This window comes from Lepisma saccharinum, chromosome 9 (genome assembly GCF_977018435.1).
Source record: "Lepisma saccharinum chromosome 9, izLepSacc3.1, whole genome shotgun sequence".
Taxonomy (NCBI): domain Eukaryota; kingdom Metazoa; phylum Arthropoda; class Insecta; order Zygentoma; family Lepismatidae; genus Lepisma; species Lepisma saccharinum.
In genome coordinates, this window is record NC_139237.1 from 66,108,898 (window position 1) to 66,214,995 (window position 106,098).

General features: G+C 37.7%; 2 protein-coding genes across 2 annotated transcripts; one reads left to right on the plus strand and one right to left on the minus strand.

Annotated features, from left to right (window-relative positions):
- Window positions 1-18,076: 18,076 nt before the first annotated feature.
- Pat1 (Protein interacting with APP tail-1) lies at window positions 18,077-75,553 on the plus strand. Its single transcript, XM_083129085.1, has 11 exons — window positions 18,077-18,281; window positions 29,445-29,558; window positions 34,327-34,450; window positions 39,704-39,827; window positions 51,485-51,653; window positions 56,739-57,002; window positions 58,153-58,277; window positions 64,456-64,589; window positions 69,488-69,630; window positions 72,943-73,108; window positions 75,045-75,553. The coding sequence occupies exons 1-11, from the start codon at window positions 18,165-18,167 to the stop codon at window positions 75,275-75,277; spliced, it is 1,713 nt and encodes a 570-aa protein (XP_082985211.1). The 5' UTR covers window positions 18,077-18,164; the 3' UTR covers window positions 75,278-75,553.
- A 2,891-nt stretch (window positions 75,554-78,444) lies between these two features.
- LOC145992702 (uncharacterized) lies at window positions 78,445-88,596 on the minus strand. Its single transcript, XM_083129086.1, has 2 exons — window positions 88,482-88,596; window positions 78,445-79,621 (listed from the first exon to the last, which is right to left on the minus strand). Exon 2 carries the CDS (start codon window positions 79,575-79,577, stop codon window positions 78,582-78,584), a length of 996 nt encoding a protein of 331 aa, XP_082985212.1. The 5' UTR covers window positions 79,578-79,621; window positions 88,482-88,596; the 3' UTR covers window positions 78,445-78,581.
- Between the last annotated feature and the right edge of the window lie 17,502 nt (window positions 88,597-106,098).

Below are 106,098 nucleotides of genomic sequence, written 5' to 3' on the forward strand. Positions count from 1 at the left end.
AATGCTGGCAAATTTGCAGAATAACATTGATTTGTTTAAAAAGTGAGTTACTATCCCCGATTATTTTTGATACACAAATAGAAATGGGGTGATTTTGGAGTTTTGCAACCAAGGGGCTAATGTTGGCGTTTTTTAACGCAGTCCCGATTAACCGTAATGCATAAAGCTGTTTCAACGAATATCGAACCTGGAACCTTTTGATTACAATGCAAAGACTTTACCACTAATGTATGCTATGTTTTAAAACCAAAAATAAATAATAGTATCGAATTTTTAAAAAATGCGTTACCAGTCTCGATTAGCCATTACGCACAAACAGATGTGTTTTGAAACCAAAGGGGGGTCGAGGGTTCGATTACAACTGGGTATGTGTGTTGAGGAAACTAAAGGTCAACAGGCATGGAAAGTTTTTATTCGCCATCTCAAAATAAGTTTTTGGGCTTGGTACAGGTAGCTTTTTGTAGAAAGCCCCACAACGACATCAACGTGGCTACCATCTGTGGGGGCCTCTTTTTTTTTAAGTTGGAGAGGGGCACAAAGCCGTTTGTACCATACAGCGTTGCACCGAATAACCAACTTGTCAACTAGTCACTCACTCCATCATTAAAGTGCACAACATAATATCAAATTTGCACTGATAATAAGCAAAAAATTATAGCGGCTGCATAATTATATTTCAATGACAGCAAATGGTTTCAAATGAATGGTTTCCACTTTTATTTTTTACTAAGTAACAGATTTGGTAATGAAAAGCTTTAACATTTGCATATAATATGAGATTTGTTTTGGTATCCAGTTTGTATGTTGACCAAATCACAGATATACTAGTACTAAGGATAGCATTAACTTAATCTAATAAAAATATATTCCACTGCATTACAAAATTAACTCATTCTGTTTTCTGTTTTTGAATCCATATGGTAAAGTCTCGAAACTTGATGCACATCTTTTTCTTTGGTATATACCAACCTGAAAAACCCTTATCTTCCGGCTTACTAACAACGGAATGTGTTTTTGTGCGTACGATTTTGTTCGAGTTGAGTAAAGTTAAAGAGGAGGTGTTGTTGAGAATAGCATTGGTGAGTGATTCGAAATTGATTGTGCTGCTGTTTTTATGGTTTAGACATATGCCTTTCACCTTGCAAACAGTAGTAACATTAGTATTGTCTGGATTTACTACCTCAAATGCATAACTTTTCGGTCCACTGGATGAAAATGCTCTGATATAAGCATTTTTCCCATAGAGTTCTAGTTCATTTGTTAACTCCCCTAGGTAGTCTCCAACAGGCAGATCAACATCACCTGGTCTTTGAATATAAATAACACTATCGGTATCATAGTACAATACATTTTCGCCTAATGTATCCAAATATTCATAAAGCTCTAATCGTGCATGTGTTGTAGTGTATGCTGGCAATAACTACATTTACAGTCGATAATGGAAGTGCAGATTCTTCGAGATATTGCCAGTGAACTATCAACATATCTTCATTTATAGGTATAACTTGATGTACTTCAACATTGGGATTTTCTAGTTTATCGAAAAAATCCTTAGGATTATTGATAATACTAACTTGACCAGGGTTTTCTCTCTGTCCAAATTTACCCCCAAAATGAATTCAGCATAAGTTTTGCTAAGCTTCGTAATCCAGGATTAGCACATATTCTGTTTTCATCAACAACACACCCTCCTTTTCAAAATAGTCAGCTATGTATTTTTTTTCGGATTCTTCATCAATACACCACAATGGCCAGCGCTTGCTTCAACTTTTGCTTTGAGAAATGTATTGATGTACTCTGCAAAAACACCACCTGATTTTTTTGCAGGATCATATTGTTCAACATTATATTCCCATACCTCATGTAATTCTAAAATTTTGTATTTCTTTTGAACTGCCTCTGAACTTCATCCACAACCCAGGTTCCAGTTATAGCTCTTTCCCTAGCAGTATGGTTACATTCCGCCTGTTTATTTCATCGGCACAAGTTCTACATAGAGGGAAAGTTAATTTTGAATTGGTTCGATATGGTAACACAGGATGGTACAGATCTCTCGGTGGAAGTATTGTTGCTTTGACAAGCCCCTCAAAAGAATAAATATCGGGGCATTCTTCCCCCACATAAATTTTCACCGGATGGCCAACTGGAAACTTTTTAACTTTGCAACAATAAGGGTACAGGCTACATACATCCTTATATTGAATTGTTTCATTTTCTTTCACAGTGTAATGTAGTTTGGGTAGCATTAGTTCTACCACCCATAAAACGCCTCCCGGGGAATTATGGGGGCTTTAATTGATAACGGATGTTTTTCAACATAATGTTTCATGGTTTTGTTATTTTCTCAACTGCTGGTGAAATTCGCACCCCCACATCTCATGGACAATGTAGTTAAGTGCTTTTAATCTGGTAATTTTATTTTCTGTTCTTTCATACCGAAAAGACAAAGTATCATATGGGTCATCATGAAGAGGTTCTGTACGTGAAGTAGGGAAACATTTGACACAACCATGTGTTCTGCATCCTTGATATTCAAATACATGCTCTTCCCCTTTTTGATCTTTAAAATATCCATCTACTTTCAAATTTCCTCCAACTTTTACTTCTGGTCCTCTGGCTGCATGTTGGATTTCGATTTTATGTTTTCTTTCCTCCCATACCAACCATTGAATAGCCTCTATAGACTGAATATCACACCATCTGTATCCGTTTTTAGGAATAATTCCTATATGTTCTGCTTTCAAAAATCTTTTACGGAATACTTTATTACAAGCTGAAGCGATGGTGATGGCTTCCAATAATGGGTTCACTGTTGTTTCTTTTCAAAAGTGGTCATGAATTTCAAAACAGGCAGCACGTAGTACATTAACATCTTCTACACAGTATTTTCTCAACTCCTTCTGCATATCGAAAAACTACCCCTGTTTTCTGTTGTTCACTATGCCATTCCAAAAAAACTGGTTCTCTGATTCTCCATCATAGAATCACAGCGTAAAATTCAGTACCAGGGATACATCCGACATATTCTTTATTTTCAAAGTATTAAAAAAATGAGGAAAATACCCTTTGGACATTGGGAGATCAAATGCTTTCGGTAATTTGTGAGCGCCATTGGAATAAGTTGAGAGAATCTATGAAATGGATATTGTGCATCTTCAAAGATAATATTTTGGCTCCATTCATGATCACAGACGGTGTCCATTTCATTTTTTCGATCATAGTTTGCAGTACAAAATGCGAATCATACCCTCTACTATGTGTGCAATACACACAATATTGTTAATTTTGGTGCGGTGAGCTGAAACAAATTGCAGAAAATTGTAAACAGGTTCTGTACTATCAAAAATGTGCTGTCTTTTTCCGCATACACTGCACCATTGAGACATATCTTTGTTCTCAATGCAATTATAGCATACATTTTGGCACACCAAAAGATTTGGAATATGCAGAAAATTGTTTTCAGTGCCTTCTAGTTTTGTGTCCTGCCTCGATCAATATCGTAGAAAACAAGCATTGCTTTTTTTGATATAAGAGAAGATATTTGTTTGCTATAAATTTTTTGGATGTGACATAGATGTTCAGATGGTACCATATTTTTACAGCTGACACAGAATTTCTCTCCACATATATGAGGATTTCTGTTTGTACGGATAGCATACGCTTTCAGGCATTTTTCACAACATTTTACTGTCTGACAAAGAGAGTTTTTTCTATTGTAACATGTTTTATGATTATTGTAACATTTTTGACCATAGAAAAATCTGTTACAATCAGTGCACTTTATTTTGGTTTCTGAAACAGTACATTTGGGCTTTTCTTGGCATTGTGAACAAACAGCTGTACAGGATCCTAGATGTCTAGAAACATGATCATATTTTTTATGGCAAGTTTCACAATAGAAATTAGCGGAGAATGCAGCTGTAAGAGATGTTATAACATTAAAATGGTTGTTTATGTACACCAAATTTAAAGTTTCGCGCCTAGGTAATAAAGGACCTTCATATATCACATCACTCCCGGAAAATCCATTATATACGGTAATCTTGAAATCAGATAAATAGTCCTGAAATTTTTGAATTTCGGTAGTTCCTCCACCACCATTCAAATTTTCCCCAGCTTCTCTGCACAGTTTATCCACTTCTTCTTCCATAACACATTTATGTTGTCTAACATACTGATAACGTTTTTTAGGTTCATTTTTGTAAACATTAATACCTCTTGCCACAACCAACGCATAAGCCAAACACCTGCTATCGGAATTTTTAATAGTTATAATTCCTTTTTTTAGTTTACAGAATTGTTCCCCATTCATTGCATTTTGGCGAACACGTCCTCCCCCTCGTGGCATTTGGACATGATGGAGATATACATAGAAATTGTTGTCAGAAAGAAATGTTGTATTGCTCTGCAATACTTTTTCCAATGCTGCCCACAATATCTCCATATTTACCGCCTGTGCTTCCCGAAAAGATAACCAAAAAGGGCGATCAGGGTGATCTTCATTTCTGATAGTAATACCAACTTGGTCATGCTCGGCCACATCACGTAGAACATATTGGACCAGTTCTTGCAATCCCTCCTGAACCCATATCACCGGATTCTCATTGTGTGGTGCCCCCCGCAACCGAGCACCCACCATTCGTCCTTCCATATTGAATCTTTGGTAACGCCTTTTTGTCTCTTCTATAACTTCAACATGATGTAACACTGCATCATCGCCACCGCCTACCTGTTTGCACACTTCCGCTTCCTGAATACAATCCCGAAGAACCATTTGGTATAACGCTGGCGAAATATGATTTGTACATTGCTCCAATTCTCTAGTGTCTAAAACAGATTCTAAATGGAAAATATCTCCACATTTTTCATCGGTTGTTCCAATACACCCAAATATCCCTGTATCCTGGTTGTTATACTTGTTAGGAAACATTTCAACATGTTGGTTGGTCTCACTAGAAATAGAGACAGAGGGTCTGGATTGATTGCTGTTAATAGCAGTAGAGGTAGAGGGGGTAGAATGTTCTGCTGACTCAACATTAAAACCGCTACGACAGAATGTAACATAACACCAGGCGCATCGAATTTTTGCTGACGCGTAGGAATGAATAATTTCTACGCCATTCCTTTTTCCATTTAGAATCTGTTTTAGACACTAGAGAATTGGAGCAATGTACAAATCATATTTCGCCAGCGTTATACCAAATGGTTCTTCGGGATTGTATTCAGGAAGCGGAAGTGTGCAAACAGGTAGGCGGTGGCGATGATGCAGTGTTACATCATGTTGAAGTTATAGAAGAGACAAAAAGGCGTTACCAAAGATTCAATATGGAAGGACGAATGGTGCGTGCTCGGTTGCGGGGGGCACCACACAATGAGAATCCGGTGATATGGGTTCAGGAGGGATTGCAAGAACTGGTCCAATATGTTCTACGTGATGTGGCCGAGCATGACCAAGTTGGTATTACTATCAGAAATGAAGATCACCCTGATCGCCCTTTTTGGTTATCTTTTCGGGAAGCACAGGCGGTAAATATGGAGATATTGTGGGCAGCATTGGAAAAAGTATTGCAGAGCAATACAACATTTCTTTCTGACAACAATTTCTATGTATATCTCCATCATGTCCAAATGCCACGAGGGGGAGGACGTGTTCGCCAAAATGCAATGAATGGGGAACAATTCTGTAAACTAAAAAAAGGAATTATAACTATTAAAAATTCCGATAGCAGGTGTTTGGCTTATGCGTTGGTTGTGGCAAGAGGTATTAATGTTTACAAAAATGAACCTAAAAAACGTTATCAGTATGTTAGACAACATAAATGTGTTATGGAAGAAGAAGTGGATAAACTGTGCAGAGAAGCTGGGGAAAATTTGAATGGTGGTGGAGGAACTACCGAAATTCAAAAATTTCAGGACTATTTATCTGATTTCAAGATTACCGTATATAATGGATTTTCCGGGAGTGATGTGATATATGAAGGTCCTTTATTACCTAGGCGCGAAACTTTAAATTTGGTGTACATAAACAACCATTTTAATGTTATAACATCTCTTACAGCTGCATTCTCCGCTAATTTCTATTGTGAAACTTGCCATAAAAAATATGATCATGTTTCTAGACATCTAGGATCCTGTACAGCTGTTTGTTCACAATGCCAAGAAAAGCCCAAATGTACTGTTTCAGAAACCAAAATAAAGTGCACTGATTGTAACAGATTTTTCTATGGTCAAAAATGTTACAATAATCATAAAACATGTTACAATAGAAAAAACTCTCTTTGTCAGACAGTAAAATGTTGTGAAAAATGCCTGAAAGCGTATGCTATCCGTACAAACAGAAATCCTCATATATGTGGAGAGAAATTCTGTGTCAGCTGTAAAAATATGGTACCATCTGAACATCTATGTCACATCCAAAAAATTTATAGCAAACAAATATCTTCTCTTATATCAAAAAAAGCAATGCTTGTTTTCTACGATATTGAATCGAGGCAGGACACAAAACTAGAAGGCACTGAAAACAATTTTCTGCATATTCCAAATCTTTTGGTGTGCCAAAATGTATGCTATAATTGCATTGAGAACAAAGATATGTCTCAATGGTGCAGTGTATGCGGAAAAAGACAGCACATTTTTGATAGTACAGAACCTGTTTACAATTTTCTGCAATTTGTTTCAGCTCACCGCACCAAAATTAACAATATTGTGTGTATTGCACACAATAGTAGAGGGTATGATTCGCATTTTGTACTGCAAACTATGATCGAAAAAATGAAATGGACACCGTCTGTGATCATGAATGGAGCCAAAATATTATCTTTGAAGATGCACAATATCCATTTCATAGATTCTCTCAACTTTATTCCAATGGCGCTCAACAAATTACCGAAAGCATTTGATCTCCCAATGTCCAAAGGGTATTTTCCTCATTTTTTTAATACTTTGAAAAATAAAGAATATGTCGGATGTATCCCTGGTACTGAATTTTACGCTGTTGATTCTATGATGGAGAATCAGAGAACCAGTTTTTTGGAATGGCATAGTGAACAACAGAAAACAGGGGTAGTTTTCGATATGCAGAAGGAGTTGAGAAAATACTGTGTAGAAGATGTTAATGTACTACGTGCTGCCTGTTTGAAATTCATGACCACTTTTGAAAAAGAAACAACAGTGAACCCATTATTGGAAGCCATCACCATCGCTTCAGCTTGTAATAAAGTATTCCGTAAAAGATTTTTGAAAGCAGAACATATAGGAATTATTCCTAAAAACGGATACAGATGGTGTGATATTCAGTCTATAGAGGCTATTCAATGGTTGGTATGGGAGGAAAGAAAACATAAAATCGAAATCCAACATGCAGCCAGAGGACCAGAAGTAAAAGTTGGAGGAAATTTGAAAGTAGATGGATATTTTAAAGATCAAAAAGGGGAAGAGCATGTATTTGAATATCAAGGATGCAGAACACATGGTTGTGTCAAATGTTTCCCTACTTCACGTACAGAACCTCTTCATGATGACCCATATGATACTTTGTCTTTTCGGTATGAAAGAACAGAAAATAAAATTACCAGATTAAAAGCACTTAACTACATTGTCCATGAGATGTGGGGGTGCGAATTTCACCAGCAGTTGAGAAATAACAAAACCATGAAACATTATGTTGAAAAACATCCGTTATCAATTAAAGCCCCCATAATTCCCCGGGAGGCGTTTTATGGTGGTAGAACTAATGCTACCAAACTACATTACACTGTGAAAGAAAATGAAACAATTCAATATAAGGATGTATGTAGCCTGTACCCTTATTGTTGCAAAGTTAAAAAGTTTCCAGTTGGCCATCCGGTGAAAATTTATGTGGGGGAAGAATGCCCCGATATTTATTCTTTTGAGGGGCTTGTCAAAGCAACAATACTTCCACCGAGAGATCTGTACCATCCTGTGTTACCATATCGAACCAATTCAAAATTAACTTTCCCTCTATGTAGAACTTGTGCCGATGAAATAAACCAGGCGGAATGTAACCATACTGCTAGGGAAAGAGCTATAACTGGAACCTGGGTTGTGGATGAAGTTCAGAAGGCAGTTCAAAAGAAATACAAAATTTTAGAATTACATGAGGTATGGGAATATAATGTTGAACAATATGATCCTGCAAAAAAATCAGGTGGTGTTTTTGCAGAGTACATCAATACATTTCTCAAAGCAAAAGTTGAAGCAAGCGGCTGGCCATTGTGGTGTATTGATGAAGAATCCGAAAAAAAATACATAGCTGACTATTTTGAAAAGGAGGGTGTGTTGTTGGATGAAAACAGAATATGTGCTAATCCTGGATTACGAAGCTTAGCAAAACTTATGCTGAATTCATTTTGGGGTAAATTTGGACAGAGAGAAAACCCTGGTCAAGTTAGTATTATCAATAATCCTAAGGATTTTTTCGATAAACTAGAAAATCCCAATGTTGAAGTACATCAAGTTATACCTATAAATGAAGATATGTTGATAGTTCACTGGCAATATCTCGAAGAATCTGCACTTCCATTATCGACTGTAAATGTAGTTATTGCAGCATACACTACAACACATGCACGATTAGAGCTTTATGAATATTTGGATACATTAGGCGAAAATGTATTGTACTATGATACCGATAGTGTTATTTATATTCAAAGACCAGGTGATGTTGATCTGCCTGTTGGAGACTACCTAGGGGAGTTAACAAATGAACTAGAACTCTATGGGAAAAATGCTTATATCAGAGCATTTTCATCCAGTGGACCGAAAAGTTATGCATTTGAGGTAGTAAATCCAGACAATACTAATGTTACTACTGTTTGCAAGGTGAAAGGCATATGTCTAAACCATAAAAACAGCAGCACAATCAATTTCGAATCACTCACCAATGCTATTCTCAACAACACCTCCTCTTTAACTTTACTCAACTCGAACAAAATCGTACGCACAAAAACACATTCCGTTGTTAGTAAGCCGGAAATAAGGGTTTTTCAGGTGGTATATACCAAAAGAAAAAGATGTGCATCAAGTTTCGAGACTACCATATGGATTCAAAAAACAGAAAACAGAATGAGTTAATTTTGTAATGCAGTGGAATATATTTTTATTAGATTAAGTTAATGCTATCCTTAGTACTAGTATATCTGTGATTTGGTCAACATACAAACTGGATACCAAAACAAATCTCATATTATATGCAAATGTTAAAGCTTTTCATTACCAAATCTGTTACTTAGTAAAAAATAAAAGTGAAAACCATTCATTTGAAACCATTTGCTGTCATTGAAATATAATTATGCAGCCGCTATAATTTTTTGCTTATTATCAGTGCAAATTTGATATTATGTTGTGCACTTTAATGATGGAGTGAGTGACTAGTTGACAAGTTGGTTCTTCGGTGCAACGCTGTATGGTACAAACGGCTTTGTGCCCCTCTCCAACTTAAAAAAAAAGAGGCCCCCACAGATGGTAGCCACGTTGATGTCGTTGTGGGGCTTTCTACAAAAAGCTACCTGTACCAAGCCCAAAAACTTATTTTGAGATGGCGAATAAAAACTTTCCATGCCTGTTGACCTTTAGTTTCCTCAACACACATACCCAGTTGTAATCGAACCCTCGACCCCCCTTTGGTTTCAAAACACATCTGTTTGTGCGTAATGGCTAATCGAGACTGGTAACGCATTTTTTTAAAAAATTCGATACTATTATTTATTTTTGGTTTTAAAACATAGCATACATTAGTGGTAAAGTCTTTGCATTGTAATCAAAAGGTTCCAGGTTCGATATTCGTTGAAACAGCTTTATGCATTACGGTTAATCGGGACTGCGTTAAAAAAACGCCAACATTAGCCCCTTGGTTGCAAAACTCCAAAATCACCCCATTTCCTATTTGTGTATCAAAAATAATCGGGGATAGTAACTCACTTTTTAAACAAATCAATGTTATTCTGCAAATTTGCCAGCATTGGAACCCAAAACCTTTTGAATACTAAACAACAATATCAGCTATTTTGTTTTGCTTTTTGAATATCTGTTCGTGCTAATCGGGACTGATAACACACTTCTTTTTTATTTAAACAGAAAATCATTATTAGCCACTTTGACAACAATTTCTATGTATATCTCCAACATGTCCAAATGCCACAAAGGGGGGAGGACGTGTTCGCCAAAACGCAATAAATGGGGACTAATTCTGTAAACTAAAAAAAAAAATTATAACTAGGAACTCGAACCTGGAACCTTTCGAATACTAAACACCAGTCACAGCCATTTTGTTTTGATTTTTAATATCTGTTCCTGCATAAATACTAATGGGGACTCAACACACTTCTTTTTTATTTTATTTTAAAAACAACATCATTATCAGCCAATTTGACATTGTGAATCGAACCCGGGGACCTTTTCATTACAGCATAAACATCCTATTTCCAATTAGTTCATTTTCTCTTTGTGCACAAAAAGCTAATCGGAACTTTTAAACAAATACAATTGAATATCCAATTTTCACCAACATTGGGAATCGAACCCTCAACCACTTGGTTAAAACATCTCGCGGAATAAAAAACACCCCCCGCGCCGCGCCGCCCCGCCCCGCCCCGCGCCGCCCCGCGCCGCGCCGCGCCCCGGTCGCCGCCGCCGCTAAACACAAAACGCGGCCGCCATTTTGATTTTATTCAAATACTATTTATGCACAGATGGACTAATCGGGACCTATAATGGCGGGACAAAACAATTGGCCTAATTTAACTACCTAGAAAATCGAACCCGCGACCTCTTCATTCCCAGGCGACAACATTAACCACTAACCCAACTCGATTTTCGAACTCAACCATTTTGTTGCCTTTATTTACACACAGGCTAATCGAGACCATTCAATATTGACATCGTCGCCTTGTAATCAACGGGTCCCAGGTTCGATACTCGGTGGAGGCACATAGTGGTCCGAATCACCACTTTTCAACTGTAGCCCCAATCCTGATTAGTTTTGCCGTGCATAAAACAGACTTAAAAAAACTAACTCAATCTATCAACCAATCAATATTGACTCTACCAGGAATCGAACCCTCGACGCCTCTTGTTTTACAGAGCAATAACCTTAGCCGCTAAACTTTCGGGGGTAAAGCACCTTCGGCGCCATCTTTAAATCATTTCTTCATGTCTTTGAATCATACGCAATGGTTGCGCGCGCATTTCCTCCACACACACACAAACATACGCACGTGTTAGTTTAGCATACATCAAGAAACAACGTGACAAACCCATTGACCCCCCTCCCCCCACCGCTTCCGATGTCTTCAAGGTGATCAGACACGTTCTGCTGACTCAACAATAAAATCACTCGTGGCCCGCTACAACCGGATGTAACGTAACACCAGGCGCATCAAATTTTTGCTGACGCGTAGGAACAAAATGCTGTCATTCTACTGTGGTAAATTGGCCATTTAAATTTTTTCCACAGCATTTTTCATAATATTTCACAAGCTCAAGGGGGGGGGTTAAACCCCGTAACCCCCCCCCCTTGCGTACGCCACTGGGCCGTCCCATAAGTGCTTCAGTGCGTTTCGTGAGGTTCATTATGCTGTCCCAAAAGTCGCGTTCCGTGCAAGAACGAGATTCACCAAACGCACGGGCCAGGAAGTTGGTTTCTTCGGTGAGACCATGTGAGTTTCGTCTGCTGTTTGCAGACAACGCGCGTGCATGATGGATGATGGCTTCAAACTGCATTAGTTCGGAAAATGTATTATAATTTTAATAGAGAATGCCTCAACTGTTCTTACAATGTGATTAAAATGAGTAACAGTATCAGCAGTATAGTTTATTTTTGCCAGAAGGACAAGGCTTCCGTTGGACCATGTTGGACGCCATGCGGAAAATTTCTATAAAGAAAACGCTGCGCCTGCGCTTTCACCTAGAGCGTCCCATAAGTCTGTAAAATAACTGGTTTCACCAGATTCAGGAGCCCAGTTATCTTCGTGGAATTCGTTCGTTTCCTTAAGACTTTCGGAACACACCCTAGGAGTGTGCGGGGCTGGAGACCAGGGTTGGCATGTTTAAAACAAAAGTGTTTAAAACACTTTGTTTTAAACGTTTAAAACACACGGCTTTGTTTTTTTTACAAATGTTTTAAACGTTTAAAACAATGTGTTTTAAACATGTTTTTTTTACAAGTGTACTTGTTTAAAAAACATTTTGGTGGTAGATATTTTATAGTCTGTGATATTTTTTGTTTGGCAACCCTGTTTTTTCATCCGTGATTTACAGTCTCACTTATCGCACAACACTTGAGCAACCTTCATGTTCTGACGTCACGGGAGAAAGCCTTTTAATTTTAGGCTAAATGCCTATGTTGTTAGATTAGGCAGGCTAGCTACGTATGCACAAGGTAGCAAAATTGTTGTGCGACAAGAAAGACCCGTGCTTTACTGTAGAAATTGAAACCTCTCAGTTACTTGTTTCGTATCGTCCTGTAAGTTTGAGACTGATGGAAGCTGGAAATGGAATCTAATATCTAAATACACAATGCGTGATTTTGATCATGACGTGATTTTTTTTATTTTGCGATACGATTCATTGGTCTGTATAACTGAATGAAGCGCAGATGCTTACTTTTGGTAACATAATTTTGTACTTTGAAAGATAAATTCATCTGGAGAATCTATTATGACACTGCAGGTTGTTTTCTGCTATATAAACAGTTCAGGTAGCAGGAGATATTTCACCCTGATTTTTTTAGGACGAGGATAGTAATTCTGTAATATTTAGTTTCTTGAAATTTAGGTGTATATAAATCCTAACCTACTCTAGTAGTGGCGGAAAAAGTGGGGGTATTACCCAGAACTTTTGTCCCTGCAGTCACGGGCGCCGACTTGTCAAAATTATTTGGGGGCTCTGATCACTGAAATAAATTAATGAATGACTCACTCTCTCCCTTTTTTAAGTTTCGGCCTCAGTGTTCGGAATATCATAAAAGTTAGGGGTGTGCGGGATCCCGAAAAGTCTGGACCGGGATCAGGGAAAAAAATTCCCGTTCCGATCCAGACTTCGGGAAATGATTTCCCGAATTTTCGGGATCCCGTGCAATCGGGAAATACCGAATTGTCATTTGAAAATGTCGTTATTTCTCGACGTTTTCTGCATTGTCAATTTCTGGAACTTACCGGAAATTGTTAGTTTTTAATCCAGAAATCACTTAAAGTGAAAATGACGTGAATAATACGCAACTTGGAGAGAAATCTGGCGGGGCGCCGTCCTCCCACCTTACGAGACGTAGAGCATTCTCATGCGCGATCGCGAGGGGTAAGAGGCGAGGGAACTGGCGGAATAACATGCGCGGGATCTCTGGCTGGGAGGACGGAGGGTTTGTCGTCCGAAACCCACCCCCTAGACGAAACTGGCCCTCTCCGGAGAACGGTAAACAATGAAGAGTTGCCAGAAGCAATGAAGTTAACATAAGAAAAAAAATCATTCTGTATTCCATAATCTTATTCACTTATGACATAAGAGTAGAGCAATAAATAACACAATTTCCAATGAGGAAAGAAAATATCGGTAACTGAAAATGTACAGACTCTTGCTTGATTTTTGTTATTTACCGTCGCTTTCTGCTGCTTTTCGGTAATCACGACGATGAGGATGAACGATGATATAATGAAATTGATGGAGGCGCACTCACAAAGAACACACATACCCATGCCGGGATTCGAACCCAGGAGCCCTGGCTTTGTAATGCGGTATGCTAGCCATGGAAGTCGGCTATAGATTCTTTCTACATGCAAAATTATCATATAGCTATATGCGTTGTATTTTTCTGAGTTTAGTGAAAAGTACATTTGGATTACAATGATGTGGAGTACATCACGTAGATTTAATTACATGTTTTGATTAACACGTTTGAAAAAAATCCTGATATTGTGACAAAGTTGTCAATTTCTTTTCAAGGCGGATGTTAAATAAATGAGAGACTCGTCATCTAAACTCACCAAGAGCCGCTACAGGAACCTGTGAACTACAAATTTCTGAAAATTTGGCAAAATTGTCTGGCAACCCCGAAGCAATAAAACGACCGGATGGGAAGACGATAGTATTTACACTTGTTTATTCGTTTTCTATGGAAAAGTGAAGCTTTTTCGGTACTTGAGTGCTATATTTGTGCATTTGTCTATATTCCTTGATTTTGATTAATTTTGCTGTAAATATTTGAAAAGCAAAAATGGACTCCTCTATACAGGAATAAACGTAATATTCTGATAATGATTTAATGTGCTATTAGAAGGGATATGTTTATTTTGTGTAATAGTACAGTTTTTAAATCAAATTGGGATTATATTCACATTTTTAAAACCAAAATGTAATTTTATATACCGCTTTTTCACCGCTATAACAGCGAAATCATTTTATTTACAGCTTTTGAACCCGAAATTGACTCTGTTTTTATACTGAAATTTTTCTTTTTTATTTACCAAAAGTATGTGCCTCTAACCATCGGCCATGCCTCTACGTACGCCAGTGTTCAACGAACATGTATTTTTTTGTGTGAACAATGAGAATTAACTAAAGAAAGTTCTTGGTTCGTTGTTAGAGGCTAATGCATAGACAAAGGCTAGGCGGACAAGAATACAGTCAGCAATTCGCCTTCCCATTATATTGTTTACCGCAGCTCGTTTGAATGTCTCTCTTTAAAATGTCTCACCTTGTTCACTAGACAATTATTCAAACGACAATAAGCTTAACTATTGTAAAATGTTTTGTTGGCAAGAACAGGGAGACAATCCAGATGTGAATTATCGGGGACATTTATGCGGGGAAGAAGCCGGAAAAATTCCAACCAATTTCGGGAATCGAATCCGGATCTCCCGCGTGATTGTCAGATGCTCTACCGACCAGACCACCGCAGCTTCTTGGATGAGTTCCATACTTTAATTATTTCAATTTATTTTAATGTATTTTCGTGTTTTATGGATTTTCTTCACCTTGAAATGTCTCACCTCGTTGACCAGACAAAAAACAAAAACAAAAACAAAAAAATGCTCCCAGGATTTGATAAAAATCGAATGATTAGAAAGTAATTTATTTCTATTGTTTTCATAAATGGTATATTTATGTAGATCTCTACTACATAATAGTAGTAGTGGTATTAGTAGTAGCATTAGTAGTAATTCAGCTAATTAATTAATTATAAGTATTATTAATTAATTGTGATTATTATTATTTAATTAAAGTATAATAAATCAAAGGTAATGTGAATTTGGAGAAAGTTTTAGAAATAACCCCCCCCTTGACGAAATCCTGCGTACGCTACTGGGACGGCCAGCTAGCATAACGCGTTAAACTTTTGGAACGGGCCCTATGACTCGAGACTAGGGATGGCCAGATCCGGATCCGCATGGTACTTTCGGTTCCGGATCCAGAACTTTCAGATCCGGATCGGGTACTTTCGGATCCGGATCGGGTACTTTCGGATCCGGTACTTTTCGATCCGGATCCGTTTTGCCATCCCACATGCGCTTCTTTGGAAAGTAAGAATGTGTTTATAACATATTGTTACCTGCTAATATACATATATATGTATATATATAGTGCGTGTGTGTGCGCGTGCGCGATTTGTAATTAATTAATACACTTACAAGGGAGGTCTAAGTCTCCCCCTCCGATTTCCATCAAACTTGGCAGGTGTAGAGACGCCCCCCTCAAATGTCAAGATGAGGAGAAATTGAAGTGGGGATCTTACCCCGAATCCACGTAAATATGGCATAGGATGAAACAGGGGCCATAGGGCCTCTCTATACACCTGCCAAATTTCATGGAAATCGGAGGGGGAGACAGGGGTCAGATGATCCCCACGTCAATTTGTCCTCATCTTGACATTTGAGGCGGGTTTTCCCCCCTAAAACACTTTTTCAGCTGAAACAAAAAAACACGTATTTCTTCCTTTGAGCCCCTCTATTCACCTGCGAAGTTTCATGAAAATCGGAGGGGGACACAAGGGTCAGATCCTTACTTCAATTTGTCCTCATCTTGACATTTGAGGGGATTTTGCCCCCTAAAACAGTTTTTAGCTGAAACAAAAAAAAAAGTATTTCTTCCTTTTGGTCCATCTATACACCTGCCACGTTTCATGGAAATCGGAGGGGAACACAGGGGTCAGATCCCCACTTTAATTTGTCCTCATCTTGACATTTGAGAGGAGGTTGCCCCCTAGAACAGATTTTTAGCCGAAGCGAAAAAAAAACACGTATTTCTTCCTTTGGGCCCATCTATAAATCTACCAAGTTTCATGGAAATCGGAGGGGGACACAGGGGTCAAATGCCCACTTAAATTTGTCCTCATTTTGACATTTGAGGGGGGTTGCCCCCTAAAACAGGTTCTTTGCCGAAAGAAAAAAACACGTATTTGTTCATTTTTGCCCGTTTATACACACACCTGCCAAGTTTCATGGAAATCGGAGTTGGAGACAGAGGTCAGATCCCCACTTCAATTTGTCCTCATCTTGACATTTGAGTGGGTTTTGCCCCGTAAAACCGTTTTTTAGCTGAAACAAAAAAAACACGTATTTCTTCCATTAGGCACCACTATACACCTGCCAAGTTTCATGGAAATCGGAGGGAGACACTTAGATAACCTCCCTTGTTAGTCTTACACTTTGTAATTATATAACACTGCATATATTATAATGTTCTATTTTAATTTGTAAAACTGTAACTGTAGAACAATTGTATAATTTTTGTATAACATTTCTATCTTGTTATACAGTGAGTGGAAAAAGTGTTTGGACACCATTGATGGTACGTAAACAAGGGATCCGCTCCGGGTTGTTGGTGCAGGTAGGCGAGTGGAATGAAAACCACATTATTCTACCTCATGTACTTGTTTATCTGATGCAACAGGAAAATACAAAATATAAAAAATAAACCATCTATAAACAATAATAACGAAATAACATATTTCGAACACAAAAAGTCTTTGGACACTTGCCATTCTTGTCCATATTTTCTGCAAAAACAAAAGCATTTAATATTTTGTTGGATTTCCTTTCGTATGAATCACTGCCCGGAGCCTGTCGGGTACAGATTTAACCAGATCTGCAGTAATCTGAGGTTAAATGGCGTTCCATTCTTCCTGCAATACTAATTTTAGGTCGGATTTGCTGCATATGTTTATTTTTCTTATCTGTTTCTCTAATACACTCCATAAATTTTCTATGGGGTTCAGATCTGGGGATTGGGGAGGTGTGTGAAGTTGTTTTGGGGTGTTATATAACAGCCACAATTTTGTATTAAGGGCTTAGGATCGTTGTCCTGTTGAAACAAGTAATCATTACCCAAATTCATTTGAGTCGCACTAGCGCTCAAATTATTTTTCAATATATCAATGTACATGTACTGATGCATCGTCCCCTCTATGAAATGCAACTTGCCGACCCCAGCAGCACTCATACAACTCCAGAGTGAACCGCCACCAATTTTGACAGCTGGGATTAAGTTTCGCGACTCCCAACTCTGTATTTCTTTACCGCCACATCATATGCCTACCACAGTGGCGTGCCCAGGATTTTCGAAAGGGAGGGGTTAAGTACACTTTTTCTGGTAGTCAGCTCTCATTTTGCCATCTTTTCCTACCTTTGATGTTCTTTTTTTTTAGGAATACTGGACCAAAAGGGGGGGTTATAACCCCCACCAACCCCCCCTTGGGCACGCCACTGGCCTACCATCCGACCCAAATAAGTTGAATTTGCTTTCGTCCGAAAAAATGACCTTGTGCCAGAAGTCTGCATCGTAATTGCGGTGATATAGGGCAAATTCGAGGCGATTCTTTCTGTTTATTGCACTAACCCAAAATTTCTTCCTTGCCACTCGTCTATGGTAGGCATTTCGTCGGCATACATTACGAACTGTACTGGAGTAAACGTGCTCACATCGGTCTTGAAGGCTTGCAGCCAACGTCTGAGCACTAGTTTTGGTGTCTTTTTTGATAGTTCTAGACTAGAGACTCCTCCGAGTACGTTGAAGGCCAGCCCCTGAATCATGTGATTGTGTTATATACTGTGTCTGGAACCAATGAAAACTAAAATATTCTGTGATCAAGACAAAAACAGCTGTTCATGGTGGGGAAGTATTTGTTTATTCTTGTGTGTATAATTTTGGCATAAAATATGTTGCCGGATTCACTCTACAACATTGCAGTAGGGGCTGTGGTGGACTATTATGAATATTATAGGAAAGACTTAATGACGTTACCCGCCAGTGTGCAGTTTGACATCTATTGCAAGGCACGTAACATTATTGTGTCGGATTGAAAGTCGAATTATTTTAATCGTCGAAAAATGGAATTTTACACAGTTTGTACTAGAAAAAAGTTTTATAGCAGTTTTCTTTAGTATCAAATTTAATAAAAACTTGCATCTTAGTTATTTTAGGAAATGCTGTATTAGCTGATAATAAGCTGTTGATTTTCCACAGAGTAACCTATTTCTATTGCTATAATTATGCTCTTCATCAGAGGCAATTTTCCTTACGCTGCTATTCAGTTTTGCAATTTCTAAAAGCACATCCCGATCCTCCCGTGTGTTTGGAATCCATACTCTCAACATGTTAAGACAAATCGAGACGTCCTGTAGTTTACAATTGGTTTTACTGCCTCAGTAGTTTATATTATACATTATTTGCAAATAAAACTATGTTTATTTAAATGTTAAGAACAGTTTAGCCTTTATGAAACACTAAAAAATTCATTAGTACCATAAAAGATCAATAGGTATACATTTAAAACAATCACCCAGTGACCTACAGTGACATTTTTCGTTGGGGAAGCAGATCCCGAAAAAAGTAAGGATACCAAGAATTCATTGTTTCTACATGTTATGTTGCTTTGACATCGCTTATTATTTCAAAACTGTCTTCAATCTCCCTCTATTTGAAAGGGAATGGTGATTGTCCTATTCTGTTTCCAGCTTTAAAACGAAGTAGGTGTGGCCAATAAGTTACCGAAATTTGTATTAATGCGCGCGGTGCCCACTTTCTATTCGCCAGCACTTGCCCCTCCCTCCCAGCGCACGTGTTAGCTTCGGTGTCAGTATTTTCCACAAAGTTTCGAAACTAGAGCGACTTTTAAAAATGTGCAAATATTAGTTTTTAAAACGAACACTGTTGTAAATATGAGAGATGAAGAAAATATAATAAAATAGAGGTAAACACTTACCAACGATGTCAGTTCTCGTGAGTGGTAATATACCATGTAAGAAGAATTCACACAGCTGACCGTTGTAGCGGAGTGGTTATCACTGTGCGCTACGACGCCAGGAGTCCTGACTTTGAATCTTGGCCTGGGCATGGATGTTCTTTGTGAGTGTTATTTCATCAATTTCACCATATCATCACTTATCCTCATCCTCGCGATTAGCCAAGTGTGGCAGAAATGCGAAGTAAAATAAACCAAATGAATCATGCAATAATTTAACCAGCGTAGACAAACTCATATCCATGAAGAAAAAAAACAACACTTTCCTGCTGACGGCAGCAAGTCCAAAATCGGCTAAAATGTACCATCCGCATTTTCGTTCGGCTGAATTTCCCTCTGGATTCACCGCAATTTTGGTATCGCCACTTGTTCAAGGTTTCAAATGTAGAGGTTTTTGTAACACTTGCTGTTGAAGCCACATCAACATTCAGTGATACTTACAACCTATAAACACTGCGCAAAATCTCGAGAACCACCACACGGCAACGGAGAGGAGGGCAGGTTTTGCAGGGTCGAGGGGAGGAAAGCTATAAATAGCAGTGTGCTTGAGGGTAGTGTTTCAGAAGATTCTTGACCACGAGAAGTAGTGTCTTCAACTATGTTATTTTTTCCCTTATGAATTAGATACAAGAAATGTGAAGTGCTTATTACGTACACCCGTGTTGGAACATTAATAAAACTTTGTAGTTGCGAAGTTGGCTATATAGCAATTAGATACGATAACAGCTTTGGAATATTACCGAATTGTAACGATGTTTCTATAAAGGTCGGATAGCAACACTGAATGGCACAGTTTGCCCATCTGTAACGCCAAAAGCTTGTGTCCCCGCCCTCTACAAATTCCTTCTTGGAAGCAGTTGCCAGTGTATGCATCTGGCATTTTTCTTTGACAAGCTGGGGGAATTCGGGTTCCTGAAATCTGAGCATGTTTTATGTGGGAAGTAAAGGAAAGGAAGCGTGGGTGGATCATTTAATAAATGCTAAAGTAACATTCCGTACGATTTTAAGCATCACTGGTTGTATTTGCACCAAGCACTTTGGCTTTCTCAAAGGTTTCGCTACAATCTTTTGCAGTGTGTTGATTTTACCATTCTAGATAAAACGCATGAAGTTGAAAGTAGTGTGTGCGTGTTTGTGGTATATACATCACACGTGTGTAATCTAGAGATTCCCATGTCAGTCACTGTCAGTCTAAATCATGTTTTCTGATTCTGTCTAGTCCGATGTTTCAAGATTATAGACTTTACTTAATATTGCGAATTTGCAACATTGCACAACACAGAGTGACGGACAAGTAGCGGGAATTTCGTTAATTTAAATGAGTGAATGTCACCGTAGGTGCTTTACTAAGGAATGATTATGAATTCATGAGCAAGGATAAGGCTAGTAAATGCTTTGAACAGCATACAATGCTGTATTACTCTAGTTTCAAGACGGCATTGAATGGACTATCTATCAGGTTGCAAAAGGTCTGCGGAGAGACTACTGCCAGAATCCACCAATAGGGCTGCACTGGCTTTCTATAGAACACGTGGTTTTGTTTACATCCACTTCGTAGTAGAAAAAAATGGACTTTAGTTCAGTTGTTCATTTAGTCAAACTTCAATTTGTCTCTTGTCAAATGTATTTAATGCAAAGATGTTTAAAACATTTTCATAATTTTCAGAAACTGGAATATTGACAAATCCACTTTGGCACCACGTAGTTCTTTCCGTAGAAAATAATGCCATCAGAAAAGTTTTTGAAGCTTAGTAGCATTTGAAGCCCTTCCCTGCCGACAATATTCAGGAATATTTGGAGTTTGTCTTCCTTTGGTCTTTCCCTGCCATCTGCACTTCCAAGCGAGTAGCAGGTATCAAGTGATCAGCTTTTTTCCCCTCTGAGACAGGAACTGATAAATATAATCATCTATTTTCCATTAATTTGTAGAGTAGATGGTACGCGGTAACAGTATGGCATGACACAGTATGACACATTTCTTCAAATTTACAGGAGAAACTACTTACGGAACTTTGTTTCTGTAGACTTTTGGAAGCTCGTGGAAGTGTTTTCTCCCTTCGGTCAACTTATTCGGCCGTTAAATCATGTATTTTTCAACATTAATGTATCTCCGATGCACGATAGGTCTTGCCACCATTACCGTCAAGTACGTGAATCAAATGTTCCGTTCGTTCGATTATGTAACCCCCTGTCAGTGTAGCAACCACGTGGTAGTTTTACAAGGTGACGTGTGAGCGGGTTTTTCTTTTTTTGAATTTAATTTTCTATGTTTGCCTAACCTAATCTTCCATGAATGGTTTGTAAATCAATTTTTGCTTAAAAACCTTCTGTGAATAGTTTGTGCAGCATTTTTCGGTTAATAAGTGTTAGTGTAGAAACTATGCGGTAGTTTTACAAGATGACGTGTGAGCGTTTTTTGTTTTTTTCCAATTTAATATTCTATGTTTGCCTAACCTAACCTTCCGTGAATGGTTTGTGGATCAATTTTCGTTTAAAAACCTTCTGTGAATAGTTTGTGCAGCATTTTTCGGTTAATAAGTTTGGAAACACTGCATATCAGCTGACGATAGACAACGTGAGTCAAGATTTGCACGCCATATTGTGTGTAACGAAAGTGAATTAGCAACGAACAATAAATACTTGTAATGTGAAAAATTATGCTTTTTTCAGTGAAAAAAGCATAATCCCACATTCAAAAATGTTCCGCTATGCATAACAGGTAAGTACAAATGTAAATAATTAGGAAATAAATGAGTGAAATGTGTTTTCACAATACCATTCAATTACCATACAGGCACTGATAAATATAATCATCTATTTTACATTAATTTGTAGATTAGATGGTACCCTTGACCCTCTGACCCCCTGGAGAAAGTTAAATGTTTTGCATGGTTTAGGAAGATTTTGGTGTTTATGAATGTTTTCAGTTGATTTTAGTTCTCGTAAATGTGTTATTGTGAAGTAAAGTACATCTGTTGCCTTAGCGTGTTACTTTACCATGTAGCAGAACAGCTTCGCGCAAAGTAAATAGCGCCCAAACAACTATCCACAACAGCAGCTATAATTTTACGTAGTTAGGTTACGTACTGATAGTTATTTTCGACATATTCCTTCGTTATTTTAGTGTGCATACAAAGTTTTTACTAACAAAAAGTGGCGAGAATGCTCCAAATTGCAGGTTTTAACTTACGTGGCTCATTCGTTGGGATCAAATAATTCCATTGTTTGTACTTTCCTAATGGTGGAACCACTTTTACATTACGTAAAACTTTGAAATCTGTCGATTAAAAAAATCGACGTAATTCTCAAGTGGGTACAGTGGGCAAATGTCCCTGAGTAGACCTATTTTTGAAATTTTTTATACCTTTACGGGCCTTTTTTGCTTTAGGAAGTAGGGTATGACTTAAGATGACCGGACCCCCCTCCAATTTTCTTCATATTTTACTTACTTACTAATTGAGGGTAACAGTTTCATACATCGGAGACACATTTCTTCATTTTTACAGAAGAAACTACTTATGGAAATTAGTTCCTCTAAGGCTCTAAGGTTTCCAACGTTAGTCGAGGTATTTTCTTTCATCGTGAAATCTATTTGACAGGGAAATCATGTCAGTGTTTCCAATATATATATATTTTTAACTATGTTTGCCTAACCTAACCAAACCTAACCTTATCGAAAATTGTTCGTGGGGCTATCCGTCAGCTAGCCGTGCATAATGTACAATTTGCACACGTGATGAACACGATAGTCGGTATTTTTCGGTGAACAAGGTTGGAAACAATGATATTCGAAAACAAAAGAAGCGATATCATTCGCAAAGTAAGCGATATCGCACAGTTACGTGCGTTCGGTAGCACTTACGAAAATTTGTTATTTTAGTAGAAAAAGCGTTTAGTTTTCGTGTAAAGAGTCTAATGCCACCTTGAACTATGTTTTGCAATACACAATTGGTAAGTACGAACCATGTGATAAACAAAATATCCTATTTTAATGTGTCTCCGATCTATGAAACTGTTACCCTAATTAGGCCTGCTAATGACGAATCTGAAGTTAAAATTTGTCGGAAACATCTAGAAATTGCAAAATAATTGCAAACCATTGACACCAGCCCCACGAATCATTGGCGCTAGCCCCACAAACCATTGACGTATGGTTAGGTTAGTTTCGGTTAGGTTAGGCAAACATAGTTAAAATTTGGTGTCATGGTGGTATCAGGATCTAGAAATTGCAAAATAATTGCGAACCATTGATGCTAGCCCCTCGAACCTTTGACGTGTGGTTAGGTTAGTTTCGGTTATGTTAGGCAAACATAGTTAAAATTTGGTGTCGTGGTGGTATCAGGATCTAGAAATTGCAAAATAATTGCAAACCATTGATGCTAGCCCCACGAACCATTGACGTGTGGTTAGGTTAGGCAAACATAGTTAACATTTGGTGTCGTGGTGGTATCAGGATCTAGAAATTGCAAAATAATTGCGAACCATTGATGCTAGCCCCACGAACCTTTGACGTGTGGTTAGGTTAGGCAAACATAGTTAAAATTTGGTGTCGTGGTAGTATCAGGAATATATATATTTCCTTGTGAAACAAAAAAAAAAATTGCGAAAATCGACTGTGTCCATTCCGAAAACTAACGACTTATTTTTGCTTATTTTGCAATTTCTAGACGTTTCCGACAACTTTTAACTTCAGATTCGTGATTAGGAGGCCTCAATTAATGAGTATGTCAAATATGAAGAAAATCAGAGAGGGGTTCAGTCATCTTAAATTGTTCCGGAAGTAGTACAGTATGGGTATGTATCCATCTAAAAGGAACTATTCCTTGCTTCAAAGAAGTATTTAACAAAATAACCAGTACAGGATCAAAATTTTCAGTGTTACCTTTCATAATATAATTCAGAAGATTTGCAGTAAGGAGTATCTCTTGATTGTAATTTCTTAACTGCTATGATTACATCTTCATCTTTTTAAGTATATTTATTAAATTATTCTGGGCCTCCCTGATGATGTAGTGGCAACATTATCACTAGGGACATTGAATTTTCGCGATGCGCGAAATCGCGAAATGTGAAAAAAAGATTCAATTTTGAACTTTCTGCACATAACTACACCCCCAATGATGAAATATGCATGAGTTTTATTCGCGAAGTAATGTGAAATGTGTGCTTTTCCACGAAATGAAATAACCGTGAAATATCATCAAATTAAATAGAAAACACGCAAAAACCGGCAATCGAGGTTGCGCGTGCAAACTGTCGATTTGTAACGAAACGTTTGCCTAAAGTTTCCTACCGCTTGCAGCCGAAGAACGTTTTATCTTCGATCACATCAGGAAGACGCTGCAAATTGGGATTTCCCATGCATATAATCTCAGTTCGAAAACTTCGTTCCGTGTCAAGCTGCATTCCTTTCTTCCCCCAAATGTCTACTCAACTTCCAGTTTCATTGAACTTGCTAGCTGTAGCAGCGATAAGATTAGTCTGTTCCCGCACATCAAGGGAAACAATGGTGTCATTGGTGTTCAGTCATGAATGAATTTTGTTTATCATCATGTGATTTTCAACATGTGTTTGTGCAGTAGTGATTATTTTATTTGTTGGACAGCAAGGATATCCTTTAAATACATACAATGAATAAATCACTTGAGATATGCTATTTAGAAATGAAGTGATTTTGTGTTGATGTTTTCTTTTTGGTTGGACAGCTAAGTACTTGTGCATGTGTACAGTATATAAAAATGAAGTAGTTTATCAATTTATAGCTCTTTTGTATGTTGCTTCCTCTCATAATGAACACGTGTGTGCAATTTTTTTTTTCACCGCTGGTATATACTAGGGATGGCCAAACGGATCCGGATCCGGATCCAAAAGTTACGGATCTGGATCCGGATCCGAGAGTTCCGGATCCGGGTCTGAAAGTTTCAGATCCGGGTCCGAAAGTTTTGGATCTGGATCCGGATCCGAGAGTTTCGTATCTCAATCCCATTATAATATTACCACACCTTAGTCCTACAAGAATTTTTTTCAAGTGTTGTTCCTAAATACTTTGCTACGCATCGGCTAACACACTCGTGCACAAATGTCCGAAGTGATTTTGTAAATGCCATTGAAACGAATATGTATTCATTCGAATGTATTGGAAATGAAAACACACATAAATGTGAGACATTCCATTCCAGGATGAAACCTTTAACACATATAACAAGATATAAATGTTATACAAAAATTATACAATTGTTCTACAGTTACAGTTTTACAAATTAAAATAAAACATTATAATATATGCAGTGTTAAATAATTACAAAGTGTAAGACTAACAAGGGAGGTTATCTAAAGGTCCCCCTCCGATTTCCATGAAACTTGGCAGTATAGTGGGGCCCAAAGGAAGAATTACGTGTTTTTTGTTTCAGCTAAAAAACGGTTTTAGGGGGCAAAACCCCCTCAAATGTCAAGATGAGGACAAATTGAAGTGAGGATCTGACCCTGTGTCCCCCTCCGATTTCCATGATACTTGGCAGGTGTGTGTATAAACGGACCCAAATGAAGAAATACGTGTTTTTTTTTTCCCAGCTAAAAAACTGTTTTAGGGGGCAAAACCCCCTCAAATGTCAAGATGAGGACAAATTGAAGTGAGGATCTGACCCTGTGTCCCCCTCCGATTTCCATGATACTTGGCAGGTGTGTGTATAAATGGGCCCAAATGAAGAAATACGTGTTTTTTTTTGTTTCAGCTAAAAAACTGTTTTAGGGGGCAAAACCCCCTCAAATGTCAAGATGAGGACAAATTGAAGTGGGGATCTGACCCCTGTGTCCCCCTCAGATTTCCATGAAACTTGGCAGGTGTGTGTATAAACGGGCCAAAATGAAGAAATACGTGTTTTTTTGTTTCGGCAAAAAATTTGTTCTAGGGGGCAACCTCCTCTCAAATGTCAAGATGAGGACAAATTGAAGTTGGGATCTAACCCCTGAGTTCCCCTCCGATTTCCATGAAACGTGGCAGGTGTATAGAGGGGCCCGAAGGAAGAATTACGTGTTTTTTTGTTTGAGCTAAAAACTGTTTCAGGGGGCAAAATCCCCTCAAATGTCAAGATGAGGACAAATTGAAGTAAGGATCTGACCCCTGAGTTCCCCTCCGATTTTCATGAAACTTCGCAGGTGTACAGAGGGTACCAAAGGAAGAAATACGTGTTTTTTTTGTTTCCGCTAAAATACTGTTTTAGGGGGCAAAACCCGCCTCAAATGTCAATATGTGGACAAATTTAAGTGGGCATTTGATTTATGTGTCCCCCTCCGATTTCCATGAAACTTGGCAGGTGTATAGTGGGGCCCAAAGGAAGAAATACATGTTTTTTTTTTGTTTCAGCTAAAAAACGGTTTTACAGGGCGAAACCCACTGAATTGTCAAGATAAGGACAAATTGAAGTGGGGATCTGACCCCTGTGTCCCCCTCAGATTTCCATGAAACTTGGCAAGTGTGTGTATAAACGGGCCCAAAGGAAGAAATACGTGTTTTTTTTGTTTCGGCTAAAATACTGTTTTAGGGGGCAAAACCCGCCTCAAATGTCAAGATTAGGACAAATTGCCGTGGGAATCATCTGACCCCTGTCCCCCTCCGATTCCCATGAAATTTGACAGGTGTATAGAGAGGCCGTATGCCCCCTGTTTCTTCCTATGCCATATTTACGTGGTTTCGGGGTCAGATCCCCACTACAATTTCTCCTCATCTTGACATTTGAGGGGGGGGGCTCTATACACCTGCCAAGTTTCATGGAAATCGGAGGGGGAGACTTAGACCTCCCTAGTAAGTAAGTGTATTAATTAATTACAAATCGCGCATGCGAGCAGACACACACACACACACACATATATATATATATATATATTATATATATATGTATATTAGCAGGTAACAATATGTTATAAGCACATTCTTACTTTCCAAAGAAGCGCATGTGGGATGGCAAAACAGATCCGGATCCGAAAATTCCGGATCCGGATCCAAAAGTACCGGATCTGGATCCGAAAGTACCTGATCCGGATCTGAAAGTACCGGATCCGAAAGTTCTGGATCCGGATCTGAAAATTCCGGATCCGAAAAATTTTAGGATCCGGATCCTAAGGATCTGGAACCAACCGGATCCGGATTTCGGATCCGCCAGGATCCGGATCTGGCCACCCCTAGTATATACCGGTGATCTAACATTTTATGTACCGCTCTCCTCAGTTTTTATTTACCACAAATTTGTGTCCCTAATTATCACCTTGTAATAAAGGGGTCCCGGATTCGAAAACCACCAGTATAACCAATTTCTTTAATTCTGTATTAAGGTCATTCCATGTCAAATCAACAAGGTCCTCAACATTACATTTTTTGATTCATTTGAAATTTGGCATACTAGAAGAGCCACCTGACGTAGGAAAATATACATCTTTACAGATCCATATCTTTTGTATTTCCGAAATTACAGTTTTGCCAACTGTGCGATTTTGAACATTTTTTCCAACATCTTGTTGACTTTAAATTGCAATATTTCGACAACCAGGGCACCAATAGAAGTTATTCAGATGGCGTTGGAAAGGTCTTAAGGGCTCTTTGACACGATATATCATGCCTATGCCAGAGTTAAAAAACAATTGAAGGTCATTACTTGCTTCTTTACCTCTTTTGGTTTGTATTTTTATGTTAAATTATAAGGTGGGTGGTCTATATATATATATATATTTAGATATATTAATATTAATATAAATTATTTTGTTTGATATATTAGAATGGTGTTTGCTTTTTTAGTAAAAATACCTATATTTTTGGTTCATTTGTGATTACCTAGGGCTCATGTTGAGGCTCCAGTTAGTGGGTCTATAATTTTGGCTGGGATTTTATTAAAGCTTGGAGGATATGGGATTTTGCGAATTATTTCTTGTATTGAGAGATTAGCTATTAAATATAATATTTTTTGATTTGGTATTAGAATTGTTGGAATTTGAATAATTAGTCTTGTTTGTATACGTCAAATTGATTTAAGGGCCTTGGTTGCGTATTCATCTGTAGCACACATAGGTCTTGTTTTAATAGGGATTATAACTATAGGAGCATGAGGGATAAATGGTGGCCTTATTTTTATAGTAGCACATGGTCTTTGTTCTTCTGGAATATTTTGTCTAGTAAATATTACTTATGAACGATTAGGTAGTCGTAGTATATTAATTAATAGGGGAATAATTAATTATATTCCTAGATTATCTTTATGATGATTTATATTAAGAATTACTAATATGGCTGCCCCCCCCCCCTCTATTAACCTGCTGGGTGAAATTAGTTTATTAAATAGAATTATTGGGTGATCTTATATTAGTTTTGTGGGTGTTGCATTACTTTCTTTTTTATGTGCTGGTTATACTTTATATTTATATTCTTATACTTGTTTTAAAAAAAACAATAGGATCCGGAGTTATGTTAGATTTAGGTTATGTTACGGCAGGCTGTTGTAGGATGATATGGATGATAACAAATTTTGATAGACAAATTCCTAATATTCAAAAGTAAAAGTGTAACAGAAGTCAAATACAATATTGTTTGAATTAATGTACATGAATATGTTGTTTAAATTCCCATTTATTAGAAATACAGGGTGACTCAAAAGTAAGGTTCCATAGGCAACTCCGTTATTAGAGCACATATAGAGAAAAATTAAAAGAGGATAAATAGGTGAGTTTCAATCTGAAGTATTTGAATTTTCAATGTGGCATGCACTGTTCAGGCTGTACACTGGTATGAGTCTTAATTTGTAACCAATTGTGATTTCGTATATTTTCCTACCTCAGGTGGCCCTTCTAGTATGCCAAATTTCAAATGAATCAAAATATGTGAGGTTGAAAAGTGCCTCTTGACGTGCTGATTTCACATAGAATGCCCCATTACCAACATCTACTGTTCATCATTTTCTTGAGCAAAATCCCAAGGAAACCTTTTACTTCTGAAAGGTAGACTTTAAAAATAATAATAACAATATTAATGCATCTTATTCATATATAAATACATAAGTGTAGTGATAATAAGTATAGACTTTTCATTTTTGGTGAGTTTTTTTTATCAGAATAATTTTGAAATGGTAGCTGAATGAGCAGTGGGTAAGACCAAGAAAACGTACTGGATTTGTAATAGTTATTGTCATTACATATTATTTGTATTTTACAGTTATACAAGGAGAAGAGGCTGTGCCAGTTAGCTATGGAATTTAATGAGCTTGAAATTTTTGCCAGGATTTTGAAAGTTACAAATAAGAGGGTGTTGTTATTAAAATGTTTTCAGGTAAGGAATTAATATTTATATATTTTTTGGTTGTTATGTTTCTTCTGTGATGGTTCTATGTTGTCTTCTCCTCTTCATGATGTTGTACAGTGTTGCCATCTGTTTGCACACAAATATAACTAAACCTAAAAAAGAAAGCCTCTAAGCAGCTGCTCAAGTAGGCTGAAAGAAATATGTAAACTTTGGATGGACTAATATGAAGCAGTCAATACCGATACAGTATCAGTAAACTATATGCTAGGTAAGACTCTAATTTACGTCCTTTTCCTAAGGAATACGTGTCATATATCGTTGGAAAGCTTAATGTATAAGGAATTCAACAACGTAAATCCCAAAGCGAGGAAAACTTGCCTGGAGGAGGCAATCGATAAAAACCGATGTTGTTCGGATATGCATAATTGAACGTACTGTGGAAATTTTTCGATGATGAAACCTAACTTAACAGGCCTAACCTAAGCTCATAGGTATACCTTATCCCCGTGAATGGTTTGTGGGGCTACCCGTGCATGGTTTTTGGGGCTAACGTGAATGGTACGTGGGGCTACCCGTGAATGGTTAGTGGAGATAACGTGAACAGAAAGTGTAAAAAGAAGAAGGTACTTACCCGAAGAGATGCCGGCTGTCTGCAAGCACGGTTTTGAACGATGCACTAAATTATCATTGGGGATAAACGTATTTTACACTATCTACAAGTTTTTGGAACCTGTTCTTCTTCATGCACCATACACATACACAACGCACCGTGAACGCAAAGGAGCAATCACCACGCAGAACACAAACAAGCAAAGCACACGCATTCACAACACAGACACAAAGACGAGCCTGCAGTGTTGTTAACTCCCATCGGTTACCACCAAAAGGCAATAGGGACGTAAAGTAGAGTCTAGCCATATGCTATCAATCTGATATAATATTTCAAATGTTTCATGAAGAACATAAATGGGTTATTCACCTTAATTAATGTATTAACGAGTTGATACATGTGGGTTTTGTTTTAGAAAACAAACTATATTTTCTGCCATCTCTGTAATCCAGGGTGTATACTAGAGTGTGCAGTGAGAGCTTTTCGCTCAAGCACCTAATAGTTTGCTAGATAGTGTAGCAAATTGAGAGCTCTTTGATCGCCATGGGATCACATGCAAATAATGCTCGACCAGGCAAACGAGCACAATGCACTCAAAGCCCAGTAGTACACGTATAACCGTCATTTGTCTGTGATAGTGGGCCCTCAAATGTGGATTGTGAAGTAAGAGACTCAGTAAAATTGAAAGTTAAGTGAACATAGTCATCATCTCCATGCTAAAATGTAGTTTAATCAATCTTACCAACACATGGTAATATATGAAAATGGAATAGAAGGTTGTGGTCTGAAACTAACGGGTTGATATTTTACATATGTTTCTAAGGTTACAATCACGTTAAAATGATATTCTATTGTATATGCTTGAGCGTAGCATGCTCAAACATTCTACGCTCCCTATCTTCATTGAAGGTTTATATTATTTCTCTGAGAGGGTATGGTAGTTTCTTTATATTAAATGACAAAGAAGAGGATAATTCTTATTACTACGAGGGTCATCAGAAAATAAAGACCGTTTGGTTATACAAAATGAAAAACACAATATTTATTGGAAAAAACAATTCTGTTACATACCTGAAGCTTCTTCACTTCTCTACATAATCACCTCCTACATTTAAACATTTGTTGTATCTGGGCATGAGCTTCAGAATTCTTCTGCCGCCAGTTCATTAAGGTCATGGCAACCGTCTTTTGGAATTGTAAAGGTGTTCTTTTGGTGGATTTCATGCCAAGGGGCACTATGATCAGTGTAAATCGTTATTGTGAGACACTAAGAAAGCTACGGCGAGCCATCCAAAACAGGAGGCGAGGAATGCTTTCTGGAGGAATTGTGCTTCTGAGCGACAATGCTCGCCCTCACACTGCTGGTGCAACTTAAGAATTGCTCGATCAATTCGGATGGGAAATTTTTGATCATCCACCCTATAGTCCGAACCTTGCTCCTAGCGATTTCCACCTTTTCCCTAAGCTGAAAGAGTTTCTGGGCGGTAAACGTTTTGGAAGTGATGAAGAGTTGGAGAATGCATTGACCACCTGGCTTAATGAACTGGCGGCAGAAGAGTATAACATGGGAATTCTGAAGGTCGTGCCCAGATACGACAAATGTTTAAATGTAGGAGGTGATTATGTAGAGAAGTGAAGAAAGCTTCTGGTATGTAACAGAATTGTTTTTTTCCACTAAATATTGTGTTTTTCATTTTGTATAACCAAACAGTCTTTATTTCTTGGATGACCCTTGTATTTACTCTTTCCTTAAGGTACTGTTTAGGTAGCGATGAACATTAACTTGGAATATTAATTGACTACCATAGTTTTTGTTGGTAAGAATTTACAATACCGGACCCTTCCATAATTTCTATCCTGGTTCTTATTCTCACGAAATACGTATTCCGATGAATTATCTGAGGTTAACATCTGGGGGTGACGTGTAGAAATTGTTCATTAACATGTAGAAGTTGTAAAATAAGCTTCACAATTTTTGCAATCATTCTCCGTTATGACGATGGAACGTGATGAAAAGAGAAGAAAGCGAGACTAAATATCGAGAAGACAATTCAGTCTAATCTATCTCACTAATCATTCACTTTGATAAATGTCCTCGGTTAAATAAGAAGTCTTGATTGGCACATCATTTTATGTATATACCTGTCAAAAATTCAAATCAATGTTATAGCTCAGTAGGAAGCTAAGGATATATGTTGAAAAGGAATACCAGCTTACATATGCTGATGAATACCGTTTATGTTCAAACAATAATAAATATTTTTATAATTATTATATTGATAAAAAACTAGAAATAACAAAAGTTACAAGAGCATCAATTATGCATTTGTTTACAAGAACATTTATAACATATAAATGTTATTTATATAAAGAAAATATTTCTTTATTATCTCCTTGTGAGGTAGAGTAAGTCTTTTTCTTAATATTTTGGCATGCATCAGTTGTACATCTGAGTATACTAATATGTCAATTTCTTCAACCAGGTTTACTAGATGGCTTCCATTCTTCAATTTTTAAAACTCCACATATGGTTAATTCACATCCAAAATGCAGAAGATATTTCTCTCACTTAGTCTTATTTCTCAAAACATTCATTTGAGGTAATGCATTATTCATCTACTAGATTGATAATGCAGATGCAAGCAGATAATAATTTCCTGCTTCCAATTTTTAAACTTGGCACTTTTCACAAGTTCCAAATCTTTTTTAAAGATTATGCCATTATAAAAGCATTTTCAAGATTATATTATGAACAAAATGTCTATATAGTTTAAACAAACTATTAAAGATTAACTTGCAAAGTATAATCTTTCAAAATATAAAGATTTATACAAATATCAATCCTTCACCAATAGCCACATTTTTACTTATCTTCCATCCATCATGAGATTCCCTTAAAGTCACAGACAACTAGTTAGAGCAACTAGTTCAAGCCAGATTTTTTAGTATGTGTTATCTTCAATTGTTTTTGTTTTATATTTTTGTCCATAAGTGCTTAACAGCTTGAATGTTTGTGTTGTAAATGTACATATTTGCTCTGTTACAGCTATTTTACTATGTATATCACAATATACTTATCTAATGATTACAATTACCATTTTTTGAATGTTGATACAAAATACCAAGTATGACATCATATTATACATTGAACAATTTTAAAGAGTTGACCTTTGTATATAAACCTTGATGCCAATGCAAATGTACACAATTTCAATAAATTTAATTATAAATTTGAATGTATCATATCTTTCTTGTCTGAAAGAACACATATGATTGAAGATATTTGTTTTTCATATTGCCAGTCAAAAATAACTGTTATGAATATGAATTCAAAATATTGCACAATTTGATCATTTTGTCATGATATACAAATTGGCGTTTTTAAACATCATATTTAATTAAATTGGTTTAAATAGTAATTTCAGACATTTAATTGCATTATTATATGAATAAATTTTGAGAAATCATATGACTAAATTATTATAAATATTACACAAATGTGGAACTATGAACTTAGCCTAACCATTTTCAAATATTGTTATGACAATGTATTAATTTTATTGTCATACCGTATACAAGCATGGGAACCATATTTGTTGAGTTGAACGATTAACGTTCGCAGTAAGTTACGATGTCTACATTGTTGCAGGTTACGAAAATGGCATCTTCAGTCAGGATATTTTGCCATGACAGTGCTACGAAACTAACATTTTTTATCGGTCCTTGATCGCAATTGGCCCAAAATTATTCACAGATAGCCCCACGAACCATTCTCGGTAAGGTTAGGGAGGCATAAAATTTGGGTCATAGTAATATCAGAAATATTGAAATTACCATTGTTTTCGTGGAGAAATCCAGGGTTTCTGTTCCGATCGCGGACCACTCAATTTAGCTTATTTTGATATTTCTACACGTGACCCCCAAAATTTTAACCTCACATTCGTGATTAGGAGGCCTCAATTAGTGAGAATGCGAAATATTACAAAAATCGGGGACAGGTCTGGTATTGTAAATTTGCTCCTTTTTGTTAGGCGTGGGTGACACAGGTGTAGTGATTGCTTAATTTTGAAGCTAAAGGAGATAGTGCCTTTTCAGATCTTTATTGTAGAATATTAATACAAATCCAATTTTATTACAACAGTTGTTGTAAGTTGAGCCATTTGATTTGTATTTTGTTCTTTCAAGGGCTTGGTAGATCATGGTGCTAGAGTTCCATCTGAGTTAGCTACACGTTATTCCAGAACATGCCAGTTCTCACAGCCAGATCCAGCATCCAAAGACAAAATCACAGATTTGGGTCTTAGGCTAGGTAAGTAAATAGGATTTTCTATTCACATTGTTTTCTTGATTTTTCTGATAAACATTTGATCAAGTTAGAACTTGTTCAACTTGGCACCAGTTACATAATTACAATGTTATCTTAATTAGAGAATGAATTGTGTTAAGTAATAAATGAAACTTCATTCATTCATTGTTTTCTGTCCATAGGCATGTCTTTCCTTGCAACCTCAATGCTGTTGGCTCTTCAGCTCTTCGCTTTGTAGCAGCGTAGGATCCATTAATTTTTATGTCTTCAAGCATTAACACTTTAACACTTACTTTAATTTATCGATTTTTAACACAAATTTTGTTTTTTTACACAATATTTCCTGTTTCAAAAAATTTTCATCAGTTGAATATTAATATTAATGTAAACGGATTTATATGTAAATACATATTTATGTATGAAGCTGAAATCAGTTATATGTTGTATTATGCTTGCACATCATGGCATATAGACTCAAAAAATTCAGTTTTTATTTTCCATATTTGTTAATATAGTAGGTTTTGGCTCATATTTTACATATTTTAGTTTTTTGCATATTACGAGGCGCATCCAGAACGTAAGTTTCCCTATTTTTTTCCCGTGAAAGTAAACATAATGAGCCGTGTAAATTGCGCATGCGCAGCAGAGCTAAGACGTATCAATCATATGCCAGGCGGACAGATCCTGCCCGGCGCCAGTAGCGAGGCAGCAGTGGTCCGAAGTGGAAGCTCGTATTCCTTCTCCCGCCGCATGCGAGGTTCGGTCGGTGATAAAGTTCCTTACAGTCCTGATCTGGCTCCCAGCGATTTTTACGTTTTCTTGCACCTCAAGAAATTCCTGTCTTCCGGTGAGCGTTTTGGTAACAACGAAGAGCTGAAGATGTCTGTCACACGCTGGTTCCATTCACAGGCGGCAGAGTTCTATGACAGTGGGATCCAAAAGTTGATACCACGATATGACAAGTGTCTCAATTCTGGTGGTTGCTATGTTGAAAAATAGCTGAACCTTTGCTGTACCTGTGGCCAATAAATGGTTTCCTGAAACTGTGTTGTTTTTCTTTAAAAAAAAATAGGGAAACTTACTTTCTGGATGCACCTCGTACTTCCATATTTCAGAACATTTCTCCCCATATGCTCCATATTCACGCAATAACTAAATGTCCCCGTGTGACCAAATGCGAAAGGTGAATTTCTTTGTGAATATCTTACAACTTTTAAATACACTCCCATTATTGTTGCAATATTGAAAGCAGTTTTAGTCCATATAAATCCACCTTGAGAGAAAACTGAACAAAATTTACGTTTAGACACTTGCAACAAAATTTTATTACTCATTGTTTTGGAAACAGAAAATGAAAGCACATTTTCCATTGTTTTACAATTAATCCCAATGTGAGTTTGCTGTATTTTATGTAGCTCGTGTAGTTTCTTATATTATTAAAAAGTTAAATTTTTACAATTTAAAGTCCATATTTAGCACATTTTTACTACATGTAAATCCGTTCCATGTTAATGAGAATGTAATCTGTACTTAGTTTATCTGATTTTAGGTTAGTCCGTATCCTGCTCGCTTCTTTTAGGTTTCATACTGTATTACAGTGTCTTTAAATTGCTTGCACCAGTAATAATGTAATTTATAAATTTATTATTAATTCAGTTTCAATTTTAATAACTGAAGTGCCGGCCCCCTTGGAGTGGTTAGCACGTTGCGCTACGACACCAGGGGTCCCTGATTTGAATCTCAGCCAGGGCATGGATGTTTATGAGTGTCCATTCATTAATTTCATCATATCATCACTCATCCCCATCTTTGCAAATTAGCCAAAAGTGGCACAAAAAACTAAGTAAATTAAAGCAAACAATAATAACTGAATTGCTGCATTTTTTACCAGCGATATTTTTAACAGTAATAATTACCATTGTGTGCCAGGAAAAAGCAATATAACAAAGGAAGTGTTACCTAACACAATTGTAATTATCAAAGTTCAGCACCAGAGTGTCATATTATTGTAATACGATACTGGTTGTCATCTCTCAATTTTTTGGATCATCTGAATTTTTGGGATCATATTGTTAGGTCACCTGATTCCAGTTTCTGACTTCTGTCAGTAGATGGAACAAAAGAGAAATTCACGATTAATTAATTAGTACTACTTATATAATTTCATAGTTACGTAATAAATCTCGAAAATTACAACTACTAGCACGTATGAACATGTTTTGCAATGACATACTGGAGTGGGTGTCAGTTTGTTTTTATATTCTCTTTTATATTTTATATCCAAGTAAATACTGCTGCTTGATGTTTCATTTATAAAATAATACTGTGTAAATAATTTATACATACATATAATAATAATAATAAATATTGCAGTTTCTTACGAAGTTATGTTTAATCAATTTACAAATTCAAGTTACGTAAAGGTTTTACGGAATGCATTACTTATGTAACTCGGGGGTTTTCTGTACACACATTTGCCACAAATTTGACACAGTCAGAATCCTTATAGCTACATCTGTATATAGTCACCAGCATTGTTGAGTCACTTGTCAGACAATGACCAGAGGCTTCTGAAACCCCTGTTGTAGAATTCTACCGTCTGATTCTTGGTCACAAGTACAAGTTTCCATTGGCACTGTGCATGTCACTGCTGTTACATGGTACAATACAAACTGTTGGTGATAATTTCATACAGTAAAGTCCATGAAATTCCAGGAAAGCTATAAGGAGAGATCAGAAATTGTGAAATAGTCATTCATGCAACATTTTTATCAACCTTAGGCTCAGAGCATAATGTATTTTTCAACTTCACATTCTCTGAAATGGAGCCGATTTTTCAGGATGTACCTGTGCAAGCTTTGGTTTATGAAATTTTCTGTCCTGTTGAAGTTTACTGCTTCATTTGCAAGAAAATAATCATATTTTTTTCTTATTTACTTATTAATTTGCACAAAAATGTAACCACAGCAAATTGCATAATGTTTTATAGAAGAAGGAAATTTAAATTCACATGCCCACGTACAAGGTGAATGTCATACATATAATTTCAGTTACAATGTCATTAATTCTGATAGAATTATGCAATGTGTACTGATAGAGGCACATATTTTTGGTAAATAAAAAAGCAAAATTTCGGTACAAAAACAGAGTCGATTTTGGGTTCAAAAGCGGTAAATAAAATACAATTTCAGTGTTATAGCGGTGAATAATCACATCAAAAGTCCTATATAAAATGACATTTTGGTTTTAAAATTGTGAATACAATCCTAAATTTGATTTAAAAACTGCAGTTATTACACAAAATAAACTTAAACCTTCTAATACCACATTTATGTCGTTACCAGAGTATTAAGTTTATTCCTGTGTAAAGTGGTACATTTTTGCTTCTCAAATATTTACAGCAGAATTAATCTATTTTCTGTGAATTGCATAACTCGCAGGATAATTCAGACTTCAGAAAGTGTCACGTCGGTATATAAACAGTAAATTTCGTGTTTAAGAATATATTTCGCATTTTGCAGTTCATTTCACATTATTTCGTGACAAAACAGGGTAGAAAAATGCACCTCACACCTTTCAGAAACATGAAAAATGAACATTACAGCATTTTATTTAATATTTCGTGTTTTCATCAAAAACGAAATATGCATGCCTCTATGTATTGAACATGCTTACAGTTGGTTAACACCAATTGGTCAAAGGAACGTAATCTATGTTACAAGGTTGAAAATTACAGCTCACCGCTCACGAGAAGATCCCCAAATGAGGGGAGCGGGGGTGAAGGGAAGGACCGGTCCATTTGCAGATTTTAGGGGTAGCAGAAAGCCTTCCGCTGTACCTTTTCGAAGTGCGTGGGAGTTGATTTGCGTCAATCACGCAGAGCATGTGTCCGCAGCAACAGTTTGCTGCTGCTTTTCTTTCAATGGCCAGAGTACTTTTGTATTGCTTATCCTGTGCATTATTTAGATTGCATTTCAAAGAATTTTAAAAAGAATATAGGGCAACAACTTTAGGGTCACCAGATGACAAACTTTAAAGGAGATGGCATTTTTAGATTGCAAAAAAGTTAACAGCTTTCGACAAAGATGCAGCACTTCGAACACACGTTTTGTACTTACTGGTACTTTGGTGAGCTTATAGATCACACACCCCTGTAAAACAATTTCACACAGTTTCCATATAACTAATAATAGGCCTCATTATAGGCATATGTCTGAATATCCTAATATTTATTCACTATGCCCGTAATATTATACGGTTGTGAAAATCGGTCTCTTACTTTAAAATAATAACATGCATTGACATTCTGCAAGACATTCTGCCTTGGAGTTGTTTCTTCCAAGCCTAAAGTCAGGAAACCGTTTTTGTAAGTCGTTACTAAAATCACATTTGCGTTTCGGCATGGTTCAGATCGCTGATCCACAGAACTTCACTTCTCCACTGCCATGTAACAACTAAGAGTACAGCAGTTAAAAACTATTGTTTATTTCTGAATTCTGATGTCGTGAAACTCTAATCAAAGAAAATTGCAGCGGCTTATCGCATATTCTTACCTATTGTTAGAAACTTGCTGATCACCATGAGCCACGGTAGATATCACAAATGCTGTGAAATCAAAACATTATGCAACGAGCGGCAACAACAGAAGAGACACAAAAGTCCAACAATTGTTCTTTGTTGGAAGAAAAATTTCTTGGCTTTGAGCTTGCAACTGAGTGTGTCGTATTTCTTTACTTTGAAATTGAAGACTGAAATAATATTAACAAATATTATTAAATAACATTTTGTTACTAATCTTGAAGTTAAGCAGTTGTCTTTATCCCAGAAAAAAAAATCCAAATTTTCCTAAAAATCTGTCCGGACCATTTCTAGGACCTGAAAAAGAGGATTAGTCCAGGTAAAACAGGATGTCTGGTAACCCTAAACGACTTGTATCGCTGCACCGGTTACAACGAGTCCACATATGTTTCTCACTAAGGGTGAACTCCACCAACCCAAATAGTGGAGTCGCCTGTCACTACGTCACTGCACTTCCGTTGGGGATCATCTCCTGAGCGGTGAGCTGTACATTCCTCGGGTTTCGTAGTTTCGTTTTCTTATTCTGTGTAAGCAGTTTGTGGAAAGTTAAATGTTTAAACGAAAAGATAACAAAGATTTTTAGTTAAGGATAATACTTAGATATTGTTTGTAATTATGTAACATTTTCCAACTGTTGTAGTTCATGTATTTTCTGTAGTTTCTCTGTTCTGTTTGCAGGTGGCTTCTTAAGTGATGCAGGCTGGTTTGCAGACAGTGAAAAGGTGTTGTTGTCTTGCTTGGAGTTGTGTAAAAATGAGGAGAACTCAAACTATTGGAGGAAAACTCTGGATTGTTGCCATAAGTACATACATTTTGTTATCTTGTTTAAGTGTACAGCAATTTAATTAACAAGTTTTTTTTAAATATTTTTTTCTATCCACCGAAAAGCATAATACTGCACAAAGCTTAAAAATAGATTTCAGAACTAAACAGAAACCTATATGACAAAATATTTACATCACTCAACCTCCATGATGGAAGGTCCTAGGTTTAAATCCTGAAAAGCCATGGATGTGTCGTTATGTTTGTTCCTTAGTCTGTGCCATAAATCCGCAGCTTGTCCTCATTGTTGTGATTAAATGCTAGAGAAGTGGAAAGCAAGGAATACAAAATAACCAAAGAACAGAGTCAGATAGTTCAGTGATATGAAGTTTATGTTCTGTCAATCAGTCTTGATAACAGAGATGGTGATCTTAATTTTTTTCCAGTCTACTACTAATATTCTTCCATTTTCTCACATTGCATATGCTCACAGGACAGCAAGAAATGTCATCTTAATAATTTATTGAGGTTGTGAAACATTTATTGCTTACATTTAATGGAATCCAGGTGCCCCAAATTGGTACAGATGGAAAGAGAAACTCAAAAAGTTTATGCTAGTCTACCTCATAGCAACGTAATATGCACCGGGATCGATGTTAGAGAAAATGGTGTTTACAAGTTTGCTTAAAATTCACCCTGTGGGCATGCAATTCGTAGTGATCCTCCAAATTTAAGGGAAAGTGCCTCATCTGTGAGAAAAGTCAATAGGCCACCCACAGAGGAGCAGTTCCATGCAAACTTCAAACACAACCCCTATGACAGTAACCATTGCAACAATCATGCACTATTGTTCAACATGTCTGCCAAAGAGTACAGGTTGAATGTGTGCCAAGTGACCAATCTCTCCTCTCTTCAATGGTAGCCATTTTTTCTTATGCTACCCCTGGTGGCAAACAGTGTATACTACATGGCAGGGGAGTAGACCAGTATAAAAATTTTGTGTTCCCCTTTCTATCTGTCCCAATTTTGGCCACCTGGATTCTATTAAAGGTGAGAATATGTGTTTCAAATTGGGAACATTATTTTGACTTACCCTGTATTTGTCTGGATCCCTGGAGAATTAACATGGTAATTCATCATATAATTAGCATTCAACTTAATTGTCAACATCTTTCCACTGCATTCATGCAGGTAACATGTCACTCACATCTGGAACCCACACCTAGTATAATTCACAACAAATATTGAACTGTGTATTTCTCTCAAATTTTGATTGGATACTTATTTTACAGTGCTTATAATTTATTTTCTATTTATATCACCATGGTCTTTCTTTGTTTTTCTTCTTGTTACCCATTATTCTTTTCATTCAGTGTTTTGAAAGGATGAAGAACATTATGTTAAGCTTCCGTCATCTGCATCCTCATAGTAGCACAAACATCCCACGCATGGCACTCGGTGCCACCCTATCAAGACCAACGTTATTTACATGAATTATTAATGCAAATCGATGTTGAATTACACTAGCACTTACTGGAAATCAGACGAAATATATATGAACACAAACATGTCCATTTCAGACATTTTTATTAGCTATTAATAGAAATGAAGTGAAAAAATAAAACTGTCTCATAGAATTACAAGCTTAGACTCTTGAAGCAAATGCACCAAAATATTATTCTAAAAATTATTGAAACTTTGCTATGTAATGAAGGAACTAAAAAATGACCTCACCATTCACAAAATTTTCAACGTATTTTCTAAAAAATTTTCAACATATTTCTAAATTATTTTCAACATATTTTTTTCAAAAAAAAATTCAACGTATTTTTCAAAAAGAATTGAAATCGTACACCTTATATGGGCTTAGAAGGGAACTAGTTCTTCCAAAATTCTCAATCAAAATCTTACTAACAATCAAATGTAGAAGACTCAACTCGAAGAAACTTAAAAGATATTTTTTAAATGTTCAAATCTCAATATGTTTCTCTTACTCTTACGAGATATACATCAGAAAAGACATACTGACTCAAATAAAAGGAATGTTGTCACTTTTCAATATCGTTATTTTGACAACTTTGATATTTCATATGGGTACTGCAATGGTCTCTGCATACAAATAATTTGCATTCCGAACAACATACCGTTGTTTTATTCTTCTTATTTCCAGCAAATTCATGGCTGGTGTGCTATGAATTAAGGTAGGAAACGTTCTCGTGCACGGTAATGAGTTCCGCCAAAGGGAGACCGGTCACTTCACAAGCATGTAAGCAACTGAAAGAATGCTAGAAGAAAGGTGCGAACGTCTATGTTTTCGTGGGAGTAGTGTAGATAAGTTACCTAGTGCTTTCCTGACCATTATTGTGCTGGTAAGAAAAATAATTCAAAATTTCAAAAAAAGGTGTCACTCAGTGCTGCCTCGTGGGTTATTGAGGTATAAGCATCATCAATTTTCTGATTCATGTAAGTAAGCAACCTGCAGGAGACAATGGTTGGTATAACTCGCTAGGAAGCAGAAGCCACAGGTTCAAGTCTTTGGTATGGCATTCTTTTGAGATGCACTGTAATACCACTGGAAAGAACTTACTTATTACATCTTCCAGCAATATACACTACCAAGCTCTTTAATTAAGTTGTTCGATGTTTCCTTACCAGGATTTAAATTGCCAGTGTGTGCATGTATCAGCATTCATTTTTAACTTATATATCGTAACGAACCTTAAAGTTCGTGGGATCTTAAAAGTATCTAGCAGGTTAACCAGTTAGCTGATGGGGTGATGTAAACTACTCATCATTCATCCTCTTGATGAGACCACTCGTCATTGACATGACGAGTTATTGCTTGGCATGCGAAAGGTACAAATAACACAAAGGAATTAAACTACTGAAAAGACAATGGACACTCGTTGTGTTTTGTGAACCGTTGAACCTGTATCATGGCTGGGTGTAGGATAATTACCTGTCTAACTGAAGTCTCTGAGCTGAATCGAAAATAGCGAAGTCCTCTGTAAGCTTCTCTCTAAGTGTTGAACAGAGCGTTGTAGTACTCCTCACCTACTGACTTGCTGACCACCTTCACTCTCTCCACTCAATCTCCAAAGTCAGTCACCTCCCAGCTTGTCTCACCTCTATATTCCCTGGCCCTCGAGCTCTTCCTCCATGCCGAATCGCCGAATCGTGTTTTTAATATAATTGCTACCATGCAAACCGCTGACACCAAAACCAGAAGTGTTACCTGTTCCTGAAAGCTCAGGAGGTTTGCATGGCACAACACAACGCATTGTAAACATGCCTAAGAGGCTTGAGACAGCTGAGAAAAACAAGTGAATGCCCTGGTCAACATGAAGCGTTCAGAGAGACTTAATAAAATAAACATACAATCTTAGGGATTGATACGTTCGCGCCTCCTAGGAAAAATTTTCTCCTTTGAAAATTTAAAAGTCAAATCGCAAAGCTTGACATGACTCAGGTTCGCCAATTCCATATATTTTCTTAAAAAACCCAAATATACAAAAGAAATACACCATAACTGTCTGTTGTTTACTGCATCCTGAAGGAAAGAAATTTTTCATTCCCTAAACTTTATAATGAATAACACCCTTAATACTAACAAATTCGTATGTTTATACGATGTAAAAAACAATAATATATACTATTATAAGACTAGAAATCACAAAAGTTCATGTCGTTAAGCGAGAAAACTCTTAATGTATCACATGTGCGCGTACGTAATGATTATTATGTAGAATTGCTCATCCGCCTGGACCTAGTCAAGAGTCTGTGATGCCTCGCCAAGCGGTAACTACTCTGTGTCACCCGCGAGGCCAACGACTAGAGCGTCTTCGCAAGAACAGAATTCACAATGTTGTTTATATTGCCACTTGATATAGACTCTTCAAATAAATAGAAAAACCTTAAAAGGTGCACAAGTAAGTAAACGTAAGTAGGCATGTAAAACATTGTCACATCTCACTGTTTTTTTCTGTGTGAAAGCCTGATGATATCAAAGTGTAGTATGTTTTACGAACTACGTAGCCAGTGCACTCCTAAAATCGTTGAATATATGAACTTGCACGGCTATGTTGCACATTCCAATGTATTATTATACAATATTCAATGCGTATAGTGAGTTACACTGAAAACTGTCGCTGGTAAAAACTTAATTATAGCGTTCAATTTTCTTTTCTACGTTAAACTGTACACTGTATACATATATATGGCTTGGTGAATACCTTTGTATGACTGCACACACACAAAAAAAAATAATCTTGCAGTATTTTACCAACTGTCTACTCTGATTGATAATATCAGAAAATGTCCAATGTGCAAAATGTATTTTTAAGCATGTACCATATTGGTGAAACACAATTAACTGTTTGGAAAAAACATTTGCATAAAACTAAAGCATACTGTCTGCAATGTTTGAAAGTACTGGAGCTATGCTTGTTATAGCTTGCATGTGCAATTGGATATCCATTGTAAAAGCTTCTTCTTAAAACAAAATTATGCACTAATTGATGCACTGGTCAATTAACACCACTGGCGCTTGTCACTTCCTTGTAGTATAATATAAACTTGAATGCATATAAAACTGGTTCTCATGCATGGCACAAAACTGAAAATGTGTATAAGGGCTATGGAAAAGTATTGTTTCCCATAATGCATGTTAAATAACCAAATAGATACACATGATAGGAGCTCGCATGTGTATGTGTAGAAACACTGTAGCACAATTCTGTAATTATTGTTTGTGACCGGAACTGCTGTTTGTAGAATGTATGCTTTCTATGCTTCTTCTTCTTCCTGGATTGCTTGTCATCTAGACTGCATTGGGGCAATGTAAAAAATGTGGTAAATTACCCGTAGAACTTGGGAGATGGGGAAAAGTTGTTGATAATGTATAGGCTATACTGGGAAATGTATGGTTGACTACATCCTTCCTGTAAAAGGTAGTCTCCGTGTAGTAATTAGAAATGTCTGCATGTCTCCCTCAAATTGGTGGTGACGAGTCTCTTCTTGAAATAGTACTTAAAATGTCTGCATGTCACCTTCGTAGAATGATACTCAGTCTTTCTGCCTGGTAATAATAGACTGCTTGCGGATGTCCGTCATGAAAAATGCCCATGGATGGTGTAGGCATTGCTTGTCCATGGTGCTCCGTATAGACAGGTTAGGTTAAAAGGAAAAATTATGACAAAGAAAGGAAATTGCAATAGGATGGGGATATATAATTCAAGTATGCATGTACACAAAACCAACTTATTTCCACTGCCTTTTCTTTAAAATCAAATTAAATTGTCTCATCAAAATAAAATAAATTAAATAAATATATAAAATAATTGCCATAACTCTTTGAAAATAAATAAGGAAAATTTAAATAAAATATCCAACCGTAATTAAAATATTAATGTCCATGATTAATGTGTTGCCTTAACCTATTAATTATTACTGCGCTGCTCTGAATTAATCTGTTTCGCAAGCTGATGATGCTTATAAAAGTAATATCCTAAGGTTGCGGTTAATAACACATTCCAAATAACAAAAACTAATATAGACATGGGCAAAGGGCTTAAAACTAATTCTTGAAATGAGATGTTCTTACTAATTGATAGATTAAGTTGCTTTAAAGCAAGTTGAAGCGAAGTCCATTGGGGAATAGTGAAATCAGATAAATTCTTGGGAATATTAGGTAGTAACTCAATTTCCTTCATATTGACTTGTTCGAAAGCTAACATTCTTGTGTGTAAAATTTGTTGATCCACAATAATTTGCGAAAAATCCTGATAATTAAAAAATAAAGATTGGCCTTCGGTAAGCTGAACTGATCTGTGCGTGTTCAAATGATTATTCAAATTCTGAATAACAATAAATTGACCTGAACCTGATATTAAAATACCATTACGTGTCCTAATAAACTGGAATAATTTATTGTCAGTAATAGACTTCACTTCAAAATTACAAAATGTAGAATTAATAAACAAAGATAAGTGTTGCAAGCATGTTCTAAATGCTACTTCTGAGTTTCGTTGAAACTCCAGGTGGTAACAAAATATAGCATCAGGGAATTAAAAAGTGAAATTCAAATTTGAAACACAATAAAAATAATAAAAAACTTTCTCAATTTCAAATTTCCTTTAAACAAAAGAAATTTAACCACTCAAAACTTCTTGAGTCCGCCGTATACCTCAAATCACTTGGTCGTGTAAACAGACCCGCCGCGGAAAAGTATACTTGACCCATATAAGAATGGTGTGTCAATTCCTTAGGTATGTCCAAAAAAAAAATAGATAGAGAATAGTTATGCAATATATTAGAATATAAATACAAATTACTAGTTATTACCTACTGTACTAAAATTAACATGAAGTTAATCAGTAAGAAGTAATGAATTTATTGCTGCATTGTCGAATAAGATGCAAATTGGGTAAGTGAGCTAGATTTCCTAATAATAATTATTAATAATAATAATAAATTCTCAAGTTATAACATTTGTGGTAAACCACACTGTTTAAATTTGGACAGGCTAACGATGCCATGGCGACTTTTGCTGCACATGCCTGTGCCAATCACCGAGGCTTAGCCTGGCATGTTGCTAATAATCTTGATTACTCTATGTGCATAAAGTGTGAAAATTGCCCTTTTGTAAAATTTCCCTGATTTTTTTATCAAAATTTCGTTTGACTTTATCCTGATTTAAACCAAATGTACGTCGATTTCCCAAAAAATTTACGTACTATAAATATCTCTATGAAAAACGGGAAAATTTTGCGAGAAAAACGCAAAAAAAAATCGTCTTGTTGTTCCTTTGTAAAATTATTGGTCGTGATTAGTCTGAAGTGCATAAATGCGACGTTTTACGGAAAAAATTATCTATATAGAACAAAATATCCCTAACATTGTTTACATGAAGTTCTATCGTGAAAATCAAATTCTAATGGCTATATGCTTAGCTAAACTGTTCCCATAAAATTTTAATGGACGACCGCCACTAATGCGAAAAAATATGCAAAGCCTATGGTAAGTGTTTTCTGAGTTCCAGCATGTTCAAAGTACTCGGGAGAGAGCTTCAGTGCGGAGAAAGGAATTTGCTGATACCAGACAATCTAAATTGTGCAAAGTTGCATTAGTGGTCGCTGGACGCAACTGAAAATTTCTCTATGGCGACAACGAGAGCTCTTGCAAGTTCGCTGCCGTGATCGGCGACTTCGGGTACGTTCGGGTGCCGTCGGAGAGGTGGAGGGGAAAAAGTCGCTGCTCCAGGCAGCGGGCAAAGGAACAGAGGAAGAAAATGCAAGCTCTGATTCGCTGACCACCAGCATGACGCGTTAAAGTTTACAAAACTTTAACTTACTACGAACAAGGTCTAGTAAGCGCTGCGGGAGTTCGAAATAAAGTCAAGGACTTTTGAAATGACGTAATAAATGGGATAGAAAGAGAAAAAACTTCGTTGCGCTTGCGACAGCGTGTTTACTTGAACACTTCCGCGCTCGTAAAATAACAGCAATTGGGAAGCTGTTAGCAAACTAAATGACTAATAAACCTTGCATAAGGTACAATCAAACGTAAAAAAATGAATTATACTTAAAATTTGAGTCGTAATAAATATAAAATTCTAGGCGAACGTGAAGTCGTAAAAAATATGGTCTGTGAATGATACAATAGGTTCGGAAACCTGAGAATTTGGCTTACTTTCTGCTTTTAAAATAACACTTGAAACTTTCTCGACTTTTACTGGTGACTGATTCGCAAATGACTCTTTAACTTTTACAGCTGGCTGAACACAGGGTGAAATAGGCAATTCACTTTCCATTTTGCGACTGTTTTGAACAAAATTAGGACCCTTGCTTACGGCAAATTTCTGAACTCTATCTTTAACGGATAAAATATTCTTCGGCAAATCTATACTGTCGTCTTTAGTGACTAAACTATTTCTGGATACGTCTTGAACTTCTTGTTGTACCCTGGGTGTAATAATAATGGACTGAGGCAAGGGTGGGGGAATTGGCGGGTGACTCGTTTTCAATGGTACCACTTCAACAATCGGTGCAACATCGTCGTAAATCTGGTCAATGGGCGGTGAATCATTATTAAGTTTGCTTAACTGTAATTCGTTGGTCGACTCATGGTCATAAATAATAGATTTCTTGCGTTGACATTGAAAATAACAGATTATGAAAATTATAAAAATACTAATAATAAATGTTATTAATAATAAAATTGTAATTATATTATAAGGATAGTCAAAGGACTTGTTCAACAGATAAATAAAATTAGAAGCTTTTACGTGTGGAAGTAATCCGTTTAAAATAACTAAAATCGCAATGATTTTCATGTTGCTTAGGCAATCAAAACAAACAGTTCTTCAAAACTAACACATACTTCAAGCCTGCCTAGTTTAATTAGTAGATAGTTTAACTCAACTTTTAATTATTTCTAACTCTAGGCTCAAATTATCTGCGTAATTTATTTATTCTCTAAATTTATTAGCACTGTTTGACTTATCTTATTTTGAATTTTACTGCAAACTTATCTTATTTAATTTCAGGTGTTAACTTTACGTTTAAATTCTTTGAAATCAATCGAACCGTAAAAAATTGAGACTGATTTACTCCTGACTACCTGAAATAAAATAATAATTATTATTTATGCGATCTTTAAATGCATTAAAATACTAACATCACTAAAACTTGAAGAATCTTTAATTCTCTCTACTCATTCTAAAATATGCTTAGCATATTATTGTGGCAAAGCTTTAAACTAAAACCGTTGTGGTTTAATCATAATCATTCTGCGATGGCAGAATGGATTTCCAGGATTATCGGTAGCTATCCAATATCCGAAGGAAAATACTTGTTAGTGGAGCGCAATAAAATCTTGACGTCGACGTCTACATATTCATATAATATAAATATTCTCATAACTGGCGCTTAAAAATAAACTTTGCTAATATAATCATATACCTTCTTCTGAAGAGTAACTATAAAATTCTAGTGATGTATTCGCTGAGCTAGTATTATTACATACTGCAAAAAAACTTTTGTGCCTAAAGCACATTATTAAATAATAAGTCTGCTTTTAATTGTTAATATTATTAGTGCTATTTTATTATAACTTATTATTATGTCACGCGAGTGGATTTAATATATTAAACCTGTTTCACTTTAATAAATGCCGTAACTTGGAGCAAACTTGCAATATTTATATTTAAGATTTTAAAACAATCTGCATTTTAAAGTTTTTAACATTCGAAGCTACAACGTGCTAAGGATAAATATTCAACTGTCAAACGAAACAATGGTTCGGACAGTAGTATAAATATATACTAACAAAAAAATCTCGTTAATATGTGAGAAACGTCCACGCCGTGTGATGCTCTCCTAATTCTCTTCTAGTTATTCAAAATAAGTTGGCTGTGCCTAACTTTGCTTAAAGCATATAAGTATATGTATATCTGTGTACGGACTCATTTTCGTCACTACTGCTTACCTGTGAACGGACATCTCTCGTCACTGCAGCCTAATTATACATCTATTACTTCTCAACTAGAACTTTTAATTAATCGGGCGGTTTATACCCTAAATCATGGTACGCCACTCTAACTATATACGCTTGGCGTAATAGCGGACATAATTGTACAGCGTGTCGAGGAATATAATTGGCGTTTCGTTTCTTTTCATATTAACATGAATTGAAATTTTCAGGCAATGTATGCGTAAGTTAAGGTAACGTAAGGCAAGTGACTATCTCGTATAAACTTGACTATCTCCTTAATCTAAGCTCCCTTCATGAGGTGCTAGGAGACTTCAGTCATTAAGAATATAAATGAGTGGTCCTCGGGGCCTTATTCGTTCCCAAAACTATATATGTATATAAAAATGTAATATCCTCGTTGCAAAAGTCTTAGCAGTCATAGTTCAAGCATTCTAAATCCTTTACAAGTTACGGTCAGTTTTGAACCAAATTTAAATTAAACTTTTAAGGAATTTCAATTAATAATAATTACAAAAACAAAATATTGACTCAAACAAGCATACTCTGTGCTATGACTCGTTAAAATGCACTATAGTGCCGATTGACTCTAACTCGGTGGCACTAATTTATTTTCCTCATTCATAAATAACTTTAAAATCCACTTTTAATCCACGTTGTTAATTAATTAAAATCTTAAGGGTAAAATCGTTTGCTGTTCACTGTAGCTTACTGCATCCTCATAACCAAAGTTGTAATAATTTTCGTATTCAAGATTATGTAAAAAAAATTCTAAAATCACTGTCAATGCAAGAAATCTTCAAATCTAAATGCCTTTCCCTTATTCCTTATTTAAAATTCTGGATGATAAAAATTTCCCAGGTGGGAATTTGTCGTAGCCATGGTACCGGGTTTGTGAGTGAACCACAGAGCTACCAGGAGCAGATTGATAGGAAAACGTCCACAGACGTCCCTGGCCGACCGCATTTTTGGCAAAATGTGGCTGCCTGAAACCCGACATCGAACCTTCCGCCACGCGGAATGCCGGACGCTCCTGATACAAAAGCGCCAGCCCGACGCGGGTAACCGCGACGGAGCTAGGGCGCAGTTTCCTTCGCATTCTACATTTCGCTGATTACCGACCCAAACTTGAAGTCGATAAATTTAATCAAATTCATCCTCATGTTAGACTAAACATCTATCATGGCATATATAAATTCTTCTCCCCCCCCATTAATGCAAAAAACTTTAAGCCCTATGTATTTTCAAAATTAATTTTGGCAAGGACATACTAACGAAACTAAATAAATGAGCAAAATTTTGGGGTGGGATTGAATTTAAACTGGTTAAAATTTTCTTTTCATTTCTACAAAAAAAATGAAAAGACCCGCAAATCTCCACCACGTAACGAAAGTTGGGGTGGGGTTGAATTTTTAAACTGGCTAACAAACTCTTTTCTCATCGCATTTCCGAAAAAATGCATGAGAAGCCCCAGCAAATCCACCACGTAACGAACCTTAAAGTTCGTGGGATCTTAAAAGTATCTAGCAGGTTAACCAGTTAGCTGATGGGGTGATGTAAACTACTCATCATTCATCCTCTTGATGAGACCACTCGTCATTGACATGACGAGTTATTGCTTGGCATGCGAAAGGTACAAATAACACAAAGGAATTAAACTACTGAAAAGACAATGGACACTCGTTGTGTTTTGTGAACCGTTGAACCTGTATCATGGCTGGGTGTAGGATAATTACCTGTCTAACTGAAGTCTCTGAGCTGAATCGAAAATAGCGAAGTCCTCTGTAAGCTTCTCTCTAAGTGTTGAACAGAGCGTTGTAGTACTCCTCACCTACTGACTTGCTGACCACCTTCACTCTCTCCACTCAATCTCCAAAGTCAGTCACCTCCCAGCTTGTCTCACCTCTATATTCCCTGGCCCTCGAGCTCTTCCTCCATGCCGAATCGCCGAATCGTGTTTTTAATATAATTGCTACCATGCAAACCGCTGACACCAAAACCAGAAGTGTTACCTGTTCCTGAAAGCTCAGGAGGTTTGCATGGCACAACACAACGCATTGTAAACATGCCTAAGAGGCTTGAGACAGCTGAGAAAAACAAGTGAATGCCCTGGTCAACATGAAGCGTTCAGAGAGACTTAATAAAATAAACATACAATCTTAGGGATTGATACGATATGTTAACAGATGTGTGGTTGTTCTTTTGCAGACTCCTACATGTACAAACCACATTCTGCCACTTCTCAGAAGCTGATGGCACGTGTGAGCTGGCACACGAAACAATAAGGAAACTGAGGTGTGCGAACGAGGTGCCAAATCTAGCAGGCCTATATGCTCAATTTTCCACATTATATTTTGCAAGGAGCCAGTACGATGAAGTAAGTTTACATTATTTTTTTCTTATTAATTACTAGTAAAAGTGACCAACTAGATTTACTTAGTTGAAGTATTCTTGTTACTATTTAGAAACCATTTTCTGTGTGTGAATGTCTGTCTGTTATAAGAACATGATTGAAGGGAATTGATTTCACAAGCTGAAAACGGTGTAATACATAATCAGGGTTCCCGTACACCTGGAAAACCGGGAAATCTCATGGAATTTGAAAAATATTAGAAACTCATGGAAAACTCAGTAGAAATCATGTAATTGATAATGTAGTACATCTGAGGCACTAGAATATGCTCCTACCTGTTGATAATAACACAGTGGAACCCTAGTTTTACATTTTCCCGGATTTTACAGTTTCTTGCATTTTAAGTTCTTTCACCTTGATCCCCGAAAAATTGAAAATTGAGGTTCAACCTTAGTTACAGCTAATATATACTACTTATTAGTTCATTAATCTATGTAACTTTAAACAAGCTACTTTGAGGGCCTCCCTGATGACGCAGTGGTAGCGTTGTTGCCTTGTAATCAAGGGGTCCTGGGTTCGATACCCGGTGGAGGCACATAGTGGTTTGGATCCCACTCTAAACTGTTGGCTCAGTCACGATTAGCCTTGCTGTGCATAAAGTGGACTTCAAGCATCAACTCAACTCAACAAAAACTACTTTGAAGATATAGATATAAGTATGTTTATTTTGCATTACATATTAATAGATATTGTCAAATAGTAAACTTCTGTTTGCCAAAAGTGTGAAATTATTGGTTTTATATATTATGTACTGTAATGTGGTTTGAAAACATATTTAACTCCCGCAAAACCTGTAACCTTTTTCCTTACTTATTTGCACAAAGATGTAATTTTATTCTTGAAATTGTTTTGTTGTTGCTATCTGAAAGTATATTGATATTAAATATTTTCCAATACTGATAAACTACTTATATAATATTCACTGATATCGATAATCGATATTCTATTGAACCAATATATGAAGAACATGAATGGTTAATTCACCTCCTTTAATCTATGTAAGCAGGCGACTGCAGTGGAAAACAAACTATGGATTTAAATACTTGCTTTAGAAAACCGTGACATAAATTGTGTTTTTATTCATAAAAATAATAACAAAGTGGCATAATATTGCACTAAATTGCAGGCTATTTATAAATATATGAGATTGGCGAAATTATTGATACACCAGTGGCGGAGCGTGACCTTTCCAACAGTGTAAGCCTATCATGATGAAGGTTATTTTCCATTGTGCTTATTTTTGGGCTGACATGGTTAGTGATTTATCCACACACATCGATCTACCCCCCATTTTTTTAGAACTTTTCCCTAGAATTTTTCACCAAATTAAAAATTCTGGATAAATACCTGGGATTGGTGTTTTCTTTGCTAAGCTGTGTATCTTCTACATTTCAAATGATAATTAAGTTATTCTTATTCCTATCACAATGACTAACATAATGATAAAAAATATGCAAAGTTATAAAATGAATAATAATAATAATAAAGAAACGAAAATAGAAGGAAACAGAAAAGTGCTGAATACTTTTTACAACCGCATAACCAAGTATCAGCTTTGTACCCTGAATCACAAAATCGGCGCACTTTTTTTTTCGTACCCTACCTACATCCACAAGTTACTTCTTGGCAGCAAAATCCTTGCTGGATAACGGCGTCTTCAACAAGTTATCCATCCCACCGCACAATCACACTTATTTTATTCCATAATGCACTTTACGATCACACCACAGCACACGGCCGACAGTCCGCTTTCAATAGATGGAATTCGCAAAAGCATTACCTCGACAACAAGAACAGGGAAACAAAAAGAAACCAGTTCCAAAATTGGTCACTGCTGAATGCAGTGACCTTTCATACTGTGATGGGAATATCCCTTTCGGATATAAATAAATTCCCTCTCTTGCCTTAAAATTCCCTATATTTAGTAAAAAAAAAAAAAAATAATACAATATTAATTATAAAAGAAATGCTCACTAATTGTAGGGACATATCCAGAAATTTCTATCAAAGGATATGTAAGTGCTTTCTTAGGATACTGTAAAAGCAAATCTAGCACCTAAAAGAACATAAACAGGCTTTTTGAACGCTGTTCGGAGAGTGTTTGAATCACAGATTACGTAATTAATAATATTTGGTTCACATTTGACATGAGATTTGTAAGATTGGTTCAATCTTCAGCTTTCATTAACATTTATTTATTTATTTATTTATTTTTGCACTTTTTAGCTCAATGATTACCAGCTGAGTTTATACATAAACGGAAAACAGAGATCTTAATATTTCTGATGTTTATGCTCTCCTACAAACTAAAAACAGAAACAAGAATTTAGCAGATCAATGTGCATCTAGTTTTCACATATCCCGCTCATTTTTAGGTCTCTCCTTTTTCCCCTTCCTGTTAGATTTTTGCTTCAGAATTCCCTGTTCCTGGAAAAAAACCTCCTTGAAGCATCACTGGCTTAAATTTCCTTTGCAGTCAACCATTCATACCCGACAACGCTGGAGCCCCTCCTTTTGCAGGACCTGTGTCTCGCTGGCGCGTATTCAGTGAAGCCAACCCAAGCATAATGGTGCTAAATCTCGCACAAGTTAAAAAAGTCGTTTGTAAGTTGGGGATATAAATAAAACAAGAGAGCCACTTTTCGTTGTGGTTGAATTTTCTCAAACTTTTCACGTATAACGTCAAACCCATGCCGTTCGTTGAACCATTCGAATTTATATATTTTTTTTTTATAAATTAATATTAATAATATGAAAATCACAGAACAATTTAGTAGTATGTAGCATACTTTCGGCGTTTAAACGACACGAAGGATGTCCAGAAGGGGCAAAGGCAAGGAGACACTTCCTGAAAAATGAATGTCAACCATTTTCACACATACAATTTCATTTCAGTCACATCAAATTGTTAATTATTGTAAGGACGTTGCAGATATTTTGAGAAGGGAAATATAGCTAGTTTACCCCAACCCCTGAAAAAAAAATACTTTGCTTAATCCTCCCTGGTGGAAAGAAATACTGCGGACGTCCACGAACAACACTTTTTCTAAACATGAGGTTTGCAACGCTGCTGTAAGCCTGTGGCCGTAGGTTTACAAACCTAGGGTTTGGCCCGCTCTTCTCCCTATATTCCTTGCTCTTCTCCATCCAGATACGGTAGGCACTGCTTCCTTCGTGGTCAGAAATTTGTAAGGCAACATTCAGATGGCTTACAACTTTCAGCAAGCAGGAGGCAGGAGTTCCCATGTGCCCCCTGGTGCTGAAGTGTTGCAATCTAACAAACAGGATCTCGAAGACTGGTATCGGACCAAGTTGAACTTTGAAGTTTTTACGAATTTTGCCACATAATTACATACATTTTACTAGAACTAATAAAGTTTAAGCCCGGCTTACTCGGCTTACATGGATGCTCCGCGCCTGTGATACACTGATATGCTTACACAACCATTTCTAATAATAACAAAAGATGACGATGGTATGGCTATGAGGGGGAATGGAGAATGTAAGAACTCTGGAAGAAATTAAGAATTCTGGAAAAGCCAGGGAAATCTCAGGAAAAATACATTTAGAGTTCATGTGGGAACCGTGATAATGTAATTGCTCATTTGCTAGCACTAAAAGAAGTCAAGTGTCCTGCGCCGGGGCTGTGCTGTCTAAAGCATCAGGCTTTGGGCTCAGGCTATGAAACGCATGCTGGTTCAAGTCTCCTGGGGGCATGGGGGGAGGTAGTGTAACAACTTTTCTCCAGAAATTTTGGCCAGTGTATGATAAAATTGAATATTTGAAAATTGTATTGTGTTGTGGTTTGTTCACTTTATTTCTTAAGAATTACATTCTTGTATGTGTGAACTTTTAAAGTAATGTTGCCATTCGCCATCCAGGATGAAGTTTGAGGCATTAATTTTTACATGTTAAGCAACTCTAAATCTGTTGTTAAAGCACAGCTTCAGTTTTCATCTTAACTGGCTTGTGGTAGGGTTTTTTCATTGAATAAAAATATATATATTTTCTTTATTTCCAACTATACCTAAGTAGGGAAGGATTAAATAAATGCTAAGAAAGAGAAGCATAGGTCAAGAAGATGGAAAGACAGCTCATGAAAAAGTCAAGAATTTTGAATTTGTTAATTTGGTAGACATCCTGGTGAGGAAATTGGGGAGCTACAAATGGCCATGGAAACCTACAACAAGGACTGGGGGTTCATCATTCTGACCACATGTCACACCGTAACTGGTTGCATGATCTCCCACCTCTGCTGTGGCATGTAAGAATGAGGCCAGCAGTCAGTAGGTAGTCCCTGGCCTTCACTGGCTGTTGCACCACAGGCTGTTATTGAAAGGAATCAGTATTTTGTTCGATTGGATTGATTTGGTGTTTTAAGTCCACTTTATGCACAGTAAGGCTAATCGGGACTGGACCTACAGTTTATAGTGGGATCTGAACCACTCTGTACCTCCTCCACTGGGAACCAAACCTGGGACCCCTTGATTATATGGCCACTGCGCCATCGGGGTATTTTGTAAATAGTTAATAAAATGCACACGCACAAGTAAATACATACATATGTCCCCCTCCCCTCTTCTCTCAGAGAGTGTTCAGAAGAGTGGTTTCACATACTCTTCCTCAAGTTTTCTCTTAATATTGGTTTACATAGGATGGGGCCATTCTGGTTCCCCTTGGATCTGGAGATAATGTTTGTCCTCAAAGGTGAAGTTGTTACATGTGAGGACAAGGTGATCACACCTGAAACATGAATTGTTATTTGTAAATATTTAGTGTAGAATATTACTACAAATTATTTTTTTTATTACAACAATTGTTATTCCCCTTGAAAACCCCAGAATTAAACTTGAATTTTATGTAGTAACCACCCTAAATTAGTGAAAATTACATTCTGCAGAATTTCTATGAAATCTGGACTTGGATCGTCAGAAAAGTATTCATATTGGCCCCATACTAATACATGCTCAGCCCTAACTGTATACTATGTTGTGTAATGTCCAAGTATTATGTTATTGAGATAATAACATTGCTGTTCTGTAATTTCAGGCATACAAATGGAGCATCAAAGCATTAATGGAGGTATCCCCGAATCTCCCACCTCGAGTCATAGTGGATGTGCTACGTTTCACTGCAAAGTCGTGTGTAGTGAAGAGAAAATTTAAAAAAGCTGAACTGTTGATCAAACAGGCTGTGTATTTGGCGAGGCAAGTGTTTAGTGAGAAACATCCAAAATACTCTGATTCCTTGCTGGACTATGGATTTTATTTATTAAATTTTGACTCAATTAAGCATAGTGTACAGGTGTATAAGGTAAGGCTCTTTATTCTTAGGCTCCATTCACATGTAGCTATTTAGTTAGCTAAAATTTTGTTAATTTTATGTCATGTTTTTTTTTTTCTCTACGCACAATGAGCTAATATAATACATGCCAGAACATTTTCAAAAGAAGTATGCATGTCTCACAGTTTTGAAGCATGTTGATGTAACATCTATGGAATTGACGTGAGCAGGTAGTAGCATTGTTGAGGGTTATACAGGATCTCATATACTGGAAATGGCCAGATGACTCATTGAGAACCTTATCATGTGCAATGACATGGCAATAGGTTTTGTCTTAGAGAAAGAATTTTTGATTTGATTTGATTTTTGTTATTTAGCATCACTTTTCTGCAACTTTTCGCTAATCGCGACGATGAGAATGAGTGACGATATGAAAATGATGAAGGGACATTCACAAAGAACGCTCATGCCCAGGCCGGGATTCAAACGCAGGGTCCCTGGTATTGTAGTGTGTCTTAGAGAAAGAATAGGTGCATTTAGACATATACTTATCAAGACCATGGTTGTATCTGTCTATTCATTAAAGAAAATAATGATTTGGTGGTTTTCCTCCAAATTACATGTTAATTAGGGAAGTATTGGAACATTTTTTTGAAGTAGTAGCAATGTTACCAATCCACCGATATGCGTAAACGATAAATTGTATAACAATAAATTTACTTCATCTGTAATATCATAATTTGATAACATCAGATGTAAGTACAAAAGTGAGAAGCCTTATTATTTATATTATTAAATGTGTCTTATCGTTGTTTTTGTTCTCTTACTCCTCAGTAATACTACATAAGGTCTATTTTAGTAATGTTAATAGTTGGGAATAGTGTGGAATCATAGGCTATTGCAAGAACTCTCTAAACTACTTTTGGTTCACCTGACATTAGATATACACTAGAAATTTCATTGGTTTATCAGTATAATATGCATCTCATTCAATCAAGTTTATGTAGAAAGACACTAACATAATGTTTGTTACACTTCACTATTTGTAATTTTTTATGTGATGTGCTGTTGATCCAAGATGATAAAGCAAAAAAGAAATCTCAAATCAGGGTTCCACTGTGTGGTGGATAACTAGTGAACTTATGTAAAATATTTTTTTAATGCTTGTCATCAATTGCAGACTGCATTGGACATTCGCCAGGCAGTGTTTAGTGAAAACAATCTCCACGTAGCAGAAGGCCATGAAGATTTAGCGTATGCGCTCTACGTTCAAGAGTATAGTTCGGGAAGGTTCTCGGAAGCCAGGTGAGTGATGGCTGATGGACAACTCGAGTGTAAAATGATACTGTGTCTATTAGTTAACTGCTGTTTTGAGTGCTAGTTATAGTATTGTACACAGCATTTATGTAAGTATGTATCATCCTGATCGATTAAGATTTCAGTTATGTAGATGAATTGAGACATGCATTTTGCTACCATGTTTTGTCATGAAATAATGTGAAATGAACTGCAAAATGGAAATATACTCTCAAACATGAAATTTAGGGTTTATTTACCGACGCGACACCTTCCGAGGTCTGAATTATCCTGTGAGTTATGTAATTCACGGAAAATTGATTAATTCTGCTGTTAATATTGGAGAAGCAAAAATGGACGCCTTTATACAGAAATAAACTTAATACTCTGATAACTACATAAATGTTCTATTAGAAATGAAATGTTAATTTTGTGTAATTAGTGTAGTTTTTAAATGAAATTTAGGATTATATTCTGAATTTCAAAACTAAAATGTATTTTTATGTACCTCTTTTCATCCAATTTTTCACTGCTATAACACTGAGATTTTATTTTATTTACTGCTTTTGAACCTGAGATTGACTCTGTTTTTTTACTGAAATTTTGCTTTTTTTATTTACCAAAATTATGTGCCTCTAGTAAAGAAAAAAAAAATAAAGTGCTCCCCTGTGCATAGCACCACGCCGTGAAGGCATATAGGGGGTGTGGGGGTAATGCCCCACACTTTCTTGATCCGGTCGTAAGTGGGGGTGATGTGATCAGCATCACGCCCCTGACCCCCTTTACCCCCCATCGTTTCCCCCAGGTACCCATGTTATTCGATGCTGGGTGGGCGCCGGGGCCTTCTTCCAACGTTAGATAAGTTTCCGAATTTGAACCGGCCGGGGATCGAACCCGAGACCTTTAGCATGGTAGTCGGACGCGTTACCGAGTGAGCCACCGTGGCCACATAGACATAAATGATTGTCTATTGCTGTAAATTATACTTATTCTAATGCTATGTTTTGAGCATTTCGTATCTTATCTTCAGATGAATAAATTCCTTTTTCCTGGTGGTGAGGTTGGTTGGTCGATTTGGTGTTTTAAGTCCATTTTATGCACAGTAAGGCTAATTGGGACTCGACCTACAGTTTAAAGTGGTATCCAAACCACTACGTGCCTCCACCCCGTATCAAACCCGGGACCCTTCAATTAAAATGCCACAATGCCACCACTGCGCCATCGGGAAGACCCTCTGGTGTTGGGGGTCGAAACTCTTACAGATCTGTGGTTTTACTACAAATCCAATGCTCGTACTCCAGATTCCGCTCATAGAGGCACCACTATGTTTGTGCTTCAACAGATAAACATAATACTAAGTTATCTAAATGTGCCTTTTCCTCAAAACTGTCTTGAATTGAGTTATGCCACTTGTGCTATGTGTGCACTGACATGTTCTGAAAACATTTTCTATTCATTTGAAATTGCAAAATAATGCAAATTGTGTATTTTTTGGCAAATTTCAACACATTTTGTGCTTAGAAAATGAAAACTACTATGAAAATCCAATGTTCTTATGTTTTAGGCTTAAAAATTAAATTTTCCATGTTTATGCATGTATGATGTGCACTTTATTCTAAAATGTTATCCAAAAGAAAGCTTTTGTGTGTGTTATGTATAGATCTCTGATTTTAGTTTTTAAACCTATTTTTTCCTTTGCAAGTATGTAAGAAATTATAAGTTATGTCAGCGTTTTGTTAAAAAATGCAACAACTGATGAAGTTTTATAGTTTTGTAGTGCCTGAAAGAATCTATTTTGCTTGTTAGAACCTATTTTAGGATTATGCACCTAAATCAAGCCTTTTTTTTTAGGTTTTTATACATTTTTAAAGGTTTTACAGGATTTTTATGTCTCACAGGCATTTGCTTTGTCTTGTCACGAAAAAATTCAATGACGAACGTGTTTGAAACGTACTCTCTGTCGATTTCCCTTCCTCCAAGTCCATGGTGATTTTTCAAAGCTCTAAACAAAGCAAAATGTCCGGTGCCACCATAGGCGTAGTTTTGCCCGTCCGCTTGAGGGAGGCTAGCTGGGACTAACTTTATTCATTCTTTTATCCATTACAATAATCATCACAGGCATTCTCCTTGGGAGACAGGTGATTCCCACATAATCTTATCCAAAAGAAATGGAATTGATAAGTGGAATAAATACGCTATTAAGTTATGGTTGTAAATTTATTAAAGAACACATTTCTTCTTTAGAATAAGGAAGGTATAATTTTAATATGTGGTAATATTACTGGGTAATCCTGTGTACATGGTACTGAGCAAATTATAATCCTGCAAGGCATTTAAAAGCACAATCTACATAGATAATGGAATAGTAAAAATGTCAATGTCCTTAATTTCTATACAACGAAATTTGGCATTTTCCTAGAACTGAGAACCACTTGTAACTAGATTCATGAAGAAAACTTTAAGATGAACTTAGAGAGGAGAGAGGGGATGAACTTAGTTGGTTTGTCATCTTAATAATCTTATAAATGTTTGCAAAGAGCTCCCCAGAATACTATTTAGTAGGCTGTAATTAGTTTTCATTCATCTAAATCTCACATGCAGATTTTTTTTTTTACCAAAATACAATGCATGCTTATAATTGGACTTTATTTGCTTAATCATGGCCACCCGCAAGATATTTCTCGGGGGGGGGGGGGGGGGAGGGGCAGAGGAACTTTAAGTGGAGGAAAGGTGGGGTGATGCTTGCCCCAGTTTAGAGAATTCTCATATAGCATCCGCACCACTAGAATAATTTGCATAGGCACTTAATCTGCTGTCTTTCACTGCACCCCTCATCCATGTTTTCACGCTATAATTTTAAAATTTGAATTGTATGAAGTGTTTCCAGATATCTCCACCGCCTCTGCGGGCACCCTTGTGCTTAATATCTAATTAAAAAAACAGAAACCAATGTCCCAATGCCATTCTAAGTTTCGTAAATTCAGTCCTATTGGCAAATTGGAAACCAAATAAGAATGAACAGCAACGTATAAGTTTTGCCAACATTTAATGAGCAGTGACGTATCTTTAGCAAATGCTTAACGAAGTAATGGGTATTTTTATATGTAAATACAAATGGGACTCTGAAATTAAGTGCACTAAACTGGAACATTAATAATAATAATAATAATAAATTTTCTTTATTCAGCGAGCGAGGTTCAGCCAAGGGCTGCTCTGCCACCTAACCCTTGTCAATATGATAATACATATGAGATTATTATAAACTTATGGAGCAGTAAGCTAAACGTAAAAAATAATAATAATAATAATAAATACAAATAAAAAATAAAAAATTAAAATTAAAAAAATAAAAAAATGAAGAAAGAAAAAAAATACATAGGAATTAGTTGCATACAAAAAAAAGTGTAACTAGAAATACAAAAGACAATAGTAATAATAATACAATAATACAATTCCTTTTAGTGAGTGACTTGATACCTTCAGTATGTGCCCCGACTCTGCCATTGTTCCATTAACAGCAGATCTTTTATTTTACCTTTGAAATTTAATGGGTTGTTTACACTAGCGATATTTGCAGGCAATGCATTCCATGCTTTGGGAGCTGAAAAGGAGAAAGATGATTTGTAGGCCGTGGTAGAGTGATGGGGTAAATCGAAGTTGTTCCGCTTCCGGGTAACATACTGATGGATTTCCCTACGGGAATGCATCTTCTCAAACAGGTACTGCGGTTTACCTTCTGTCAGTATGCGGCGTATAAAACAGAGATAGTGCAACTTCCTTCTGTTTGCCATGGTAAGAACCTGATTATTATTTAAGAATGGAAGAATATGATTATGACGCTTTCTAATCTTAAGAAATGTCTATTGAAGAAGTGAAGTAAGGAAACTAAGAATTACGAACTATCACAAAATTAAGAACCTCGCATGTTACTGAATTATCGCAAAAGGTGCGCTATTCTTGGTCTCTACTAAGCTTAATGATAAATTCATTTTTTTATTAAAATAATTACCATTTGTGCCTGAAAACAAGGTCTGAATGAAACAAAATATATAAAAAGAACATGCACTAATAAATGATGGCATGACGGATGTAGAAAGTTGCTATCTATAGGCGAAATATTATCCTGAAAGCTAGGATTTTAAATGAGGATGGTCGACCAAATAACATTTAAATAACCCTGGCCAAGTGACTTCAAATGAAAACCGATTATGACATTTGAAGCAGCTTTTATATGCCTATGGATTCTTTATTTTTTTTTCTGAAATTCAATAGTCTAAGCTTGTTTGCTCGATGCCTGACTTTTACTATTAATAAACTCACTATTAAAAGGAATAATCATTCTGTCATCTGTGTCTTAATTTCACAAACAGTACGAGCACAACATCAAAGAATGATTTTCCGATAATTTCCAATCTCCAAAAGTTGATTAAGATTTCTTGCTGGTACTCAACCAGCATAAGCACGTGTCTTTCCACGATAATCTTCCTGTGGGTTACTCGAAACAACAAATAAGCTTCTTCTTACCTTCAGAAGAATGAATCGATTCCAAGACTCCAAGAGATAACTGAGATCCCTAGAAGTGATCCACAAGATTTGCCCATCACCAGGAGAGTTGAACACAACTTTCAACTGCACTGCCTTCGTGCAATGAAAATTCCAAATATAGCTGGTACATCTGCATGCATACTGGTGACGTGGTGCAACTCACACAAAAGACTTGGAAAGAGTGATTTCACGAATGAACTGTAGTGATCACCACTTAACTAAACAATTATGCATGATTCAATCATTTCTACAGGATCACGACACATTCATGCGACATTTAGGCGTACCTCTTTAAATGTCCCCCCACCCCTGCGATACAAATCCACAGAAACTAAATTCACTTCTTTGAACTAAACCCTTTTCCATATCAACACTGCTATTCTGTTTAAGTCTCTACAATGACGGCTTTTCTTTTTCATGTTAGAAAAAACACAATTGTAGAAAGTCATTGTTGAAAGGCTACATTTATATAAACACAAGTTACAACTCCACTATTTTTGGAATGTAACAATGTTTACCTAATGCTCCAAGGTGGAAGATCAACAAAAATAATGGGGATATATTCTTTGAAATCTTGTTTCGGAACATATGGTTCCCGTAAAAAGTCCCACGCACATCAACTTTATTCTACATCAGGACATAATTTGAAATTATTTCCTTAACTGTGACTGCCACACCACAAGAGTAATACATGAAAGTTTCATGAGAATTATCTAATTTCTGTGTGCTCTTTCTCTTTCCTTAATTATTTTATGCATATGTCACATGCATTTAGGGGGGCATGTCCTGGGCTTAGCCCTCCCCCCCCCAGCCCCTACCTAACTACGCCTATGGGTGCCACTGTTACCTGTATAATCCAAAGTGGTCTGATCTGTGTGATCTTGCTCACTTTCGTGTCACTTCGGTGCTTTGTGGCATTCATGCCTTGCAAACTAACATTTCAGCATTGAAGTTTGCACCACTGAGTATGTTTTTGTTAAAAGATTATTTTCATCATACAAAATTATCCTCGGAGTCAAAATTGTGGAGCTTGACTGTGGATAACATGAAAAAAGATTTTTACTTAAGTATATGGTGAGAGTGGATTTTAATAGCAAATTTCCAATGGTAAGTTCTGCCATCACCATAGGGTTATCCAACACCTATAACGTTATGCAAGATAGTGCGTATTTCAGGATATAGGTTTCCCATTTTCATTGCCGGTGACTATACCGAATCAGCATTTTTCAGGAAATTTGGAACCTACTTCAGGATTTTTCAAGTCTAACTTAAGATTTGTAGAACCTGTTTTAGGGTTTTTCGATCCAAATTTATAATTTTTAGAGCCTATTTTAGGGAACCTAAAATAATACTTTTTAGAACCTAAACATCCGAAGTCTAGTTATGTATTATATCTCTAACACTCGACAACAACTTCTAGTATTTTCTTTCACTGTCCGCAGTACATACATGTAAAGGGTTTGGTACCTTTAGATATGAATACAATGTGAAACTAATTTTCCATTACTGAACTATCTGATTATTTTATTGTAGTAACTGTAAACTACAAGAAAATAATTCTACAATGCAAGCAATGCGTACATACAAGAAAAACTATGAACTATCTGATTTGACTGTAATTCTTGTGTTTCTCTTCTGCCAGAGATCATGCTGAAAGGGCGATATCCATTATGGTGAAGCTGCTTCCAAAGGACCACCTGTTGCTTGCTTCCTCCAAAAGGGTGAAAGCTCTCATATTAGAGGAAATCGCCATTGACAACATGGGAGAAGAGACAGGTATGGAACAAAGTACTTAAGATTGCCACTTGCCATGTTCAAGTTATAGATGCTGTTAAAACACTGATGTAATATTAACAGGTATTGACAATAGGGACTGCTAAATCCAGATAAAATTTTATCCAAATATTGGATAATTTTCTATCTGGATTTCAGGGAAGAGATGAAAATCACTCAGCGCTGTAACCCAACACATTCTGGAGCAGTTTAAATGGGAAGTGTTTGGTCACCCAGCGTATAGCCCCGACTTAACGCTGAGCGATTTTCATCTCTTCCCTGCATTGAAGAACTGGCTAGGAGGCCAAAGCTTCCACACCAATGAGGAGCTTCAATACAATGTTCAGGCCCATCTCACATCACTGGCGGCAACATTCTTTGCAGAGGGGATCGGAAAGCTCGTCCCACGATATGACAAATACCTGTATCATAACAACGATTATGTCGAAAAGTAACCAGGTATGTACATAACTTTTGGTAATAAATTCATTTTGTTACTTACACTTTACTTATTTTTATGGTCCATCGGAGGTTGAAAAAAGAAATGGCTCTCGTATGTTGGAAAATGTTTGAAATATTTAAATTATATGTAAACATTACTAAAACATGTGCTAAAAGCTAAAGGGTGTGTCAAAAATATGGGATTTTTTGAAATCGTAACTTGGCAACACTGCAAGGAATGTGGCACCATGTAACATACAAAACATGAAGTAGGTGCCATGCCATCCAGTTATCATGGAGCAGTGGAGTGGTGCCCAGAGTGCATATGCTGTGAAAGCATATTATAAGAATAACGACAGTGTCAGTGCTACACGTCGAGAACAGTGGCATCGCATGCGGTTCACATACGGGTGTTCACAATAATTTTTTATACTGATTGGAGATTTACTACTCTACCTTGTAACTTCATCTTCAATATTGAACAAGTAAGAATAACAGTTCAACTTATTTTCAACAATTTCCCCCCAAAATCATGCTATATCTGAAGCAATACAATACTTTTTTATTCAATTATCACCCTTTTAATTACCATATTTACAATTAGTGATGGCTAGTGCAAACTAATTAGTATAACATGCAATCTGAGGTATGTACAACGCAAGATTATCATACTTCGCAATATACTTTGTATTACATGGGCCATATGTTAACCAACGACTTTCATTCAGCATTGAAAGCACGTGCATCGTTAACGGGACAGAAAGGAGGATGCGTCCAGTCCAGAAAAAAAAATTGTATATAGTATAAGATATTTGGGTATTGTACAGAATGTCCCCTCGCCCCGCCCACAATAACTCTGTTGTGATGCTTGTGATTGATGTATCAGTCAATGTGACATTGCTTGTATTCCTTCTTTCCTAGTGTTTCGTATTTTCCCTCCTAGCCATGGTTCAGAGAGAGATTGATTTTCGACCATTTAAAGCAAGGGTTCCCAAACTTGTTTGCTTCACGGCTCCCTTAGTTTTTTCAAGACTTTACCGCGGCGCCCAGAATATAGCCCTCTCTAATACTTGCAACGCTCGGTTACTTGTAACATTGCTTGCCTTAAGTTAAAAATTAAACACGTATTTCAAATTCAGAAACGTTTTATATGTAAAAAAAAGTACTAAATAAGCAGATATTTGAAACATTCATAGCACTGACTAACGATTCAGTGAAAATATTGGAACATTTCGTAGCCCCCCTGTAAGCTAATCACAGTGCCCCAGGGTGCCGTGGCACACACTTTGGGAACCACCAATTTAAAGCATATTGTAACATCTGTTTGTCGTCGTCATTAACATATTTACCCGTCGTCGCCTTGTGATCGATGGGTCCCAGGTTCGAAACCTGGTGGAGGCACACAGTGGTTCGGATCCCACTTAAAACTGTAGGTCCAGTCCCGATTAGCCTTACTGTGCATAAAGTGGACTTATAGCAATAAATCAATCAATTAAACATATTTACCATCCTTGATCTTATACATTGCACGAAACAAATCGTTCCAATTCAGATGCAGTCTCTTTTTAAGCGAGTCGCATGTGCAAATAGTAACAAACGCCCAGGATGTGTCCTGTGTTTGTCCATGAATTGCCGCCTCCAAACAATAAACACTAACTCTTTAGCCTTCTTAAACCCGAAGGTTCATGGCTGCAGCAACACAGGCCTTCCATCTGTCCCTATCTTGAGCAAGATCTATATACTCTTTCCCATCCCTTCCAGATTTCCTTTAGGTCCACCTCAACGTTGTCCCTCCATCTTCGACTTGGCCTTCCTACAGGTCGCTTATCATCAGGTTTCCCAACAAGAATCCTGTAAACTCCTCTTTCCTCTCCCATTCGTGCCACATGGCCTGCCCACCTATGTCTTCTTGATTTAATTATTCTAATAATATCTGGACATGAATACAAATTATGTAGTTCTAAATTATGTAGCCTTCTCCACTCACCTGTCTCCTCATCCCTTTTAGATCCAAATATTTTCCTAAGGATCTTATTTTCAAATACTCTCAATATATGTTCCTCTTTCAATGTAAGGGACCAAGTTTCACACTCATATAATACTACAGGCAAAATTACTGTTTTGTATATTTTAACTTTTAGTTTCTTAGATATTAAACGAGAAGACAATAGTTTATGAAGAGAGAAGTAACATGCATTTCCTGAATTAAGCCTACTTTTTATTTCCTCTTTAATATAATTTTCACTTGTTAATATTACTCCTAAGTGTTTGAATTTGGAAACTAGTTCAAACGAGTTGTTATCAATAATTAGATTTTGATTATTACCTAACACTTGCTTTCAGCCTGTAAGCATATATTTAGTTTTCTCTTTGTTAACTTCCAAACCAAAACAATAAACAAGGAAAACAAAATTGCACGTTCACAAGGTTGCACCCACATAACCAATTGTTCTTCGTGTACCAGTAATTTTTGAATGTTCTTTTAATAACGCATTTGGGAGTACTTACCTCTTGTACAATGTAGAGGTCCGGCTGGTGAGGGCCCATCCTTTTTACTTGAGTTTGTTCTGCTTCGCTGAATCGCGAAAATGACTTTTCTTTCAAACTCTTAACAGTATTCACAAAACACAACACTACACCACACACACAGGCATGTCTGAAAGCCAGTGCACATAATTTCACCCAAATGCTTGTCAATAAATATCTTGCTCTCGACATCGACACTAACCGCCTTTTACCCGTTGCCGCCAAAGAGCGTAGGTTTTTATGTTGCCCCGAAAAACTAACGGTACTTGACTTGATCTTTCCAAAACAAACGTGCCCCCTTACAGTTCTTCCACAGCAGCAGTGTTGCCAACAATTGAAACACAGAAGTTGCTAAATCTTCAACATGCGCTAACTAAAAATCGCTGAATCAAATTTGCTGGTGAAAAATGCAAAATGTATTTTAAAAAAATGCTGTGGGGAACAACTTACACCAGGTTTATTCAAAGTATATGCATTTATATGCACATTAAAAATGCATTTAATTTCAATTGTGATAATTTAAATGCATATATTATTTCAACTTTCTAACTTCAAAAAAGAAAATATATATATGTAGCAAAAATAGAGCTCTAGTTTTCTGAAAGTTATATTTTGTTCTTTACAATAAGCATATTCTAATAACGTAGAGAATAGTAAAAATGATTTACTAATATCAATTGATAACTTTTTCGGTAATAACTATTTAGGCCATACAATCCCATATTATTCTGAGTATAGTTACCAGAAAAATGCACGTTGATTTGATGTAAATGTAGTCGGCACTTTCCTTTGCAATTTAAGTTGGTGAGAGTTATTTCCTTGGCATAAAAAACGTCGATTACTAAAGAAAGTTGCACAGTCTGAATTGCCCTTAGACGCACATGTAAAAATCATATAAACTTTAAAAGATATTATGTAACTCCTGGCTGGAGACTAGTTTCTAAAGAAAAGTTGCTCGTCACTATTCCGTGAATTTTAGCACCCACTGGAATTTAAAATCTGGCAGGTTTAGCGACTTCTCACTAAAGATTGCAACTATGTAGAGCCGATCTTTTCGAGTCCTCCTAGACATGCCTTGTATATGCTGCACCCTGGTGCCGAATGTAAGAAGTATTGCCGCTTGGATCAGTGTTCGCACAGCGCAGTGAACATTTTCGGGCTATAGTGGCCAACCAAGCCCCTTAGCTGCCAGTTCACAACATGCAACACAGCAATTGTGTTCATCGCAATCCGTGGAACACCGTGGGAGTCAGTGTTACCAACTATCTAAAAAAGTTATCAGACGTGAAAGACATCGTGTCAGTAAATTGTGTGTGTATACTCGAACATACTCCTGTGGACATGTTACATCGAGCAATGCACGATGTTCCCCGACAACTTCAGGAATGTGTACACACAAACGGTATCCATCTTCCTGACGTCACCTTCAAAATATGAAGGCCATCTTGTGAACGAATAACATGTTTACAATTAATTGCATACCCTGTACTATTCATCTCCATGAATACACTTGCTTCGAAGTTCATCTTCTTTTATTTTCCATTTCAAAATGTCCCATATTTTTGAGACACCCTTTAATATATATAAAAACATGAAAAATAATAATAGCCTTTAGCTTGTATACCACAATTAACAGAGATGATACAAAATAACATTGATTTTAACATCATATGAATATATGTACAGTGGAATGTCTATTTTACGTTTTTCAGGGACCAAGGTGAACAAACTTAAAATCTGGGAAAATTTCCTAGCATTTTGCTCCATTGGGACCATGAAGATTGAACGTTTAATGCGGGAAAATGTAAAACCTGAGAACGTAAGATCAGCGCTCCACTGTATTTACATATAAATCCATTTCCTGTTAGAAAGAAAACCTATTATTGTTTCATAAATTTTTTGGAGTTCCTTTTTGTATAACATTTCAATTTTAGAGAAGTCCCTTCTGTGCTGTGCTGAAGAACTTCATATGTCAGCTTTGAGAATGTCCAAGTCTGCTTTTGGGGAGATGAACGTGCAGACGGCTAAACACTACGGAAACCTTGGGAGGTTATACCAAAGTATGAAGAAGTTTCCTGTGAGTATTATTTTGTGATATCATGGTTTGAATAGTGAGTTGCTTGCAGTTATTCTGTACAAGACGTGCCCAGTTACTGTCAATGTTATTTTTTCTTTAAATATCTGGAAATAGGGCATGGAGGTTCAATAGGCAAGCAAAAGGAATTCAAATATGATAAATAGGCCCTGAAAATAGTATTTTGAGAAGTCACATGACATTCCTTGTGTGGTCATACGGTGTGTTTCTGTGACCTTGAATCAAACTGGCAGGGTGGATGGAAACGTCATTAAAAAGTTAAGCCAAAACTAGGTGTGGCTGCCTATGACAACTGAAAGATGTGGCTTGTAGATTTAATACAGACATTTCTACAGTGTATCATAGTACTCTACAACAAAAACTTTACAGGGGCCTCCCCGATGGCGAAGTGGTAGCCATGTAATCAAGGGGTCCCGGGTTTGATACCTGGTGGAGGCACATAGTGGTTCAGATCCCACTTTAAACTATAGGTCCAGTCTCGATTAGCCTTACTGTGCATAAAGTAGACTTAAAACACCAACATAACTTAACAAAAACTTTACAGTGGGTGTTCAAAATGGCAGCCCCCAGCGTCGATGCAGGCATGACAGCATGACAAGAAACTCTATCGCATCTGCTCTAACATCCTTGGAGTGATTCTGATGATATCACAGGCAGCAAGGATTCTTGCCAGGATGAAATGTAAGGTGTGTCCTTCGCCTCTGCATCTAATCGTCAACCGTTACTGCTAAGCAGTCCACCCTGAAAACTGCAATGCAGGCTCACAAGGATATTGCAACTGTGTTCATCCCCAACTAGTTTTGGCTTATAACTTTCTAATGGCACATTTCCAGATGGATTCCTTATCTCATATTGGTACTTGGGTCAGTTTCCATCCACCCTGCCAATTTGATTCAAGATCATAGAAACACCCTGTATATCCCCTTGAAATTTCGATGCCACAAGCATTCACCTGCATAGCATTCAACTTTATCAAGTGGAAATACTTCACAAGGTGAATGCTGTGGAGTTTAGTCACAATAATAAACATTAAATAAATTGTAACTTTAACTTATTAATCTATCAGGTTTTTGTTTAATACTATTCATGGATTCAGTTATGAAATATTACAAGGGATAGTCTGAAAAGAAAGTTTCCCGTATCTGTAGTTCCAGAAAGCATGGAGATTTTGCATTGGTAATATGTCGTGGGTATACTGGCATCATTCTTCTTTTGTTGCCCGACAAATCTTTTCCTTGCAGAGGGCACCAGCATCCTGCTGTGTTGAAGACTGGAAAAGTTGAGAAGTGTGTGCACGGCCGGCATGTAGAAAAGAAGTGTGTTGCAATTGTGGACAAAGGATGAAATTCGAGATGTTTGCTGCAAATGGGCATGTGGGACTACCGGTACGAAAATTCATAACTGGTCTTCTGACATCAGGCATTCTCCTTTTGAGCGACAACGTGATGCCCCACATGGCTGCAGCAACAGAAAACCTTACCACAATTTGTGTGGAGCACCTGACCTTGCACCCAGTGACTTTTCTTTTTTTTTTTTCCTGTTCTGAAGAAGACGTTGGAAGGGAAGCATTTCACCACAACAGCAGAATGGAAGCTGCTGCATGCAACTTGATCTGTAAACAGGACATGCAGTTTTACCATCAGGGTTTCTTGAAACTTGTGAGTGGTGCGGCAAGAGCCTGAATCTTGCTGGGGACTATGTGGAAAAATAGTGGAATGATGCCTCTTTCTGCTCATATCATGTTCTTTCTCCAGCATGAAACTTTCTGAAGATCACCGACTATCCCTTGTAAAATAATTTTCACTTGTTATAAAAAAATATACACAAATGTATGTTATTTGCAAAGTATAGCTCCTTGTTTTGGGCCTGGTTTATTGAGGGTAGCCTTCTCTTATCACCCCATCATAGTCAACCAATCATGATCCTTACAAAATTATGGTATGAAAGTGACCTTCAAGCTAACTTCAAGAATAAGACGAGGATTGTCAACAATGTGAAGATTTTACACAGGTGTAACCAAAAACCCAGTGTTCTAAAATAAACCTATGAAATCTTTCTCAACAAAACACAGAAAGATAAGATCACCAACTTTGACAATCAATTTTAAAGAAATTTGTGAAGTAACAACAAAAGAATTTCAGCATAAATCAAGTGACATCTACTGAACTACTGGCCTGATATCAAGAAATATAAGTGCAAAATTAGTAACTTCATTATACTTGAACTATTATAAAATTACAGCCTGCTATTAATAGACAGTGAGTTTTCAAAATCAATAGACAAAAAACTAGGAACATTTTATTCTTTTGCAGAAGTTTCATGGACTTATTATAGCGGTTTTTCATAAATAATTGACAGGTTACAAAAATGTATTGCAAATAGGAATTGAAGCTTTCCTGGCGACGTGATTCAAACAAGTGTTCTCGGGTTACCAGCCAGGTAACTCCTATTTAACCTAGCTTGTAACCTGAGAACACTTGTTCGGATGTATTGCAAGTAAAATATTGAACATACGTGAATAAAACTAGTCCAGAATGAATGAGGAACTCAAAACAGTTTTTTTACACCTACAAATATTCAATGTGTGCACCATGGCTGACATGCCACACATCAACACAATAGTCTAGTTCTTGTCACACTCGCATCAACACAGGCCTGTCGATAGTGTCTATCGCTGTGATGATACGCTCCCTTAGGTCTGCTATATCACACGGCATCGGTGGGATGAATATCCTGTCTTTGAGGAAACCTCACAAAAAAAAGTCACACGGAGTAAGGTCCGGTGACCTAGGGAACCAAAACACTGAACAAAACACTGTGAGCGATGCAAGGATTGCCTAGCAACAGAAATGTGAACTTTCATCTTAACAAAACACACACACAAACTGTGTGTGTTCCTTGTTAGTTCTGGGCTGGTTTCATTAACGTAAGTTCAATAGTTGACTTGCAATAAATATTTATAGCCCCTCATTTCTTTCCGACATATCTGGTATATTTGTATTAGAAGTGTTTTGGTCAGTAGTTTGAACACCGAAGGGTACTCATAATCTGGAGAGTTTTGAGCAGTATGAGAATAAATTTGAAACAAGTCCCTTATGCTGTGAATATCAATTCTAAACTTACATTTACAAATTGCTTATTTTTGTGGTCTGTTGTGTGGCACATACTCCCTTTATTTTGAACACCCAAACTTTGTAAATATCTGTGTGAATCTTATGTAAGTAACATACAATGCTTTACTTTTTGTATCATGTAAAAATTGCCACATCATTCATATTCAATTATAACTTTCAGAATGCGGAATCAATGCACTTGAAAGCCATCTACATAAAAGAGAAACTCTTAGGACCAGAAGACTATGAGGTTGCTTTGTCAATTGGCCATCTTGCAAGCTTGTACAACTACCATATGATGCAATACAAGAAGGCTGAGGAATTGTACAATAGGTCAATAGTTATAGGTAAGTCACTCAAAATTCAACAATCCTGATGTCAATGACATTTTGAAGGGCCTTCCCTATGGTGTAGTGGTAATGTTGTTGCATTGTAAACAAAGAGGTCCTGTGTTTGATACCCAGCAGTTGCAAATAGTTGTTTGGATTCCAGTTTAAACTGTAGTCCCAGTCCTAATTAGCCTATCTATAAATAAAGTGAACATGATACAAAAACTTAAACCCAGGAATTTTGAAGACCATCTGGAATATCCATGCATTTTGGAGTCTGCAAGAGAATAAGTTGCGCAATGAACAAGTGTTTCACATCCATTCTGGATTCTGTTCTTGTGATTCCACTCTGCAAACGATTCAGTTCAGAAACTTATTTCTCTTGCCTCTATGATTCCCAGTCAGGTACAAAATTTTGATTCTTTGGAAATTTGGTTCCATATTCATTTATTCTGATCTAGGTTCTTGGATTTGTTATGACTAGGGGCACATATTTTTGGTAAATACAAAAGCAAAATTTCGGTACAAAAACAGAGTCGATTTCGGGTTCAAAAGCGGTAAATAATATAAAATTTCAGTGTTATAGCGGTGAATAATCACATCAAAAGTGGTATATAAAATGACATTTTGGTTTTAAAATTGTGAATATAATCCTAAATTTGATTTAAAAACTGCACTTATTACACAAAATAAACTTATCCTGTGTCTTTTAGATGCTTGGAGCCCTGCCACCGATGGCAGTGATAGCACTGTTGCACTGTAATCAATGTGTTCCAGGTTTGATTCCCAGTGGAGGCACATTGCACAGTGGTTCAGATCCCACTTTGAACTTTAGAACTAATTCCAGTTAGCCTATGTAAATGTTCAAATGCTGTCTTCCAGGGTTCTTGGAGTTGTAATATGTGCAGAATCTGATTGATATATTCCCATCCTTAATCAGAGTATATGGCCACATGGATCATGTAGATCTTCACTGTAGTTAGGTGGCTAATGCTGTCACTTTTCAATCAAATGATCCCATGCTCAATTCTTGAGGAAGCACATTGTAAAGTTGTTCAGATTGCTCTTTCAACTCTCGATCCAGTTCCGATTGTAATGCAACCTTGAATGTAACAAAATGGTTAACACTCTTACCTTTGGCAACTAACCCTGGGTTGAATCTCCGATGAGGTGTCCAAAATTTTGATATTAACCCAGCATTTTGAGAACATTTTAGGTGCTACTTGTAAGCATTAGTGTCAGAACCCAGTCTGTAATGTTGAATTTCTAGTAAAAATTAGAAAACCGATATGAGGAAAGCTTATTACAGAGACGGGATGTTCTCGTCGGTTTGGAATGCAGACCTTACAAATTCCCTTATTTGCCTCATCTGGTGGAAAGGTACCAGCCTGACGGCAGGATCTGAATTGACAGGTATTGGAATTTGTATATCTACGCAACCGAACCAATCTGAGAGGATCGGAATGAAAATTCGAGACCAGTTCTGATTTTGAATTCAGTGTGTTACCATCGCGGGATGATGGAGGTGTCTCTCCCGATTTGAGCATGGTCTGAGATGTTAAGGAATTGACAATTAAGGGAAGAAGGAAACATGGTGCAGGCACCAGGTACATACCTGAGACGTACTAAGACAGCTTTCAGACCGAAAGCAACGGGTGGCAAGTGACAGATGCAACCCTTGCACAACAAAGTGACATGAAAAGGTGCATGTGCCTACCTGCCGCATGCATGTCATTCGGAGTGTGCTGTTTTCTCAATGGCGTGCATTGTGTTACCCCTTTTGTCTGTCTTTTCCGCATGTCGCTTCACCTGAAAACAGCACAATGACCCACCGTGCACGGCCCAGTGCAAAGCTGCATGGCATGCCAATAATGAAATAACACATGTCCAAGAAAATATTTGTGAACTTAAGTCAATGTTCAAGAAAATACTTCTGACGATTCTTCTGTTTCAGGCCGCAAGTTGTTTGGAGATGCTTATTCTGGCTTGGAGTATGACTATCGCGGTTTGCTACACGTGTACAGTGAGTTGGGGATGGAAGATAAGATGGACGAGTACAATTACATTTTAAACCAGTGGAAGACCCTTCGAGATCTGCACTCTGGGCTGGAAATTCAACCGCTCGATCCAAACGAGCAAGCAGAGCCCATTCAGGATGTAGTGGAGAAGTTCTTTATAATGGAATAGACACTAACTCTTAGTGCCATGTAATGGCAGTGTAATACCAGCTGTATAGAGAACTTCTTTTTACAAAACGAAACTGAATGAATTTGCAAATAATGATTCTGTGTAATTTAAGTTGTCTTTATATTTTATCATTCGTAGTTTCATCCTGGAAGCCTAAAATTATAATAGCATTTGTGCTTTTAACTGCTGCTGCTGCCCTTTATGTATATATTTGTGTTCTAGGAATATTTATAAATACATAGGAAATTTGTATTACAATAAATTTAATTAAACTTATTATTATGGTGTGAGTCTTACCTAATTCAAACTGGTATAGCTTGAGTATGTAAAATCAGATTTCCATTGTATACTCAAAACCTGTCAATAACAGCTATTCCATATAAGACATCCCCTTGCTACTAGATACTATCTAGTGGATCCAACCTGGAATACCTGCGGTAAATCAGACAGCAGGACACCTTAAGGAAATATAAATTTTTGACAAGGGTCGTTCACATTCTACGGAACCAAAATGCCATATTTTTTAAATTTTCAAATTTATTTATTTACTTTATTTTACTTCGCTTCTTGTGCCACTTTTGGCTAATTTGCGAAGATGGGGATGAGTGATGATATTATGAAATTTATGAATGAACACTCACAAATATCCATGCCCAGGCAGATTCGAACCCAGGACCCCTGACGATGTGCTAATCACTCTGTGATGGGGGCTGGCTTAAATTTTCAAATGCCTTATTAAATTCTGTTAAGTATAATATGGATTTTTATGAATTTAAAAATGAAAAAAAACTAGAGGTAATGGTAGATACACACTGTGTTTGTAACAGAAGGTATAAAAGGTAAAGTGCACCCACAGTTCTGCTTTGAGTAGGTTTTCTTCGTACACAAGCATGTAATAATTCCTTGTGACTTAGTTTCTGCAAAAAAATACTTTATTTGCAACGGTAACACTGAAATTGCTAGGCAAATAAGATAATTTTTACAAAAGTAATGCAGTAAAATATACAAAACAGTAATTGTGCCTGTATTATTATATGGATGCGAAACTTGGTCCCTTACATTGAAAGAGGAACATTTGAAAATAAGATCCGTAGGAAAATATTTGGATCTAAAAGGGATGAGGAGACAGGTGAGTGGAGAAGTTTACATAATTTAGAAGTACATAATTTGTATTCATGTCCAGATATTATTAGAATGATTAAATCAAGACAACTTAGATGGTCAGGCAATGTGGCACGAATGTGAGAGGAAAGAAGAGTTTACAGGATTCTCGTTGGGAAACCGGATGGTAAGAGACCTGTACGAAGGCCAAAACGAAGATGGAGGGATAACGTTGAGATGGACCTAAAGGAAATCGGTAGGGATGGAAAAGAGTATATAGATTTTGCTCAGGATAGGGACAGATGGAAGGCCTGTGTTGCTGCAGCCATGAACCTTCGGGTTTAAGAAGGCTAGAGAGTTAGTTAGTTTTAATGCAGAAGTATACAGGCTGATTCAAAAGTCCAGTTCCATAGGATAATTCTATTATTAGTGCACTGATATAAGCCTCAATTATAGCTGAAAATGCCATGTTGTCACATGCTTCATTCGGAATACTGCACATCATCGCAGTACCATACTGTATTGAGTAAATTAAGAATTGATGACTGATCATTACAGGCAAAAAAAAGAAGTGGATGTGTAACATGCACACGCAATGAGCAAAAGGAAACGCAGCACACCATTCTTTTACAGATAAAGGAACATCTTCTGTTTATCATGTGGTTTTAGAAACTGTGTATATTCTTGCATTTTTTAGCATGAGTGTAGAGACGTTCTATCTTTTGGCTTTCAGATTTTCTCAGTGCCATTGTCTCATGTGGCTAGTCTACTGCCTAGCTGTGGAGCAGTTGTAAAAAAATATATAGATTGTTCACATTGCAGCCAATGTGTAGTTTGCTGGGATTTTTTGTAGTTGAAGGAGTGTTATGTAACATTTCAAAATACATATAACAACTCATATCCATGTATTCCTTGTTCATGGTTTGTGACTTAGAGCAAATGTGGGATTCACCCAGCCTGTAATGTTTAATATTAGATAAAAAAGTCTCAATATAGAGAATTCATACTATAATTAGTTCATATGATGGAAAGTTATTCATTGCATTCCTTAAGGATTTCAATCACATTACTATGTAGGAATTGTAGTTCTCTTGGTGATGTGATTCAATTAAATGTTCTTGGGTTGTCAGCTACGATAAATCAGCATTAGCATCCATTTCAAGCGCATGCATTGCTCTCATCCTCAGGAAATGTTGATTAGAGAGCAAGTGTGAGGTTAAATATGTGTGCATTATGAGCAGGCACTGTATTAACCAGGTGTAAAATTTTTCCACCAATCTTCCAGTCTTTTCTGATTTACCTTTTAAAAATTTTCTGATATTTGCATTCCAGACTCTTCGCGTTTTGTAGCTCATTTTAAATTGTATATATATAACTTCCCTTCCTTGCTTTGTTCTAAAAAAACATCCAGAAAATTAATTTTATGAATCACTTCTCTACTTTTCACTGTATACGTTTTTTCTCTTCACAGTTGTACAAATCCTGATAAAGGTGAAGGCAATGAGCTTTTGAGAATGCTGCACAATTTGGCAATGTAGGGGCAGGTCTACAATGCAAGCAGCTGATTGCATTGTCTGCTCTCTTGCCCTTCGTGTAAATTTGAAATTGCTATGATAGTGCAATAGGGTTTTTCTCTGCCTAGTACAGTAGTAATGCACAATCTCTCCACCATGATTCCTGTAGCAATTGAAGGCTTAGAATGTAATAAGAATTTAATATCCCTCTCCCCCCACACACACACTATCTATTATAATTCCCTTGGCACAATTTCAGTCCTGTGCTGTACTTTTGTAGTAAAATTTCCATCACAGAGTAAATCCTCCCCCCTTTTAAGAGCTCTGTGGATGGAACCTGCATCCATAACCCTCCGCTCCATCTTCCTGTGGTTACACAACTTGGCAAAGAATGCTTGCCAGCATTCTAAATGAACATGACAGTATACTTCAGAGCAGTTTTTAACACCAGTTAAGAGATTGGAACCCTCTTACAGAAAAAAATATGCAAGTTACGTATTAAATATACTACATTTAAATAAAAGAATATCAAGTGTAATGGTCTATTTACACATTGCAGATCAATATGTGAAGGTAATCTTGTTACTTCAGTACAAAGATGTAAGATTCAGGAACCATTACAGTAATACTATAGAATCCAGAAAGGGAACTACGTGGTAACTGACAAGGTTTTGTTTACAGATTAGATGTCATTCTTTACAACTGGTGCTTCTCTCGCCTTTAAATACATTACTATTAATTTCTTGGTGGTGGACTGGAGTATTCATGAGCGTGGAAGGTGTCTGTTGGGATTTGATGCGACGACTGCCTCTAGAGTTGCCTAGCAAAGATATTGTCACTCTTGTGGAATTCATCAACTGCATTCTAACGGGGCATTTGCGGTATGCAGCGTGATGGCCACCACCACAATGACAGCAGATCGGATCATTCCGAGGACGCAAGCAATAGTCCACCGTATGAGGATCGCCACATCGGACACAACGTGGAATGTGTTGGCAGTTGGCAGCGACATGCCAGAACCCTTGGCATCTGAAGCACTGAATGGGGCTATTCGGTCTCTGTTTCTTTTGTGCCTGTAGCTGTGCTGTGAACATCCTTTCCGGCACAGCGATGAATCGAGCCACATTGAAGAAATTAAACCCTGAATGAAGCAAAGTTTCATACTGTTGAAGGTCCAAGATCTCTATCTTCAAGTGTGCTGTGGTCGTTGATCCTGTGTGAATTCTATCTATTTCTCCACAAGAATACCCTCTGGTGCGCAGTGCCTCCGTTACGTCAACAAGCGGGATGGCTTGCGGGAAATTTCTTACAATCAGCGCCTGCTTGAAAGGTTTATCTACAGATGAAAATTTGGTGACTTGAACGTTGCTTCCGAAATACGAGGACATATCCAAGGAGGCTAATCTGCTTGCATCTTCCTCGTGTGAAAAAGATAAGATTATACCAGAGCATGTTTCCGTAGTCTGAACACTCCCAATTGGACATGTATCTCTCAGCATATCCTGAAGTGCCTTAACATTTGTCTTCTGGGAAATGTACAATAAGAAAACTATTTTACTTTTGTCATTTGGCAATCCTGGTTGTTCAATTCTACACTCATTGGAATTGTTGTTGTCTGGGTGCATGGCAGAGACAAGTTGATCCGACTCAACCGGGCAACTATTGCTTATATCTTCCTCGGCCATAACTTCTCATGTATGAGCTAATGCTCCTTGAACCAAATTATATACTGTGAAAGAAAAAGAAAAAAGAATAGTCAGTGTACTCTAATTTTCGTACCACTTATTATAAGACCTTTTGGCAGCAAACATTAATTTCTATATAGAGTATACACGGGCAAAATTCAATACACAGTGCATTGGTCATTTAGGTGAAGCAATATTTATAACTCCTTTTAAGAAGTCAGTTTTGCTGCTTCTTGAAAGTGGAAATTTTCTAACCAGGTTTTCATAGTATGAAAATAAGTGAATATGTATTATACTTTATACATAAGGACCTTGTTTTTTTGCAAATGTTATAACACCGAAAAATGTTAATTGTTGAAAAGGTAGCTATTTATGTAAAACGAAAATACTGCAAAAATCACTCCCATATTCCAGGCTTAAAAAAATCAAGTGTACTATATTTACGCACGTAACGTTCACACTTTCCAAAATTCTATCCAAAAGAAATATTATGGTGCGTGTTATATATTAAATATATCCAACAGCTACATGAAACCACATGTAAATGGACATTACCTACGATTTTTCATCCTATACAGGAACGTTTTGCGTCACTGAGGAAAGTGGTGGGCATCTGACGGGAGTTCGATGTGCACTTACAGTCACTTGGGGCCCGTAACATCGGTATTTGTTGTGTGAGAAGATTTTCTTTTCCGTTACCGAGTGAAGTGGCATGGTTCTGGTGGTGATCGATGGTGCATCTAGTGTCACACGGGAGCCACATCATCGTCATTTGTCATACGAGAAATGTCTTTCGTTTTTGGCAGAGATAGGGTGGTCACCTACCTTCACACAAGTATAACATCGGTATTTGTCGTGGGGTTGAATTTATATGTTGGAATTGTTGTTTTAAGTCCACTTCATGCACATGGAGTTTAAAGTAGGATCCGAACCACTGCAATGTGTCTCCACGGGTATCGAACCCGGGAACCCTTGATTACATGGCGATGGGGAATATAGAACCAATGAACATAGTGATGGACAATTTGCCTACTGTTATCTTTGCTATAGGTTGTACAGTTGCTTGAAGATAATTGTAGGCAATTGTCCATGCTTTTTCGCTTTACTTCATGCCATGCAAGTCTCTCATACTGATTTTTATTATTTAGTGTTGCTTTTCTGACGCTGTTGGCTAATTGTGATGATGAAGATGATAATGATTGGATGAAATTGATTAAAAGTAGATAAAAAGCGACGCATAAAAACAATAAACACAATTTTGTTATTGATGAATAAAAATCATCCCTGGTAGGATTGATTAATAATTTACCCCTGTTGGCTGGGATACTTCGATGGCAACCCTGGGGGGGTAAAGATGGCCGGAGCATGGGCTGATCACATCAGCTCAAAAATGGCCACGATCTAGAATGTATGGAGCCCTACCCCCCACATCCCCTAAATGTGCCTTCATGGCATGGTGTTCTATGCAGGGGAAACTTTACCTTTACCAGCGAGAGGTTCTTTCCCTCCCTTCACTCCGTCAATTCGAATAGTAATCGGTGCTATATTTTCCCATATTTCAACATATCAACGTTTCAAAGGGATGTTGCAACCTCCACCAACAACCCGTGGGCACGTTGCTGTGTACCAATGCAAGCAAACTATTTTTCTTCTCTTGTTTACCCCTCCCCCTCCTTTCACATGTAAAAAATAATTGCCGGCCTTCGTGGCAGAGTGTTTAGCACAGCGCGCTACAATGCCACAGGTCCCGGGTTCGAATCTCATCCTGGGCATTGCATTCTTTGCAACTGCTCTTCATAATTTCATCATATCATCACTCATCTTTGCAATTCGCCAAAAGTGGCATATAAAGCGAAGTAAAATCAAATAAAAAAAATTGTTCTTTGGACGCTATCTGACCCCAAGCATTGATGTGTGCACAATGAAGGACGTACTTGCAAAGGGGGGGGGGGGTTCAGGGGATCCGGACCCCCCCGAAAGACTTACCAAGTACTAAAATTAAATAATGAAAATATAATTGTTTAGCAGTTCTTATGTAATCAATGATTATTTATTTCCGCTGAACTTCTTACAAGGCAAGAAATTTGGCTCATATGGCTTAGGACTGTTCCGAACAGGCACGTATCCAGGAATTCCTTTGGGGGGGGGGGGGATGAACACAATTTTTTTAAGGGGTATAGATAGAACCTCACAATTATATGTTTAAGGTCAGTGGTGGCAATTTGGTTCCAAAACCGGGGGGTGGGGGTTGCAAGGAAAGTTTACTTTCTCTTGTTAAACAAGGCTTAGGATTAAGAGGCCATAGTATGGAGGCAAAGAAATGGGGAGCAACTATCCCCTAATTCGTCACCACTGTTTAAGGCTGTGATTTTAATCAGAACGTGAAATCGGAACATTTTTTACCACTCGTTGACTCCTCAGTTTCCATTAACCTTGTGTGCCGGAACCATCTTAGTATTGTATGTTCGTCCATTTCTTCTCATCAGGCATCAAAACATCTGTGTACCAGGTAACCAAAAAGTGTTTTACGAAGCTGTTGCACATGCACGGGATGGACAATCAAGCCACTCGACAACACAAGATTCAAACTGTGTGCTGCGAACTGGACACAGACAGTTCTTGAATATTTCTCTGATTCGAGCCTGAACACCATTAATGTGTCTTGTCCTCCCATGTTTGCAGCTCTTTTACAAGCCGAAACCCACCAAATTGTTCATATTCAGGCCTAAGCACTCGCAAGTGTTCAAAATTGTCTGTCACAGCTTCCGCAGTCTAATCATATATTGGCACGAAACAAAAACAAAGGATGTCTTCTATAGAATACAGTGTCACGGTATCTAGTGACATGTGAAACACAGTTCGATATAAATTATTTTTGTTTATTGATTCATTTTATGTTCAAATATAAAAGTGTGAGGTTCTTTATTTTGTGGATAAATTTGTATCCGAGCCAGACGTCGGGAGTTGGGAAACGGGTTTTTCCTGAGTGACAGCCGAGTTGTCATTGCTTTGAAGATGACATATTTGCACCAACACGGAGAAAAGAAGGATTATTTTCGTCAAGACCGGGCTTCAAGTCGCGGCGGGCGGTCGAACCCATGTTCACGGATGACCAGGAAAATCAGCTGGAGCCCAAGCTGCAAGGATCAAAGACGCATCGGTGACCGCGTTTCAAGACAATGGAGCAGAAATCGAAGCCAAGCCACCTGAGAGTGCTCTTCAACGGACAAATTTGAATCTCTTATAAGAACAAGCGTACTACCATTCCAGACACAGTTTTGACCCGGATTTCATAGAGAGAGCATCTCCGCGCTACACTCTCGCGTGATTATTGTTTTGTGTCCGTGAACTGTGTTTTCTTACGTACCGTGAGCGAATTGCAGATAGAGAGTTACCAGTGTGCGAGTTATTTTGGTAAAGTATTACGCGGTGATCTGTTTTTGCCAAGCGTGGACTACATAATTATGAGCGGCTAAAGGAGATAGAGAAGGGAGTCCGTCGACTCCCCTGACGCCCGCAACGATGCAGAAGCCAGCCAGACGACGCCAAAACCAACCACTGCTCAAAGCCCGAAGGACGTTTCCAGATCGACGTTCCAACCAAAGCCCGAAGGACGTTTCCAGATCGACGTTCCAATTGATGCCCGACACTAGAGATATTCCGGACCGTCGCGTGACCACGTACACCCGACGCTAGTGACAAGAGGATCGCCCGAAGTGCTAAGGAGGTGCAAGTACACCATATCGTCGCAATTATTCTTCGTCGCGATCAACCTCGGAGAACAATTTCGCCACAAAGGAACCGTGTGCAAGTCCCGCGTCCAGGAGCGACGAATGACCACGCAATGTAGCAGAGTCCGGTAGAGTATACTTCAGAGGGTCTATGTCCATGTAAACGTGCATTGCTAGTATCAACACCGTACTGTTAACGCCGAAGTCTCACTTATTTGCAAAGTGACTCAGGAAACCCCAAACCTAACTTCCGCGTCTGATAATTTTTTGATATAGTTATAAAAAAGGGTAATTTCATGTTCAGATGTTCTAATTTAATTGTCTGCATTCAGGGTCAGAAGCTCCATTTCATTTCTTTAATATTTAGTGTAAATTGTCAAAGTGCTCCATTTCTTGTGTAACCGACCGCCCCGTCGCGCCATTTAATTTGTCAATACTTGACTGATGAGTCCTTTTTATTGTAGAAAGCGTAATTTTTTATTGCAAGGTCGTGCGCATGAAGTAGTATTATTTGTTGCATAGTGGATTTTGATGTAATTTTTGCTCGCGCCGACGATTGATTTGTGTATTCCGGCAGCTGGAGCCAATTGAGTTTTTGCATCCCTATGTAATTGTGTAGTTGTTCTCATTGGACGAGAGAGGCTTATGTGTATTACCCCCGTCCGAGAAACTTGTATAATGTCGTGCTTACGACTGGATGTATACGTTCATTCGAACGAAAGATTTAACCATGCCGACCCAATTGTCTTAGTTAACCGCTCTCCGAGGGCTGGCACTTAAGTTAATTTAAAAGAGCACAGGAGCTGGCAGACAAATGCCCTAAATTCACATAAAGGTTTAATAATTAAAAGGAATGATATGTTAATGAGATCCATGATTTGTATCTATACTTCACATGTAAAAATACCTCAGAGGTGTGAAAGAGAGAAAGAGTGAATGAGTGAGCGTTTGAGGAGGCTTTGTAAAGAGTTGTTGATTGCAATATTTTTTTTGTTGTTACAATATATATTCACTTTTTACCGTTCGTCAGTGTTGTTATTTGACGTTTTTTCAGGTACCGGATATTATGCTATTAGTGTGTTATGATTGTTCGAATCTACATATCCAAGGTAAACAAAACAGTACAATATTTCAAGGTATTTATCCCCGCCTCGCAATAGTATGACAATAAACGACCGTCTCAGTACCGAACTTAAAAACTGGACCGAGAGTCACGACCGGTTTCCCGTACACGTAACGACGTTTGGCCCCGTGCCGGGGTATGATTGACACGTCATTTCGGGGACCGTGAGTGCACTCGTTACAACAGCTGGATCGCGAAACAATTATTGCACAGTGAAAACCCTTCCGTTCCCAACACATCTAATGTTTCTTCTCCCAATATGATCAAATGCTTACTCATTTAGGTATCTCCAGTGACGTGCCCAAGGGAGGGTTGGTGGGATCATAACCCCATTTGAGACAGTCCTTAAAAAAATAACGTCAAAAACAGGAAAATATGGCAAAATAAAGGACTGACCACCAAAAATAGTATGCGTAACCCCTCTTCCTGCCGAAAATCGTTGGCACGCCACTCTTTATCTCGAACACATTTTTAAAAATCAACTCACCAGAAGTTTTTATAATTTCGTATTAGAGACTGAAGTAAAGCACCTTTAACACGAACAAATAAATCATGAACAAGTCCTTGAATTGAACACTTAAAAGGAAATGATGTCAGAGACAACACCATTTTTCTCATTGGATCCAAGGTTCGGTCAAAGAATTTCCATTTAGGAATGGTTCTAATTAACGAGTATTTATATCCTCAGTATATTCTAGAACGTTGCTCAGATAAACAATTTATAGATATTGCCAGTAGTTCGACTCCACTTATTCAAGAACATTCCCTCTCGCGCCTTCCAGAGATTAAAAATTACAACGAATCGCTCTACGTGTGGCGATACCTTTGCTGTGCAGCTTCCAAATGCTGACAAGTCTCTAAATAGTGCTCAAGTTTGCTGCGACAATACTGAAAGCTCAAGAAAAGTATACGTGCAATATTATCAACAACAGGGTTATAGAACATTCTCCGTCTTGCCTTGATAAGTATTTCTCCCCTTAAATTATCGTTACATTATTCAAGAAGCAAAAATCCTAATTTTATCTAATGTAAACACAAATATTTCCTGAAGGTGCGTGTGATTCCCACCTTGGATACGCGCTATTAATAATAAGAGGGGTTATAGAACATTCTCCGTCTTGCCTCGACAATAATTTCTCCTTAAATTATCGTCACATTATTCAAGAAGACAAGAACCTAATTTTAACTAGTGTAAACTGAAAAATTTCCTTTCCTGGGGACGGGGGCTCGAGCCACCTGATTTCCACCTTGGATACGCGCTATTAAAATAATAAGAGGGTTATAGAACATTCTTCGTCTTGCCTCGACAATAATTTCTCTTTAAATTATTGTCACATTATTTAAGAAGACAAGAACCTAATTTTATCTAGTGTAAACAGAAAAATTTCCTGAAGGTGGGGGCTTGGAGCCCCCTGATTCCCACCTTGGATACGCGCTATTAAAATAATAAGAGGGTTATAGAACATTCTTCGTCTTGCCTCGACAATAATTTCTCTTTAAATTATCGTCACATTATTCAAGAAGACAAAAACCTAATTTTATCTAGTGTAAACTGAAAAATTTGATTCCTGATTCCCACCTTGGATACGCGCTAGTAACAATAACAGGGTTATAGAACATTCTCCGTCTTTTCTTGATAATTATTTCTCTCAAATTATCATCACATTATTCAAGAAGCCAAAATCCTAATTTTATGTAGTGTAAACAGAAAAATTTCCTAAAGGAGGTGGGGCTCGAGCCCCATGATTTCCACCTTGGATACGCACTATTAACAATAACAGGGATACAGAAGATTCTCCGTATTGCCTCGAAAATATGTATCTCCTTAAATTATCGTCACATTATCTTATTTCACACCACAAGAAACCAAAAACCTTATTTTTGTTAACCGAAAACTTTCCAGGTGTAGGGGCTCGAGCCCCCTAAGCCCCCTCCTTGGATACGTGCTTGGTTCCTAATATTTGTATACGCACACTACCACTTATGATAATATGTATAAAATATTAATCAGCAATTGTAATAAGCAATTAAAAGTGGTCACCGTACTATTATTGTTGCCGTTAATTCTCGTGCCAGAGCAGTTGTTTTTATACAAATTTTGGCGACCTCAACTACACGTAACCTAGATTATGAATACATGCTGTTATATATCAATTATCTTACCATCTTTTTACCTATTCATGTAATACAGTATGTAACATTCTTATTCGTACACACGGATTTTCAAAGAAAATGCTTTAATATCTGAAAGGAAATACACTCTTTTGAAATTGTTTCTTTACAATTCAATAACTAATATCATTAGGAACATAAAATCTTACCCAAATTCTGTATAACCAATGACAATAATAAATTAAATAAAACTGAAAGAGAAACATGCCATTTTTTGTACAACTTTTCTATTCGTACACTTAATAATATAAAAGAAAAAAGTATATTCAGAGCAAATTGACTGACAGTTCTAATACTTTGATGTGTATACTTTGGCTTGACACCTGTTCTTCATAGAATTAACAAGTTTCCGACATGTTTCAGAGCTTATTTTATTCCACTCGGCTTGCACAACAGTTTTCAACTCTTGTTTGGACTTGACGCCTGCTTTATGAACTCGCCTCTTCAAAATTGCCCATATATGCTCAATGGGATTTAAGTCTGGACTTTGAGCTGGTGTTTGTAGTAGTTTGGGCACATTCCATGTTATGCTTACTGTCATTGTCTTGTTGGAATCTGTAGTTAGGCGGCATGTCCATTTTTTTGGGCACTCTGCTTTACATTGTTCTTCAATATGTCCAAATAGACATATGCCCCCATGATACCATCAATAAACTGGATGGTACGTACTAACACCTTTGGACAACATACAGCCCCAAATATTTAATGACCCACCACCGTGTTCAACTGTTGGAACTGTGTTAATGTGATCATTGTCTTTATTTGATTTTCTCCAGACCCTATTTATCCCATCTGACCCGTATATAATAATCTTGGACTCGTCTGACCATATGCCACTATCCCAAAATTCCTGGTCCTTGTGGATGTGCTCTTTCGCGAATGAAAGTCTATTCCTGCGATTCACCTTATTTACATACGGCCTCATTCGTGGTATTCTGCAATGATATCCATGCTTCCACAAGGCACGTCGGACAGTTTGATTGGACATCATCTTGCCAGCAACATTTTCTACTAACGGTCGTAACTGAGGAATACTGTTAGTCGGGGGTTTTCTCGCACTCTTTTTAAAATAAAGCGTTCATCACGTTTATTCAACCGTCTCTCTCTTGGTTTTCTCGGCACATTATGTGTTGAACCTTCCTCTCTAAATTTGTTTACTATGTATTGAACTGTGGAGTGTGATTTAATAACTGTTTGTCCAATTTTTCTTAACGAATAACCTCTAAGAGCCAAATTTATAATAACATCCTTCAGATCGGAACTAAGTTCCTTCACCTTGCCCATTTCGAACACGCTGATAGATAGACGATAGGCCTACAACAATACCTACGCCAGCATTCCGCTTGACGGGGAGCGCGTCTGCATGTTCAAATTTGTTACGAAGTTGCAAACTGCACGAAATCGCCCGAATAGCGGTGGCGCTGTATGCGAGGAAGATTGAAACTCTTGCCTGTACGAATAACAATGTTGCATGAAACAGCGTGTTTGTCTCTTTTCACACAAATTATATGCTCTGTTTATACACTTTGAACATACATTTTTATTGACATTTGTTGGTGAAACCTTCATTAACATTAATTTCCAGGTACATATGAAAATGATTATATTTACTAGTAGATATCACATTTTTTCCTTCGGAAATTCTATGTGTACGAATAACAATGTTACATACTGTAATAATAATACAAAATTAATTAATTTACGTATTTAATTAATAATATTGTAATATTCCCCGAAATGCATTTCTAGTTGCGTGACTATGCACAATCTAAGACTCCCTCTTCGGAAGTTCTATCAAACTGGTACCTATGCTGGTACCTCAGGAGAGCAGAAGAATTAAATGTGCACATTACAGTACATATTTCTACCAAATCTTGCCTGCCATGAAGGTGCTAGGTTCCCGACAAAGCCTTGCTTATCAATGGTGTCCCCGAGACCTAAGTTTTAGAGCGACATTTAATTTTGATAGGCGTTTTCCTTCCATCGTTTTTTACCATGGTAACAAATGAATAAAGCCAGTGATCATTGTTCGCCCTGCAAGTTTTGACGTAACATTCTTGACAAAAGGTAGAACGTTCTGAGCCTTCGATTGAAGAATATGTCGCTTTAGAAAGAGCAACATGTTATCTAAAGCAGAACAGAGAAGTAACTTCAGAACGTGACAAAATGGTCAGTCAATTCCCTGGATTCAGCCAATAGCAGATAACGGTGTTGGTGGTTGAAATTGTCAACGCCAATACGGAAGCAGATTAACATTGTCAAAAAAAGTGTTAAACTTGGAAAGGAGATTAGTTGCATTTTATGTTGATCTCAGAGCAGGATTCCAAAGGTGAAGCAATAAGGAAATGCAATTAATCCATTACATGGCATTTCTCTGATTGCACGTAAGACACTAACTGTGTAAAGGACGTTCACCTGAAGTGGTGACAAAATAAATCAGCCTGATTTAAATGCCAATAGCTTTTTATGCTACAAGACAGTTTGACGCCGTGTGTTGCAGCAGTGTGATAGTGGCATAGTACGAGGGTAAATCAAAAAGCCAGTTACACCTCTCTGTATAAAACAAAACACATTAAAAAGGAAACAATATTGGACAAAAACGTATGAACTTTTAATATTTTTGGACATAGTCAGCAAGGTATTCCAAGCACTTTTCGCATAGTGTGACCAGTTTTACGATTCCTTGTGTGTAAAAAATTTCGTCCAATTTATTTCAACCACTTCGACACTGCTTCCATCTGACGCGAAATGCTCACCTCCTAGGTCTTATTTGAGAGGACCGAAAAGTTGGTAGTCACAGGGTTCAGTTGACTTGCAATCTCTCGTACAAAGTCCCGATTGTTTTAAATTAAGGGATCGTAAATAGGCTATGTGAAGCCTGATATTCGAAGTTATTTGGCTGCGAGAGGTGTATCGTAAGAGGGGGTATAACTCTGAAAAGCTACGTCTACACTTAACCAAGCAAGGGGGCTAGCCCCGTGAAATAAGAACACTCACGATTAACTTTAAACACTACAATTGACTGGTCTGGCAAGGGTGTGAGAGAATGAAAGACAAGGATAGAGGAACGTTCGTTACCTGTAGATCTCGAAGTGACGATCGACTCGCTGGTTCGTTGATGAAACTCTGATGAACTCTCCTGAAATAAAACTCCTTTCCGATAGCGTACTACTCCTCGCTGTAACTCCTTTTGTAACGTTTGGTAACAACTAATCACGCCATAACTTTCTTAGTTCAACAACTTGTATAATTCCGAGGCGCTAACTGTGCACGCGATAGATTTCAGATACCGACTGGGGAGAGAAATATTCTCCAGAGCTATTTAAACGAAATTCGAACTTCGGCCGTTGAGAGACCGCGTCTCTCAATAACGGTGCTTTCAGCGTAAGGCTGTGTTTGCAGTATCTTCCTGCGATTCCGGAAGAATTCGTATCAGCGGTTTTTTACATCCGCTGAAGATCGCAGGTGGCATTTGCTTGAAAGAAGCTCTTTCCAGCTTCTTTCATACTCGGGCCCTTTTTATGAAATGATTAGACTATCGGACTATGGCGCCCGGGGTCCCTGATTCGAGTCATGCCTTAGGCATGATACGACACACCTGCCTGGGGCAAAAAATTAAATTCACGCAGGGAAGTTAATTTTTTGTAACGCGAGCCCGGCCATACCAGTCAACTCTAGAAGATAATTTATTTACACCAACCCAAAAAAAATTACTATTATACAAGGGTGGGTGTAAGGAAAAATAAATTCTACACACAACCTAAAATCAGGCACTTAAAGAACTTAACATTCTGGATTATAAACAACATTGATGGCACGCGTACTACGCGGGGTCAGTTGATGCTGACTCGCCATTTCTCATGGCGTCACCGTAGCGGTGTTTATCACTGTACACACGGAGCACACGCAAACACTGTAGCACTCGTAAGAGAGCAGAAAATGTATCTTTGCTTCCTGGGCAAGGTCAGTTCCATTGCATATAGGTCAGGAAACGCGGAGTATGTTTATACACTTTCAAATGTTTAAATAAGTTATTAAAAAAAACTTGGGAAGCAGCACCCAAGAAAAAAATTGCCATGCAATATATACAGCAGGATCAACCTGAAGGGTTCACAAGTACAAACATCCAAATTGCGATATGATATATATATACATGGGGCGTTCCGCCCCCAAACTATTGTCTGTTTAATTAATACACATAATTTGAGAAAAAAAATAATAAAAACGGTAGTGGCAGAAATTTGGGTAGAAAATAATTTAAGTCTTTCTGCCGGTCTGAATAAAAAAACTGATTCCCAATGTGACACTTCGAGTTTGTTTTTTTGACATATAGTCCTGGCCGAAATGTTGGTTGGCCAGAGGGAAACAGAAAAAAAAGACACTTAATTAGCGTTCTTGATGTAGCTGAAGGATACCCCATTAGCAATCGCGATGGCGAGCGTCCATTGCTAACGGAGATCGTCGAAATGTTCTTGAAGATCCGGCGACGAGAGTCGAACCACGAAGCACACGAATCGACGCGGACACACGCATTTGTATACGCGACGCGACACACGCACAGATGAGATATACCGGAAACTGGAAACAAGTTTATCCAATGAGTCCGAAAAACGTCACCGAAAGGCTATTCCTGGAAGAAAGTTCTGGCTCGCGTACAGGGGGAGTCCAGGAGGAACAGACACGCGAAAACAGCACTGGTAGAGCGTCTATTTTCACGTGCAAGCCTGGAACCGGTGTCGAACCCACGAACATGTGTGAAGAATCCTTGCCATCTGGAGGGGGGTGACACTGTCGACTGCAGACTGGGTGCTTTCCTGGGGGTTTAAGGGTGAGCATTGGACACTGAACGACGCACTTGGAGGTGAGATGAGGTGAGATGGGCACTGGGGCCAAATAGTGAAGCCTCGACGAGGGGGAGGGGGTCGTCTTGAAGATCCTAGAATGACGAAAGGACGGCGGCTGCAACGTCAATCACTGAAGTGTGACGAGGGCACTGGGGCGTTGCTGGTCACGAAACTGATGACTCTGGGGGGGGGGGGGTTATCTGGTAAGTAATGGGCTCTCCAAACTGATAATCCTGATGGGGGTGCTGGTGATAGATGTCCATCAACACTGATGATTTCTATAAGGTGCTGATCACTAATTAATATGAGTCGTTGGGGATTGGGGTGCACTGCTGTAGAAGAACCACTTCTGGTGATCGCGGATGATGCACTTCTGAAGGGTGCTGATCACAAAGATGAAAAGTCTGGGGGTTGGAGTGCACTGCAGGACTCGAAAAACGTCTGGTGATCAAGCGTCGCAAGAATGGTAGTTCCAGTAGGGAGGGGGTGCACTTTTGTCCTGGAGGGGATGATCCTCTGGAAGATGCTGATCCGGAACATGATGATTCCTGGGGATGCTGGATGCATCTGTTGTAATCTATGCTTCAAACCGCAGCAACAGTCCGTGCTGGGCTGAGACGAACGGTGTGAAAAGGTAAGGCAAGGGGCAGCTGAAAAATGAACAGGAAAACCAGACCAGATCGTTTAAAAAAAAGGTAGGGGTGCAAACTGAAACGTTGCTTCTTGAATAATAAATCCAAAATATCGCGAGTGAAGCGAAAATCTAGAAAATGTAAAAAAAAGCAATAAAACGCAAGGTATATGGGGGGGTTAAGTTTAAAAGTTACGTCTACACTTAACCAAGCAAGGGGGCTAGCCCCGCGAAATAAGAACACTCACGATTAACTTTAAACACTACAATTGACTGGTCTGGCAAGGGTGTGAGAGAATGAAAGACAAGGATAGAGGAACGTTCGTTACCTGTAGATCTCGAAGTGACGATCGACTCGCTGGTTCGTTGATGAAACTCTGATGAACTCTCCTGAAATAAAACTCCTTTCCGATAGCGTACTACTCCTCGCTGTAACTCCTTTTGTAACGTTTGGTAACAACTAATCACGCCATAACTTTCTTAGTTCAACAACTTGTATAATTCCGAGGCGCTAACTGTGCACGCGATAGATTTCAGATACCGACTGGGGAGAGAAATATTCTCCAGAGCTATTTAAACGAAATTCGAACTTCGGCCGTTGAGAGACCGCGTCTCTCAATAACGGTGCTTTCAGCGTAAGGCTGTGTTTGCAGTATCTTCCTGCGATTCCGGAAGAATTCGTATCAGCGGTTTTTTACATCCGCTGAAGATCGCAGGTGGCATTTGCTTGAAAGAAGCTCTTTCCAGCTTCTTTCATACTCGGGCCCTTTTTATGAAATGATTAGGCTATCGGACTATGGCGCCCGGGCAGGCCCGTAGCCAGGAATTCTTTGTAGGGGGGGCGAAGTCAATTCTAGAGGGGGCAAATTTTTAATATATTGTGTCGCATTGGCAGGGTACACAGAAGCACTTGCCCCCTCCCCCAAAAGAGATAGTAACAGGAAAGGGATGATATCTTGAAACTGCAACGAACAAAAAAAACTTCGAGCAACATCAAATAGCAATATTTCGATAATAACCTTTCCAGATTGCCAAAGAATATAAAGTTTAATATAAATAGGCTAATAGGAACTCTATCTACTTGATATTTACAGGTCGATAAATTATTAATATGTACCAACAGCTTTGGGCCTCTCTGCAGAACTGATTAAGGGAGCCCTTTATAAATCATGCTTCATAATGATTTCCTCTAGTTTCCAGTATGCAAGATTTTTACGCACAAAGGAATCTAACGAGAATCCAACAACACCATTGTGTTGTGTTATGCAAGAAGAATCGAATTAATTAAATAATAATTGTTACATATTATCTACACTTTGATGAATTCTGTAAAAATTTGTAATACATTTTTGTACTTGCTAAAACATTAAAACATGGGTCCCTTAGTCCACCACGGACTCTATTTCCTTCAAAGGGGAGACTCTTGCATCACTACAGACAATGTTTGCCTACTGGTTACGTTAACCATTTTGCAAAATATTGTGTGAATTGTACAGTATTATATTGCTAGTTGAAATACACGTTTTGACACCTGACAAACAAATAGGAATCCCTCGATTGATCAATGACTTCTTGGATTACAGTGTCATCATTAATATTTCATATTAAGTTTCATAGAAAGAAATTGTTTTAATAGGGCGCAAAAAATTTTAGGGGGAGCCATGGTATTCTCTTTAACATTTCTTTTTTTTTTTTCATATGGATCGTTTGGCTCCCAGGGCCGACTCCCGTCGCCCCACAGCTATTTATGGCTCTGAACTTGTACTATAAGAAAATTAGACATTGCGAGCGAAGCGAGCAAGAAAATTTTACGAAATGTATTTTTATTTGTATAAAATTTTAAAGAAAAATGAAAGGAACACGTAAAAACTAATTCCATCATCAGTATCCAATTGTCCTGCTATTCTTAGATTCTCCTAGTCTTGTTTTTTACTTCAATGTTTGCTTCCCCTAGAATGGACTTCCGTCCAATGTCGGGGGGAGGGGACAATGCCCCCTGCTCCCTGTAGTTGCGGCACTGTATATGAGTGTCTCTTCATCAATTTCACGTCATCACTCATTGTTGCGATTAGCTAGATGAGGCAGAAAAGCAACGCTAAGTAACAGAAATCAAATATCCATTCCCTCTCTCTACCACATGAATCACTATTACCAAAAGGTAGACTTGGGAAATAAAAATTTAAGCAGTTCTAAGTTCATAGCAACACATTCCAGAAAAACATCCGAACACATTAGGTTACCTTTAATACAAGACTACTCAAAATGTCACAACTGTTCTAGATACTGAAAATTGCGAAATCATTACCCGAAGTCTGAATTTGGAAGGGAATTTTTCCCCCCAATTCTGATACGACATTATACGGAATCCCATACACCCTAATAAATCACAAAATCAATAAGTGTCTTTGTTATGTTGTTAGAGTAACACATGATATAATTGTAAAGATTTGTGAGAATTCCAGGTAGGAATGTGTTCTGTATCTTTCACAGGGGGGGCAAAGCAGGCTCTCAGGGGGGGGCAGTTGCCTCCCCTGCCCCCCCTCTAGCTACGGGCCTGCGCCCGGGGTCCCTGATTCGAGTCATGCCTTAGGCATGATACGCTCTTTAATTTTCACGCGGCAGTTGGCAAGAATGATTGCATTCACACGCCCCACGTTGTTGATGTTCTTCACAGTTGAAGGGTGCCCGACACGCGGTTCGTCGTTCACGTTCGTTCTTCACTCTTCGAACATCTGGCACTATCTCGCGATCATAGGGCGTGACGTCGATTTATCACCGTACACCTCGACAATTTGGCAATGGATTTCACTCCGATTATGCCTTTGTGGCCATAAAAATCGGACTACGGAGAGCACCTCAATACGATGCGCCATACTCACACTGTCAAGGAATATAGAGATTAGGTAAAGCCATCCGAAGATTGCCGATCTTGCACGAACGCGTGACGTCACCGGAGAAGCAGTGAGCTCGGCTGAAGCAGACGGCCCCTTGCATTTATATGGGAGATTCAGAGAGCGAAAGTATATTATTACTTTTAGGAGGGGGAAAATAATAATTGTCATCCTCCAAGATGGTATTGAGGCATCCTTTTAATGATTAGTAACATAATTGAAAACGCGTTACTTTTAAAAGGGGGCAAAGTACATGTGAAAAAATGTATTTTGAAAATCCATATTCCTGAAACTTTCTGACCGATGCGCTACAAAGAAAGTTGCGTGTTCTCCTTTAGAATTTCGTCATTTTACAAATCGTAATATAATTTTAACAAAAACGTGGCATGCTAAAGAAGAATTAAAGAGTTTAAAAAAATAATTGATTAATAGACTTAGTTTATTTTACTTCGCTTATCTGTCACATATGGCTAATCGCAAAGATGAGGATACGTGATGATATGATGAAATTGAAGAAAGGAAAGTAGACCCATGCCTGGGGGCACTTGGCATCGTAAAGCGTTGTGCTAACCACTTCGCCACGGAGGTCAGCATTACAAGGAAATAAACAGAAATTGGCATCTATGTTTTAATATGCGAGACGTTGTGATGAAAATTATTAATATATCTGAAATATCGGGAGTTGACCTTGCAGTCTATAAATGTACTCTAAGGGTTACGCAAAACCTTTACTCAAAATTGCTAGTGTAAATTTATAAGCTATTAAAATTTAAAACTTATTCCTGTTCGAAAAGAGAAACTGCCAAGTGAAATTAATATTTCGTAGAAATACATATATTTGTCTTTCATGAGGCCAAGAGAGTATTTGGAGGGGACGGTGGCTTGGGAAAGCTATAGCCCCGGATCTCGATCTGCAAAGGGGCTTCCAGTGGGAAAACATTCCTATGAAATAGTCCAGAAGAAGGGGCGAAATGATTTTTTTTTTAATGGCTCAAGAATACAAAGATATAAGTGGATATTTGACAAGCTTAGTCTAAAACTTACAACTGAAGTCGTACGTGTGTGTGTGGGGGGGGGGGGGGCTGCTACGTGAGGTAACACAGTGGAATATGATTCACAATACTAAAATTAAAATAAATATGTGGGAACAATAGAAATCAAAATATGTTGTAGCTAGTGACAGCGCAATAGTAAAGATGGAAGGGTAAATCATATTTTCCCGGGGCAATCATTTTTGTTATTCCGTTACATACGACACAAAAATGCATATTTTGGCTAAAAGAGCATTCATTTATTTATTTTGTCGTTTTACTGGGGGCAGATAAGAGAGAGAGAGAGAGAGAAATTGTCGAACGAGAATTGAGGGGCGTTCCTGCCCCCCCCCCCCGGTAGTGTGGTCACTGCCTATGGCTATGCTGGAGAAGAATGCACCAATTAATACGCTATTAAATAAAACAGATACTTTTAAAACTTTTAATCAAATTATTTGTGAACTATGATTTAAATTTAGAGAGAGCACATACCTGTTTAATTTAATTTGGATGAGTTAACTTCTGAAGCCTGCCATTTCCGAGCCTTCTTCCGGTGTAACTACACTGCCCTTTGAGCCGTAGCTGCTGCGTTCAGGTGGCGGAACGAGCACAATACTAATTAAAACAAATATGTGACAAATATATATATATATATATATATATATATATATATATATATATATATATAAAAACAACGTGAAGAAGAACGTGGAGACTGCAGTGATATTTTACGGGAAGCAGCAGGCACGTATCCAGGAAATCCTTTCGGGGCGGCGGCTGAACACTACTTTTTAAAGGGGTATCACAATTGTATGTTTAAGGCCAGTGGTGGCAATTGGGTTCCAAAATATGTGTGGGGGGGGGGGGTAGACAAGGAGACAAGCATTAAGAGGCCATAGTGTGATAGTGTGGAGGCAAAAGAATGGGGAGCAACTATCTCCTAAATCGTCGCCACTGTTTAAGGCTGTCATTTTAATCAGAACGTGAAATCGGGACATTTTCTACCACTCAACTCCTCTGTTTCCATGCATTAATATTGTGTGCCGGAACAATCTCAGTATGTATGTTTGTCCATTTCTTCTCATCAGGCATCAAAACATCTATGTACCAGAAGAGTTTTTACGAAGGTGTTACACATGCACGGAATTCACAATCCACTCGACAACACAAGATTCAAACTGTGTGCTGGAACTGGAATCAGACAGTTCACGAATATTTCTCTCTCATTCGAGCCTGAACACCACTAATGTGTCTTGTCCTCCCATGTTTGCAGCTCTTATAAAAGCCGAAACCCACCAAATTGTTCATATTCATGCCTAAGCACTCGCAAGTGTCCAAAATTGTCTGTTGAGTGTGTGTCGAACCCAGTAGCCTTAAACAAAAGTATTTTTTTATGCCATGAAATTCTCGGGCTGCATACACAAAATTTGGTCCTGGCACAACCAAATCATCACTCAAAACTTTGATTTTCAGTTGATCTGTGCAGCTTATTTCTTTTTTAATAAATCGCTCCAATGCCCAGCCCGATACTGCCGAAATATTCACTTTAGAGAGAGAGACCTTTGATCTCTTCGTCCTTTGACCCGAACTACTCGTAGCACTACTCGAAGTTCCGCTGTCGTCAATGTCTTTAGCTTTGGGACCGAACTGGAACTAGTGGTAGACTTCGTTACTTTACGGTATTTAGTCCATTTCATTTTCGAATCACTAGATCTTATAAAGCAAACAATGGACACTGACTGATCACTAATCGACTGTGTGAATTGTCACACTTACCTCTGAAGTCTCCACCTATTCTGTTGTACAGATCAACCGGGAAATTGAAGCCGCGTATTAATATCCTCATTATATTCTAGAACGTTTCGGAGATAAAATGATTCGTAAATATTGCCAGTAGTTCGACTCCTTCTCTGTTTCAAGAACGTTCCCTCTCGCGCTTTCCAGAGATTAAAAAATTAACAATGAATCCGAATCGCCCTACCTGCGGCGCTACCTTTGTTGTGCTGTGCACCTTCCAAATACTGACAAGTCTCTTCTACATAGTGTTGAAGTTCGCAACAACAACACCGAAAGCGTAAGAAAAGTTTACGTGCAATATTATCAACAACAGGGTTATAGAACATTCCCCGTCTTGCCTTGATAAGTATTTCTCTCCTAAAATTATCGTCCCATTATTCAAGAAGACAAAAACCTAATTTTATCTAGCGTAAAATGAAAACTTTCCTGGTGGGGGGAGTCCACGAGTTACGATCCCCACCTTGGATACACGCTATAAACAATAACAAGGTCCGTAGAACATTCTCCGTCTTGCCTCGATAATTATTTATCTCCTTAAATTATCGTCACATTATTCAAGAAGTCAAAAACCTAATTTTATCAGTGTAAACTGAAAAATTTCCTTGGGGAGCGGGGGGGGGGGCCTCGAACCACCTGATCCCTACCTTGGATACGCGCTATTAACAATAACAGGCTTATAGAACATTCTCCGTCTTGCCTAGATAATTATCTCTCTCAAATTATCACCATATTATTCAAGAAGCCAAAAACCTAATTTTATCTAGCGTAAACTGAAAATTTTCTGAAGGGGGGCTTGAGCCCCCTTATTCCCACCTTGGATACGAGCTGTTATCAATAAAAGGGTTATAGAATATTCTCCGTCTTTCCTCGATAATTATTTCTCACCTTAAATTAACGTCACATTATTTTATTTGACACGACAAGAAACAAAAAATCTCATTTTATCTAGTGTAAACCGAAAACTTTCGGGGGGGCTTGAGCTCCCTAACCCCCCCCCCTTGGATACGTGCCTGAGAAGCAGTCACGTTTATTACACCCTTACATTTACATACAGTATTATAAAGTTCTGCTTTTAGATCTCGCACAATGCCTTTTTCACAAAAATGGGCAATCTCGCATTTTTTTATATCAATCAAGCTGTGATATTTTAGATTTCTTCCGTTAGTTTTCTGATAATAGTTTTCACAGCTTTCCATAGCATTTAGGCATGATTTCAGTTGACAAGAACAAAATAATCTTATTTCAAAACATAGAGCAAAAATAAATCCAACTCGCTTAAGTTAAAACTTCCTTACATTGGAAGCCTGGAGAGAACAAAACAGGGGTTCCTTCGTAACACGATTTCTTGAAAACCATTTTACACATTTGAATCAACTTTGTGATAAATTGATTAGAAAGGATGAATCTTAACAGTAAAAGTTTTAACTTTTCCCTTGCTACTACATTTTAGAAGATATTCGTTGCCAAATTTCTCAATATTTGCATAAGGAACCAGCCTTTTCCGTGCCGAGTGTTTCGATGATGACGTCATGCATCCACGGACAACTGCGCATACGATCTGCGCCGCCGAACGAGCACCCCCTGTCACACTGTAACTGCTCGCATACTCAACCCAAGGAATATAGAGATTAGGTAAAGCCATCCGAAGATTGCCGATCTTGCACGAACGCGTGACGTCACCGGAGAAGCAGTGAGCTCGGCTGAACCAGACGGCCCCTAGCATTTATATGGGAGATTCAGAGAGCGAAAGTATATTATTACTTTTAGGAGGGGGAAAATAATAATTGTCATCCTCCAAGATGGTATTGAGGCATCCTTTTAATGATTAGTAACATAATTGAAAACGCGCTACTTTTAAAAGGAGGCAAAGTACATGTGAAAAAATGTATTTTGAAAATCCATATTCCTGAAACTTTCTGACCGATGCGCTACAAAGAAAGTTGCGTGTTCTCCTTTAGAATTTCGTCATTTTACAAATCGTAATATAATTTTAACAAAAACGTTGCATGCTAAAGAAGAATTAAGAGTAAAAAATAATTGATTAATAGACTTAGTTTATTTTACTTCGCTATCTGTCACATATGGCTAATCGCAAAGATGAGGATGCGTGATGATATGATGAAATTGAAGAAAGGAAAGTAGACCCATGGCCTGGCGGGGATTCGAACCTGGGGGCCCTTGGCATCGTAAAGCGTTGTGCTAACCACTTCGCCACGGAGGTCAGCATTACAAGGAAATAAACAGAAAATGACAATCATATGGCATCTATGTTTTAATATGCGAGAAACATTTGCGAGGAGGTTATTGAAGTAACAAATAATTATTACAAGACGTTGTGATGAAAATTATTAATATATCTGAAATATCGAGAGTTGTCCTTGCAGTCTCTAAATGTACTTTTAGTGTTACGCAAAACCTTTACTCAAAATTGATAGTGTAAATTTATAAGCTATTAAAATTTAAAACTTATTCCTGTTCGAAAAGAGAAACTGCCAAGTCAAATTAATATTTCGTAGAAATACATATATTTGTCTTTCATGAGGCCAAGAGAGTATTTGGAAGGGACGCTGGCTTGGGAAGGCTATAGCCCCGGACCTCGATCTGCAAAGGGGCTTCCAGTGGGAAAACATTCCTATGAAATAGTCTAGAAGAAGGGGCGAAATGATTTTTTTTAAATGGCTCAAGAATACAAAGATATAAGTGGATATTTGACAAGCTTAGTCTAAAACTTACAACTGAAGCCGTACGTGTGTGTGTGTGTGGGGGGGGGGGGGGGGGTGGCTACGTGAGGTAACACAGTGGAATATGATTCACAATACTAAAATTAAAATAAATATGTGAGAACAATAGAAATCAAAATATGTTGTAGCTAGTGACGGCGCAATAGTAAAGATGGAGGGGTAAATCATATTTTCCCGGTGCAATCATTTTTATTATTCCGTTACATACGACACAAAAATGCACATTTTGGCTAAAAGAGCATTCATTCATTTATTTATTTTGTCGTTTTACTGGGGGAAGATAAGAGAGAGAGAGAGAGAAATTGTCGAACGAGAATTGGGAGGCGTTCCTGCGCCCCCCCCCCCCCCCCGTAGTGTGGTCACTGCCTATGGCTATGCTGGAGAAGAATGCACCAATTAATACGCTATTAAATAAAACAAGATGCTTTTAAAGCTTTTAATCAAATTATTTGTGAACTATGATTTAAATTTAGAGAGAGCACATACCTGTTTAATTTAATTTGGATGAGTTAACTTTTGAAGCCTACCATTTCCGAGCCTTCTTCCGGTGTAACTGCACTGCCCTTTGAACCTTAGCTGCTGCGTTCAGGGGGCGGAACGAGCAGAATACTAATTAAAACAAATATGTGACAAATATATATAAAAAATACAACGTGTTGAAGCTATTGACGGCGCCAAAGAAAAGACAGAAGAAGAAGAACGTGGAGAATGCAGTGATATTTTACGGGAAGCAGCAGGCACGTATGCAGGAATTCCTTGCGGGGGGAGGCTGAACACCATTTTTTAAAGGGGTATCACAATTGTATGTTTAAGGCCAGTGGTGGCAATTGGGTTCCAAAATATGTGTGGGGGGGGGGTAGACAAGGAGACAAGCATTAAGAGGCCATAGTGTGATAGTGTGGAGGCAAAAGAATGGGGAGCAACTATCTCCTAAATCGTCGCCACTGTTTAAGGCTGTCATTTTAATCAGAACGTGAAATCGGGACATTTTTTACCACTCAACTCCTCTGTTTCCATGCATTAATATTGTGTGCCGGAACAATCTCAGTATGTATGTTTGTCCATTTCTTCTCATCAGGCATCAAAACATCTATGTACCAGAAGAGTTTTTACGAAGGTGTTACACATGCACGGAATTCACAATCCACTCGACAACACAAGATTCAAACTGTGTGCTGGAACTGGAATCAGACAGTTCACGAATATTTCTCTCTCATTCGAGCCTGAACACCACTAATGTGTCTTGTCCTCCCATGTTTGCAGCTCTTATAAAAGCCGAAACCCACCAAATTGTTCATATTCATGCCTAAGCACTCGCACTCAAGTGTCCAAAATTGTCTGTTGAGTGTGTGTCGAACCCAGTAGCCTTAAACAAAAGTATTTTTTTATGCCATGAAATTCTCGGACTGCAAACACAAAATTTGGTCCTGGCACAACGAAATCATCACTCAAAACTTTGATTTTCAGTTGATCTGTGCAGCTTATTTCTTTTTTAATAAATCGCTCCAATGCCCAGCCCGATACTGCCGAAATATTCACTTTAGAGAGAGAGACCTTCGATCTCTTCGTCTTTACACCCGAACTACTCGTAGCACTACTCGAAGTTCCGCTGTCGTCAATGTCTTTAGCTTTGGGACCGAACTGGAACTAGTGGTAGACTTCGTTACTTTACGGTATTTACTCCATTTCATTTTCTAATCACTAGATGTTACAAAGCAACCAATGGACACTGACTGATCACTAATCGACTGTATGAATTGTCACACTTACCTCTGAAGTCTCCACCTATTCTGTTGTACAGATCAACCGAGAAATTGAAGCCGCGTATTAATATCCTCATTATATTCTAGAACGTTTCGCAGATATCACGATTCGTAAATATTGCCAGTAGTTCGACTCCTTTTTTTCAAGAACGTTCCCTCTCGCGCTTTCCAGAGATTAAAAAATTACAATGAATCCGAATCGCCCTACCTGCGGCGCTACCTTTGTTGTGCAGCTTCCAAATACTGACAAGTCTCTTCTACATAGTGTTCAAGTTCGCTACGACAACACCGAAAGCGTAAGAAAAGTTTACGTGCAATATTATCAACAACAGGGTTATAGAACATTCTCCGTCTTGCCTTGATAAGTATTTCTCTCCTAAAATTATCGTCACATTATTCAAGAAGCCAAAAACCTAATTTTATCTAGCGTAAACTGAAAATTTTCTGAAGGGGGGCTTGAGCCCCCTGATTACCACCTTGGATACGAGCTGTTACCAATAACAGGGTTATAGAATATTCTCAGTTTGCCTCGATAATTATTTCTCTCCTTAAATTAACGTCACATTATTTTATTTGACACCACAAGAAACAAATCTCATTTTATCTAGTGTAAACCGAAAACTTTCGGGGGGGGCTTGAGCCCCCTAAGCCCCCCCTTGGATACGTGCCTGGGAAGCAGTTACGTTTATTACACCCTTACATTTACATACAATATTATAAAGTTCTGCTTTTAGATCTCGCACAATGCCTTTTTCACAAAAATGGGCAATCTCGCATTTTTTATATCAATCAAGCTGTCATATTTTAGTTTTCTTCCGTTAGTTTTCTGATAATAATTTTCACAGCTTTCCATAGCATTTAGGCATGATTTCAGTTGACAAGAACATAATAATCTTATTTCAAAACACAGAGCAAAAAGAAATCCAAAGCGCTTAAGTTAAAACTCCCTTACATTGGAAGCCTGGAGAGAACAAAACAGGGGTTCCTTCGTAACACGATTTCTTGAAAACCATTTTACACATTTGAATCAACTTTGTGATAAATTGATTAGAAAGGATGAATCTTAACAGCAAAAGTTGTAACTTTTCCCTTGCTACTATATTTTAGAAGGTATTCGTTGTCAAATTTCTCAATATTTGCATAAGGAACCAGCCTTTTCCGTGCCGAGTGTTTCGATGGTGACGTCATGCATCCACGGACAACTGCGTATACGATCTGCGCCGCCGAACGAGCACCCCCTGTACTCAACCAGCTGCAGCACTGCTTCTTCGGGTGTGGGGATAAAACATTCTGTACAGTGTTGCCACCAAGCGTGATTATTGTATCTCTTTTAGTGCAGGGACACGGCTCGGGTGTAACTTACTTTTTGATTAACCTCGTGCGTGTCGTTTGATGCTGTCTCAGCGGAAACCCACCTTACAGTGTTAAGGAGAAAGAACGCCGTTTCACTCAAAAGTACATGCTTCGCTTTGCTCGTGTTCAAATTGTTATCAAGCTTTTATCTAAGAAGCACCCATTGCATGTCAGGCTTTATCATAATTGAAGAAAAATTCCTTCAAGCCTCAGGAAGCATACGTGACAGGCTTACTACAAATGTCACGTTCAGGAATATGTGAGCTTGACTTTGGCGTGTTGGTAGAGCTGCACGGAAACACCGAATTTTACCTCTTACAGCAATCAGACCGTCTTATTTTTCTCGATTTTAAGTGCAGTGTTGTCCCCGGTCTCATGCAAGAAAAATAGCGGTACAAATTCATCTGGCGTCAAAAGGGAGTGTGGGAACTTATGGGCTTGTATTATTTATTTTTAAACACTATCCTCTGTATTGCCAGATTTTTTAGCCGAAATCTGCTACCTTGGAAAGGAGAGGGTAGCAGTGCCAATCTCGCAACATGTCGAAACCATACATACATGTCAAATGGACCTTATTTTTTACTATTGGACAATAGAGTTGCATCATTTAACGAATTCCTGTAGTTCCTATACGAGCAAGCTCACGCGCGCGCATATGTGATGGTGTGTGTTTGTGTGTATACGAGATATACAGGGTGTTCATAAAATCCAGGTAACATTACAAAATAACATAGCTCGGAATGGTACCGGGACTTTATGAACACCCTGTACAGTGAATTCATTTTGGCTCGGGGCCGAGATAGCGCGTGACTGCAGACGGCGAGGCATGGCACAGATGCTGGCATTTTTGATCTGTAACGTGTCACTTATTTTTACGCACATATCTTTAGCATCAGCATTACATCCTGATAATATGATTGTTCTCATGACGAAAATATGCCAAGAGTACACGGATCCGTGTACACGCACACAAACACACATCATATTGAAGGCCTTGTTATCAAGCTTTTATCCCGTAATCTAAATAAATATATCCCACGGTGTGACATAAAGTATTAATTTTGCAACTGCATAACATTTAAATTCCGGATTTCTTGTTTGATTTATTTTACTTAGCTTTTCTGCCACTTTTGGCTAATCGTGAAGATGAGGATGAAAGATGAAATTCATGAAAGAACAATCACAAACATGCACGAAGAGGACACAACACATGTATCACATCACAGAGGATTTTACGGACTGTGTGTCCAGGCGCCATAACCTGTGGTGCGAGAGGTTCCGAATTCAATTTCCTAAAGCGCCCGAGGCCCCTCGCTTCAGAGGGCCCCGCGCCAGATAAAAATAATTGTTTGTGTACGGCTTATTACGATCTGGTGCTTCCAATTAAGATACCAGTCTGATATTTTCTGACTTCATGGATTGAGTTTGTTTGAGTGTTTGCGTTAAGTCCACTTTTTGCACAGATAGGCTAATCGGCACGGGGCCTACAGTTTAAAGTGGAATGCGAACCACTGTGTGCCTCCACCGAGCATCGAACCCGTGACCCCTTGATTACAAGGCAACGACGTTACCACTACGTCATCGGGGACTTCATGGATTGTTTTGATGTACTTAAAAAATAGACAAAATTATTGAAATCCTATTTTAAGAAATATACTACATACAGTGGCGGCGATTAGGGGCCGAGGGGGGGGGACAGTTGCCCCTTACTTTTCGCAATTTTTGCCCCTGTACTGTGCTAATCTTTACCTACAAAGTGAAAATATACTATCTTTGGCCCCCTAGTTTTGGCACCTTGCCCCCCCGTTTTTGGAACCCAATCGCCGCCACTGACTACATAAAAATCGTGTTCAAATATTTTAATCAAAAATATGCACTATTCGTATGCACTGCTGGCATGCATAGGTAATTCCATAATGAGACTCCTATCTTCGTATTTTTTTTTAGCATATCGACGGTATATTTTTATTTTTCCAACACATCAGAATTTTTGTGAGGAGTTTTGAAGCAATGGAATGGTGGTGATACGCGCAAGGTTAATGTTATATCCTCTCTACCCTTTTCGAAAATTCCGAATATTGTACAATGGGATGTTTAAGCATTATCAGGCAAATTATCCACTACTACTTTCATTAAGTTTACTCTTGCATCGTACGCGTTTTTAAGGTAACAAGATGGTCCTTCGTGGCGTTTTGAATCAATTCTTGGGCCTTTAATTATATAAAAACAAGAGAATGACCATATATCGATGTGCAATTTGCCTGGTAATATTCGCGCATCTCACTCTAGCGTAATCCATGTGGGTAAGCCCTTGATTGATAGTGAAATGGCAGGAATCCCTTCCGTTTTGCGATTCTATAGGGTTAATTTGATTATCTAATTGCAGGGATAGCGCCAAGTGAGGGTCAGACTGACCCAACCTATCAAAATGATTTGATTGGATT

Bases quoted from the DNA above. Each gene is read 5' to 3' on its own strand.
- Pat1 (XM_083129085.1), top strand. From the start codon at position 18,165: ATGTTGCCGGATTCACTCTACAACATTGCAGTAGGGGCTGTGGTGGAC. The intron at 51,654-56,738 runs GTAAGTTTACAT...CTGTAATTTCAG, and splicing joins CAAGGAGCCAGTACGATGAA to GCATACAAATGGAGCATCAA. The intron at 73,109-75,044 runs GTAAGTCACTCA...CTTCTGTTTCAG, and splicing joins CAATAGGTCAATAGTTATAG to GCCGCAAGTTGTTTGGAGAT.
- LOC145992702 (XM_083129086.1), bottom strand. From the start codon at position 79,577: ATGGCCGAGGAAGATATAAGCAATAGTTGCCCGGTTGAGTCGGATCAA.